At 44.2% G+C, this 136,976-nt stretch overlaps 4 protein-coding genes, 1 long non-coding RNA gene and 1 pseudogene across 6 annotated transcripts; 3 read left to right on the forward strand and 3 right to left on the reverse strand.

The window, feature by feature from the left end:
• Window positions 1-6,673: 6,673 nt before the first annotated feature.
• Window positions 6,674-73,988, reverse strand: LOC123999100 (neurofibromin-like). Its single transcript, XM_046304512.1, has 58 exons — window positions 73,761-73,988; window positions 65,283-65,426; window positions 65,097-65,180; window positions 63,605-63,795; window positions 62,420-62,526; window positions 62,191-62,258; window positions 61,450-61,525; window positions 57,925-58,082; window positions 57,671-57,844; window positions 57,405-57,533; window positions 54,915-54,989; window positions 53,978-54,109; window positions 47,186-47,320; window positions 46,763-46,876; window positions 46,581-46,660; window positions 46,309-46,432; window positions 45,846-46,092; window positions 45,591-45,664; window positions 45,385-45,468; window positions 44,927-45,268; window positions 44,681-44,820; window positions 44,443-44,565; window positions 44,115-44,198; window positions 41,799-41,915; window positions 41,493-41,674; window positions 41,018-41,229; window positions 38,040-38,201; window positions 36,132-36,235; window positions 35,811-35,946; window positions 35,450-35,512; window positions 33,537-33,695; window positions 33,321-33,418; window positions 33,049-33,195; window positions 32,699-32,845; window positions 31,727-31,837; window positions 21,891-22,323; window positions 21,297-21,637; window positions 20,936-21,138; window positions 20,669-20,862; window positions 19,827-19,967; window positions 18,471-18,750; window positions 18,044-18,258; window positions 15,704-15,765; window positions 15,341-15,482; window positions 14,834-14,935; window positions 14,165-14,305; window positions 13,873-13,999; window positions 13,634-13,765; window positions 13,330-13,465; window positions 12,991-13,148; window positions 12,635-12,760; window positions 11,732-11,853; window positions 11,550-11,650; window positions 11,292-11,434; window positions 11,142-11,188; window positions 10,841-11,057; window positions 8,651-8,768; window positions 6,674-8,295 (listed from the first exon to the last, which is right to left on the reverse strand). The coding sequence occupies exons 1-58, from the start codon at window positions 73,818-73,820 to the stop codon at window positions 8,136-8,138; spliced, it is 8,424 nt and encodes a 2,807-aa protein (XP_046160468.1). The 5' UTR covers window positions 73,821-73,988; the 3' UTR covers window positions 6,674-8,135.
• Window positions 23,822-26,989, forward strand: LOC123999102. The gene is made up of 2 exons (XM_046304515.1): window positions 23,822-23,966; window positions 24,894-26,989. The coding sequence occupies exon 2, from the start codon at window positions 24,898-24,900 to the stop codon at window positions 25,753-25,755; it is 858 nt and encodes a 285-aa protein (XP_046160471.1). The 5' UTR covers window positions 23,822-23,966; window positions 24,894-24,897; the 3' UTR covers window positions 25,756-26,989.
• On the forward strand, window positions 27,343-30,309 carry LOC123999101 (oligodendrocyte-myelin glycoprotein-like). The gene is made up of 2 exons (XM_046304513.1): window positions 27,343-27,656; window positions 28,489-30,309. The coding sequence occupies exons 1-2, from the start codon at window positions 27,646-27,648 to the stop codon at window positions 29,822-29,824; spliced, it is 1,347 nt and encodes a 448-aa protein (XP_046160469.1). The 5' UTR covers window positions 27,343-27,645; the 3' UTR covers window positions 29,825-30,309.
• Window positions 30,838-31,676, forward strand: LOC123999103. The gene is made up of 2 exons (XR_006832388.1): window positions 30,838-30,975; window positions 31,243-31,676. It is a non-coding gene; the product is annotated as an uncharacterized LOC123999103 (long non-coding RNA).
• A 3,301-nt stretch (window positions 73,989-77,289) lies between the features above and the next one.
• LOC124000164 (galectin-9-like) lies at window positions 77,290-89,399 on the reverse strand. Of its 2 annotated transcripts, XM_046306352.1 has the most exons (11): window positions 88,944-89,396; window positions 88,125-88,213; window positions 87,624-87,831; window positions 80,450-80,575; window positions 79,773-79,814; window positions 79,504-79,581; window positions 79,298-79,324; window positions 79,058-79,108; window positions 78,858-78,946; window positions 77,929-78,085; window positions 77,290-77,744 (listed from the first exon to the last, which is right to left on the reverse strand). In XM_046306352.1, the coding sequence occupies exons 1-11, from the start codon at window positions 88,971-88,973 to the stop codon at window positions 77,598-77,600; spliced, it is 1,044 nt and encodes a 347-aa protein (XP_046162308.1). In that variant the 5' UTR covers window positions 88,974-89,396; the 3' UTR covers window positions 77,290-77,597. The 2 variants fall into 2 exon arrangements, with proteins under 2 accessions (XP_046162308.1, XP_046162309.1); XM_046306353.1 differs by lacking the exon at window positions 79,504-79,581 and having other exon boundaries at window positions 88,944-89,399.
• Window positions 89,400-90,034: 635 nt separating this feature from the next.
• LOC123999308 lies at window positions 90,035-107,565 on the reverse strand (annotated as a pseudogene).
• Window positions 107,566-136,976: the final 29,411 nt, after the last annotated feature.

Below are 136,976 nucleotides of genomic sequence, written 5' to 3' on the forward strand. Positions count from 1 at the left end.
AGTGTGCTTTATTTTTTGTAATATATTAAACTGGATGGAATATATTTGTTACAATATATCTATTTTTTAAACTTCAACAAAGAAATGCTACCAAAAATAAATTATTGAAAGTTGTTACAAATGTTTGCATCATCCATTATTTTTTTCAATGAATAGTGTAAAATGTACAGCTGTACAGAAAGACTCATGTGAAGGCCCAATTCTAGAGGAGGAACTTCTAGATGCCATTAAAGCCTTCAAGTCCGGAAAAACTCCAGGGCTGAATGGCATACCAGTTGAGGTATATCAGTTGAGGTATGCCGCTTTTCATGTTGTCTGTTGTCTGTAGCTTGTGAGGTGTGGAAACACTTTGTTGCTTTTATGAATTTTGTCTTGCTGCTTTTTGTTCTATGTTGCTCTGTCTGTATGCTACGTCTTGCTTGTTCTATGTTGCTCTGTCTGTATGCTATGTCTTGCTTGTCCTATGTTGCTATGTCTTGCTTGTCCTATGTTGCTATGTCTTGCTTGTTCTATGGTGCTATTGTCTATATTGTAATTGTTTTTAATAACCTGCCCAGGGACTGCGGTTGAAAATTAGCCGGCTGGCTAAAACCGGCACTTTTACTGAAACGTTGATTAATGTGCACTGTCCCTGTAAAAATAAAATAAACTAAATATTTTTCTTTGTATTCAAAGGTCCGTTATTAACATGTTTTACAACTCCTATAAAAATGATAGACTATCAGATACTGAGCAAGAAGGTCTAATTTCACTATTACTGCAACAGGACCCAGATGGTAAATATAAAGATCCAGTCCACCTAAAAAACTGAAGACCCCTTATACTTCATTGTTGTGGTGCCAAAATCCTAGCAAAATGCATAACGCATAGAATTAAAAAGGTAATGTCAGATATTATTCATCCTAATCAGGCAGTTTTTTTACATGGACAATACAGTGGAGATAATATAAGGCTATAAAGTACTGTAAACAATAGAACACTATGCAACATCTGGGAAACCAGGCCTGGTATTCATAGCCGACTTTGAAAATGCCTTTGATAAAGTACGACTGGAATGTATATATAAACGTTTGGATAATTTTTATTTGGTAGTATCTCTTATACAATGGGTCAAAGTTACGTATAGTAACACCAGGTGTAAAATAGTAAATAATAGCTACTTCTCAGAAAATAATACATTGTTAAGAGGAGTATTTACATATTATGGTCATCAAAATATTAGCTATTAAAATCCAACAATAATATCAAGGGGCTAGAACTCCAGGGCTTAATAACAAAGGTGTCATTGTACACTGACGATTCATGTTTAATTTCAAATCAGCAATTTGGATCCCTCCACAGCCTCATAGAGGATCTAGATCATTTTTCGAACCTCTCTGGATTACATCCGAATTATTATAAAAGCAATATATTAGGTATCGGACCTTTTACGTTACCGTGCAGTTTACCAATATAATGGGACGACGGTGAATTGGACATGCTCTGTATTCATATCCCAAAATAAATAAATGATCTTTACATTTTACATTTACATTTAAGTCATTTGGCAGACGCTCTTATCCAGAGCGACTTACAAATTGGTGCATTCACCTGATCTCACTACAATACATTTTAATAAAAAGTTAGCCAAATTAGATAACACCTGTCTATTTGTGGAAAAATCCCCCTGATTAATTCTAATTCATATCCCTATTTACTTATGGCCCTGTGGGGTTTATTTTTTCTCTCTTATTTTACTAATTAGGGAGGGGGAGCACTATTTTTCATCAATAAATTGTACATCAAAAGCACATTCAAAGACACTTACATTATCTTCAAATATGACTCCAGCAGCTAGAGGTCGGACAGAAATGATTTATTAGGGCAACATCTGTAAATGTCAGATGAGGACAGCAACCTATATCATACAGTGAAGGTTTAGAGTACACAGTCATCTATATCCTCGATTTGAACCTTTTATTTTCCTCAATATAGTTCATGACAATGCAGTGACATGATGGAGAGGTCATCATTACTAACACTAGAATAATTCAATTTGTATGTTTTACATGTACAGCAACTAACTGCTTTACAAAAAGCTAAATAATACAATATATCATCACATGTATTTACAGTGTAGTAAATATACCTTTGTCAATTTTTACACAAAATTATTTACAGAGGTGGAGCTTACGGTGTAAAAAAAATGAGGGAAAGAAACAGTAAAACTGTGGCCAGTGGTTAAAAATATTTTGCATAACCTTGAGATGTGCCAAATTAGGAGATATCACACCAGCGCAAGACACAATTGACTTCAGTTGAGAATCATGAAAACCAACAACACATTTACAGAGAGCTGAGTCTGCCTTTCAGAGACAAGTGTCTGCTCCCACACTTTCCTCTGGTATTAGTGTGATAACGGGTGGTGGGGGTGCTCTGCATCCAAAACTTTTTCAGCTGTCATTTCTATGCTTTACCATTTTGAAAGGAAGTCCAAATGGCCATTCCTGTATATTAAAAGCAACGTTTGAAGAGAAAATACATTTTTAAATTGTTTTATCCTTTGCATTGATCAAAGTGGTTAACTGATATCTATATACTCTCTCTCCTATGCTGCTGCAAATAAATGTTAGAGCCTTCAAGTACAGACATGTTCAATTCATTCAATTTAGGACACATTGTATGTGAATTCATTCCTTTCAGTTGTTTAAAGTGGCACATTTCCATTGAGTAAAACCAAGGCAAAAACATTCCCTCCAGCCTAACCTTTCAGATGAGACACTGAGAAGGGGTCTATTGAAGATAGAGTTATCAGTGTTCTGTCCGCCTGCTATACACTGTCAAGTAAAGAAATATCAAATAGAAACAGTTGGTTGGGTTCACTCTTCAAAGCATATGCGCTTGAAACAGATCTGTACAGTTCCTAAAAGTCTGATGAGGACAGAACTAAATAACTGATACTTTCACAATACACACATCATAGTGCATGATGACGAAAGCTGCGATTTTGACTAAAAAGCATTGATTCATAGCTTGGTCCATCTCTCTTTCACTAGTTGTATCATCTCTCATTCCCATAAAAAAAGCAAACTGTTATTTGTGGGTTAGTTTATTGGACTTCTCAGAGGACTTTATCAATACACAGTAGATTTAGAGTTTGTTTGTACTATATTGCCGTTCCTTAACTTTGGTTTCCTTCACACTAGATCTTTTGAAATCTTGTTGATTACGTTTGGTAAACTTGCTCCATTTTATCTTTAAATCTTTATTTTTTCCCCTTTCCATGATGTGGAACTGCTTCTTCTGGACATATCCTCCTGATTCAAGTATAATAAAACATTTGTAAACAAAATCCAGGCATGGAGTTCAACTTCATCACACAAGGTTCATTACCTCTCAACAGCACCAACACACTTTGAATTTGGAAAAAACAACTAAGTGTGCACATTGTTCATTTTCTTGTGGTCATCATGTCAAATCTAAACCAGATTAATAGAATAGGAAAACAAATGTATGTTTGAGCATGGTTGTTGATTGTTAAGATGGCTGGATGTATGGGACAAACTAAATGGCCAGTAAAACACTAGTGTTTTTTAAAACTGTCAAGTCTTCATATCCTCCCTCCTATCTCTATACACCAACTCCTACTCAGTGTACATAATGCACATGCTCTCCTCAGCAAAGGCAAGTCAAAAAACATCTCATGGAATTGTGTTTTACCCCAGGATAATCATTATGATTACAAGTCATTTACAAAAAAAACATTCTGAAGGAGTTGGCACAAGCATCCAAAACAACCATGACTTAGACTCAATGTATGGCACTGGTAACCTCAAACAGCAGAAATGAGGAACCAGTCTCCACAACAAATTGAAAGGTGTAACCAGAGGACTCCTGTGCTGCTCAACAAACTGCACCTTGTTGTTACAGAAAGGGACGTCTCTACTGTTTGCCACACGTTCAGTCTATCTGTGCAATACATATCGGACCAACTGAAAAGGCTCAGAGATAGTCAAAAATGATAAAACTACAGAACAGGTTTGATTTTCCTTTCGCTACTGCAAGCTAGTCTTTGGTGCAGCATCCCAGGGCCTGCCACACTGCATCATGGGACTGACCCCTATGCCTATACCTTTACAAGTGCCACACTATCGACTAATGAGGGAAGACAATGGCAAGAAGGGCCAGTAACACCCTGTACAGCTTTACTCCCAATACACATAGTTCTCCTATCTGAGAACAGACTGTCTGACAATAGTCTCAATCCCTCACAATGTTTTTTTTGGCAGCATTTCAGTAGGCTAATTTTAAACATGGAAAACACTATTCAGTAGATATGTGTCGAGAGGTGATTACTACCATAGGTTATTTTTTACTATAAACTGGGTGGTTCGAGCTCTGAATGCTGATTGGCTGACAGCCTTGGTATATCAGACCGTATATAATGGGTATGACAAAATATTTATTTTTACTCCTCTAATTATGTTGGTAACCAATTTATAATAGCAATAAGGCACCTCGGGTTTATGGTATATGGCCAATATACCACGGCTAGGGGTGTATCCAGGCACTCAGCGTTGCATCGTGCGTAAGAACAGCCCTTAGCCATGGTATATTGGCCATATACTACACCTCCTCGTGCCTTATTACTTATTTCATATTTCTAATCTTTCAAATTAAATATTTATTTTGCAATTATACAATTAAATTCTTAAATAATTCATAACTATATCATTGTGTATGCGACCAATACAATTTGATTGTAATTACCTTACATTATTTGACTATTTACATCATGAACAGAGACAGATTTACTTTAGCTTTTGATCCTGGAACATAATTGGCACCAATTTTCACAAAACAAAGAGCTAACTGAAAACAATACTGTTGTGACTTCAATATTTCATTGTCTTAAATACAGGTGCAACATTTGTAGATGCAAACCCTCAGCAACTCTGGTCCCTAGAGTCATGGACTTTCTGTTTGAATACTTATTTGACAAGAGGTACCGAATGTTAACAATGTTTTACAATATTTAACCATACAGGTTCATTGTCAGGCAGCTGATTAGTAATGACTGTGTACTTGTATCATAAGGTATTGTTTGTGTGTGTTTATATACTGTATCAGTCAAAAGTTTGGACATGCCTACAAATTCCAGGGTTTTTCTTTATTTTAAATATTTCCTACATTGTAGAATCATAGTGAAGTCATCAAAACTATGAAATAACACATATGGAATCATGTAGTAACCAAAAAAGTGTTAAACAAATCTAAATATATTTAACATTTGAGATTCTACAAAGTAGCCAACCTTTTCCTTGATAGCGTTGCACACTCTTGGCATTCTCTCACCCAGCTTCATGAGGTAGTCACCTGGAATGCATTTCAATTAACAGGTGTGCCTTGTTAACTTAATTTGTGGAATTTCTTTCCTTCTTAATGCATTTGAGCCAATCAGTTGTGTTGTGACAAGGTAGGGGTAGTATACAGAAGATAACCCTATTTAGTAAAAGACCAAGTCCATACTATGGCAAGAACATCTCAAAATAAGCAAAGAGAAATCACAGTCCATCATTACTTTAAGACATGAAGGTCAATCTGGAAAACTTCAAGAACGTTGAAAGTTTCTTCAAGTGCAATCTCAAAAACCATCAAGCACAATGATGAAACTGGCTCTCACGAGGACCGCCACAGGAAAGGAAGACCCAGAGTTACCTCTGCTGCAGAGAAGTTCATTAGAGTTAACTACACCTCAGATTGCAGCCCAGATAAATGCTTCACAGAGTTCAAGTAACAGACATAACTCAACATCAACTGATCAGAGGAGACTGAGTGTATCAGGCCTTGATGGTCAAATTGCTGTAAAGAAAACACCACTAAAGAATACCGGACATTAGACCGGTGGAAATCTGTCCTTTGGTATGATGAGTCCAAATTTGAGATTTTTTCCAACCGCCGTGTCTTTGTGAAACGCAGAGTAGGTGAACAGATGATCTCTGCATGTGTGGTTTCCACTGTGATGTATGGAGGTGGTGTAATGGTGTGGGGATGGTTTGCTGGTGACACGGTCATTGATTTATTTAGAATTCAAGGCACACTTAACCAGCATGGCTACCACAGCATTCTGCAGCGATACGCCATCCCATCTGGTTTGCGCTTAATGGGACTATCCTTTGTTTTTCAACAGGACAATGACCCAAAACACACCTCCAGGCTGTGTAAAGGCTATTTGACCAAGGAGAGTGATGGAGCGCTGCATCAGATGACCTGGCCTCCACAAATCACCCAACCACAACCCAATTGAGATGGTTTGGGATGAGTTGGAACACAGCGTGAAGCAAAAGCAGCCAAAAAGTGCTAAGCATCTCCTTCAAAAGTATTGTAAAAGCATTCCAGGTGAAGCTGGTTGAGAGAATGCCAAGAGTGTGCATAGCTGTCATCAAGGCAAAGGGTGGCTACTTTGAAGAAACTTAAATATAAAATATATTTTGATTTGTTTAACCCTTTTTTGTTACTACATGATTCCATTTGTAATTTCATAGTGTTGATATCTTCACTAATATTCTACAATGTAGAAAATTGTAAAAAATTAAGAAAAACCCTTGAATGAGTAGGTGAGGCCAAACTTTTGACTGGTACTGTATATATACGGTAGACACACACACACACACACACACACACACACACACACACACACACACACACACACACACACACACACACACACACACACACACACACACACACACACACACACACACACACACACACACACACACACACACACACACACACGAAAACCCTAGAAAAGGCACACAATGAACAAAACAACCTCCCAAGTGTGTGTTGTGTGTGCATATATATGTGTGTTTACAGTAAGTGTGGGCAAGAATGAGACAATTACAACTGAGACTACCACTATAGATATTATACATTTCAAATCTCAAAGCTAAGGCGGATTTCCAATGTCCATTCCAACATAGGACATTTTGTCTATTCCTTTTTTTCCTCCAGATTTTCCTTCCCAACTTTCCCTGACATTGTGTTGTGAAACGTGAACAGCTGATTAAAAGCTTAAGTTCTGACACCTGCAGGACTGCTGTCCTCCAACACCAGAGTGGCCTGTCTAGTTGACCCTCTCTGGCACTCCATCATGTGAGAAAAAAAATACTGCCTAATCAAGAGGAATCCCCACAGCTTGGACAATCAATAACCAATGAAGACACATGGCTTGGCCATCATTGGATTGTGCCTGACAAAGCTCAAACAGGGCAAATTGATCATCCAGCCCCCACCTCCACAGCACAGTAAACCACTAATGTCTGTTGTTGGCCATGCTTTTCACAGATGTTGCAAATACAGGATGGTTTTAGTGCTTTCAGTGATTTCCTCCAGAACGGTGTGTGTATGGTTCAGGGCAGTGCTCTCCCTCTGCAGTGATGGTGGGTGAGAGGGATCCCTTTCCTCAACACTGGGTCCCAAGGTCCAATCTCTATTGTCATGTCCATGTCTCAATGAGAGGCATTTGCAGCTCATATTTTGATCTAATTCAGCCCCATTGTCAAAGCTCTCTCAGCTTGAAGAAACATGTCCTTCTACTAACAACACTTAAAGGCAAAAACAAACACATGTACATGCATGTTGAATCACAGAATGTTGTGCAAATCACAGAAATGGTTCTCATTATACTTTGTCATTATGATAGAAAATTCAACCAAGAAAAAAGAAGCAAGACAACAAAATGGCTTCAGATACTATGATCCCTACAGTTTCTGCAGTGTTGTCAATGTCAGTGCTTTCTTTCAACTGATGCTGTTTTTAAAAAAGGATTCCAATGTAGCTCATTATGTGACACAAAAAGACCAAATGAAACAACGACAGACTCAGACACTGACTGCTTCACAAACAAAACATCATATTCAGACAGTTCTTCAATATATGTTGATCGTCAAGCAAATATGGCTGACTGGACGGGTTAGGGTCAAAGAAACACGCAAAAAACAACAGAAGGAAACTGAGGAAAATCAAGGCTGAGCGAGAGAGAGAGAGAGAGAGCGAGAGAGAGAGAGAGAGAGATCGATAAGACAGGAGAGTTGGAGTAGAAGTGCAGCATGATGACTGGCATGGGCGGCCCTGGTAGGGGGGGGGGGGTCTTAGTGGTGGGCATCTCTCATACGATCTTCTTGATGCTGGGCCTTTTGAAGCTGCCTGCGCTGCGCTGCTTCTGCACCTGGCTGGCAGAACCATGGCGTGTGCGTCCGCTGTTGCTGTGACCCGTGGTCGGAGAGAGCTCCACGTTCTCCTTGTCGATGCCTGCCGGAGGATGGACGGACACACGCCATCAGGTATAATATGTCACACTAATAATTGAGAAACTATTCTATGATATAATTCTACAGAAATGCTAACGCTTTTGAGACATCCACCTGAAGAGTGTATATAACTACAGAGATTCTCTGTTGTTATATACAAATCCAACAATAGGCAGAGTAGTCAACCCATGGACTGATGTAAGTGCTCCAACTTATCGCAACAGGGTTGCTCTGTGTTTTGAACAAACAGGACATATGGTGTACGGGCATTGAAACATTATGTACAAAGACTTCATCACAAACGCTCCAGTAGTGTTGTTTGGCTTTGTGATGGGCCTCTGCTTCCCCCCACACACCTCTGAGAGGCTGTGCCGTGTGCCTGGGAGTGAGGAGCAGCATGGGGACGAGGGGCTGTAATACCTGGCCGGACGAGGTGTGGGGTGAAAACGGCGGACTTAGAGCAAGGCAGAGAAGCTTCTCAGACACAGAGTGGGAAAGAAACAGGAGGGAGTGACCATGGCAACCCAAAAAAGAGGAATGACAGGAAACAAAAGAGCAACATGATTAACAAAAACAAAACATAACAAAGAGTGACAGAAATCAATCATGAGGGGAAAATGATTCATTCAGCATTCTCAGGTGTATCAGACCATATGGTTTAGATTATAAGTTTACATACCAAGTCCATCTATATAATCAAGTATCTTTAGTTCCAAATAAAATGTCCAATATAGAGCAAGAGGCTCATTCCTTCTTCCAAATAGTGGCATATCATGAATTACTCAAATGTTCTTCAGGACAAAAAAAAATGAAACATTTCCAAAAGTATATAGACATCCAGAATAGAATATGTTCTGAACACAAATGTGGATGCTGCCATGATTACGGAAAAGCAAGAATGAATCGTGAATAATAATGAGGGAGAAAGTTAGAGGCATAGATATCATAACCCCCAAAATGCTAACCTCCCCCGTTACTGGTACTGCATCAATTACTTTCTCACACATCATTATCACCATTCATTCATAATTATCTGTAATTCATTCATGATTATCACGATTCAGTCATGGTAGCATCCATAAACTATAAGTGAATTTTTCCAAATACTAATGACACCTTCAAATGGCGGACTAGATGCATAAAGTACTTTCATTTCTAAACAGTAAAACAGACAGAAAATACCCTCACAGAAAAGGTGACATTCTGTACTGTCGCCTCACAGCAAACATCTGATGGAGTATAGAGCCAAATTAAAAGTTTTAGCTTCTGTCCAAATAAATACATAGGGGAGTGTATATAGTTTCTAGTAGTGGTGTGGGGGCTGTGCTTTGGCAAAGTGGGTGGGGTTATATCCTTCCTGTTTGGCCCTGTCCGGGTGTGTCCTCGGATGGGGCCACAATGTCTCCTGTCCCCTCCTGTCTCAGCCTCCAGTATTTATGCTGCAGTAGTTTGTGTCGGGGGGCTAGGGTCAGTTTGTTATATCTGGAGTACTTCTCCTGTCCTATTCGGTGTCCTGTGTGAATCTAAGTGTGCGTTCTCTAATTCTCTCCTTCTTTCTTTCTCTCTCTCGGAGGACCTGAGCCCTAGGACCATGCCCCAGGACTACCTGACATGATGACTCCTTGCTGTCCCCAGTCCACCTGGCCATGCTGCTGCTCCAGTTTCAACTGTTCTGCCTTACTATTATTCGACCATGCTGGTCATTTATGAACATTTGAACATCTTGGCCATGTTCTGTTATAATCCCCACCCGGCACAGCCAGAAGAGGACTGGCCACCCCACATAGCCTGGTTCCTCTCTAGGTTTCTTCCTAGGTTTTGGCCTTTCTAGGGAGTTTTTCCTAGCCACCGTGCTTCTACACCTGCATTGCTTGCTGTTTGGGGTTTTAGGCTGGGTTTCTGTACAGCACTTTGAGATATCAGCTGATGTACGAATGGCTATATAAATACATTTGATTTGATTTGATTTAGATGTACCCGTCATTTCAGGGGGGGTAGGGGGGGACACACCACCTTAGTGGTGCTCTAATGAGACTTGTTGGAGATGGTCTATAAAATACACCGCATCAAGCATAACAAATGAGGAGGAAAAGGGAACACAAACATGAAATGAAATGTGTGTGAACACTAAATGATCCATTTTGAGATCATGCATTAATGAGTTAAAGAAAGAGAGAATAAGCCTCACACATGGACCAGGTTGGGGAACCACTATGTAATGATACATATAGTGGATGGAACTTCTCAGATGATGTTGGATTCAGTTGGAAATGGATGGATGGTCATTTATAGTTCTTTCTAATTATGTGTTTGTTAGCGCAAGTTTATTCTTCTGATTGGTAAAATGGAAAGACTAAACAGGCCAGACTATATTAAGATGAAGATAAGATGCAGACAGGTCAATGGATCAAATAGTTATTTTGTTTGAGATAAAGGTGACTCTAAAGTATCACAGCTATTCCTAAGAAACAAATCTGCCAAGAGACAGAAGGGCTGGATTTGACTGCATGTGTTCGTGTGTGTGCGTACACTGTATCTGATCAGACCTGGGGAGTGCTGGGAGGTGGCCAGTGAGGTCATGGAGTTGGAGAGGTTGAGGTTGGCTGTGATGCTGAGCTGGCTCTGGCCCGGCGGGGGGTAGGGCGACGTGGGCGTACGCAGACACTCCTCGCTCGTCTCCTCGTCGATCCCCGGCAGATACGTGTCAATCAAAGCATCCAGGAACTTCACTATCAGCTCAGCGTAGTCTGGGAACTGGGTTTGCTGTTGGCACAAGGAATATAGTTTACTAACACTGACAATAAACCTTCCATACTCTAAAGAGTTAAATGAGTTGTGTCTGCTCACCTTTGAGAAGGGCCCAGCGAATCTCCACAGACCATTAAACCCAAAGCCTGAGAGAGAAACCAAAGAAACATTGATGAGGATTAAATGGTCATTGTCACTCCAGAACCCATGGTTGTAACTGTATGGCGGGAGGAGTGGGTGGAGTCTCACTCTGCAGGTAGGAGGGCTGGTACAGGGGGGGTGACTCCTCGTGGTAAACCATACTCTGCACGATGCCATGGATGGGGTTTAGGAGATTAGGGTCCTGGCACAGTGATAGGAGGGTGTTGATCTTTGAGTCCAGCAAGTTATGACTGGAGAGAAAACCGCAAGATGATATGAATGGATGAAAGTTATTTATGCATGCGTACACATTAAAAGGGGATTGGAAAAAAGACATACTTTATTGGGTTGAAATGAAACACTTACACAACTGGAAAGACTTTAGGGAAGACAACACTAGCTTCAGCTAAAAACTCATAGAGGATTCTCTGGTCAAACTCATCTGTTGTATTCTTCACCAACGTAGCCTGTAGTAGAGACAAGCATGTTAGAAATAGGCACAAACTAATACAGAGGAAGTGGGAGAGAAGCGGAGTGAGTGGTCTCACCAGGACAGTGAGCAGCAGAGCCTGGATCTTGGGATCTGTGAGGACCTCCTCATCCAGCAGCACGTTGGACTCTGACACAGACACCTTCCTCAGAGTATGGTGGGAGATTCTTTGGGTCGATTCTGTGGAATGGAAGGGAGGGGAGGAGAGAGCGAGGGTGTGTGAAAGAGAGCGAGGGTGTGAGAGCGAGCGAGGGTGTGAGAGCGAGCGAGGGTGTGAGAGCGAGCGATAGGGACCTGTGCCAGTTTCAAAGAATCTGCAGTTGCCACAATCATTTTTGGACTTAAATGAATTATATGTCCCAAAGATACTTGAAGAAAAAATAAATAAATAAATATATATATATTTATTATTTAACTTGGCAAGTCAGTTAAGAACAAAATGACGGCCTACCCCCCCAGCCAAACCCTCCCCTAACCCGGATGACGCTGGGCCAACTGTGCACCGACCTAGTGGGACTCCCGATGACGGTCGGTTTTGACACTAACCAAATTCTGTAGTGAAGCCTCTAGCACAGCAATACAGTGCCTTAGACCGTAGCGCCATTCTGGAGGCCCAATATAACTTAGAAAATGACTCATGAGCTTAGTTCAATTGTTTGACCCCATCAGGACCCAAAATAAGGTTGTTTTACTCCAAAGTAAATGTAAACAAACACTTTATAGCCTCAGAACATGGTTAAAATTATCAATTTGATATCATGGATTGTCAGTTATTGAATCCGTGGCGGTCTATGAATTTGAGATTGGTTACATTTCGCCAGCCACATGCCTCAGCTTTTTACCGAAACAGTGGCGGGGGAAAACACTTTATCATTGTTTCAACTACATGTTGCCCCTTTAAAATCAGTGTCAAAAGCCACACACATTGTGTAAGTGTCTGGTATACAGGAGACAAACTGACCTGGACACTCATAATCGTTCTCCGCCACCCTCCTCATCTTTGGAGGCGTGGTGATTCCAGACTCCATCTCTGGCCTCTTTGGTGCTTTAGTGTCTGATATCAAGTGATCAAAACTCTTCCTAGTGCCTGGTGAGCCAGCGTTGAAAAACTCATGTTAAACAATGGGGCATACATACACAGGTCAACTCCCCATACATAACCTAGTACATACAAGCATGGATATTCTATGGATATCCAAGTAATCATGTATGAATGTAAATAGTCTAAATACCTCCGATCAGTTGTCGCATGTTAAAACTCCTCTGTTGGTCAGAGGCCTGGATCTAGCAGCAGAGAATGACTGACAGGTGTCTTACCCAGCAATTTCTTAGTGTTTGCTTGGGAAGGCTGGCCCATGTCCAGGCTCATGGACTTCCGTGTGCGCGGGCTGATCTGCCCCCCTGTGGGGTAGTGGACCACTAAGTAGCGCTCCGACACCTTGGGGGACGTCCACGGCTGACTCTCCCTAAGAGTTCTGACACAGAGGGAGGGGAGGGAAGAACAAAACATTCTGAAAGGTGAACACATACGGTCCATAAAATTCCTCTTTGATATTATTCGATACAGCGAGAGACAAATTCTGCTTAGTCAGCTGGTGCTGCAGCTACTCTATCAGCCTCTACATCAACTCAGCAGTCAGCCCTGTAGTCATTCACCGGCAGCTGGGGTCGCTGTGGTGCACAGAGTACGTGTCCATGGGAACATTCTCCATGGTAACGTCTGAGAGGAGCAGGGACTTCCTGTGCTTGAGGCTACAGCGGCTCCGGACCTCCTCCGAGACAGTGAGGAGAGCTACACAGACATTTCACAGGTCAATTCAATACTATATCAGTTTATTTTCTACACAGAAACAATTGCCATGCGAATAAAGAATATCATTGTTTAAAGACAATATGAACAATCCTACTATGGCTGAAAAATAAAATTATGGCTTCATTGTGGAGTGCTCCGTTAACTCACCTGCCAGGTAGGCCACACTCTGGGTGTTCACCTCAAACTTGTCACAGTTGAGGTGTTTTCCCACCAGGGCCAGTAGTGTGTGGAGGATCCGGATGGTCCGCGCCACTGTGTTGGGGGAGGGGTGTCTGTACCCTAGACAGAGAGGTGGGTGGTTAATTCTGTTTTTTTTTTTACAAAGAGCAGTCCCCATGCATGCAGTCCCCAGCCGACCCGAGGCTTAGACACCTCCACCTACTTACCTTTCAACAGATGACCCACTAGTGCAAAGTTGAAGTTGGAGTTGAAGTTGAGGCCCACGAAGTGGTCCATCTGTTTACAGTGCCACTCCAGAGGCTTCCTGATCTCCATAAACACCTCCTCTGGACTCTGTACAGGGAGAAACGGGAGGAACACACACAATTCAAGTCAGGGAAAGATAATGAAATCAAAGTGAAACTGCAAAAAGATCTGGCCGAAAATGTGAGCCGAATGTTTGTGGAAGACAAACCTTCTGAATGGGTGTGTGTCTGGTACCGTGTGTATGTTTAGTACCTTGTCATTGAAGACCCTGAGGCTGTCCAGTGTGTGGAGGTTCTGCTCCAGCAGAGCGGTGCCGGCAGAGTAGAGGTTGACCTCGTCCAGCTGGAGCACAGCCACGGCCACCCAGAACAGAGCCTTGTGCATGTTGGAGTCCTGAAGGAAAAACACAGGCTGTTATTTACTCTCACCACCACTACTGTCCAACACACGCATACACACAATCACCATCCAACACACGCATACACACAATCACCATCCAACACACGCATACACACAATCACCATCCAACACACGCATACACACAATCACCATCCAACACACGCATACACACAATCACCATCCAACACACCACCCACACCCACACCCACACCCACACCCACACCCACACACGAGCCGTGGAGGGCCAACAAACACACTTGCAGTCAGAGCGAGTCTCGCATGACCATTTACGGCCAACATCCATTGTCGCTCAGCAGCCAATTCACCACATACAGGCCAGGGCCAAAATAACTTCCCTTCTCTCAGTAAGCCTGCTTCAAACATGTGGGTTATACTCAATAGAATGTGATTTGCAGGCGGGCACACATACATACACACACAAGAGGAAGTTAGCTCACCAGAACATTTAGCACATCTCTTAAATTAGCCTTTGAGAGTTGCCTTCTGTGTGTTTGTGTGTACCTTGTTGAGGAGCGGCTGTAGCTTGGTGAGAGCAATGACTGTGGCTTCTATTAACACCTGGCTGTTGTAGTTATCAGGTCCCTTTAGACAGCTCTCCAGACCCTGTGGGACCCAAGACAGCAGGTCAGTTCAGTCTGGGCAGCACAGGTTATACAAACACAGACCCTTTCAACAGACAGGATCAGACACCGTACAACTAATCCCAATAATTGTAACAAAATCTATTTGAAAACGTGCGAAGTTACCACTAGGAGTAGTGATGTTCATATGGACTTAGAATGTCACTTAGCAGGTAAAAAAAATATTTAAAAAAGTACAAAAGATGCAAGCGCAGTTACTTGAAGTGATAGAATCTATTTTTACACTGGCAAAGACACAGTACAAGATACACTACATATACATGTGACAAGATAGTACAATATTTCAGGACGTGGTTTCCATGAGATGTCTTAATTCTGGGTATAATATGACGTAGCGAGCAGCAGGGGAGAGTTATGGGACACAGACCCGGTCTATGCTGAGCAGGGGGCTGGCCTTGCTGAGGATCCTGATGATCTGTTTGATCTGGCCGTGGGTCACCCTCTTACTGATGCACCCAAACACCACCAGAGCTCTGGGCTGCAGGGACGGGTTGTACTGGAACGCAAACCTGATGGAGGGAAGGGAAGGGAGCGAGGAAGAGATGGAGGGAATGATGAATTACAATCCATTCACACACATGCCTTATAAAAGCCAATCAAGTGGTCTGAAGCCTCTTTACATTGCTCTGACATCATCAGAAAATATGTAAGCTATGCATTTAGAGCAGACAGTGTGGTTGGCTCCACTGAGTCAGTGTTAGTTAGAAGAGGGTAAAAGAGTTTACCATACCTCTGAGCCAGCTCTGTCCACTGGTCCAGCCACTTACAGCTTGGAATGTCCCTCATACAGGCCTTGTGGAGGAGGGGAAACACAATTATGAGCATATACAGTACCAGTTAAAAGTTTAGACACACTCGCTCACTCACGGGTTCTCTTTATTTTGACTATTTTCTACATTGTCAAATAATCAAAACTATGAAATAGCACATTCTGAATCATGTAGTAACCAAAAAAGTGTTAAAACAAATCTAAATATATTTTAGATTCTTCAAAGGAGCCACCCTTTGCCTTGATGACAGCTTTACACACTCTTGACATTCTCTCAACCAGCTTCATGAGGAACGCTTTTCCAACATTCTTGAAGGAGGTCCCACACATGCTGAGCACTTGTTGGCTACTTATTTTTATTTATTTTTACCATTATTTAACTAGGCAAGTCAGTTAAGAACAAATTCTTATTTACAATGACGGCCAATTTTCGCCACCCTATGGGACTCCCAATCCCGGACGGTCCTTCACACTGCGGTCCAACTCATCCCAAATCAGTTCGGATGATTGTGGAGACCATGTCATCGGATGCTGCACTCCATCACTCTCCTTGGTCAAATAGCACTTACACAGCCTGGAAGTGTGTTAGGTCATTATCCTGTTGAAAAACGAATGATGGTCCCACTAAGCACAAACCAGATGGGAATGTGAATCGCTGCAGAATGCTGTTGAAGCCATGCTGGTTAAGTGTGCCTTGAATTATTATTTTTAGTTTTTTAGTTAAAAATTTGACCCCTTTTCCTCCCCAATTTCGTGGTATCCAATTGTTGTAGTAGCTACTATCTTGTCTCATCGCTACAACTCCCGTAACGGCTCGGGAGAGACGAAGGTTGAAAGTCATGCGTCCTCCGATACCCAACCAAGCCGCACTGCTTTTTAACACAGTGCGCATCCAACCCGGAAGCCAGCCGCACCAATGTGTCGGAGGAAACACCGTGCCACCTTGGTTAGCGCGCACTGCGCCCGGCCCGCCACAGGAGTCGCTGGTGCGCGATGAGACAAGGACATCCCTACCGACCAAGCCCTCCTAAACCCGGACGACGCTAGGCCAATTGTGCGTCGCCCCACGGAACTCCCGGTCGCGGCCGGTTACGACAGAGCCTGGGCGCGAACCCAGGGACTCTGATGGCACAGCTGGCACTGTAGTGTGCCTTGAATTCTAAATAAATCACCAACAGTGTCACCAGAAAAGCACCCCCTCACCTTCACACCTCCTCCTCCATGCACAGTAGGAACCACACATGCTGAGATCATCCGTTCACTCACTCTGCATCTCACAAAGACACGGTGGTTGGAACCAAAAATCTCAAATTTGGACTCATCAGACCAAAGGATAGATTGTGTTTCTTGGCCCAAGCAAGTCTCTTCTTCTTATTGGTGTCCTTTAGTAGTGGTTTCTTTGCAGAAATTAAACCATTCACGCAGTCTCCTCTGAACAGTTGATGTTGAGATGGGTCTGTTACTTGAAATCTGAGAAGCATTTATTTGGGCTGCAATCTCAGGTGCAGTTAACTTTAATGAACTTATCCTCTGCAGCAGAGGTAACTCTGTCTTCCTTTCCTGTGGCGATCCTCATGAGAGCCAGTTTCATCATAGCGCTTGATGGTTTTTGCGACTGCACTTGAAGAAACTTTATAAAGTTCTTGACATTTTCTGGATTGACTGACCTTCATGTCTTAAAGTAATGATGGACTGTTTCTCTTTGCTTATGTGAGCTGCTTTTGCCATAACATGGACTTGGTCTTTTACCAAATAGAGCCATCTTCTGTATACCACCCCAGCCTTGTCACAACATAAGTGATTGGCTCAAACACATTAAGAAGGAAAGAAATTCCACAAATTAACAACACACGCATTCCAGGTGAAATGCATTCCAGGTGACTACCTCACAAAGCTGGTTGAGAGAATGCCAAGAGTGTGCAGAGCTGTCATCAAGGCAAAGGGTGGCTACGTTGAAGAATCTCAAATATATTTGGATTTGTTTAACACTTTTTTGGTTACTACATGATTTCATGTGTTATTTCATAGTTTTGATGTCTTCACTATTATTCTACAATGTGGAAAATAGTACAAATAAAGAAAAACCCTGGAATGAGTAGGTGTGTCCAAACCTTTGACTGGTACTGTATGAAAAACATATTTTTTTAAAGAACTTTTAAATTCTAGACTGGATTTGTATGAAGGCAAGTGGAATATTGAATTTGGTTAGTGTTCACCGAACATCTAGACCGGTAGAGACAGTAGTGTCATGCTATAGTGATGTAATGATAAGTGATTAAGTCAGTGGGGTGATCTCCTGACCTCCATGATCTCCAGCAGGGCCTCAGTGACGGTCTCCAGGGAGGACAGGGCGAAGGTCTCCCTCTCGTAGGAACCGGGGGAGAAGGAGCGGTCGCGGTAGCTGGAGCGGAAGGCGATGACCGCAGCAGACTTGACCTTACTGATGCCAAACAGCAGGTAGAACTTAGGCAGGGAGAACTCTGTCAGGCTCAGCCTCAGGACCTGCTTGGTCTCCTCTGGAATAGAGAAACACACATGGGAATAGTTATCACTGAGTCTCAGCAAGGCTATACATCAAGAAATACATCAAGAAAAAACTGCTTTCAAAACACTGAATCACCACGACACTGATCAACCCTCGGCCTTTTAATCATGTTCACTTCTCCCTATTTCTGTCTGTCTGTCCTCAGTCTACAGCCAGGGTGCCGTGTGTGTGTGGCTTCCTCACCGCTGAAGTTGAGCTGGGCGCAGGTACAGAGGGAGTGGATTATGTTGATGACCAGGCCGTGTGTGGAGGCTCGTAGGGACAGGGGACCGGTGGCCACCAGTAGTGTGACCACGTGGAACAGGTAGGGCAGGTGAGTGGCCACGTCCAGAGAGTTGTTGAAGGACAGCATGAGCATGTAACGGGCCAGAATGGCGATGTCATCCCACATCAGGTGCTGCTCCAGGGTGGGCGTGGGAGACAGACACGTCTTATCGATGATCTTACACATGCGGATGATCACCTGCCAGATAGACACGGGTCGGGGTTAAGGTTACATCAAAGGTTGGGTACGTTACCACATTTGACATCCTATCTATTATCTTTCCCTTCCACCCAAGGGAAAGAACAGGATGACTCAGGACTCTCATGTCACCTAGCATCTCTGGGAAGATCCCTTATCCCCCCTGTTTTTAAAGGTTACAGGCAGAACTGGGAATGCATAGAGTAATGCTTTATATCCCAGTCTGGTGTTGATCCATTGTACAATCACAATATCTAAACGTGTGTTCAGCTTTTTGCCTTGACATACGAGAGTAGATAAAAGAGACGTCACCCCGACACAGACTGGCCTTTGTTTTCAGAGGCTTCCTTCCTCTTCCTGGCACTAGATCAGCATTGTACATTTGTTTTTATTATTTCACCTTTATTTAACCAAGTAGGCCAGTTGAGAATAAGTTCTCATTTCCAACTGTGACCTGGCAAGACTACTTCATTGGGCAATACATTAAACTCCCTCTTTCTTTCTGAGAAATCAGCTCAACAGTCAAAAGGAAATGATAAATAACACAGACCACCAAATGACAGAAATAGTTGTGACACAAACAGCACTGTTGTTGAGAGGTACTGTGGTCATGACAACTGGAAGAGTTGTTCAATGTCAGCGTGCCAGGGTAGGCACATGGAAATGTGTCTGCCTGCATGTGCAGTTTGTGAGATTTAAAAACAGGCTTCATTCATACTGTAGGAGTACAAATACTAATCAGTAACAATATGTAATGTCATCTATAACATTGGATACTGTATTAGCTACTATTAATTCAGTGACATTACAAGATCACAACTTGCCATAAAGAAGTATAAGGACTGCATAGAACAGACATTTCATGGCATTTGATAGGAAAACGGACATCCAGAAATCATTTATTCATCTGTAGTGGATCTGTATTGATGCTTGCAGCAGATATTCTTGAAGCAGATATCCTTGTCTAGACTCAAGTCACAGAATCAACCTTTGAAGGGAATAGCCTGTGAAGGGTTCAACCTGTGAAGGGAATAGCCACAGTAGTAATTCCTGATGTTTATGTGTGCGTTGCTCACCTTGCTGGACACCAACTTGACGTTCCCTGAGGCCAGAGCCACAGCCGTGTCGGCCATCACCTCAGCCTTGATGGATCCCAGGCCTCCTGTAGCGCTGGTCTTGATGAAGCTGTCCAACACCACGTCCAACAGGTCCGTTATCTACAGAACAAGGATACAACAGGACCTCAGCTCAGAGACTAAATAAATTCCCCTCCATTACTAACTAGCGTATTTGTCTCAAGTAATTTCTATTTAAGAAAGCCAGCATCTTTTTCAGTCAGACCACAACTTCCCGCTCTACACTAACACGCAAAGATACGTTTTTCATGATTTTCAGGTGGCTAGCATGATAACTGGTTGCGATCTGAAAAGTACAGGGACGCTGACAAAGAGAGTTATTATACCTATTATACATAAGGGGATAACACACTCTCATAATATCTGATAAGGCCTCTATAACATCCTGAACAGTGAGTCCACTGAATCCTTCAGCCATTTCCCAGATCCTAAATCAGCAGTAAAATAAAGCCAACAGCAGACTGGCCTGATGGACGAGTACTGTACGGCCTCAATAACAGCAGACTGGGCTGATGGACGAGTACTGTACGGCCTCAATAACAGCAGACTGGGCTGGTGGACGAGTACTGTATGGCCACAATAACAGCAGACTGGCCTGATGGACGAGTACTGTACGGCCTCAATAACAGCAGACTGGGCTGGTGGACGAGTACTGTACGGCCTCAATAACAGCAGACTGGGCTGATGGACGAGTACTGTACGGGCTCAATAACATCCAATATACTGGTTGGCTGATATATGGGCCAACACCCACACTGAGAGCCGAGAAGAGAGATCCCCACCTGTCCCAGACTACCCCAGATCTTAGCCTGGATAGAGGGGTACATCTGCTTCTCGTTGATGGTCATGGTGATGAGCTTGTCCAGGATGGCAGTGACCCGCTGGCGCTTGGCGTCGTCGTTGTGCTTACAGAACCTCACCAGGTTGAGCAGCCAGGGGGTCATGTACTCCAGACACAGGTGCTTCAGCTCAATACCTACACACATCAGAGAGAATGTTACAACGTGTGTGTGCGTGTGTGTGTGGAGGGCAGGAACAAGAATACTGACTGGATTTGCTGAAGCCAGAAATGCACTCCTCCAGGAACTCCAGGGTGAGGTGGGGTTCGTTGGCAGCCAGCGTCTTGCTGATGGACACTATGAAAAGCGTGTTGTTGGCAGGGATACACAGCCCTGAGGTCTCCAGCAACTGGCCTTCTATCTTCAGGTTGAAGGTGCAGGTTAAGGCACACAGCAGGTTGTAGGCTGCAGACCTGCACACAGCAGACCGAGAGAGAGAGGGAAGGAGAATAAAAAGGTCATTAGTAAGCATAATCCATGTATGATTCAAATATCCCTAAGAAGACTGTCAGCTCTCATAGTCCCACCAAAATCTAAACATGTATGACTATTTTCCTCAGCTGTGTCTGACCTGAGGCTGGGGTCAGAGCTGCCCAGGTTGAGCAGGGCGATGTTGAGCAGGGTGCCTGGCACATCTTTGGGCCTGATCTTGGTGTGCTGGGGGATGGAGTCTGGCTGGGACAGCTCCCAGCGCGTCCTGATGTGGATGATGGAGTGGACGATGGCCTCACACTCCTGGTGCATGAAGGTGAGCGGTGTGCCCTGGTTGGCAATGGTCAGGGTGAACTGGTTCTCGTCCACCAGGCAGATCTCCTCGATCTCCGAGGCGTAGTAGATGTCATTCAGGAAGACCGACTGGCCCAGGACCCGGGTCCGCTCTGCTGACGTCACCTGGACCGCTGTGGAACCCACCTGGGTACAGAAACAGAGACATTGAGAGGGAGTTACTATGCTAGCTGGCACACAAAATGGTAACATTGTTCAAAAACGTTGACGCTCCTGACTCCAGACCGCATATGCCTCCTGGGGACAATGATTCAATCTGTCTCAGCCATTCCTGTCATTCTTGTCTGTGTCTGACTTACTTTCAATGATGTCCTACAGCCCAAAGAATATGTAGGAAACACATTGCATTCTGAATCTACTGACTCCCTCATGTCCTAACCTTGATGGAGACCTTGGTATCCTTGTGGGCCAGTTTGAGGGCGTTGTGGAACACCTTGAGGTCCTCCTCCAGGGCTAGCGTGGCTGCCGGCAGCTTCTGCTGGTCAGGCTCCACGTGCTCCGCTAGCCGCGCTGGGGAGTCAATGAACAGCAGCTTCTTGCTCCCCTTCAGGCCTGTCAGCAACCTCTCGTGATACTTGGTGTACTCCCTCACCCACGTGTTGCAGTTGTAGATGTAGATGGCCGCCACATTCTCGTAGGCGAAGCCCGGGAACACCACGAACCACTTGGACAGGAAGTCGGTCTTGAAGCGGTTGCTGGGTCCGGCGTGGGTCAGGTCCACAACGATCTCATAGGGCTTGGCGTAGTAGGGCTTCAGGGTCAGCAGCACGTGGTAGATGAGGAGATCACCGTTGATCTGGCCAGTCTTAAATCTGGGAGGGTGAGGAGTGAGAGGGGGAGGCAGAAAGGGACATCACAGAAGCATTTTTAAGTCCTTGTAAATTGAATAGTGTGGGCTAATAAGCAGACAGCCAGCATGTGTTAACCATAGTGTACCATAGTGCTAACCATAGTACTACTGTACCATAGTGCTAACCATAGTACTACTGTACCATAGTGCTAACCATAGTACTACTGTACCATAGTGCTAACCATAGTACTACTGTACCATAGTGCTAACCATAGTACTACTGTACCATAGTGCTAACCATAGTACTACTCTACCATAGTGCTAACCATAGTACTACTGTACCATAGTGCTAACATTTACATTTACATTTAAGTCATTTAGCAGACGCTCTTATCCAGAGCGACTTACAAATGACATCCAGTGGAACAGCCACTGTACCATAGTGCTAACCATAGTACTACTGTACCATAGTACTACTGTACCATAGTACTACTGTACCATAGTGCTAACCATAGTACTACTGTACCATAGTGCTAACCATAGTACTACTGTACCATAGTGCTAACCATAGTACTACTGTACCATAGTGCTAACCATAGTACTACTGTACCATAGTGCTAACCATAGTACTACTGTACCATAGTGCTAACCATAGTACTACTGTACCATAGTGCTAACCATAGTACTACTGTACCATAGTGCTAACCATAGTACTACTGTACCATAGTGCTAACCATAGTACTACTCTACCATAGTGCTAACCATAGTACTACTGTACCATAGTGCTAACATTTACATTTACATTTAAGTCATTTAGCAGACGCTCTTATCCAGAGCGACTTACAAATGACATCCAGTGGAACAGCCACTGTACCATAGTGCTAACCATAGTACTACTGTACCATAGTACTACTGTACCATAGTACTACTGTACCATAGTGCTAACCATAGTACTACTGTACCATAGTGCTAACCATAGTACTACTGTACCATAGTGCTAACCATAGTACTACTGTACCATAGTGCTAACCATAGTACTACTGTACCATAGTGCTAACCATAGTACTACTGTACCATAGTGCTAACCATAGTACTACTGTACCATAGTGCTAACCATAGTACTACTGTACCATAGTGCTAACCATAGTACTACTGTACCATAGTGCTAACCATAGTACTACTGTACCATAGTGCTACTGTACCATAGTACTACTGTACCATAGTACTACTGTACCATAGTACTACTGTACCATAGTGCTAACCTAACATCGTAGGCGTAAAAAGACACCTGATCGTAGTCCCCACATCTGTTTTTCAGGGGAAACAGAAATTTGGTTGAAAATATTGGATCCCTGAAAAATGGAAACATCCGCTTTCTCCCAATCCCGTGGAGAGTGCCATAGTGCTACCCCTCTGAGTGACCAAGCTAAACATCACACAGGAAATCAAGTAACTAGGAGAAGTGAAGTGAGAAGTGAGAGAGGAACAGGAAACTGGTCATTACTGAATGAGCATGCTGACGTCGAGGGCATCTTTCACACCTCTCTTCTCATAGGCATTTCTCATTTCTGAAACTGGTCACACATACGGCTGGGCTTTTTGAATTTCTGCCTGGATTCCCTCGTGTTAGGAAGTACCACACACAGACTGATCAACTCCATCAAGGTAAGTGATATCAACATATTCAAAGAAATAAACTAAGTTTGAAAATAGTCTACCTTCACAGGGTGGATGGTACGGCGTTGAACTGAAGGATAAGTATCCCTGAGGGAAGTGTTTTTTTGTAGTGTATTATTTTGAGATCAAGGAGATTCAGTCTTGAGATTTTGTACATCATACACATAAATTATAAATTCCAGATTATATTGACCAAAATCGCTTGATTTAAATTTCTGGGAGATCATAAATAAAATTGTATTTGTCACAATGTGCCAAATACAACAGGTGTGTAGACCTTCCCGTGGAATGCTTACTTCCAAGACCTTAAAACAACAATGCAGTTAAGAAAATATTTACTAAATGTTTGTTTTTTTAAATTAAGTAACACAATAAAAACAATAAATGAGGCCATATACAGGGGGTACCGAGTCAATGTGCGGGGTACAGGTTAGTCGAGGTCATTTGCACATGAAGGTAAGGGTAAAGTGATTATGTACAGATAATAAACAGAAGTAGCAGCAGTGTAAAAACAAAGGGGTGGTCAATGAAAATAGTCCGGGTGGCCATTTGATGAATTGTTCAGCAAAGGCAGTTTTTACATTTTTTTTTTTAATGTACTGGTGCAAATTGGAAGTGAATATTGATCATCAACTCTCAAATGCATTCTGGGCAAAACAAATGAATAAATGGTTTAACAAGGAAGCTAATTCAATTAATCAAGATATTTTAAATCTCAGATTAATACCAATCATCTTTGTCACTCAGATCTCAGACTGCTGATAAAATGACATCAGACAGTATGGAAACTGACACTCACATGAAACCACATAGGAACTCAATGTGTAAGAAAAAGCAGAACTTGAGATGCTATAATACTTACTGATGGTCACCAGTAAACCTCACTATGATCTCTTTTTCCCCCTTTTCCCATAGAAATATGAATGGCTCCCAGGTCTGCCTCTTGCTGTACTGTGTGGTACTCATGGGAACATCAGTACTTGCTAATGACGGTAAAATGAAAAATGAAACTGAAAAGGGAGCTGGGGCTAACCATAACGCAACCATGGGACCTTCTGGAACTACACATTTAACACAATTTAACAGTTCAACACATTTTCAGTCAGAATCAACAACACCAGCTACCCTCAACACCAGAGAAACATCTGGAACCAATAGCCCAGTGAACACCAACAACACACCATCCAGAGCCAACACCAAACCTAGTGCCTACCCTCCACTTAAGGCCAAAACCAGCCCCACGTTCAGCCCCTGCCGCAGCTCTGACTTTCTGTTGGATAAGAAGGAGGCCACCATCCTGCTGATTGTGACAGGTGCCCTGGTGGTCCTGTGTGCCATCCTGCTAGTCTCCACAGTGGTGCTGTCATGCCATGTGTGCTGCCTGAAGCGCCAGCCCCGCATCAGCAGCCGCCCCACCCGCAGCAACATAGACCTGGTGAGTGGTACTGGGTACTGGGGCACTGGCCAGAGGACCAAGGAGAGGCCTGACTCTGAGCCCGGTGAGACCAGCCTGATGATGGCAGAGCTCAGACAGACCCAGGAGGGGGAGAACGGCAAGACAGACAAGGGGCAAGGGGAAAATGAGATGGCGAAAGATACACCCAAGAAGGAAAAGAAGGAAGCCACGGAAAATGGGGTGGCAGCAGCTGCAAACCCTAGCCAGGGGAGCCCAGTCACTACCACCACCAAACAGCCTGCAGAGCCCTCTGACCCCACAGCCACAGCAGTCTCTCCCCAATCACAAGCCTCTAGCGAGGTTGTGGTGGTGGTGGGGTGAGGGCTCTCACATGGTGACCTTGGACCAGAAACAAGCTCAAACCACTGGTCAAACTGTCCTCAGATGATGGGAACAGCACAGTTTTATACGACAGCTTCTATTGGCATGCTGTAAAGAGATTTGCTTTTGCACTGAGTGTTTGCTTAGAGTGATTGTGTGGTTTTGTATTTTATGCTCGCATTCTCATTCAAAACTTGAAATAATGAAATAATTACCATTATGACCATGTCTATACAAATTAATGTACCACAAGAAGTTGAATATCATGTGAATTTTTAATATTTGTATGAATTTGTATTTGTGTAACAAAAATGGTTATAAGTTCAAATGTATAGCCATCATCAGTGTCACTGATAAGAGGAAATGACTCCTGTTTGGTCTAGTGGTTGTATCACAGCTTGCTTGTTGTCACAATTCATCTGCCATTTCCCTCACTTCTCCATTTTTAGACATTCTAAATTCTGCAAAATGACAAAACAGAACCAACCAGCACTAAACTGTAGTATCAGCTTAAGTAGACCATTTAAAGGAACTGTTTAAGCCACAAACCTCTTCCAGAAACACTCCCACAATGTTTTCCTACAAGTCAACATCACTTCCTTGGTGTTTTCGAAACAGTAAAGAAGAGTTCAAATGTTTCTGCTCTAGCTTTATCTGCCCTTCCGTTTCCAAGCCTTTGAAACAGTAAAGAAGAGTTCAAATGTTTCTGCTCTAGCTTTATCTGCCCTTCCCTTTCCAAGCCTTTGAAACAGTAAAGAAGAGTTCAAATGTTTCTGCTCTAGCTTTATCTGCCCTTCCGTTTCCAAGCCTTTGAAACAATAAAGAATTAGGACACTTCCTGAGTGTTTCTCTGCTACAGTGTGTCTGAGAGACAGCTAATTGCATGTGAGTGTGAATGTGGATGAATTACAGAGAGGGGGAGAGCAAGGCTGGGCATTAGTAAGCAGTGTGTCTGTGAGGCAGTACCACCTGTTTTCACTGACCAGAGAGGGGAACTACAACAAAGCAGCATAATACCACATTCAAAACTGCTACACCGCCACCGATCCGTTTTATCCTCTCAGATATTTATTCATCTACTTACGGCTGACAACATGATGAACGTGTGGATGTACTGCATGTCAAGTCTAAAACGGGTTGTCCGTGAAGAGGGCATAATACTGACTACTAACAATTTCAAACCAAAAGTCAAATGTTATCCATTACTGCAATACGTACAGGGGGTACATAACTATTATAGTAAAATATGAAGAACATCTTTGTGCCAGAAAATAAATTCCCTTCCGTGGTGCATTGAGTCAGTGGATTTTGATTGACAGTCCTAGCTAAATCCAGATACATGGAAAGAGGATGGTGTTGGGGGAGAGAGAGATTGAAGACATTTCTTTGAATGATAGTGATTATGAAACATTGGAGTCAGCAGCCCCCCCCCCTGCGCTCCTCGCCATCAGTAGCTAAGGGCCGCTCTGCACTGCATCCCTACTCCTCTCCTACACCCCTCCCACTTTCCCCTCTACCTCCCTCCCTAACACACACACACACACACACACAGTGCTAATGCAGAGCCTGCAGTGGATGCTGAAGCAGTAGGAGCTTATACAGTTTAATGCTACCTGCATCACTGGACCTAAAAGGGCAGACTAAGAGACATATACTCTTAATGGTCCATCCTTCAGAGGAAAACAAAAGGGATCAAGGACAAAACAAGGGGGAACAGAACAGTCTCAGAAGGTAGGAAAGAGGTCATTAAAAACGGTGAATGAGGAAAAAAAGAGAAGAAAATCCCTCTTCAGCAAAGCAGCTGCCACTCCAGTGTTTTAGGAGACAGAGGATAGAAAGCAGCCTTGGGCTGAGGACCATAGAGAGGAGAGAAGTGACTGGAATGCAAAGATGAGGAAAAGGTGAGTCTATTCTCTCACACACACACACACACACACACACACACACACACACACACACACACACACACACACACACACACACACACACACACACACACACACACACACTATGATGCTACAGTAATTGAATCTTTGCACTGCTCCCTGTGCATCATTTCTCTGACTCCGCTTGCTGCGGGACTGGCCAGTGTCCCAGTCCTCTCCTTAGTCATTAACAGAACCAATCTATTCAGCACGTTCTAGTAGGAACAACTCCCTGCCTCAAGTGATGTACAAACATCTTCTAAAAGGTATCCTCTACAGACTAATAGCTCAAGCCAATCAGAACATCCTCTTCAAAACAGACAACAAGCCATTCTAGTCAAAGCATCACACTGCCCACTAGTCTGTTGCTAGGGAGGCTCCCTTCCTCAATAAATAGGACTGACTGTAGGGTTTAATTTCAAACGTTTAAACCCTACTCACATACTCGATTGTATGCATAATCATGCTGGAGAAGGCACATCTGCAGCACTGTGACGAGATGTTAGGGAGCCTCCATGGGGGGAGAAAGAGGGTGAGGGTGGAGCAGAACGGGAGAAAATGAGATCTTAACCGTTGTCTCCAGTGTGTTCAGCACAGCTCACTGCAGTAACACAGCCTCTCCTCCACTACTGGTGCAGAGAGGATAGTCTCAATCTGCATATCATTCACCGTGCTCTTTGTCTACTACCTCTGTGGACTATAAGCTTTTACTAATACATGTTACTGCTTTGATATGTAGCCTAGCTAATAGTGGGCTTGCTATCATGTTTGTAACTAATTTATCCAGGTGTTTCCCCTGTGTTTCAAGGCGTGTGCTACTGATGCCCCCCAGCGTCCCTCCCCACTGTGTGGCCGTGCTATGGCTGTTGATGCTGCTGGGTCTCCAGGCCCTGGCTGTCTGCCCCCCAATGTGCACCTGTAACCACAGCCACAGGGAGGTGGACTGTTCCTGGAGGGGCCTGAGGACTCTGCCCCTGGGCCTGCAGCACAACCTGCACTCCCTCAACCTGTCTCACAACCGCATCCACGACCTGGACAGCCAGCTGAGTACCTTTGTCCACCTCCGCACTCTGGACCTGTCCCACAACAGGCTGGTCCGCCTGCCCACCGCTCTGCCCAGAGCCCTGTGGGAGCTCCACATTGCAGCCAACGGCATCAACTTGCTGGACAAGAACGACACAGCCTACCAGTGGAACCTGCGGGTCCTCGACCTGTCCAATAACAAGCTGGAACGGGCCGTGTTCATCAACAACACCCTGACCAGTCTGCGCCTGCTCAACCTCAGCCACAACCGCTTCTGGACCGTGCCTACCAACATGCCTGCCAGCCTGGAGACAGTGGACCTTTCCCACAACTCCCTGGTGCAGATGCTGCCTGGCACTCTGGCACGGCTGTTCAGGCTGACCACCTTCTACCTGCACTCCAACCGCTTCTCCTCTGTGGGTCCCAGGGCCTTCAGCCAGCTGGGCAGCCTACGGCTCCTCTCCCTGGGGGACAACCCCTGGGCCTGTGAGCACCAGACCAACATCACCCACCTGCTGGCCTGGCTCAAGCACACCTCCACCCGCGTGCTGGGCTGCCCCTGCCACACTCACTCTGTCTGTGGAGAGCATCCCCTGGCCAGGACTGGAGGGTGGCACTTTGCCTCCTACACTCAGCCTCCCCTGGCTGCTAGTACTCAGGAGGAGCGGAGCCACCCTCCTCCTCCAGAGGCCCTCACCAGGTGGCCTTGGTATCTGTCAGAGTCTGCCCTGCTCAACACCCAGCTCCACAGCAGGAAAGCCCCAGGACGCCCCAGTGGATCAGAGGACCACGGCCTCTTCACAGACCAACACCAGTTCACCTCCACCCCTCTAGCCATTTCCACCCTGCCCACTGACAGGTCCCACACAGAAAACAGCTTGACAAGCACAGACGACCCCTTCCTAACAGACACTGCATTTACTACTGACAGCTTCTATACCACTGACAACCCCTCTACCATCACAAGGAGAACAGCCACCCTCCGCACCAGGAGTGTCAAGAGGCCTAACCAGGGTGGCTCCCCGGTACGAAACACCAGCCCAGCCCCCAGCCCCAGGTCTACACTCCCACTCCTACTGAACCTGTGGTTCTTCCTGACTCACACCCAGTATGTCCTCTGAAAATTGAAGGAAATGTCTGTAGTTGGAGTAATGTCCTTGTCAGACATACAACTGCACAAACACACACAAATGAGTATCATGAAACCAACTTTGTTGTTTTCTTCCATTTTGAATACTGTAAGACACTTAAATGAACTCTTCTGCATTACTTTAATCAATAACAATATACTATATGGCCAGTATCATTATTGGGATACTGAACAAATACTTGAGTACTCACTATCTGCATAACTCTGTTTTCATCATCATCTTTGAATACTCAAAGGTCCAAAGCAGCCATTTTTATCTCAATATCAAATCATTTCTGGATAATAATTAAAAACCTTAGAGTGATTGTTTTCAATTAAATTGTTCAAAAATAGCTTCTAAGCAAAGAGCAATTTCTCAAGCAAGAATGACTGCCCCCTCTCATTGAGCCTCGTGCGCTTCAGGCATTGTTAGCAGAAAACAGGATCCCCCATTATAGTGAACAGAAAAATTGTCATCTTCGTGGTCAATCTTTGTGTAAATAAAAAATGTTTTGAAGACAAACATGGTTCCAGTCATTACTTCTAATACACCAGATGTAGGTCTTTGAAGCAATTATTTTAAAATCGCACACAGGATAATTTAGTTGCTAATGGCAGCTGGCAGTACCCTGGTGGTTCTTCAATTCAACTTGAGTTAATCAATGAGAGCGCTATTGAGTCTTCACATAGGATATATATATCCTCACACACACACATTGATTCTTTCACAACAATTTAGAGGCTATGACCGTAACTCAGCAGCAGGTGGCACCATACTGTACCTTTATGTTTCCTACTGGCACCACAGCAGGCTACATCACTCAATCACATCCACAAATACTTGTGTGGTGTGTGTGAGTGTGAGTGTATGTGTGTGTGTGAGAGAGTGTTCACCCACGTGTGAGAGAGAGTGAGAGAATGTTGATGGGCGGATCTCCGCTAGAGACTTGGAAACAAACAGTTATGTGATTTTCCATGGGTACAGCGAAACAGAAACACCGGCCACCCCCGTTGTGGTGAGTTGCCAATGCCTACAGTCAACTATAATGATGTCATTAGCCAGGTGCCATAAAATACCTCCTCCCAAACGGTTGGCTCTTCACAAATCATCACCACTGAAGCTGAGAGGGTTTATAATATCCGGTAAGTGGCAGATCTTTGAATGGTGTTGGTGGTCCCATTGTTGTTATAATTGATCAGATGTTTATTGAGATCAATTTGCTGGCATTCATCGATCAAATCAGTTTACTAAGGTTAACTTACTTAGAATACTAGAATACGGCTTTAAAATGGAAAACAGCTCATGAGAAATGTACTAGATTTACAAATGAAAGAGTGTAAAAAAAATGCTGTTCTACCTGGCATACTGGTGACTGTGGCATGTTGGTTGTCTTATGTCTACATTGGCAGTTTGACCACAGAAAGAGAATGCATGTTCGTAGTGGTGTGCTGCAAATGGTTGTGATGGCCATTGTCTTCCTGGCTCAACATGGGACTGTGATCGGAGCCAACAGCACCAATTCCACGGGCAGCAGCACCAACTCCTCTCCCCCACTCTCCTCTCTGTGGGGGATTGGCCTCATGCTCCTGGCTCTGTCCCCCACTCTCCTGCAGCAGATAGCTACTCTCTGATGGCAGCAAGGCAGCTGTATTCACCATGCACTCCCTCGATCTGGGATGTCCAACTATGCTTTAACTACATATATTCTCACCCTAAGGAAGACCACGATGACCTGTACACCTTGGACACTTTCTAAAAAACATTTTGTTATCTACTACAATAAAATATAGAACACATGTTAAAACAACTATGTTTCTGAATAAATGCATCATGATAAAGTGAACACAGCGTTCTGTGACTTTCTGTTGAAATGTGACAGTCTGCAGGCCTCACCTGCGTGTGATGTAGTAGAAGACCGGGTTGCCGTTCTTGGAGGTGCCAGCCTGGTAGAAGATGTTGAGGGTCTTCAGGGCTTTGAACTCATCTTTCTCATGTACCTGGTGTCTGAGGGAGCAGGAGCAGGATCAAGACAGGGAAATACTTTCAGAGTACCACTAAAACAACCTCTGCCTCAGATGCTTTCATATCCTGTTTTATGAGACTGCTTTGTGAGATCTACAGGTAACTGCTGAAATAAAGGAAATGCTTGAGTAAATAAGGGATACAAAGTACACCGAGTGTACAAAACATTATGGACACCTGTTCCTTCCATGACAGACTGACCAGGTGAATCCAGGTGAAAGCTATGATCCCTTATTGATGTCACTTGTTAATACCTTGTTAGTTCTGAGGGCAAAAGGAGGGGGGAGCAACTCAATATTAGGATGGTGATATTAATGTTTGTACACTCAGTGTATATTAAAAGCAGGTGCTTCCACACAGGTGTGGATCCTGAGTAAATTAAGCAATTATAACATCCAATGCTTAGGGTATGAAAATGCCTACCCATGTATAAAAACGCCCAGCTGCCCATTATTTTGGCTACTGTGACTAGAAGAGATCTCAGTGACTTTGAAAGAGGGGTCTCAAAGGAGCATAGGGAGGTTAAAGTGTGTGTGTGTGTTTTGGTCCCCACAAGGATAGTAAAACAAATGTGTGTGTCTCAAGTCCCCAGATCTCAACTCAATCTTCTCCCAATTATGGGAAATTCTAGAGCGGCGCCTGAGACAGATTTTACACCTCCATCAACAAAACAACAAATTAAGGAATTTCGGTGCCACATCTCACCAATAGAGTTCCAGACACATGTAGAATCTATGTGCATTGAAGCTGTTCTGGCCCAATGCCCTATTAAGCCACTATGTTGACGTTTCCTTTGTTTGGGCAGTTACCTGTATGTAATTAATAGTAACTTGATGTATGTACCTTGTCATAAACTCCTCGAACTTGGAGCTGGTGAGGTTGAGGCTGGACCAGTGGGTGTCAGCCACAGGTTTGTGCTCTGGGGGCCCCAGGTAGGCCAGGAGGGTGGCCATCTTGTCAAAAGGCCGTCTTCCCACTGCTTTATGATCCCTGATGAAGAACAACAACGTTAGGAATAATCTACTCTTTGATACACATCTGCCACATGCAGGAAGTACAGAGGTCTACAGTAGTATCAAACACAACCTCCTGTGAGATGGGCCGTTGTTTATTCTAGAGATCTGGGTTGTGTGAAACATCTTACTTATCTCTTGTAACAGCTAAGCCATACATGTTCCATTCCGCCCACTCACCTGTTGCTAGAGAGGTACTGTCCTATCTTTTCCTGGTTGTTCCACAGCAGCCGGTGCAGGGCCAGAACGTTGCCATCACTGATGAAGGACAGGCTGTGGTTGACGGAGTCACTGGCAGGGCAGTCTGATGCGATGTCCAGGAAAAACCTACAACACATAGGTCAAAGGAACAAGATTTATCTACACCTGCTAGGGTAATTAGTATCAGGTGAAAACATCCAATACATATCAATGTATTCTCAGAGAGGTAAGATATCATTATGTTATCATACCTTCTAGCTGCATCAAAGTTGCTTTTGACAAAGTCATTAAAAGGCCTCATGTGCTCCTCTTTGGTGAATACAACATGGTTGGCAATGCTCTGCTGGATCTGTAAAAGAACATTCAAACCATATTAACAACAAGGCCAGATCCTCAAATATAATATAGCATATTATTAAGACATATCAGCTTTGTATACATGTGGCCTGGGTGTCCTGTCCTCTTACCTTGGACATGAGCTTAAGGCCCCTCTCAATCCTGGGAGGAGGTTTCTTATCCAGGATGCCTGCCTCATAGGGAGACACTATGGCAGGGTTGATGAAACGGAGGAACATGGCACTGCCCACCGCCCCTATGCTGTTCTGGGGGAAACGCTGGCTGACCACCTGTGTGTGAGGGTGTTGGAGGGATGGTAACAACATTGTTAGAGAGAGGGAGGAGGCGAGGACATGGGTTGGAGAAGATAGAAGGGTAGAAAGAGTGCAGTGAGGAGAGTGGGGAGGGAGACAAAGTATTCCACAGTCTAGAGGACAAGATGGCCACATCATCACCTCCAAACCACATTCACAACGCTAGGCCCGCTTCAAAACTGAGTTAAGAGATTAAAAGGAAAGCAAGGTACCTGGGAATCTTGAAAAGGGGGAGAGGAGAATCTTAGACCAGTCCTAACTACTAGGGTAGACGTGATACTGTACGCTTCTGAACAAAAACACTGGGCGATGTTCAATTAAATCAATGTCCTAAATTGATCAAACGCTCTGCATGTCCGCATACGAAAATGGTATCGCTTGTAACACACGTGTGTTTCAAAAGGGATACTGCAGCAGTGGAATTTACTAGGCTGTAAGATAATGCAACCTCATGAAGTCTTATTTCATTGCTGCTGGAATAAGACAAGCTGTCATTAATGACCTGCAGTATTAGAGTGCTTTGAAAGGTCAGCCAATTACCAGGCCTCCACAGCTTACCCAGTGCCACCAACACAGGATATTTACCGCTAGCAATTTTGACCATCATGCCAATATGACATCATGGATGGATGCACAACAATAGGCTGCAGATTACAGATACGGTAAATGCAGGAGAGAGAACTGAAGGTGTGGAGGTATTTCTGCACTGCGAAACTTAGCTAGTAATGAATTGCAGAGAAAGCCTTAGGACTTCACAAGAGTTCCACATTCCATGAGAGCTTTCAAAAAAGTGGAGTGGATCCCAGGATCCTGAGTCGCACAGCACAACTATGTGCCAAAGTGCTCCTTGACCATCTGCAACATGAGCCCGTTATCGTCGACCCCCAAACTCCTTTCAACACCACGTTTAGTTTTTTGCCCTAGCACAATAGAGCTGATTCAAAATGATAAAAGCTTGATGATTAGTGGGTTATTTGAATCAGATGTGTAGTGCTAGGGCAAACAGAAAGTGTACCCTTGGGGTTACCAGGACAGAGTTTGGGAAATCCTGGGTTTGGTTAAGGGTTCTCGAAAACAGGATTTTGAATAGGAATACATTTTTTGGTTCCCACAAGGAGAGTAAAACAAATGTGTATGTGTCAAGTCACCAGATCTCAACCCAATTGAACACTTCTGGGAGATTCTGCAGCGGTGCCTGAGACATTGTTTTCCATCGACAACAACAAAACACCAAATGATGGAAATAATCATGGAAGAATGGTGTCGCTTCCCTCCAATAGAGTTCCAGACAGTTGTAGAACCTATGCCAAGGTGCATTGATGCTATTCTGGTGGCTCGTGTTTGCCCAACACCCTTAGTTCCAAATTCCATGAGAGCTTTCAAAAAAGTAGAGTGGATCCCAGGATCCTGAGTCGCACAGCACAACTATGTGCCAAAGTGCTCCTTGACCATCTGCAACATGAGCCCGTTGTCATCGACCCCCAAACTCCTTTCAACACCAACCAGTAACAGCAGTGCAGTTTCACCAATGCCAAGAGTTTGTTTGAGGTGAGCGTACATTAAAATCCATATTAACTAATTTGAAAGTAAAAGTATTAGTAGTGGGATTTCAGGTGAGGATTGTAAGGAGGACAGGAGTATAAAGTAGTTTAAGGTGATAGAACAGCAAGAGGGTGAATGACCTTCCCTTTCTTTCAACAGTGGCCAGGGAGAACATTCTCTGAACTTACTGCTTTTTTGCTTTCCTTTTTCTCTTTAACTGTGGCTTTATTCAGTAGAGAGTGGCAAGTTGCCTACAGAACAGAGATGGGCACAAAAAAGGTCACGGCAAACACACACACCACAAACATGCACTGCACAAATACTTCTACATTCATATACAGACACCGCACAAAAGTGCAAACCTTACCTTTTGATGTACATTTACCTAGTTCATAAAAACCACCCTGACATTATGTGAAAACATAATGGTGGCAATTACAGAAAAAGTTAAAATCTTCAAATAAATGGAACCCTGTATGTTAAGATGGGGGTTTACAGACTGTGGAGTGGGTTGGAGTTGACAGTTGAGGTGTGCAGTCTAATATGTACCTGGAACAGGCAGTGACAGACACTGCGCAGCTGAGGGGGGAACTCTGTGGAGGAGTTGATGATGGCCAGGAAGAAGCGTTTGGTGATCTGCAGCAGGTTCCTCTGGTTCTCCTCCAGGATCTCACTCTGCTCCAGCCTGCAGCCGGAGACATGGAACCAGCCAGTCAAAACCAGAGACAGCAAGAGAGCATCGGACAATGCTTCCATGTTGCAAAAATACATCTAAGATGGTAGGGAGGGGGCTGCCTTGGTTTAAATAGTACAGCTGGAAAACAAAGTGGGTGAATGAGTGAATGTGTTGTGTCTGAGGGGTCAGGGCACCTGGTGGGGTCCACCTCAAAGCTGATGAGCTGCCACTCTGGGGCGGTGATGACCCCTCTGAGAAGAGGCTCTAGAAGCTTCTGCAGGTATGTGGCCCCATACACCTATAAACAGCAGAGGGGTGGATACACAAACACACACACTCAAAACTAACATTATAGAAAGCAGGCACCATGCTTATTTGAAAGCCAAAGACCACACACAGTTGAAGTCGGGAAGTTTACATACACCTTAGCCAAATTCATTTAAACTGAGTTTTTCACATTTCCTGACATTTAACCCTTGTAAAAATGTCCCGTCTTAGGTCAGTTATGATCACCACTTTATTTTAAGAATGTGAAATGTCAGAATAATCGTAGAGAGAATGATTTATATCAGCTTTTATTTCTTTCCTCACATTCCCAGTGGGTCAGAAGTTTACATACACTCAATTAGAATTTGGTAGCATTGCCTTTAAATTGGTTATCATGGGACAACCATTTTGGGTAGCCTTCCACAAGCTTCCCACAATAAGTTGGGTGAATTTTGGCCCATTCCTCCTGACAGAGCTGGTGTAACTGAGTCAGGTTTGTAGGCCTCCTTGCTCACACACGCTTTTTCAATTCTGCCCAGAAATGTTCTATGGGATTGAGGTCAGGGCTTTGTGATGGCTACTCCAATACTGTGACTTTGTTGTCCTTAATAAGCCATTTTGCCACAACTTTTGAAGTATGTCATTGTCCATTTGGAAGACCCATTTGCGACCAAGCTTTAACTTCCTGACTGATGTCTTGAGATGCTGCTTCAGTATATCCACATTTTACTTCCTCATAATGTCATCCATTTTGTGAAGTACACCAGTCCCTCCTGCAGCAAAGAACCCCCACAACATGATGCTGAAAGCCCCGTGCTTCACAGTTGAGATGGTGTTCTTTGGCTTGCGAGCCTCCCCCTTTTTCCTCCAAACATAAAGATTGTCATTATGGCCAAACAGATCTATTTTTGTTTCATCAGACCAGAGGATATTTCTTCAAAAATTACAATCTTTATCCCCATGTGCAGTTGCAAACCATAGTCTGGCTTTCTTATGGTGGTTTTGGAGCAGTGGCTTCTTCCTTGCTGAGCGGCCTTTCAGGTTGTGTCGATATAGGGCTTGTTTTACTGTGGATATAGATACTTTTGTACCTGTTTCCTCCAGCATCTTCACAAGGTCCTTTGCCGTTGTTCTGGGATTAAGTGGCACTTTTCGCATCAAAGTACGTTCATCTCTAGGAGACAGAACACGTCTCCTTCCTGAGCAGTATGACGGCTGCGTTGTCCCATGGTGTTTATACTTGAGTACTATTGTTTGTACAGATGAAAGTGGTACCTTCAGGTGTTTGGAAATTGCTCCCAAGGATGAACCAGACTTGGAGGTCTACAATTTATTTTCTGAGGTCTTGGCTGATTTATTTAGATTTTCCCACGATGTCAAGCAAAGAGGCACTGAGTTTGAAGGTATGCCTTGAAATACATCCACAGGTACACCGCCAATTCACTCAAATTATGTCAATTAGCCTATCAGAAGCTTCTAAAGCCATGACATAATTTTCTGGAATTTTCCAAGCTGTTTAAAGGCACAGTCAACTTAGTGCATGTAAACTTCTGACCCACTGGAATTGTGATGCAGTGAATTATAAGTGAAATAATCTGTCTGCAAACAATTTTTGGAAAAATGACTTGTGTCATTCACAAAGTAAATGTCCTAACAAACTTGCCAAAACTATTGTTAATGAACAAGACATTTGTGGGAAAACAAGTTTTAATGTCTCTAACCTAAATGTATGTAAACTTCTGAATTCAACTGTAGTGTGTCATATCCTTTGTCAGAGATAGGGGTATTTTGCATCGTAAAAAGGTTTGTCCACATTTTCATGTCATGTTGTGTACCTTAAAGCAGAAGGTCATGATTTTACTGGCCAGACTGTTTCCTCTGAAAAGTGTCTGCATGGAGTCAGCAAGCTCCACCTCCTTGGAGAACATGTTCCACAGCAGCTGGTAGAGGAGGTGGCGTGAGTCAAACAGAGTCACCAGCACCCGCGCCAGCTCATCCTGACAGGAGAAAATTATTGTTACTGACACAGCTCACACTCTGACACCTACAATCTACGCAACACTGGCGCATTCATTCATATTCATACCTCAACAATCTCAGTGTGGTACAGTGGTGTAATATAAGCTAAAACAGTGTGAAAACTATTTGCTTTAAATGTTATTCCATTTTCACCCCCAGGTGTAATATAAATGTAAAGATCTCAGGTCCCAGAGAAAGGACAGTGGGTGGTGAATAGCCTACAGTGCCTTGCGAAAGTATTCGGCCCCCTTGAACTTTGCGACCTTTTGCCACATTTCAGGCTTCAAACATAAAGATATAAAACTGTATTTTTTTGTAAAGAATCAACAACAAGTGGGACACAATCATGAAGTGGAATGACATTTATTGGATATTTCAAACTTTTTTAACAAACCAAAAACTGAAAAATTGGGCGTGCAAAATTATTCAGCCCCCTTACTTTCAGTGCAGCAAACTCTCTCCAGAAGTTCAGTGAGGATCTCTGAATGATCCAATGTTAACCTAAATGAATAATGATGATAAATACAATCCACCTGTGTGTAATCAAGTCTCCGTATAAATGCACCTGCACTGTGATCGTCTCAGAGGTCCGTTAAAAGCGCAGAGAGCATCATGAAGAACAAGGAACACCTACAGGGAAGAGGTGAGGGCCCTCGGAGTGTGGTGTCAGGAAAATAACCTCACACTCAACGTCAACAAAACTAAGGAGATGATTGTGGACTTCAGGAAACAGCAGAGGGAACACCCCCCTATCCACATCGATGGAACAGTAGTGGAGAGGGTAGCTAGTTTTAAGTTCCTCGGCATACACATCACAGACAAACTGAATTGGTCCACTCACACTGACAGCGTCGTGAAGAAGGCGCAGCAGCGCCTATTCAACCTCAGGAGGCTGAAGAAATTTGGCTTGTCACCAAAAGCACTCACAAACTTCTACAGATGCACAATCGAGAGCATCCTGGCGGGCTGTATCACCGCCTGGTACGGCAACTGCTCCGCCCTCAACCGTAAGGCTCTCCAGAGGGTAGTGAGGACTGCACAACGCATCACCGGGGGCAAACTACCTGCCCTCCAGGACACCTACACCACCCGTTGTTACAGGAAGGCCATAAAGATCATCAAGGACATCAACCACCCGAACCACTGCCTGTTCACCCCGCTATCATCCAGAAGGCGAGGTCAGTACAGGTGCATCAAAGCTGGGACCGAGAGACTGAAAAACAGCTTCTATCTCAAGGCCATCAGACTGTTAAACAGCCACCACTAACACTGAGTGGCTGCTGCCAACACACTGTCATTGACACTGACCCAACTCCAGCCATTTTAATAATGGGAATTGATGGGAAATTATGTAAATATATCACTAGCCACTTTAAACAATGCTACCTTATATAATGTTACTTACCCTACATTATTCATCTCATATGCATATGTATATACTGTACTCTACATCATCGACTGCATCCTTATGTAACACATGTATCACTAGCCACTTTAACTATGCCACTTTGTTTACTTTGTCTACACACTCATCTCATATGTATATACTGTACTCGATACCATCTACTGTATGCTGCTCTGTACCATCACTCATTCATATATCCTTATGTACATGTTCCTTATCCCCTTACACTGTGTATAAGACAGTAGTTTTGGAGCACTGTGCAAGCGATAATATTGAAATGGAAGGAGTATCAGACCACTGCAAATCTATCATGACCTGGCCGTCCCTCTAAACTTTCAGCTCATACAAGGAGAAGACTGATCAGCGATGCAGCCAAGAAGCCCATGATCACTCTGGATGAACTGCAGAGATCTACAGCTGAGGTGGGAGACTCTGTCCATAGGACAACAATCAGTCGTATATTGCACAAATCTGGCCTTTATGGAAGAGTGGCAAGAAGAAAGCCATTTCTTAAAGATATCCATAAAAACTGTCGTGTAAAGTTTGCCACAAGCCACCTGGGAGACACACCAAACATGTGGAAGAAGGTGCTCTGGTCAGATGAAACCAAAATTGAACTTTTTGGCAACAATGCAAAACGTTATGTTTGGCGTAAAAGCAACACAGCCATCACCCTGAACACACCATCCCCACTGTCAAACATGGTGGTGGCAGCATCATGGTTTGGGCCTGCTTTTCTTCAGCAGGGACAGGAAAGATGGTTAAAATTGATGGGAAGATGGATGGAGCCAAATACAGGACCATTCTGGAAGAAAACCTGATGGAGTCTGCAAAAGACCTGAGACTGGGACGGAGATTTGTCTTCCAACAAGACAATGATCCAAAACATAAAGCAAAATCTACAATGGAATGGTTCAAAAATAAACATATCCAGGTGTTAGAATGGACAAGTCAAAGTCCAGACCTGAATCCAATCGAGAATCTGTGGAAAGAACTGAAAACAGCTGTTCACAAATGCTCTCCATTCAACCTCACTGAGCTCAAGCTGTTTTGCAAGGAGGAATGGGAAAACATTTCAGTCTCTCGATGTGCAAAACTGATAGACATACCCCAAGTGACTTACAGCTGTAATCGCAGCAAAAGGTGGCGCTACAAAGTACTAACTTAAGGGGGCTGAATAATTTTGCACGCCCAATTTTTCAGTTTTTGATTTGTTAAAAAAGTTTGAAATATCCAATAAATGTCGTTTCACTTCATGATTGTGTCCCACTTGTTGTTGATTCTTCACAAAAAAATACAGTTGTATATCTTTATGTTTGAAGCCTGAAATGTGGCAAAAGGTCGCAAAGTTCAAGGGGGCCGAATACTTTCGCAAGGCACTGTACATACCCATTGGGAGCAGGGCACTACGTTGGCCAGAGCCATGGCAATAGGCAGCTCTCCCTGGTCTCCCATCATGGTGACCAGCTCCACCAGCCTCTCAAACCGGTCAGCAAGCACCGTCTCTGCCAGTGTGTCAAACTCTGTCCCCTGCTGCAGGATCTTAGTCAGCACCTCCATGAAGGTGGCTCGCGTCTGCAGGTCCTTATGGTAGCCCAGACCTACACACACAGAAAGAGAGAGACATGTATTGTAATCTTATCTAAGTGTGACAAGAGGAAAGAACATTGACCATGGGCAAGTATTGTTTTAACGACCCTACACTAATGATGAACTAGATGTAATCAACAGAGATCCAATTAAAGCCACATTCACTATTACATCTAATTTCGCATGTTAAGCACTTTAAACATGAAGCAGCCTACCAAAGAGTGAGCCTAAGCCTCATTCCTGATAAGTTGATATGTTAGGTTTCCAGACTGACCAATTGAGTGCATGAGGCCACTGTCCACGTTGGCGTTGAGAAGGTTGGACATGGCCAGTACGGTGCAGTGTCTGAGGGAGGCCAGACGTCGAGACATGCCCCTCTTCCTCCCTGCCACCTGCTGCCCATCATCCTCCACCTCACTGCAGTCATTCAGCAGGTTCATGAACAGGGTGAAGTACCTGGGAGGAGAAGGAGAAAGATATTCTACTCATTATCTTTTAGAACATTTTATGATGTAAGACACATTGCATAAGTAATGAACTTCAATAGTAACAGTGAGTAAAGAGAGGATAGCTGACGTACTTGAGGAAGAGCTGGGACTTGGCCTCCATCAGTTCCACTCCGTCTCCCTCCTCAGGCTGCAGGGGCAGGCCAGCTAGTAGAGACACCACCGCCTCCATACTGGCCTGGTCCAGGTCCCTGTATATCACACAGCACAAAGCATAGTTCAGCATAGTTCATAGTTCAAGTCTAAACCTGTTGTTTACGAAGTAACAGTGAAATGCTTACTTCACAACAACGCAGAATACACTAAAAAAATTACAAAGAAAGTAACATGAGGAATAAATACACAATGAGCAATGATAGCTTGGCTATATACATGGGGTAGCAGTACCGAGTCTATGTGGAGGGGTACTAGGAAATTGAGGTAGATATGTACATACTGTATAGGTAGGGGTAAAGTGACTAGGCAACAGGATAGATAATAGAGAGTAGCAGCAGCGTGTGTGTGTGTGTGTATATATATCTGATTGAGTGTGCAAGTGTGTGGGTAGAGTCCAGTGTGTGTGCATAGAGTCAAAGGGTCAATGCTGATAGTCCGGGTAGCCATTTGGTTAATTTAGTACAGGTAGCCATTTGGTTAATTTAGTACAGGTAGCCATTTGGTTAATTTAGTACAGGTAGCCATTTGGTTAATTTAGTACAGGTAGCCATTTGGTTAATTTAGTACAGGTAGCTATTTGGTTAATTTAGTACAGGCAGCTAGTCGGTTAACTTTTGGCTTGGAGTTCGTACTGGGCCGTATGCACTACCCTCCATAGCATCTTGCGGTCGGATGCTCCTTTGTCTTGACGACATTGAGGGGGAGGTTGTTATCCTGGCACCACACTGCCAGGTCTCTGACCTCCTCCCTATAGGTGGTCTCATCGTCGATCAAGTCCAACATCATCGTGTCATCGGCAAACTTGATGATGGTATTGGAGTCGTGGGCGGCCACACAGGCGTGGGTGAACAGGGAGTACAGGAGGGGGCTAAGCACTCACCCCTGATGGGACCCAGTGTTGAGGTTCAGTGTAGCGAATGTATTGTTGCCTAACCTGACCACCTGGGGCAGCCCATCAGGAAGTCCAGGATCCTGTTGCAGAGGGAGGTGTTCAGTCCCAGGGTCCTTAGCTTAGTGATGAGCTTGAGGGGCACTATGGTGTTGAACTTTGAGTTGTAGTCAATTAACCACATTCTCAAGTAGGTGTTCCCTTTGTCCAGGTGGGAAAGGGCAGTGTAGAGTGCAATAGAAATTGTGTCATATGTGGATCTGTTTGGGGGGTACGCAAATTGGAGTGGGTCCAGGGTTTCTGGGATGATGGTGTTGATGTGAGCCTTTCAAAGCATTTCATGGCTACAGATGTGAGTGCTACGGGGCGGTAGTCATTTAGACAGGTTACGTTGGCGTTCTTGGACACAGTGACTATGGTGTTCTGCTTGAGACATGTAGGTATTACAGACTGGGTCAGAGAGACGTTGAAAAGTAAGTGAAGACATTTGCCAGACGGTCAGCCTATGCTCTGACTACGTGTCCTGGTAATCTGTCTGATTGTTAATGTGTTTAAATGTCTTACTCACATCGGCTACAGAGAGTGTGATCACACAGTTGTTCAGAACAGCCAGTGCTCTCATGCATGGTTCAGTGTTGCTTGCCTCGAAGCGAGTATAAAAAGGCATTTAGCTCGTCTGGTAGGCTTGCTTCACTGGACAGCTCTCTGCTGGGTTACCCTTTGTAAATCCGTGATTCGATCTTAGTCCTGCATTGACGCTTTGTCTGTTTGATGGTTTGTCGCAGGGCATCTGTAATTCATGGCTTCTTGTTGGGATATGTACTTATGGTCACTGTGAGGAATTAGTTAGGTAACATAGATAATTAAGATGTGTTATCTGTATAATATGCTTATTATAAGAATGTATCCCTTTGGACTCTGGTGTTGGCAGTTGCACTTCCTCCCTCAGCTTGGGCTTAGTCACCTGGAGCCCAGAGAGGGGAGAGGTCAGGCTTGTCTTTCACATGTCTCTGGTGCTATGCAGCATATCAGAAAGAGAAGAGGACAGGAGAGAACATTGTCTTCATATGTGAATGTGTCTTTACCTATTCTAAACTATGTGAAGGGATGGCGGGATTAAATGGGGAACCACATACTTGTCTCCACAATGTCTGTGAGCCAGTTACTCCCTCCTTGGGGGAGATAAGGTATGAGAAAAGATATGTGGTGTAGGGTCTGGAACCATTGTATGTCATCTCTGATGTTGCACCTAACCTGGGGGAGTGTATGACCTAGAGGCTCACTCCCCTCAGTGAGCTTGTCCAGGCATGCAGTCAAGAAGGGGGAGGGGTTAGTAGTACAGTACCTGGTAAGACACTTGACATCATCATCAGCCGCCTGGTTTGAGGTGCCCATAACCCAGTCTGTTAAGTACTCCACCATCTTATTCCTGCCAGGGACAAATGGACATTAATTGACTGTATGTAAATACAATGTCATGGTCTTTGTATTACTACGTATCAGTTGATATGTTGCGGTAAACCTGGACAGTACAGAACATGTTTGACTGACAGTCTAGACTCAAGGAGGACATTCTCACCTGAACTTTATCTCTTGGCAGAAGGCCAGGTCGTCTCGATCTCTCACCTGAACTTTGTCTCTTGGCAGAAGGACAGGTCGTCTCGATCGCTTACCTGAACTTCATCTCCTGGCAGAAGGACAGGTCGTCTCGTCTCTCCATCATCACCTCCACCAGCTGACACAGCTTGGTCTTCATCTGGATAGCATGGACCATGTTGCCCAGGATACGCACGTACCTGTCAACACAACACAGGGCATGGGGAGAATGAGAGTGGGCAGTGTGCTCACAGCACCAACGGTCTCATAGTCCAGGGTAAGCATGCCATGGAGGAGAGGAGCGAAGGCTTTTACCTGACCAGGTTGAGCATCATGGTCTCTATGCTGGCCTGTCCCAGGTGCTCTGAGCTGCCCTCAGTGTGGTTGTCCAGTAGGTTCTTCATGATGGCGATGGTCTGCTCCACAAACTGGGTGTTAGTGTCATTGATGGGAACCTACACAGATACAAAAAAATTATACATTTTACCACACAGGTTAACAGTGTCTTTGGATTTACAGGTACAACCCTTTTCACTGTACATATGTATGTGTTCCTCTCACCGGCCCCTGTGCGTCAAAAAAGCGGCTGATGCTGTTCTTCAGTTTGTTGAAGAGCATGGGGTAAAGAGCTGGGCTGAGCTCCAGGCCCACCAGATCCTTAACATTGGTCCGGATCTGAACACCCTTTTCATGGCTGCAAACCATGAGGGACAGCAGGCGGTCCAGGAAGCGGCCCAGGGGCGTCTCCGTGTTCCCCTCACAGGAGCCCATGGAGATCATGGAGCCCTTCCTCTCACTGAGAGGCCCCATGGGGGGGCTGTAGGTGGCCTGGCCTGGAGCGCTGCGCTGCTGCAGACACACACCTCCCAGAGCACACAGGAAGCCCGTCATGTTGATCCACTCCTGGACACAGATAGGAGCAGAGGGACAACATCACTCCACAACCAATTCATTTGTGAAGTGTATTTTGATGTGCGTAAGGAGAATGCATAATAACAGGCTAATGGATGTCTGCTTGCCTGGCCATCCTCTAGCTTAGTTTTGGGATGGGTGAGGATTAATTTGGTCGCCTGCTCCCATTTTGCATGCGTGTCTTCCCATGCCTATGGGGAAGATTATAAAACAAAACTAATGTTGAGTTGATGTGAATATAGTGTTTCACAAACATCATTCCATATTGAAGCATAAGGTTATGAACAGAAGCACAGCAGCAGGCCACTCTCACTTCTGTGTTTCCTGCAGTAGGATGTTCGATCCTCCTCAACAGAGCCATCACTCTCTTCTGCAGGGCTAACCGGCCTGAAAACACACAAACACACCATGACAGGAGCCTTGGCCTCTCAGACAGCCCCGACGTCATCACCTGCTGAGCTCTCATGCTGTGACTGCCCTCTAGAGGTGGTACTCTGTCTATACACCATAAGACATAGCACCGTCAACTCCAGGTTATAGGTCATTAGCGCGTTCATTCACTACTAACCTGTGGACATCATGTTGCTGACGGACGCAAACTCGATGAAGGTGTTGTAGTTGGGCAGGATGGTCTGGACCGGGACCTCGTCCACTCCACAGCGGACCTCAGCCTCCTCACAGAGGTGTCTGAAGCAGGACATGGCCACCAGAACAGCCTCCATGTCAGGGCTCCACAGGAACATGTAGAGACACACCTCCAGTTTGGTCTGGGCCTGTCTGCAGCTGGGGATGCCGCTGCCCACCGTGGCCCGCTCCTGGGGGAGGAAGACAGGACAGAACGGTTAGAACATTGGAGAATAGTGAAACAAAGGTCCATTCAGGAGGGGGTTCTGAATGCTAGAGCTACCTTTTAGCTTTACTCAAAAAGACAAATATGCCCAAATATAATTCTGAACTTTCTATAACCTTGTGCCCTCCTGGATGAGACCCACAGGTATAAGGACTACAAAACCCACAACACTGTGGCTCACCTTGTTCCTGAGGAGGAACTTGTTCCTGCAGATGAGGATCTCCCTCAGCCACTTAAGGATCTCTGTACTGTTGATCATCTGGTGGCCAACCAGCTTCTTACAGATGAAGAAGAGCACCTGGGAACTGTAGGGTACAACAGCCAATCACAGTCAAACTGGTGACCTCCATCTGTGCTAACCAATCAGCATCAACGAACACTCAATTTTAACTGGCATCTAAGATAAGAGAACATCTATAAAACAATATAGATAAAAAGGAGGGCTGAGGCTACCTGATGTCCCAGAAGGTTTCAATGGGAGCATCTGGGTTCCACAGCTCTATGGCCTCAGGTTGATGCAGGACCAAGAGGGCCTATAAAAAGGAAGAGAACACAAGGAGTATGTTTTAGCTATTGTGGCAAAATGTAACCATAATGGAGAAAAGGAGTGTGAGAGAACGAGAGATGGGGCTCACCTCCATGGCCTCCTGTGAACACTCTCCCATGTTGGCCAGAGGCACCAGCTGCACCAAGCCGGTGATCAGCTCTACTGTACTGCTCTGGATCTCCTGACCCTGCTTACCCGGGTTCTGAAACACACACACACACACACACACAATTCTACATGTAACATAGGTTTGCAAGTATTTTCGGCAGGCAAACGCTATTGGTGTGTTTGAGCCCTAAGACTTTCTAACAAGTCTCTAACCTAGCACTTGGCTAATTTGTCTAACTCTAACCCTGCAAGTGGAATTAACAACGATAAATCGCTTAATCCAACACAACAAATGTAGAAATAAAGGATAAGTACAACTACAGTGTTACACGGCCATCCTCAAACAGCAAAAGACACATTATTTCTGTCCAGGAGTCCTAAAGTAAACATAGCAAACACTAACATGTAGCATGAGTTTGGGGTCAGCATGGATGAGCTTGACGAGAGCCAGCAGAAGGTACTTGTGGCTACGCGTGTCCAGGTCTGTGGTCTTCTCCTTGAACTTTAGACTGGTCATCTTCTCCTTGAAGGTCAGACTCTGAAGGAAACGAACAGTAGAGACAAGCCATTAATATGAGGAGAGTGATAGAAAAGAGAAAGGTAAACAAGGAAAAATTAAGTAGAGGAGAAACAGATGCAGAGTATCTCTACTGTAGTCAGACAAACAAGTTCCCACCCTCCGAGCAACAGTGACCCAGCGCACAGGGATCAGGAGAGAAGGAATCAGGGGTCAAACAGGGGGCGCGAGAGAGAGGGAGAGAGACACTGTTTCATAAGTGCCCTTCATTGGTGGGCCATGAAACAGGAGGTGGACAAACAGACAGGAGCCATGCCTAAACCATCATGGGCAGGCCCACACACAAACACCAGGACACTGCAAACAGGAATTATGGATGAGGAAATAGCATTCTAGTGGTGTTTGAAGGTAATATTCAACTATGCACCAAAACAATCTATAGGCATCTCATCTGTTCACAGGTGATAAACACAACCAAGTAGCCATCCATAGAACCTAGTTTGAAGGCATATCAACACTGTGATTATATTAAAATCCTCCATTTAGGAGTTCAAATAAAGATGAACAATCCAAAGTATTAGTGAGTGTGCAAGTATGACTCAGCCTCAGCAGGCTGTAGTGCTGAGCAATTAACCAACAAGTATGACTCAGCCTCAACAGGCTGTAGTGCTGAGCAATTAACCAACAAGTATGACTCAGCCTCAGCAGGCTGTAGTGCTGAGCAATTAACCAACAAGTATGACTCAGCCTCAGCAGGCTGTAGTGCTGAGCAATTAACCAACAAGTATGACTCAGCCTCAACAGGCTGTAGTGCTGAGCAATTAACCAACAAGTATGACTCAGCCTCAACAGGCTGTAGTGCTGAGCAATTAACCAACAAGTATGACTCAGCCTCAACAGGCTGTAGTGCTGAGCAATTAACCAACAAGTCCATTGTTTTTCTTAACATTCAATTACTTTAACTTCTATTTGTTCAGTTTTTTTCTGTGAGCTCAATGTGCAGTTTCTCTAGAGATAAATCACATCAAACCTGAACTGGGCGATTTAGTGGAGTTTAGTTTCCAACAGGCCAATGTTCCACATGGTTTAGCATAGTAAGCGTGGTAATTAACTACAATGACCATAATCCATTGTGTGCCTATTTGTCCGGTCTGTGTGGGGCAGACACTGAGGGAGAGAAGAACGTGCGAGACAGAGAGCAGTTGCTTTGTGAGTTATCTACCTGAAAATACATCATCTAAGTGATTGATAATTGGTATTCAGCAATAACAAAAGTATGCCTCATTTACTTTGAAGAACTACTAAAATAGTGATTTTGTCAGACAGCGTAGGCAGCAGATGTATAGAGATGAGATGACTTGGAACTAAATAATAAAGTAAATCAAATAAAACAATCTGAAATATTTTAATAAATTAATGTGAATAAACAATAGTTAATAAGCAGTAATGGTCACAAACATCATTGGCCTTTTATTAATTGTTGTATTCTGTTTAGTTACAGCATTCAATCCACATGCATAGTGCATTTAATATTGAATTACATCTTAACGAATATCGAAAAACAGTGGTTATTTTTCAATAACCGAAACGACCTCAAAAAGCACTAAAAATCGCTCAGCACTAACAGACTGAGAAGCATGCTCCAGGAGCTAGCCTAGCATACAGATGAGATGGAGTGGAGGGAGGAGTCGGACACAGGCTCACTTCAACCAGAGCACAGAGGAGGTGGAGGACGACAGGGGCTCTCTCTTATCTGTGGTAGCCTGAGGGTGGGGTCAGGGGTTAGAGGTCAGCTGCAGAGGAGTCGGAAGGAGGAAGCGTGGGGAGTGGTAGTTATACTTACAGCAACAGACGCCCACTGCCATGCAAAACAGTGACTGTGACAGGTTGGCATCTGAGTGAGTGAGCGGCAGCAGCCAGGTCAAAGAAAATGGAGGAGGAGAAGGAAAGAACGGGGCAATATGAAAAGAGAAAATAAGCAGAGGACAAAGAAGCACCACCGAGTCAATGATGTCAGAGAGTTCCCTCTGCCGTCCTTCACTTCCATGAGATGAGTAGACCAAACACACAGATATGAGCAAGATGACACGCACACACACAGGGAAGTGAGTGGTTATCAAAGATGGTTATCAGATTTATATACATTACCAGTGAAAGGTTTGGACGCACCTACTCATTCAAGGGTTTTTCTATATTTTACTATTTTCTACATTGCAGAATAATAGTGATATCAAAACTATGAAATAGCTCATATGGAATCATGTAGTAACCAAATAAATAAAAAGTTAAATTAAATATGTTATATTTGAGATTCTTCAAAGTAGCCATCCGTTGCCATGATGACAGATTTGCATACTCTTGGCTTCCCCTGGAATGCTTTTCCAACCGTCTTGAAGGAGTTCCCACATATGCTGAGCACTTGTTGGCTGCTTTTCCTTCACTCTGCGGTCCAACTCATCCCAAACCATCTCAATTGGGTTAAGGTCGGGTGATTGTAGAGGTCAGGTCATCTGATGCAGCACTCCGTCACTCTCCTTCTTGGTCAAATAGACCTTACGCAGCCTAAAGGTGTGTTGGGTCATTGTCCTGTTGAAAAACAATTGATAGACCAACTAACCAGATGGTATGGAGTATCGCTGCAGAATGCTGTGGTAGCCATGCTGGTTAAGTGTGCCTTGAATTATAAATAAATCACAGGACGGTGTCACCAGCAAAGTACCATCACACCTTTTCCTCCATGCTTCATGGTGGGAACCACACATGCAGAGATCATCCGTTCACCTACTCTGCGTCTCACAAAGACACGGCAGTTGGAACCAAAAATCTCTCATTTGGACTCATCAGACCAAAGGACAGATTTCCACCGGTCTAATGTGCATTGCTCGTGTTTCTTGGCCCAAGCAAGTCTCTTCTTATTGTTGTCCTTTAGTAGTGGTTTCTTTGCAGCAATTTGACCATGAAGGCCTGATTCACGCAGTCTCCTCTGAACAGTCGATGTTGAGATGTGTCTGTTACTTGAACTCTGTGAAGCATTTAATTGGGCTGCAATCTGAGGTGCTGTTAACTCTGATGAACCTATCCTCTGCAGCATTGGTAACTCTGGCAGCATTGGTAACTCTGGTTCTTTGTTTCCTGTGGCAGTCCTCGAGAGCCAGTTTCATCATAGCGCTTGATGGTTGAGACAGCACTTGAAGAAAAATTCAAAGTTCTTGAAATTTTCCAGATTGACTGACCTTCATGTCTTAAAGTAATGATGGACTGTCATTTCTCTTTGATTATTTGAGCTGTTCTTGCCATAATATGGATTTGGTATTTTACCAAATAAGGGCTATCGTCTGTATACCACCCCTACCTTGTCACAATACAACTGATTGGCTCAAACACATTAAGAAGGAAAGAAATTCCACAAATGACTTTAACAAGGCACACTTGTTAATTGAAATGCATTCCATAAATAAGAATGGCATGGCTCAAAGGTCTTCTATTTATTTTCTGTAATACCACCTACCCCACCAAAGACATTCTTTAAAAAAGTATACTCAGTAATAAGACTTAACGTGGGAAAATAAAATTAATAGAATAAAAAGGAACGTTTTTCATCAACTAAGTCCGAGGGTGGTTTTAACCTTCCAGACATGGTATTGTATGAACTCCCAACACAAGGCTTTCACTTGCGACATATACACTATATGGCCAAAAGTATGTGGACATCGTTTCAAATTTGTGGATTTAGCAATTTCAGCCACACCGGTTGCTGACAGGTGTATAAAATCGAGCACACAGCCATACAATCTCCATAGACAAACATTGGCAGTATAATGGCCCATACTGAAAAGCTCAGTGACTTTCAACGTGGCACCGTCATACAATAGCACCTTTCCAACAAGTCAGTTCGTCAAATTTCTGGCCTGCTAGAGCTGCCCAAGTCAACTGTAAGTGCTGTTATTATGAAGGGGAAACGTTTAGGAGCAACAACGGCTCAGCCGCGAAGTGGTAGGCCACACAAATTCAGAACGGGACCACCGAGTGTTGAAGCATGTAACGTTTAAAAATAATCTGTCCTTGGTTGCAACACTCATTACCGAGTTCCAAACTGCTTCTGGATGCAACGTCAGCACAAGAACTGAAATGGGTTTCCATACCCAAGCTGCAGCACACAAGCCTAAGATCATCATGCGCAATGCCATTCGTCGACTGCAGTGATGAATCACACTTCACCATCTGGCAGTCTGACGGACGAATCTAGGTTTGGTGGATGCCAGGAGGAGGAATAATGGTCTGGGGCTGTTTTTCATGGTTCAGGCTAGGTCCCTTAGTTCTAATGAAGGGGAATCTTAATGCTACAGCATACAGTGACATTCTAGACCAGGAATTCCCAAACTGGGTATGGAGGTACGTGCAATGCTGTCAGGGGCACGCCAAATAAAAATGTATTCACATTTTCAAACAGTCCATTTATATTCAATATGCGGGACAAAATTGAGGCTGATTAAGAAGTTGGACAACACACAGGTATTTCCATCATTGTATGATTTTTTTGTGTGCAAATGAACTCAAGCTTACGGACAATGTCAAATGTGATATAGCAAAGCACCGGAGTGAGTTGGGTGTGCAATTACGCAGGTACCTTCCCGAAACTGATGAAACAAACAACTGTATTCCTTATCCCTTTCATTCCCTGCTTCCAGTCCACTTACCGATATCTGAAGAGAGCCTCATCGAAATTGCAACAAGCGGTTCTGTGAAAATGTAATTTAATCAGAAGCCACTGCCAGATTTCTGGATTGGGCTACGCTCAGAGTTTCTTGCCTTGGCAAATCGCGCTGTTAAGACATTGATGCCCTTTGCAGCCACATACCTACAGTATGTGTGGATTCTCTGCCCTTCAATAGCATGAAAACTAAATACAGGCACAGACTGTGTGTGTAAAATGATTTAAGACTGAGACTCACAATTAACAAATAAAGTTTTATATGTAAGATGCCTAAATAAAGAGCAAAATGATTGATTATTATATTATTTGTGCCCTGGTCCTTTAAGAGCTCTGTCATTTCCCACGAGCCGGGTTGTGACAAAAACTCACACTCATTCTTATGTTTAATAAATGTATCGTATAGTGTGTGTGTGTGTGTGTGTGTGTGTGTGTGTGTGTGTGTGTGTGTGTGTGTGTGTGTGTGTGTGTGTGTGTGTGTGTGTGTGTGTGTGTGTGTGTGTGGTGGCAGGCTTACAATGATGACAAACTACAATTGAGAGTGCGATGACCCTGGTGCTAGAGGGGGTACGCAGCTGGAGGTTGAATGTTTGAAGGGGTACAGGACTATAGAAATGTGGGAACCACTGTTCTAGACGATTCTATGCTTCCAACTTTGTGGCAACAGTTTGTGGAAGGCGCTTTCCTGTTTCTGCATAATAATGCCCCCATGGACAAATCGAAGTCTATACGGAAATGAATTGTTGAGATCAATGTGGAAGAACTTGACTGGCCTGCACAGAGCCCTGTCCTCAACCTCATCGAACACCTTTGGGATGAATTGGAATGCCGAATGCAAGCCAGGCCTAACCGCCCAACATCAGTGCCTGACCTCACTAATGCTCTTGTGGCTGACTGGAGTCCCCGCAGCGATGTTCCAACATCTAGTGAGTGGAGGCTGTTATAGCAGCAAAGGGGGGGACCAACTCCATATTAATACCCAGGATTTTGAAATGAGATGTTTGACAAGCAGGTGTTCACATACTTTTGGTCATGTAGTGTATCAAAAAGTTTTGAATAGAAATATTTTCGAAACATCAGAGCAACCTTGAATGAATCTTATTTGAGTTATAAAAAATAAAAATAAAAACTATTGGAACCAAGATTGGAACCAAATGATGTTAGCACAAGATGGAGGGAAAGTTGGCGCAAAAGTAACGAAATTACACATAACGAAAATGTATGTTTAATCCTGTATAAACTAAATGTTTACAATTTATTATACAAGAGAGAAAACTCAAGTCTACAGCACAACAGCAGAGTCATGTCTTAAGTGTAAAACTACTTGCTTTCTGGGAATGCTGTGAAGTCCAAAATGTATGGACGGCGCAAGAAAGTTGGCTGTCAGAAGTATTGCAATGTAAACTCTCTTTTAATCGATCTGTCCGCATATTTCATGACATTGCATATAGTGGTGTAGTGAGATACCCAATGAGCTGGACGATTCACTCATCTTGAAAAAAACATATACTAAAAACTTGGAAATCAATCAATCCGCCATTATGTAAATAATGGAAAAATTGAATGATATATTATTAAAATAGCATGGGTGACCACGAAAAACAAATTGGTACAATTTAAGGCCAAGTGGCAAACAATAATGCACTAAGGATAGGGGTGTGAGCATACGGGTCTGGGCAGAGGAGATGTAGTCGTTGTTTGAGTGCGTCTGTAACATGTTGTTTGTATGTATAAGTTTTTATTTGGAGAAAAAAGAAAGAGGAGGGGGGGGATTGCTGATCCCGTTGCTGTGAAGCTCCTGCTCTCCACAGTAAAACCACAGACACTGCAGTCTGGCATTGAATAACATCTCGTCCCAACATGGCCCATTCATTTAAAAAAAAGAATCATGCACACTGCTAATATTTGGGTTTGTCGAGTATGTTTGTTTCCAAGAGTGTGTGTTTTGTTGTGTGTGTGTGTCTTACCGGAGTCATGCGGAGGGGAGCGTGCGTACTGCAGCCCCGCATCACGTGGCCCAGCGTCTCAGAAACCATGATCCTCAGCTCTCCTGAGTAGCAGTACACCGCATCAATCTTAGGCCACCAGTCCAATGGAGACTGCAGCAAAGAAATGGACAGAGGGTTCAACTCAATCCTCTAAACAAATCTACTGTAGGCTTCATTATAAAACATTTGAAACAGAAACATAATCCTGTAAAGAGACTTGGATAATACAAGGGCCTGTAGGTTAAATAGTAAGTGGGTGTTGAGTCTTATCCCAATCGAAACTCATTCAGAAAATGACATGGGGCCTTCAGCCCAGTAGGATTTGTTAGGGTGGAGAGATGAGACTTCTCCAGTTTGCCTGGAGGGGAGAAAGATGGCAGCTGTACTATCCTACTCTCCGTTACCCACCCACCAACCCAGACAGACAGAGACACGCAGGAACAAAAGCAGCCTCTGACTTCTGCTCACAGACAGGAAGTGCTTTGCGTGAGGGGGGTGAGAGAGAGACCAGTTATACTCTCACTCCCTCACACATAGTCTCCTAGGCACATGGGGAGCTAATAAAAGGGTCTCTGTATGAAATCTTCCCTCAGGCACTTCCTATTGAAACACACAAACACACACACACACAAACCACATGAGTGTCTGCAGCACTTCCTCTCCCTGCATGGCTCATCCAGAGTGAGATGGTAGTCGATCTAATGGCTGGGTAATAGAGCCAGCCCAGTGTATACAGTAGTGACATCATCTACACAAAGTCACCACAGATAAGGTTACCACTGGTCATTCTAGACATGCACTGTGTGCACACAGCATTGGTCACTTTATACACTTTGAATAGTGGCACTGGACATTGGCATTTGGTGTGGTGATTGATCCCTTAACCCTATGTTAGGCCATGACAACACACACTTACATTGGTGATGATTCTGTGTAGAGAGTTGACCAGGACGAAGTGGAAGGTGGGAGGGGAGGATGACGCCAGGCAGACCTGAAATGGAGGAGAAAAATAAAGGGAGAGATTAATCAGGGATCAGAGTCCTTACTTCAACACACCAGTATGTGGTTAAAAAGTGTGCATCAACAACCCTTTCTATGACATACTATACTCCAAAACTCAGCTCCATCATTCATTGAATCAGACGGCTCATTCATCACAAAACCAACTGATATTGCCAATTACTTGAATGATTTTTTCCATTGGCAAGATTAGCAAACTTAGGCATGGCATGCCAGCAACAAACGCGACATCACACATCCAAGTAAAACTGATCAAATTATGAAAATCAAGCATTGTAATTTTGATTTCCGTAAAGTGAGTGTGGAAGAAGTGAAAAAACTATTATTGTCTTACAACAATAAGCCACCGGGGTCTGACAACTTGGATGGAAAATTACTCAGGCCAATAACGGACGATATTGGCCCTCCTCTATTTGCCATAGCTTCAATCTAAGCCTAGAGTGTGCCTGGAGGAAAGCAAAAGTAATTATGTTACCCAAGAATAGCAAAGCCTCCCTTTACCCGCTCAAATAGCCAACCAATCAGCTTGTTACCAACACTTAGTGAACTTTTGGAAAAAAATTGTGTTTGGCCAGATACAATGCTATTTTACTGTAAGCACGCTTATAGAGAAGGACATTCAACAAGCACGGCACTTACACAAATCACTGATAATTGATTGGCTGAGAGAAATTGATGATAAAAAGATTGTGGGAGCTGTTTTGTTAGACCTCAGTGCGGCTTTTGACATTATCGATCATAGTCTGCTGATGGAAAAAGTATGTGTTATGGCTTTACACCCCCTGTTATATTGTGGATAAAGAGTTACCTGTCCCAATAGATTTTTTTTTTACCCCTTTTTCTCCCCAATTTCATGATATCCAATTGGTAGTTACAGTCTTGTCTCATCGCTGCAACTCCCATACGGACTTGGGCGAGGCGATGGTTGAGAGCCATGCGTCCTCCGATACACGACCCAACCAAGCCGCACTGCTTCTTGAAACAATGCCCGCTTAACCCGGAAGCCAGCCACACAAACGTGTCTGAGAAAACACCGTACACCTGGCGACCGTGTCAGCGTGCATGCGCCAGGCCCGCCACAGGAGTCGCTAGAGCGTGATGGGACAAGGACATCTCTGCCAGCCAAACGCTCCCCTAACCCTGGACAAAGCTGGGCCAATTGTGCGCCGCCTCATGGGTCTCCCGGTTGCGACAGAGCCTGGAAAGAGTTACCCGTCTAACAGAACACAGAGGGTGTTCTTTAATGGAAGCTTCTCCAACATAATCCGGGTAAAATCAGGAATTCCCCTGGGCAGCTGTCTAGGCCCTTTACTTATTTCAATCTTTACTAATGACATGCCATTGAGTAAAGCTATGTATGCGGAGGACTCAACACTATACACATCATTTCTACAGCGCGTGAAATCACTGCTTAACAAAGAGCTGCAGTCAGTTTCAGAATGGGTGGCAAGGAATAAGCTAGTCCTAAATATTTCAAAAACTAAAAGCATTGTCATTTGTGACAAATCATTCACTAAACCCTAAACCTCAACTGAATATTGTAATGAATAATGTGGACATTGAGGTGACTAAATTGCTTGGAGTAAGCCTGGATTGTAAACTGTCATGGTCAAAACATGTTGATACAACAGTAGCTAAGATGGGGGAGAAGTCCATCCATAATAAAGCACTGCTGTCTTTTTAACAACACTATCAACAAGGCAGGTACTAAAAGCTCTCGTTTTGTTACATCTGGACTACGGTTCAATCATGTGGTCAGGTGCCACAAAGAGGAACCTTGGAAAATTTTAATTGGCTCAGAAGAGGGCAGCACGGCTGATCCTTAAATGTACACGGAGAGCTAATATTAATAATATGCATGACAATCTCTTATGGCTCAAAGTGGAGGAGAGATTGACAATCACTACTTGTTTTTCAAATAAGTTTTGACATGCTGAATGCATTGAGCTGTCTGTTCAAACTACTAGCACACAGCTTGGACACCCATGAATACCCCACAAGACATGCCACCAAAGGTCTCTTCACAGTCCCCAAGCCAAGAACAGACTATGGAAGGCACACAGTACGACACAGAGCCATGACGACATGGAACTCTATTTCACATCAGGTAACTGATGCAAGCAGATAAAAATACACCGCATGGAACAGCAGGGATTGTGAAGAAACACACACAGGCACACATGATAAGACATGTACATACACATGGATGTTGTATTGTAAATATGTGATAGTGGAGTAGCGGCCTGAAGGAACACACTCAATTTTTGGGTAAGTGTTATGAAATGTAATGTCATGTAATATTTTAAACTGTATATATAACTGACTTAATGTTGCTGGACCCCAGGAAGAGTAGCTGCAGGGATCCTTAATAAACACAAATAAATACCTTAAAATGCTGGTTGTTGTGGGGATTGATGCGGAAACAAGAGACAAAGCAGTCGATCATGAGGTCCACGTCTGCGTTCTGGCTTCCCGCCCCTCTGGAGAAAGGCTTGGCTGGGTTGAAGAGCAGGGCCTGACAGTAGAAGGGAGAAACAAAGTCCATAGCATCAGCTGTGACTGGTTACCACTGGTCACTAATACTGGATACTATGTTTATAATACCTTCCCATAACACTGATGATCAGAGGACAATCTGTGGCTGATGCTCACCTTAAGGTCCACTACGATGGACTGCACCAGGAGGAAGATGACAGAGTGGTCCTCCCAGTTGATGTAGGTGGACGCCTTGCAGAGTTTGACACAGGCGATGGCAGCACTCTCAGTCAGCTGTTTACTGCCCCCGTGGCCGGCAAGGGCCTTCCTCAGGTTCTCCAGGAATAGTTTCTGTTAGGGACAGAGAAGAGTAGTGTACTGATTAGAACCCTAGTGTGAGTGCCCTGCCCCGTGGGTGGGTTGTGTCTGACCTTGTTGACCTTGGTGTCCTCTACAGTCTCTCTGGAGATGTCCTGTGTGATGTCGGGACAGAGGATGAGGAGGATGATCTGCAGTGGCCACACGGCTGCCTTCCTCTTGGCACTCTCAGCAAAACTGTCCACTAGGTCAAACAGCTTCTCTGCACAGTCTGGGAGAGACCCGGCCAGGCAACAACACAGTCAGGGAGAGACACAACCAAGCAACGACACAGTCAATTTGTAAGTCGCTCTGGATAAGAGCGTCTGCTAAATGACTTAAATGTAAATGTAAAAACACACAGTCTGGGAGAGACACAACAACAGTCAATAACACACAGTCTGGGAGAGACACAACCAAGCAACAGTAGTCAATAACAGACATACAGTACCAGTCAAAAGTTTGGACACACCTACTCATTCAAGGGTTTTTCTTTATTTTTACTATTTTAAATATGGTAGAATAATAGTGAAGACATCAAAACTATGAAATAACACATATGGATTAATGTATTAACCAAAAAGTGTTATATTTGAGAATCTTCAAAGTAGCCATCCTTTGCTTTGATGACAGCTTTGCACACTCATTGGCATTCGCTCAACCAGCTTCATGAGGTAGTCACCTGGAATGCATTATAATTAACAGTTATGCCTTGTTAAAAGTGAATTTGAGGAATTTCTTTCATTCTTAATGCGTTTGAGACAATCAGTTGTGTTGTGACAAGGTACAAAAGATAGCCCTATTTGGTAAAATACCAAATCCATATTATGGATAGAACCATCAAACGCTTTGATGAAACTGTCTCTCATGAGGACCACAACAGGAAGACCCCGAGTTACCTCTGCTGCAGAGGATAAGTTCATTAGAGTTAACCAGCCTCAGAAATTGCAGCCAAAAAAGAAATGCTTCACAGAGTTCAAGCAACAGACACATCAACATTAACTGTTTAGAGGAGACTGCGTCAATCAGGCATTCATGGTCGAATTTCTGCAAAGGAACCACTTACTAAAGGACACCAATAAGAAGACTAGCCAAGAAACACCATCAAGGGACATTAGACTGGTGGAAATCTGTCCTTTGGTCTGATGAGTCCAAATTGGAGATTTTTGGTTCCAACCGCCGTGCCTTTTTGAGACGCAGAGTAGGTGAATGGATGATCTCCGCATGTGTGGTTCCCACTTTGAAGCATGGAGGAGGAGGTGTGATTGTGCTTTGCTGGTGAAACTGTTGTGATTTACTTAGAATTCAAGGAACATTTAACCAGCATGGCTACCACAGCATTCTGCAGCGATGCGCCATCCAATCTGGTTTGCGCTTAGTGGGACTATCATTTGTTTTTCAACAGGACATTGACCCAACACACCTCCAGGCTGTGTAAGGGCTATTTGACCAAGAAGGAAAGTGATGGAGTGCTGCATCAGATGACCTGGCCTCCACAATCACCCTACCTCAACCCATTTTCGATGGTTTGGGTCGAGTTGGACAGCAGACAGCAGAGTGAAGGAAAAGCAGCCAGCATATGTGGGAACTCCTTCAAGACTGTTGGAAAAGCATTCAAAGTGAAGCTGGTTGAGAGAATAGGAGTGTGCAAAGCAGTCAAAATATATTTACATTTGTTTAACACTTTTTTTGTTATTTCATAGTTTTGATCTCTTAACTATTATTCTACAATGTAGAAAATAGAGGTCGACCGATTAATCAGAATGGCAGATTAATTAGGGCCGATCTCAAGTTTTCATAACAATCGGAAATCAGTCATTTTGGACGACAATTTTGCAGATTTTTTAAATAAAAAAATAAAAAAACTTTATTTAATCTTTATTTAACTAGGCAAGTCAGTTAAGAACACATTCTTATTTTCAATGACTGCCTAGGAACGGTGTGTTAACTGCCTTGTTCAGGGCCAGAACGACAGATTTTTACCTTGTCAGCTCAGGGATTCAATCTTGCAACCTTACGGTTAACTAGTCCAATGCTCTAACCACCTGCCTCACGAGGAGCCCGCCTGTTACGCGAATGCAGTAAGAAGCCAAGGTAAGTTGCTAGCTAGCATTAAACTTAATCAATCATAATCACTAGTTATAACTACACATGGTTGATGATATTACTAGTTTATCTAGCGTGTCCTGCGTTGCATATAATCGATGCAGTGTGCATTCGCGAAAAAGGACTGTTGTTGCTCCAACGTGTACCTAACCATAAACACCAACGCCTTTCTTAAAATCAATACACAGAAGTATATATTTTTAAACCTGCATATTTAGCTAAAAGAAATCCAGGTTAGCAGGCAATATTAAACAGGTGAAATGGTGTCACTGCTCTTGCATTCACTGCATGCAGAGTCAGGGTATATGCAACAGTTTGGGCTGCCTGGCTCATTGGGAACTAATTTGCCAGAATTTTACGTAATTATGGCATAACATTGAAGTTTGTGCAATGTAACAGGAATATTTAGACTGATGGATGCCACCCATTAGATGAAATAAGGAACGGTTCTGTATTTCACTGAAAGAATAAACGTCTTGTTCTCCAGATGATAGATCATTAATATGGTCGAATCCGGAAACTAAGGCTCGCATTTCTGTGTGTTATGATGTTATAACTAAGTCTATGATTTGATAGAGCAGTCTGACTAAGCGATGGAAGGCACCAGCAGGCTCATAAACATGAATTCAAACAGCACTTTGTGCGTTTTGCCAGCAGCTCTGCTGTTTATGACTTCAAGCCTATCAACTCCCGAGATTAGGCTGGTGTAACGATGTGATGTGAAATGGCTAGCTAGTTAGCGGGGTGCATGCTAATAGCGTTTCAAACGTCTCTTGCTCCGAGACTTGGAGTAGTTGTTCCCCTTGCTCTGCATGGGTAACACTGATTCAAGGGTGGCTGTTGTCGTTGTGTTACTGGTTCAAGCCCAGGTAGGAGGGAGGAGTGGGACGGAAGCTATACTGTTACACTGGCAATACTAAAGTACCTATAAGAACATCCAATAGTCAAAGGTATATGAAATAAAAATGGTATAGAGAGAAATAGTCCTATAATTCCTATAATAACTACAACCTAAACTTCTTACCTGGGAATATTGAAGACTCATGTTAAAAGGAACCACCAGCTTTCATATGTTCTCATGTTCTGAGCAAGGAACTTAAACGTTAGCTTTCTTACATGGCACATATTGCACTTTTACTTTCTTCCCCAAAACTTTGTTTTTGCATTGTTTAAACCAAATTGAACATATTTCATTATTTATTTGAGGCTAAATTTATTTTATTGATGTATTAAATTAAGTTAAATTAAGAGTTCATTCAGCATTGTTGTAATTGTCATTATAACAAAGACATTTTAAAAATTGGCCGATTAATCGGTATAGTCTTTTTTTGGGTCCTCCAATAAATCGGTATCGACGTTGAAAAATCATAAATCGGTCGACCTCTAGTAGAAAATAGGAAAAGAATAAAGAAGAGCCCTTGAATAAGTAGGTGTACAAACTTTTGACAGGTACTGTATGATTCATCACATTAGAACTGCAACTGCATCCTCACCAGCCATGTCTGTCTGTGGCCTCTGGTACAGCATGGTGAACTCATCAGGGTAGTTCTCCACCCAGTTCCAGAAGGCCTGAGGGGGAGAAAAGGGGGTCACACCACCTGCCTGGGAAGCACTGTACCCATCTTCTACTCGCAAAGAAGACTATCAACAACACACCAACTTGCAACAATATTTCCCGTCCTGATTGTATTGTCAAGCTTCAAGACCGGGGCTTCTGGCGAGCCACAGACGGTTAGTGTAACTGAAGTGTATCCAGATGCCTGAGCAGCTCCACAGAAAGTCAACAGACACTGCACTAGAGCAGGAGGAGCAGATCTACAGAAAGTCAACAGACACTGCACTAGAGCAGGAGGAGCAACTCTACAGAAAGTCAATAGACACTGCACTAGAGCAGGAGGAGCAGCTCCACAGAAAGTCAACAGACACTGCACTAGAGCAGGAGGAGCAGCTCCACAGAAAGTCAACAGACACTGCACTAGAGCAGGAGGAGCAGCTCCACAGAAAGTCAACAGACACTGCAATAGAGCAGGAGGAGCGGCTCCACAGAAAGTCAACAGACACTGCACTAGAGCAGGAGGAGCAGGGCAACAGAAAGTCAACAGACACTGCACTAGAGCAGGAGGAGCAGGGCAACAGGAGATGAGGACCAGAGACCACTAGGTGGAGAAAGTGAGTCTGTAGATAGATGCATGAGAGAGAAACAGAGTGGCAGACAGAGAGAGAGAGATACTCACCTTCTCTAAGCTGTTGATGACACTTAGCTGGGCAGGCTTCTTGAGGGCTTTGAATTTAAACACCGTCTCTGCAGGAGATGACAACCAATAGTGAGTCCACACTGAACATCAACAACGGTGCACAACTCAAAAGAAACAGAACATCTTTGGCTCTATCAAACGGATAACTTCAAATGGGACGGCTGTAGGTCAAAATAAAGCAATGAGACTGATAAGAATATGCAAATACCTTGTAGCAGTTTCTTTAGCTTGGCACAGTCCACATTAATGTACTGGATGAGCTCGATGTCATGGACATCCACTGTGTCCTCCGAACACAAAGTGAGTTCCTGTAACCTGAGGGGAAACACCGCAAAGATGGATATTTAATAAAGATGGTTATTTTAATCTCCTCGAATATTCATATTCAATATAATCACATCATCATTACAAAATTGTAGAGAAGTAGCAGTAGAGCATCATAATAGATACAGTAATCAAATGGTAAGTCTAGGTCTCATTTGACTACCGGTAATAACAGGACATCAAATAGGCTAGTCTGGATGAATGGGCAATGCTTTCAAGGTAAAAGCTGAGGACAAAAAGAGAGAGCGAGAGGCGACACTGGGGAGTGGCTGAGGTCAACTCTCTCTCCCTGTTTTAACATCACATAACATAACCAACTCCTCATGATTTAATAACCAGCCACTTCATCAGTCTGGGCCTGCCAGTCATGGACCAATAAAACCACAACACAGCTCGGTTAACAAGTGCAGACTGCAACTGACAGGCGAGTGGAGCAGCACTCTTCTCTTCTGCCTCACAACCAACTAGTACACCAGTGCAAGGAGAATGAAGACAAAATATGTGCTTTCTGAGCTTCAACAAATAATTAATATACCTGAGTGGTTAATAGTTACAGATGTTTTCTCCCCACTCCAAACCACACAGGTACACACACACACACACACACACACACACACACACACACACACACACACACACACACACACACACACACACACACACACACACACACACACACACACACACACACACACACACACACACACACACACACACACACACACACACGTGAGTATGCCTCCATGTCTTGTGCAGGTCCAGGTCCTTCTGGGGGTTGGTTTCACAGTGGAACATTACTCCACAAGACACAGACAAAGAGACTCTTTATGAAGGCTGCTGACAGACTCCCTTTCTCCCTCTATTTATTTCTCTATCTATCGGGGGTAGATGATAGCTCCAGCTTCTTTTTTCCTCCTTGCTCTCACTGAAGACCACAGGCCTGAACTGGTGTACACTTAAAGCTAACCCTTCCTCTACGTACAGCCTGAGGTCTACTACTGTGGCCTGTCGCTTCTCAGAGCAGCTTGGGCTGAGGGTTAGAGTTCTGGGTGTTTATGATCAATGTCACCTGGTGGAGATGCGGCTGAACACGGCATTGAAGTTGTTGCAGCTGAGGGAGAAGAGGACCCCGGAGGCGGAGCTACGTAGCTCGGCGGCATGCTGGTGGCCCTCGCGGTACGTGTGGATGAAATGACAGATCTCTGGCAGCAGCTGTTTCACCAGCATAGTCTCATCCAGACGCATGCAGTCCTTCGGTTGCTGAGGGATGGAGGGAAGGAAGGAGAGACCAGGAAGGGAGGGATTAGAGGAAAGGTTAGAGGTCTAAACATGAGAAAAACCTTTCAATGTCCTCACTGCCCGATTAGCCCAGAGAGGAGAGAATAGGCCAGAATAAAACCCTGCCACACAGAGAGAACGGTCAGTCAGGCTCCCGTCACAAGGCGTGCATCCCTGAAGAGACACATTCCCTCTCATTCATCAAGATATAAAACATACTTGGTCTAAAACATCCTTACCAATAGGGAAGATATCACAATCAGTAGGCTACAACTTCACACCACATATTTTAGATACAGTGCATTCTGATGTCTCTCACAGCCTTGAAACAATGCTGTAAATCTAGCTGAGATAATGGCTCTGGACAGAGTTGTCTAGACTAATGATTCTACCTGCTGGATTTGGACCTGCTGCACTGCAGGCCTGGGACCTGTCATTACACCTGTACACTGTGGAGGGACTGGGGACAGAGAGCGCTCTACTGCAGGCCTGGGACCTGTCATTACACCAGCACACTGTTGGGGGAGTTGGGAAAGAGAGGGCTCTACTTGGGGACAGTGGTGGATCATTAAGTGAAATATTTAATTGAAAAGAGAAGAATTTTCTGATTACTAGTACGGGTGTAATATGTCAATTTTAAATGAACTTGCAGGGACATGGGCTACTGAAAGAGGACATCAACGAGGCAAAAATAATTAGAAAAAATGATTCAGATGTCAAGAAAAAGGATGACTTGAAGAACCTAACAGCTGTCCTTCATCCACAAGCTCCTAGTAAAACAAATGAATACAAATGTCCGGAAACTCGGGGCAATCCCATCGGAGGCTCAGAATGCAAAGTCAAGATGAGCAAGCACCTGGAAAATCAATCTTCAGTGAGCACATCTTTAATAAGGAGAGGAGAGAAGGGAGCCAGGGGACTGGCTACTAACAGAGTTCCCCAAGACTGAAAGAAAGAGACAGGACTCAAACACACACTTCATGTGTGGGGAGGTGAAAGGGCTCAGATCCAGTCCAGAGCAAAGGCCACTGTCCCCACTGAGACAAAACATCTTGACCACAGACAGCCCACCACATCCTATTGTGTTATGCTGATATCTAATGGAGATCTGCTGATAAAAACCAGAACGCTGCATTAGGAGAGCTTGCAGGGAGAAAAGGAAACAAACCAGGGAAAAAACAGAGGGAGGAAAGGAGAACGAAGGAGAGTGAACGAGGAAGAGAGTCAGAGATAAAAGCCACATGCATCCATCATTTCCGTTTTTGATGGGGAATGATCCTCACCCCAGCAAGGCACTTCTCCAGTGTGTCCAGGATGATGAGCTGAGAGAGATACAGGTTCTTCTCCGCAGCCTCCCCAAATATTCGCTAGGGGAGAGAGAGACATGGTTGAGACATCTCCAACACTGTACCTGGCTCCATAGGCTTCAACTGACATTGTTTGCACATACAGCACACACACACACTCACCATGTTGTTCACATTCTTCAGGATGTTCGTGAGGCCACTGATGACCAGTGAGAACTTGTACTTGGAGATGTGTATCAGACAGTCCTTGTTGTGCTCTGTGCTGACTTTGGTGTGAGTGTTCTGTTGGCCCACTTTGACTGGAAGCTATAGAGGGGGAAAAGGGACAAAGTAAGGCTGTTGGTGATGTTACATGAATCGAAGTTGGTAACTTTGCTTCGTGTCCAATACAAATAACTCTAACGTACTGTCAAGAGCATTGAGTACAGGAATAGTCTTCTGTATACATTCCCTGTCAATAAGTCCATCACTATGTTTTCAAGGAGATCGCCTATTCTAGGTCTGCATGACTGAATAACTATACATTTGGTTAGCAGCGCTCCTTGAGCAGTGATCTCACAGTCTCTTTCTCTAGAGACCAACATGTCTGCCTCTAGTGAAGCCTCCTCTGCATCCTGAGCAGGGGATATACTGTATAGTAGGCTACACTACATTCAGTGGATGTGTCTGAGAGAGCCTGGCTGGCTGGGCTCTCCTCTGCCTCCAGCTCAGACAGGATGACAGTGCATCAGCTGGTCTAAGGCCCCAGGCTGACCAAGCCTTGCCTAGGCTCCGCTCCGCTCCATCTAGCCTAATAACAGCAAATCACAGCTCCATGTGACACCCAAACACCATTAAAAAACAAACACTCAAAGCAACCCGACTCTCACTTCTTGGAAGAATTTTCCCATTTGGTGAGGGACAGCAGTACAGAGGCATGGGCTATTGTAGAGCTAGCAGGACAAGACGCTCCCCTCCCGGACATCAGAAGAGACATGTTGGATAGAGAGGAGTGTAGAGCACTGGGGAAGCCTGGAGGGTGGCCCCTCCCTGAGCATATAATCCTACACACACAAGGGGTGGATGTGCTGAGCTGGGCTCACAGACACACGCTATATTTTGGGCTACAGTTGTACGCACGTGCGCATGCACGACCAGACACACACAAGTTTACAAGCAGGACAACTAATACAAACTCATTTACTTAGTCTGCAAAGTGCAGAGGAAGTCCAACTTGACAGTTTTGTATAGCCTATAGCTTCTTATAAGCTAAACAAATAAAGGTTTGGAGATCTTTGAGGTTGACACACTCTCAGTCCCAACCATCCAACAGGTCCTGAAGAGGTTCCTCCCCCTACAGCAGGAGAATGACCTAACACCCTGACCCCCAGCACAGGCCAGGGAGGGGCTGCTCCTCTCCTGGATTAGAGACATGCGTATGTGTGAGGGGACGGAAATGAGAGTCCTGAGACTTGAGCATCTTCCCTGCAAACACACACAGAGAAACCCGCATGCAGATACACTGGTTGACATCCATATTCAGACCAGGCAAACAGACACAGGGCCACTTTGTTTCACTGGCACGGTCTTCAATTCCTCTAAGGTCAATCCCTTTCCTTAGGAGTGCTTTGGCACTAGTCAACAGGGCACTGCACATAAAGAGGGGAGAGAGGAGTACACTTTTCTTGTTGACGTACCGCCAGAAGACACACAAACGCCTAAGTAATTCAGTTTTTGCTGAGTGTCAACATAAAAACAACATTTAGGCGAGCACAGAAAAAAAATGGAGGTTGGGATTGTTGTGAATCGTGGAGATATTTATGAGCGAACATCCAAGATTCCATCTAAAAGAAGCATGGCTCTTCTTCACGTCGCTGAGCTTCTCTCTCAGGGCTTGTAAGCAGCATCAGGGATCAATGTCACATTATCAATGAAAAGGTCAAAGGTTTCACAAGCTCAAGCACAATAAATTCAAGCACTAGTTTAAGACACTGTTAGAGTAAATGATAGGGTTTAATGTAGTTTACACAAATGGGGGAAATAAATGGAATCCTATTCAATTCCTATTCAAAAACACACTACAATATCCTTGGATGTGGCACGGCGGAAGTAGCCCACCTTTCATTGGATTTTGAAAAGGATAGTCTGAATGAACTCTAGTGAGGGTTAGATTATTTGTAGGGTAATAATCTCGAATGCTCTGCTTCGACCTCAATGGGTCAAGCTCGAAGAAAGGTGATATAGCCAAACCTATAATATCAGAGGTTGAGCTGCTAATCTCAAAGCTGATTCTGACTAAAAGCAGTCCCAATCCCACCAAAACCCAACATACACAATCCTTTTTAATGAGTAAGTTTCAGTGGCACTATCAATAGGCTTAACAGTCAAAAGTGGATTTAAATTAGGCCTAATCTCCATGAAAACTTCATCAAAGTGCAATGAGCCACACCCAGCCACTTGGCCTGCCAAGCCAGAACAGTTAGCTAACGGATAAGGGGGCACAACTTCAACTGAATCTCTGCTACAAGGGACAGGCAGGCCTATCGGCCTGGAATAGTCTGAACCCTTGAAGATGGAGAAAGGTTACTGGGGAGCCGGGACATTTGACTATTAATCACTATGCTACCACTGAAACTTTCAAAATTATAATAGCGGATCACAGAAACTAAGTGTTGTGATTGTCTAGGTTACTGAGACTTCTGGCCTGTTGCATACAGTCTAGCCTCCTCATGTTATGTACTATATGAATATGTCCCTGATGTGGTTACCAACACCTTAGATGGAACTGATAAGATAAACCAGGTCCCGCCCCCGGCCCCCTCTCCAAATACTACTGCTGCACCATCGAGAGACCGGTTGCATCACAGCCTGGTATGGGAATTGCTCCGTCCACAACCGCAAGGCCTTCTAGGTGGTGGTGAATACAGACCAGTACATCACTGAGACCACACTCCCACCCATCCAGGATATCTACTCAAAACAGTGCCTGAAGAAGGCACACAGCACCAAAGACCCCACACACACGAGCTGTTCTCTCCCTTACGGTCGGGCAGTCAGTATCGGAGCATGAGGTCTGATACAGTTTCAAATCTACAAGCCATAAGATTAATGAACACATGAACCACCTGCTCTCATTCTCCTCACATCAGCAAACATGCAGTCCCTCACACACACACACACACACACACACACACACACACACACACACACACACACACACACTGAATCTACAAAACATTAAGAAACCCATCCCCTCTTTTGCCCTCAGAACAGCCTCAATTAGTCGGGGCTGGACTCTACAAGGTGTCAAAAGCTTTCCACAGGGAAACTAACAGGACCGAGTTTGGGAAACCTTTTGCTAAATTACTCAAATGTAAAATGTAAGTAAGGTCTAACCCAGGGCTCTCCAACCCTGTTCCTGGAGAGCTACTTTCCTGTAGGTTTTCACTCCAACCCTAATCTAGTGCACCTGATTCTAATAATTAGTTGGTTGATAAGCTGAGGTTGGAGTGAAAACCGACATGAGAGTAGCTCCCTAGGAATAGGGTTGGTGAGCCCTGGTCTAACCACCTACCCAAAACAAGCCACAGTAGTCTAAACATCCACAATTACTAATCTCCACTGAGCTATTGGGTAAAAAGGTTTTTTTTTTTTTTTTTTAAATGGGCTTGCTTAACACTTAAGAGATATTTGATAGAAAATACACATGTAAACCAATCATGTTAACAGTGTATGGCAATATGCCCACAAGTCATCTTTCCTCTTGCAACAATGAACAGACCCAAAAGTGTATTCATTTGATAGGATTCATTAGCCTTTATTTATTTTTACATATAAAAACATGGCATTTCCCATTCCATAGGTTGATCATGTAGGCATAACATCTAGGCCTATACTGCAACATACTACAAACGTTACCGATCATAATCATACAGACTGGGCCTGTAAATTTGATTACATCAATTGTATGAAAAAAGCAACACATGCAAGGGTGACACAATGACATCACTGCTTTGCATATAAGTAAGCCTACTACAGTACAACCATAGCCCATACTGATACTGCATCAGGTAGGCTAGGGGTAATTCCAAGGTAACAGAATTACATTTGACTCCGCATTTTCACTTTAAAATGTATGCCAAACAAAAAACATTTATTTCAAAGTTTAACAAAACATACAAATCTATGCAAAAGGACTACTTTGAACAGTTTAAACTGAAAAATGTACAAAAACAAATTAAAGTGGAAGATCTGTGCAGATGCAAATTTTGGTAATGGAATTGTGGTAAAATCTCCCTCAGGTTTTTATGCGACCACGTTTACCAAAAATTCTTAAATGTCTACCCCCAAATTAAGATTCAAAAGGTGTCTGCAGAAAGAATGGGGTGTCAAGCTATGAGATGGCACCTTGAGTTTGGCAATAAATCTGTTTTGGTTATTGAACTAGTCCACATTAAGTGGACAAGTAACGGTGCAGTGGACCCGGTACCGGTGCAGTAGAGTTCAGTTCAGTAAAGTAGAGTATAGTTCAGCACAATATACTGTAATACACTTTTCTTTACTGTAATGTGCTATCCAAACTTGTGCAAGATAGGTTCAGATTTGGTGACGTCCATTATGGTCTGTGAACCCCTTGGGTTGTACCGTGTCGGAGATCTTTGTGGGCTATACTCGGCCTTGTCTCAGGATGGTAAGTTGGTGGTTGAAGATTTCCCTCTAGTGGTGTGGGGGCTGTGCTTTGGCAAAGTGGGTGGGGTTATATCCTTCCTGTTTGGCCCTGTCCGGGGGTGTCCTCGGATGGGGCCACAGTGTCTCCTGACCCCTCCTGTCTCAGCCTCCAGTATTTATGCTGCAGTAGTTTATGTGTCGGGGGGCTAGGGTCAGTTTGTTTATCTGGAGTACTTCTCCTGTCCTATTCGGTGTCCTGTGTAAATCTAAGTGTGCGTTCTCTAATTCTCTCCTTCTCTCTTTCTTTCTCTCTCTCGGAGGACCTGAGCCCTAGAACCATGCCCCAGGACTACCTGACATGATGACTCCTTGCTGTCCCCAGTCCACCTGGCCATGCTGCTGCTCCAGTTTCAACTGGCCTGGGCCCTAGGACCATGTCCCAGGACTACCTGACATGAGGACTCCTTGCTGTCCCCAGTCCACCTGGCCATGCTCCTGCTCCAGTTTCAACTGTTCTGCCTTACTATTATTCAACCATGCTGGTCATTTATGAACATTTGAACATCTTGGCCACGTTCTGTTATAATCTCCACCTGGCACAGCCAGAAGAGGACTGGCCACCCCACATATGCTCTCTCTAATTCTCTCTTTCTTTCTCTCTCTCGGAGGACCTGAGCCCTAGGACCGTGCCCCAGGACTACCTGACATGATGGCTCCTTGCTGTCCCCAGTCCATCTGACTGTGCTGCTGCTCCAGTTTCAACTGTTCTGCCTTATTATTATTTGACCATGCTGGTCATTTATGAACATTTGAACATCTTGGTCATGTTCTGTTATAATCTCTACCCGGCACAGCCAGAAGAGGACTGGCCACCCCACATAGCCCGGTTCCTCTCTAGGTTTCTTCCTAGGTTTTGGCCTTTCTAGGGAGTTTTTCCTAGCCACCGTGCTTTTACACCTGCATTGTTTGCTGTTTGGGGTTTTAGGCTGGGTTTCTGTACAGCACTTTGAGATATCAGCTGATGTACGAAGGGCTATATAAATAAATTTGATTTGATTTGAACGTTAAAGGAAACAAAATGTCTACTTCATGTTCATCGTCTCCAGCACCACCTCAACACATGTGAAAATGGTGTGTTTCTATGTTTCGTATTAAAACGATGGAGGAAGATAAGTGTTTCCAATGATATCGGTGAGCATTGTGTGATTTTAAACAATTATGAGTAGGCATTGTTTACTAATTGGTTGCTGATGTCATTGGATGATGTCATCATCCCTTCAATATCAAGGCCAGGGTGGACTGACCAAGCTACTTTTCAACGTTGCTGGACATCCAGTGTCAGAGGTTTCTCAGTGGTTGAGGATGCTGATTACAGAAAATGAAAAGACAGTGGGGCTCATGGTGTAAGTGTCAGTGGGTGAGGATGCTGGTTACAGAAAATGAAAAGACAGTGGGTGAGGATGCTGGTTACAGAAAATGAAAAGACAGTGGGTGAGGATGCTGGTTACAGAAAATGAAAAGACAGTGGGGCTCATGGTGTAGGATGCTGATTACAGAAAATGAAAAGACAGGGGGCTCATGGTGTAGGTGTCAGTGGGTGAGGATGCTGGTTACAGAAAATGAAAAGACAGGGGGCTCATGGTGTAGGTGTCAGTGGGTGAGGATGCTGGTTACAGAAAATGAAAAGACAGGGGGTTCATGGTGTAGGTGTCAGTGGGTGAGGATGCTGGTTACAGAAAATGAAAAGACAGGGGGCTGAGGGTGTAGGTGTCAGTGGGTGAGGATGCTGATTACAGAAAATGAAAAGACAGGGGGCTCATGGTGTAGGTGTCAGTGGGTGAGGATGCTGGTTACAGAAAATGAAAAGACAGGGGGCTCATGGTGTAGGTGTCGGTAACAGCTGGGAGAGGTGACATTAACTGGAGAGAGACAGACAAAGGGAGGGGTCATCCAAACTGTTTGAACACTCTTAACACTCAATGTTTGACCAACAGAAAGAGAAAGAAAACAGTTATGAGCTCAACATAACAGTATGGCAGTGGAAGGGAGGACCGTAGCAGGTGTGGGTTGAGACTATTATGATTTCGCCAATGTAGCCAATTCAGTTGCAGTATTTCCGTTACTGATTTTTTAAAACATTTCTAATAACTTAATTCATAAACAAAATTGATATCAGTAAAAATCACTATAACTAATTGGTAGGTCTACCATTACTTGTTACTTCTGTGGACTTTCATTGTCCTCCCTCCTTATAAGGGAGAGACATTAGATAATATCATAAAGATGTGGGGTTTTGGTAATGGAATTACAAGGCACAGGGCAATATTTATTAAACTTCCAGAAGGTAAACAATTTCTCCAAAGCTATATAAAGCTTAAGTGTTGTATTGGTTGGCAGGGGTCTTTATGTCAACATTGTGTTTTGATGAATTTCTGATGCCTTTTAAGACTGTTTTTCTGAGCAGGTCAATAAAATATTCTCTCCCCCATGTTTTCCAATGCAATGAATGGATGGGACCTGATTGTCAATCTGCATAGATAAATCCACACAAACTGTAAACAAACTGGACGCAGCTCAAATAACACCGTATATGACTAGCTACACTGAACAAAAATATAAACGTAACATGTGAAGTTTTGGTCCCATGTTTCATGATCTGGAAAAAAAACACACAAAAAAACAGAAATGTTCCATACACAAAAAGCATATTTCTCTCAAATGTTGTCCACAAATGTTCACACCTCTGTTAGTGCGCATTCCTCCAATACCGAGGTAATCCATCCACCTGGCAGGTGTGGCATATCAAGAAACTGGTTGAACGGCATGATCATTACACAGGTGCACCTTGTGCTGGGGAAAATTAAAGGCCACTTTAAAATATGCTGTATTGTCACACAACACCACTGAGGTCTCAAATTCTGAGGAAGCTCGCAATTGACATGCTGACTGCAGGAATGTCCACCAGAGCTGTTACCAGAGAATTGAATGTTCATTTCTCTGCCATAAACTGCCTCCAATGTCATTTTAGAGAATTTGGCAGTATGTCCATCCAGCTTCACAACCGCAGACCATGTGTAACCACGCCAGCCCAGGACATCCACATCCGGCTTCCTCACCTGTGGGATTGTCTGAGGGGGTTGCTGATGATTATCTGTGTCTGTAATAAAGCCCTTTTGTAGGAAGAAACTAATTCTGATTGGCTGAGCTTAGCTTCCCAGTGGGTGGGCCTGGTTGTCAAGTAGGTGGGCCCACCCATGGCTGCACCCCTGCTTTGTCATGCGAAATCCATAGATTAGGGCCTAATACCTATATCTTAATTGACTGATATCCTTATACGAACTGAAACTCAGTAAAATCTTTGAAATTGTTGCGTTTATATTTTTGTTTAGTAATATTTAGCAGCTAGCTACTGTAGTGGCTAAGTGGCTATAAAGAAACAGTGCTTTGTAGTCCAAGGTGAGGCTATTAGTTAATGGAAATGACATGAACACACTAATTACTGGACACTTGCTTCGAGTTGACAAGCTGGCTAGCGACAAGGCTCGCAGTGGCGAGATAGGTAGCACAGTGTTATTGGCAGAAGCGGAATGGATTACAGTAATAACCACGCAAGCTAGCAGCTCGCTGCCCAATTCAACATTTAGTTAGTTCCTCCTTCTTGACAGTAAGAGGCGTGTTCTGTCGATTCCTTTGTTTATATATTGAGACTACATCCTCGTGGTTTCATTCAAAGGGATTTTAAATGCTATTTCAAATGTTAGGGACAGAATTGGTCCATGTGTTATTTCGTCCTCTCTCTCTCTGTCGCTGTCACTTGCTCCTGTGTGATGATGCGGCTCTGCAGGAGAACTATAAATTCTAGATCGGCTCAAAACATACCACTCATGACAGTGCAGCTTTCTTTAAATGATCTTGTCGCTAAACCCACGACCTCTATGATGTTACTGGGGAAAAAGCAGAGGCACAATTTCTGATACGATGTGTTATTCTTACCTGCTCGTCGAATCTACTAATTACGGCCTGAACCCATTCCACGGGTTTATGCGCCGCCATGGCCGGCCGGGTGCGAGCCGCGATGGGCCACTTGAATTATCCGTATAAATAATGATTCCTTTGCTATTTTCAACCAGTTAATCCTCAAATTCCGATGTTGATGGGGTTATTTTTTCTTTCTTTTATCAGACACACAACAATATCCCCATGACAGAACCGGAAGTTTGAATCCTCCTTCTCAATGAACAGTCGTCATTAGTTACCACAGCCACAATGTCATAATTATGGATAAACCCCGCCTATTTCTACAATTTATTTTCTTTAAATCTGTTTTTTTTTTAACGTAAGCCTTACCCTTAACCATACTGATAACCGTATGCTGAACCGTAACCTTACTTTAAGACAAAAAAGCGAATTTTTGTTTTCATGAATTGTTACGATAGAGCCACTGAATTTCTGGCTGTGGTAACTAGGGACAACCTCAATGAAGCAGGCACTGATGCTGTTTTGAGGAGCAGCTACTGCGCGTGCGTTGCAAGAATCTTTACAGCGTCCAGTATGAATACAAAAAAAGGGACATTGGACCAATGCCGTGTGTTTTCATCAATGACAGGTTTTAGATAACAAACTGGTGAGGTCACACTGCCTTAGGATTTTAGATACAGAAGAAACAGAGACAGAAATATTTTGCCGTTAAAACCAAATGCATAATAACAGTAGTTAAACTCTGTAGCTAACCTTTTTCAGGACCCTGTCTTTCAAAGATAATTTGTAAAAATCTGAATAACTTAAGGGTTTAAATACTGTTTCCCATGCTTGTTCAATGAACCATAAACAATTCATGAACATGCATATGTGGAGCGGTTGTTAAGACACTAACAGCTTACAGACGGTATGCAATTAAGGTCACAGTTATATAAACTTGGGACACTGAAGAGGCCTTTTTACTGACTCTGAAAAATACCAAAAGGAAGATGCCCAGGTTCCCTGCTCATCTGTGTGAATGTGCCTTAGGCATGCTGCAAGGAGGCATGAGGACTGCAGATGTGGTCAGGGCAATAAATGGCACCTGCGGGACAGGTACAGGATGGCAACAACAACTGCCCGAGTTACACCAGGAACGCACAATCCCTCCATCAGTGCTCAGACTGTCCGCAAAGATTGAGAGAGTCTGGACTGAGGGCTTGTAGGCCTGTTGTAAGGCAGGTCCTCACCAGACATCACTGGCAACAGTGTCGCCTATGGACACAAACCCACCGTCGCTGGACCAGACAGGACTGGCAAAAAGTGCTTTTCACTGATTCACAGTTTTGTCTCACCAGGGGTGATGGTCGGATTTACGTTTATTCTCAAATTGATGAACATTACACCGAGGCCTATACTCTGGAGCGGGATCGATTTGGAGATTGAAGTCATGGTCTGGAGTCATGGTCTGGGGCGGTGTGTCAAAGCATCATCAGACTGCACTTGTTGTCACTGCAGGCAATCTCAACACTGTGCGTTACAGGGAACACATCCTCCTCTCTCATGTGGTATCCTTCCTGCAGGCTCATCCTGACATGACACTCCAGCATGACAATGCCACCAGCCATATTGCTCGTTCTGTGCGTGATTTCCTGTAAGACAGGAATGTTGGCCAGCGAAAGAGCCCGGATCTCACTCTCATTGAGCACATCTGGGACCTGTTGGATCAAAGGATGAGGGCTAGGGCCATTCCCCCCCCCCCAGAAATGTCCGGGAACTTGCAGGAAGAGTGGGGTAACATCTCACAGCAAGAACTCCTCAGTCCTTGAGGAGGAGATGCACTGCAGTACTTAATGCAGCTGGTGGCCACACCAGATTCTGATTGTTACTTTTGACTTAACCCCCCCCCCTCCCCTTTGTTCAGGGACACATTATTCAATTTATGTTAGTCACATGTCTGTGGAACCTGTTCAGTTTGTCTCAGTTGTAGAATCTTGTTATGTTCATACAAATATTGATGCATGTTAAGTTTGCTGAAAATAAACACAGTTGACAGTGAGAGGACGTTTCTTTTTTTTGCTGAGTTTAGATAAGTTAGCAATCCCTTATAGTGTAGGCCTACATCATCAGTTGAAACTTGTACAATATGATAGGATTCCAGTCCTTCATCTGGCAATATGTGCTGGTATTCTAAACTGTTATGTAACAATTTATTATTGTCCTTCCCTTTTCTCTCAGGCAAGAATTCAGTATTAATAGTTAAGAAAGTAAGCCTATATAAACAGCTTACCTATAAATGATCTCTTAGCAGATAGTCCCTTTGAAAAATATTTTTCTGGAGGGCCAAATAAAATCCTGGTGGATAAGATATCAGTCCTAATGTACTTAAATTTGCCATTCAAATGTGTTGACATGTCAAGTTGCCCTGCTTTGACCCTGTGCCACTTCAGAAAGAATTGCTGCACAATTAATTCATTTCAATTATCTAAAGAATGTTGAACAGTTATCTTTTTTTGCATAGAAAGAAAGTCTAGCTTGTGCAGCACTGGTCTACATCATTTTGGTACAATCATGTAGTCATGGACGGCACCAGGGCGAGGCAAAACGGTGCTGAAGCCCCCTCAAGAATAGGCCTAGCACTCCCATTAGCACCAAGAAATACGTTTTGCGTATATGCAATCATGTACACTGTAGATTGCAAGCACCCCTACACAATGACCAAGCTACCCCAGTGAAAAATGCTTGGTGCTGCCACTGCAGGCAGTTAGGATGGCAAGGACAGTAAGTGGAGGCCTACATGTGAAAGCAGTTGCTAAGAGGCAGTCTTAGTGAGAGAAAAATATATATATATCCAAAAGCCTAACTGATTGCTTCAGATTGCTTGTAGCATCAAGTGAGGTGAATCTGTACCGCTTGCTTGTAGCACCAAGTGAGGTGAATCTGTACCGCTTGCTTGTAGCACCAAGTGAGGTGAATCTGTACAGCCTTCTTGTAGCAGCAAGTGAGGTGAATCTGTACCGCCTTCTTGTAGCAGCAAGTGAGGTGAATCTGTACAGCCTTCTTGTAGCAGCAAGTGAGGTTAATCTGTACCGCCTTCTTGTAGCAGCAAGTGAGGTGAATTTGTACCCTCTTCTTGTAGCATCAAGTGAGGTGAATCTGTACCCCTTGCTTGTAGCACCAAGTGAGGTGAATCTGTACAGCCTTTTTGTAGCAGCAAGTGAGGTGAATCTGTACCGCCTTCTTGTAGCAGCAAGTGAGGTGAATCTGTAGGTGCGTATCAGTCCATACATCCCGAGACCCAGTCAAAGCACTGTCAACCGGTCTACAAGCCTACTTCTAACCACCTGGAACTCCCTGAGTGCACAGTCATTCGAATGCACTTCATGTAATTATAATGATCCACAACACCATTCATGTCATCAGTATTTACTTGGTGAAAATCCTTAGAATGCTTTAATATAAAATCTGAACCTTCCCACTACAATCTAAAACAGGGCCAAGTTATTCATTTTACCAGAACCTCTCTGCCCCCTAGCGGTGATGTAGAATTATGACAACATCTTAGTTCCAATATATTGCTGTTTATTTGCTGTGGAAACATTGTTGTGACAGAAAGCACAGACATACAGCAGGTATCATGTGGGCTATCTGGAATATGATCAATAGAAGACAATATTTCCTATAATTGTTTATGGAAGAGAGAAATGTAAAACATCTTACCATCAGCAACACAGTAAAATGCCACAGTTTTTCAATACAGAAAATGGCCACACACAGACACATAAGACATGATTTCTCACACATAATTTGAGATAATGCACTGACTGATCAGACCCTACTATCGCTGAACTTTGACCTCAGTGTGTTTGTAACTCAGACCAGCACAGCGGACAGGCTCACGTCCCCCTCCACCTCTAGAATATCAATCTGCTGGAAAAGGAAGTGGCGGTGGTTGTAGCTGAACATCAGGGCTCCATTCACCATCACCCTGTAGCATTGGGTATCACACATGATGATCACCTGAAACACAGGGCCTGAATGAGTGCTGAGCTCATCCAAGTGAAAGCATACGATATCATTGAACTAAAACACATTCAGATGCATTTCAGCTGAAATTGTTGTCAATGCACAACGCAAATGTCTGTTAAAATATATTTACTTGTTCCATCCTACAGTATGCAGTTAGCTATAATGGAGTTTATACCGTAAAAGGTTGGCCTCTGTAGAAGGGCATGCCACCTGTCCTTTCCTCTGGACCCCACTGTTCCTTCAGGAGACTGTTACGAACTACAACGTTCTCATTGAACCTGGGGTTGAAGTGGAACGCCACCCCCGAGTTGAAACGCAGGTTGATACAGAACCTAGAACCATGCGAACCATAATCATGGTTATAAGGCTTGACCAGGAATGTCAGGTTAGATTACCCATTAAACGAATGCTCTGTGGTAGATGGTGGAAAAGGTGTACAGAGGTAACCAGTTTATAATATCAATAAGGCACCTCTGGGTTTGTGGTACACGGCTAATATACCACGGCTAAGGGCTGTGTCCAGGCACTCCATGTTGCGTGGTGCATAAGAACAGCCCTATATTGGCCATATACCACACTTACTTGGGTCTTGCTTAAATATACCACGGCTAAGGGCTGTTCTTATGCACGATACGAAGCAGAGTGCCTGGACACAGCCCTTAGCCGTGGTATATTGTCCATATACCACAAACCCGAGGTGCCTTATTACTATTATATAAACTGGGTACTAACATAAGCTAGAACAGTAAACAAGTATTTTTGCCTCAAACCTGTGGTATATTGTCTGATATAAACAAGGCTGAAATGCATTTTTAGCCAATCAGCATCCAGGACCCAAACAACCTGGCTCATAATACTGTATAGCTCTGTAATGTACTGCTTGTAGAGAGGGAGAACTTTTCTGGACTCTGCTGGTGAGTGTTACACAATCGTGAAATAAATTATTTGGTGGGTGACAGGCTAATCAAACGAGGACCTTTTCCTTACTATTAATTTGTATTGTCTGTAATGTACAGGCATACAATTCATAGTACCAACTCTGACCCATAGCAGGTGAAGCAAATGCATTATGTAAGATGTGCTCAAATTGAGTAAGTTGCTTACTTATCAGCGTTGTGGTTGACCACACCCTGGATGGTGATGTTTCTGCCTGGGTAAAGTCCACCTGCCATTATGTTTTTATACGGCACAACCTGAGGACAAAGGATCCATCACCATGTCAACCCAATAATCTGTTTCGATACAGAAATTAATGTAATTATGCAGTCTGCAATTAGTCTGTGGGTTAAAGAAGGGGTGCTTACAAAGGACGGCTTGGGGGAGTATGGAGGCTGGGCAGTGTATGGAGGGGGTGCCTATAAAATAAACATTATGCATCACTACAGTCTCTACAAAAAAAACTACTTTAAGCTTGTCAGAACTTAATTTTATTAACATTCATTTATATAGATAAAGATTTATCAAACTTCAATGCAATTCCTAATATTGGCCTCTATCTACACATTTTAAACCTTGAAAAGTTGATTCATTGGAATGCAACTGACCTGAAGAAATCCTGCAGCTGAGAAAGCCTACAAAACAGACAGTTGTCAAATATATATCAATCTTAACAAGGAAAGCAAGCTAAATCTACCCTCAAAGCTAACGTTGATTGAATGGAATGAAATGCAGTCACCTTACTAAAACAACCACCGCCAGAAAAAAGTGAAATACACGAAATGAGCTGTCAACACAGCATGGTAGAATCTACCTGTGTGGCATTACACCCTTGAGGAGGAGTTTGGGGGCCAGTTTTGCTTTGACGAGATCTATTTCGGTTTCGTTGACCCTGTAAATAAATTGTCCATCTTGGATTATGACCTATGCTACTGTTTTGTGAAGCCAGATATGTAGTACTGGGTTTATTACTAATTATAAGTGTTTCCAGACCTTATTCTTGAAATAACTCCAAATATAATATGTTTTTAACTTGTATAACTAAGAATCCTGTTCATGAGTCTGTCATATAAGAATACTCACACTGTGTGGATGGCCAGGATATCCTGGTTGGGGAGGAGGTGACTGGAGAAAAGACAGGACATAACATTTCATTTCTATGTATAGGATATGAACAGACTCTCTTAGTCAGCACATGCAAGTCTGAATATTGATGATAACTTGTATAGCACGTTTCAATACAGGTACCAAAGTGCTTCACATCATAAAATAAAAGTACTAATAAAGAAATAAAGACTGGAGGAACGACAATGAAAAAAGATAGCTAATTAAAATCAAACATTAAAAGATCTTTATATAAGTGTGTCTTCAACATGGATTTAAAAAGAGGCACTGAATCTGCAAGCCTGATCTCCTCTAGACCATCCAAAGTCTACATGGGCTTTTTTTTATTTTATTCATTAAAAAATTATGAAAAATATGAATAGCATTCCATCCATGAGGCCACTAGGTCATTTGTCTGCAGGAAAGGGAACTGGGGGAACTCCGTTTTTCTGGATGCCAAAAATATGTCTAAAGCATCCTTTTACAATCATTACACCACCTGACCATGACCACTGCAACTACTTTTGCCCACTTGGTTGCATTCCAGACAACTGATTAAGATTAGCAAATTTGTCCAGTTGCTTGCTCAAAGCTGATCCTACTGAACACGAAAATGAACTATATTCTCCAATGAGGAGGACCTGTCAGATACTCACTGTGACTGCAGGGTTGGAGAAGGCAATAGACTGGACTTCCACTCCCCCATCCACAGAGATGGTGTCCACTCTGGAGAACGAGAGGCGGTGCAGGTACTCCATGAAGAGGGCACCATTCACAATAATCTGGGATAAAACAGGATTTAGGAGAGACAAAAAATTATATATAATATAATATATGCCATTTAGCAGACGCTTTTATCCAAAGCGACTTACAGTTATGCATGCATACAGTACATTTTACGTACAGTATGGGTGGCTCCAGTGGGAAACCAATGGCACATGGAGGAAAAATAATAAATAAGTGAATAGTTATGATACTTTATGCTCTAGAGAAATGTAATAAATCCAGTCAAAAAAAACTGCTCTAGAGAAAATGTTCAATTCAATAGGAACGCTATGATTCCAACTGATGACTCCATGTCATATACCCTTATAAAAGATTGGATCATGAAGGAGAGGCAATGCATGTTCGAATTTCACCAAGTAGAAAGGGCAGAGGTAGAAAGGATGCTGTTGTCTCTTTCGGATAAGTCACCTGGTACAGATAATCTTGACACCAAATTGCTTACTTACAGCTAACCAAATATCTACCCCAATCTCTCATATTTTTATTAAGTGCTTGATGTATGGGGTGTGTCCAGAAGTCTGGAAAGAGTCAAAAGTTATTCCACTACATAAGGATAAAAAAATCTGCATTCACTGGTCCTAATAGTCGTTCTTAAAGCTTGCTGCCTGTGTTAAGTAAATTATTGGAAAAAATGGTATCTGTACAAATCCAGGATTATTTCTCATGTAATGGCCTGATAACGGTTTTCCAGCATGCATACAAAGAAGGGCATTCTTTGTAGCCGTCTATTTACCACCACAAAGCAAAGCTAGCACTAAGACCGCTCTCAACCAATTCTATAAGGTCATAAGCAAAGGAGAAAATGCTAACCCAGAAGCGGCTCTCCTAGTGGCCGGAGACTTGAATGCAGGCAAACTTAAATCCGTTTTACCTAATTTTTACCAGCACGTCACATGTGCAACCAGAGGGGAAAAAAACATAGACCACCCTTACTCCACACACAGAGATGCATACAAAGCTCTCCCCCGCCCTACATTTGGCAAATATGACCACAATTCTATCCTCCTGATTCCTGCTTACAAGGAAAAACTAAAGCAGGTAGTACCAGTGACTCTCGCAATACAGAAGTGGTCAGATGACGCGGATGCTACACTACAGGACTGCTAGCACAGACTGGAATATGTTCCGGGATTCATCCAATGGCATTGAGGAATACACCACCTCAGTCATTGGCTTCATCAATAAGTGCATCGATGACGTCATCCCCACATTGACTGTACGTACATATCCCAACCAGAAGCCATGGATTACAAGCAACATCTGCATTGAGCTAAAGGCGAGAGCTGCCTCTTTCAAGGAGCAGGAGACCAATCCAGACGCTTATAAGAAATCCTCAGATGCTTTAAAGCATCAATACAGGATTAAGATTGAATCCTACTACACCGGCTCTGACGCTCATTGGATGTGGCATGGCTTGAAAACTATTACGGACTACAAAGGGAAACCCAGACATGAGCTGACCAGTGACGCGAGCCTACCAGAGGAGCTAAATAACTTTTATGCTGGCTTCGAGGCAAGCAACACTGAAGCATGCACGAAAGCACCAGCTGTTCTGGATGACTGTGTGATAACGCTCTAGGTAGCCGATGTGAACAAAACCTTTAAACAAGTCAACATTCACAAAGCAGCTGGGCCAAACTGATTAGCAGGACGTGTACTCAAAGCATGTGCGGACCAACTGTCAAGTGTCTTCACTGACATTTTCAACCTCTCCCTGACCGAGTCTGTAATACCTACAGTCGTGGCCAAAAGTTTTGAGAATGACACAACTAATAATTTTCACAAAGTCTGCTGCCTCAGTTTGTATGATGGCAATTTGAATATACTCCAGAGTGTTATGAAGAGTGATCAGATGAATTGCAATTAATTGCAAAGTCCCTCTTCGCCATACACTTCCACTGTATTTCAGCCCTGCCACAAAAGGACCAGCTGACATCATGTCAGGGATTCTCTCATTAACACAGGTATGAGTGTTGTTGAGGACAAGGCTGGAGATCACTCTGTCATTCTGATTGAGTTTGAATAACAGACTGGAAGCTTCAAAAGGAGGGTGGTGCTTGGAATCATTGTTCTTCCTCTGTCAAACTTGGTTACCTGCAAGGAAACACGTGCCGTCATCATTGCATTGCACAAAAAGGGCTTCACCAGCAAGGATATTGCTGCCAGTAAGATTGCACCTAAATCAACCATTTATCAGATTATCAAGAAATTCAAGGAGAGCAGTTGAATTCAATGGTTGTGAAGAAGGCTTCAACGCGGCCAAGAAAGTCCAGAAAGCACCAGGACCGTCTCCTAAAGTTGATTCAGCTGCGGGATCGGGGCACCCCCAGTACAGAGCTTGCTCAGGAATGGTAGCAGGCAGGTGTGAGTGCATCTGCACATACAGTAAGGCTAAGACTTTTGGAGGATGGCCTGGTGTCCAGAAGGGCAGGAAGGAAGCCACTTCTGTCCAGGAAAAACATCAGGGACAGACTGATATTCTGCAAAAGGTACAGGGATTGGACTGCTGAGGACTGGGGTAAAGTCATTTTCTCTGATGAATCCCCTTTCCGATTGTTGGGGCATCCGGAAAAAAGCTTATCCGGAGAAGACAAGGTGTGCGCTGCCATCAGTCCTGTGTCATGCCAACAGTAAAGCATCCTGACATCATTCATGTGTGGGGTCTCAGCCAAGGGAGTGTGCTCCCTCACAATTTTGCCTAAGAACACAGCCATGAATAAAGAATGGTACCAATACATCCTCCGAGAGAAACTTCTCCCAACCATCTAGGAACAGTTTGGTGATCAACAATGCCTTTTACAGCATGATGGAGCACCTTGCCATAAGGCAAAAGTGATAACTAAGTGGCTCGGGGAACAAAAAACATCAATATTTTGGGTCCGTGGCCAGGAAAATCCCCAGACCTTAATCCCATTGTTGTCAATCCTCAAGACACGGGTGGACAAACAAAAACCCACAAATTCTGACAAACTCCAAGCATTGATTATGCAAGAATGGGCTACCATCAGTCGGATGTGGCCCGGAAGTTAATTGACAGCATGCCAGGGTGGATTGCAGAGGTCTTGAAAAAAGACTGCAAATATTGACTCTTGGCATCAAGTTCATGTAATTGTCAAGAAAAGCCTTTGAAACATGAAATACTTGTAAATATCCAAAGACACTTGAAGCACAAACTTGGTGGAAATTAATATTTATGTCATTCTCAAAACTTTTGGACATGGCTATACATGTTTCAAGCAGACCACCATTGTCCCTGTGCCCAAGGAAGCGAAAGTAACCTGCCTAAATGATTATCGCCCCGTGGCACTCACGTCAGTAGTCATGAAGTGCTTTGAAAGGCTGGTCATGGCTCACATCAACAGCATCCTTCCTGACACCCTAGACACACTCAAATTCGCATACTGCCCCAACAGATCCACAGATGACGCAATCTCAATCGCACTCCACACCGCCCTTTCTCACCTGGATAAAAGGAACACCTATGTGAGAATGCTGTTCATCGACTACAGCTCAGTGTTCAACACCATAGTGCCCACGGAGCTCATCACTAAGCTAAGGACTCTGGGACTAAACAACTCCCTCTGCAACTGGATCCTGGACTTCCTGATGGGCCTCCCCCAGGTGGTAAGAGTAGGCAACAACACGTCTGCCACACTGATCCTTAACACTGGGGCCCCTCAGGGGTGTGTACTTAGTCCCCTCCTGTAATCCCTGTTCACTCACGACTGCGTTGCCAAACATGACTCCAACACCATCATTAAATTTGCTGACGACACAACAGTGATTGGCCTGATCACCAACAATGATGAGACAGCTTATAGGGAGGTCAGAGAACTGTCAGTGTGGTGCCAGGACAACAACCTCTCCCTCAATGTGAGAAATACAAAGGAGCTGATCGTGGACTACAGGAAAAGGCGGGTCGAACAGGCCCCCATTAACATCGACGGGGCTGTAGTGGAGCGACTTTAAAGTTCCTTGGTGTCCACATCACCAACGAACTATCATGGTCCAAACATACCAAGACAGTTGTGAAAAGTGCACGACAAAACCTTTCCCCCCTCAGGAGATTGAAAAGATTTGTCATGGGTCCCCAGATCCTCAAAAGGTTCTACAGCTGCACCATCGAGAGCATCCTGACCGTTGCATCTCCGCAATGGAAACTGCTCCGCATCTGACCGTAAGGCGCTACAGAGGGTAGTGCGAACAGCCAAGTACAGCCCTAGGGCAAGCTTCCTGCCACCTAGGACCTATATAATAGACGGTGTCAGAGGAAAGCCCATAAAATTGTCAGAGACTCCAGTCACCCACGTTATAGACTGTTCTCTCTGCTACCGCACGGCAAGCGGTACCGGAGCGTCAAGTCTAGGACCAAAAGGCTCCTCAACAGCTTCTACCCCCAAACCATAAGAATGCTGAACAATTCTTAAAAATCACCACTGGACAATTTACATCGACCCCCCCCCCCCCCGTACACTGCTGCTACTCACTGCTTGTTTGTTACCTATGCATAGTCACTTTGCCCCCACCTACATGTACAGATTACCTCAACTAGCCCCTGTACCCCTGCACACTGACTCGGTAACGGTTCCCCCTGTATATAGCCTTGTTATTCTTCTTGTGTTACATTTTATTATTAACTTTTATTTTAGCCTACTTGGTAAACATTTTCTTCTTCTTGAACTGCACTGTTGGTTAAGGGCTTGTAAGTAAGCATTTCACGGTGCATGTGGCAAATCAAGTTTGATTTGATTTCATTCTACGGGTACGTCCTTAGCACAAATGACAGATGATTGGTTAAAGAGTATGGATGACAGGAAGTTAGTTGGTGCAGTGTTGCTAGATTTCAGTGCTGCTTTTGATGTAATTGATCATGAACTGTTACTAGCTAAACACAAATGTTATGGTTTCAAGTCTGCAGCTCTATCGTAGATGGAAAGCTATCTATCCAGGAGAAGGCAAAACGTGTTATTTAATGGTAACCTTTCAAACACTAAAGATACACACTGTGGTGTTCCTCAAGGACGCTGTCTAGGCCCCCTTATCTACTCTATCTTTACTAATGATTTATCTTCGGTGATGAACAAAGCAAGAGTGGTAATGTATGCTGATGACTCTACAATGTATAGCAGCATCAGAATGTAATGAGCTAACAGATGTACTGAGTTCTGAACTAAGAATGGTGTCTGAGTGGGTTGATATGAACAAATTGGTGTTGAACGTTTCTAAAACTAAGTGTATTGTATTTGTTTCAAGATATATGCTTGCTGATGATTCCCAATTGAATTTGTCGATGAATAGAACGCAAGTGAGAAGAAAAAAAACGACAGGCGCAGGTTTATCATGGTCAGAACACATAGATAATATTGTTATTACGGGTAGGGGAATTGCTGTTACTAGAACATGTTCAGAGTATGTAACATCTAGCACTCTGAATCAGGTCAATCCCTGGTCCTATCACACTTAGAGTACTGTCCAGTACTGTCCAGTTATATGGTCATTCCCTGGTCCTAACACACTTAGAGTACTGTCCAGTACTGTCCAGTTATATGGTCATTCCCTGGTCCTAACACACTTAGAGTACTGTCCAGTACTGTCCAGTTCTATGGTCAATCCCTGGTCCTATCACACAATCCCTGGTCCTATCACACTTAGAGTACTGTCCAGTTATATGGTCATTCCCTGGTCCTAACACACTTAGAGTACTGTCCAGTAGTGTCCAGTTATATGGTCAATCCCTGGTCCTAACACACAATCCCTGGTCCTATCACACTTAGAGTACTGTCCAGTTATATGGTCATTCCCTGGTCCTAACACACTTAGAGTACTGTCCAGTAGTGTCCAGTTCTATGGTCAATCCCTGGTCCTATCACACAATCCCTGGTCCTATCACACTTAGAGTACTGTCCAGTTATATGGTCATTCCCTGGTCCTAACACACTTAGAATACTGTCCAGTAGTGTCCAGTTCTATGGTCAATCCCTGGTCCTAACACACAATCCCTGGTCCTATCACACTTAGAGTAGTGTCCAGTTATATGGTCAATCCCTGGTCCTAACACACAATCCCTGGTCCTATCACACTTAGAGTACTGTCCAGTTATATGGTCAATCCCTGGTCCTAACACACTTAGAGTACTGTCCAGTTATATGGTCAATCCCTGGTCCTAACACACTTAGAGTACTGTCCAGTACTGTCCAGTTATATGGTCAATCCCTGGTCCTATCACACAATCCCTGGTCCTATCACACAATCCCTGATCCTATCACACAATCCCTGGTCCTATCGCACAATCCCTGGTCCTATCACACAATCCCTGGTCCTATCACACAATCCCTGGTCCTATCACACAATCCCTGGTCCTATCACACAATCCCTGGTCCTATCACACAATCCCTGGTCCGATCACACAATCCCTGGTCCTATCACACAATCCCTGGTCCTATCACACAATCCCTGGTCCTATCACACAATCCCTGGTCCTATCACACAATCCCTGGTCCTATCACACAATCCCTGGTCCTATCACACAATCCCTGGTCCTATCACACAATCCCTGGTCCTATCACACAATCCCTGGTCCTATCACACAATCCCTGGTCCTATCACATGCAAAGAAAGATATAAAAAAAGATCAAAATGGCTCAAAACAGGGCTGCCAGATTAGCTCTTCATTGCTCTATCAGTATGAATATTATTGAAACGCATCAGAATCTGTGATAGACCATATGACTGGACAGGAAATAGAAAGCATCAACTGAATGTTAAATGTGTTTCCTGTCAAATATTTTAATTGTCTGTATTGTCTACTTGTTAAATGTTTGTAAAGTCTTAATTTGTAATTATTTGTAATGTCTTATTAATTGGTGTTGGACCCCAGGGAGATTAGCTAACATTACGGCGTTAGGTAATGGGGATCCAAATAAAAATGTGCAATTTCACAAATAAGTCCACAGTCAAAAAACTGCTCTAGAGATAAGGTTCATTCAATAAGTCCACATTCAAAAAATGTTGTAGCCTAAGCATCAGCGATAAAAATCTCCTGACCGAATATGAATCTTTGTTGACCAGGAACATGAGGGTAAAGTTGGCCCCCCGGGTCATGGTTGCAAAGTATTCACGCTCCTCTGAACCCCACTTGGAGTGCTGCATGGTGTTGCAGATCACAACATCTAGGAAGCTGTCATATCGGGGGTTGAAGTGGAGGGCTACGTCAGGATTTCCTCTTGAGCCACATTGCAAATTCACATGAAACCTATACGGACAAAAGGAAGGGGCATATTATATTTTGATGTACAATTATGGCCTACACAATCATGTTCTGTCCTGTGTGGCTCAGTTGGTAGTGCATGCAACACCAGGGTAGTGGGTTCGATTCCCATGGGGGACTAGTATGAAAAAAATATGAAGATGTATGCACTTACTACTGTAAGTGAGTCTGCTAAAATGTAAACATTGCATTCAATGATTAGGTTAAACAAGATCCCTTCTGTGCTTATAGTGAGTGACAAGACTGTGCTAAAGTAGTGTGTCTCTAGGAAGGGCTACCTCTGGGCTCCTGGCAGGACTCTCCCTGTCACAGTGATGGTCTTCCCCTCATGCAGAGCTCCCTGGATACAGCCAGTGAACGGCACTCTCTAGGGGCACAGAGCACAAAACAACATGTGTCCAGGGCTGGGTAGCTAGTCTTGTTCACCATCTGTTAAGAGCCAGGCAAGCTAGGGACATGGCAAATAGAGACTTTGAAACGTTAAGCACTCACACTGGCCACATCACGCATTTTCTAATAACAATGTAAAAGGTTATGGTTTCCTTTCTTCTTTTCTTTCCTAGTTAAAAAATCCTTTAGGATTAATTTCCAATAGAATCCTATAGGATTCTCACAATCCTATCGGATTTTGTGACACCTCTATCAGAGTCCTATCTGAATCCTATTGGACTATTTTTTTCCTATTGGAAACGTCAAAAATAATCCTATTTGATCATATAAAGCAACCCTATAGGATTTTGTGTTACCTCTATCAGAATCCTATTGGACAACTTGTTTTCCTACAGGAAACTCTTGCAGGATTTTGTCACCACAATAATTTGTTGTAATTTGTTCCAGTACAATACAACAACATTAATTACAACATTTTGGTTGATTGGAAACAACAGTTCTCTATATTCATTTCGGTTTTAATCACCACAATATGGGAGTGATTCAAAGCTGAAAGTTCATTTGCAGTATTACCACCATACAATACACCTTTTGCAAAAGAAAATGGGAAAATTACACCAAAAGTATGGAACAAAATGACATCAGAACATCACATATAACGGGGCCTGATGAAATAAATGTGAATAATATCAAAGTAGAATTCTTACCGGATTGAAGAAGGGTTGTTGAAAAGGCATGCTTCAATGTTGCTCTGATCTGTCTGTTCAAAACAGCACGTAGACGTGATGTGGTTCTCTTCAGTAAAGCTGCAATGTCACCTTTTTTGGCGACCCGACCAAATTCACATAGAAATTGAATTTATAGATCTGTCTCTCTAATTGAAAGCAAGTCTAAGAAGCGGTAGATCTATTATATGTGCGCTAGTTATATGCTTCCTGTTTTTGTGTATTTTCCCAGCTTCAAACTGCTGAAAATACAATATTTTTGGTTACAGAAAATATATTTCACAGGGATGGTACAATGATTCTCTACACTAGACTTGCCTTCTTTGTCAATAAACTGGAATTAGGCAAACTATTAGAATAGCAAATAGGAAATGGCGAAGCGATTTCTCCACAGTGCACCGTAAGTTTCGTTTCTCATAAATGCCTCCACACGCAATCGAAAACCGTGACCCTTAGATAAGAGAGCAACGAAAATGTAGCACACCTTTTATACCAAGTGGCCTATGACTTTGCTGACTTATCACCATTAACCTACCATTTTTAAATTGTTTAGTTTTCTTGTGTCCATTAATGTATTACTTTCACTAAGTCACTAGCATCAGCGGTATTTTGTAGTGAATAGTAAAGGAAATTAAACAGCATACATGGCTATCCAAGTGCCTCTAACTGGGTGTTACCTCATCATACCAATTACATTTATATCTGATTTTGCATGTGCCCTCAAACATACAGTATATCTATGGTGTCTGTTATTTATTATAATAATGTATTCTCTATACTATTTAAACATAAACAATGAGAGCCTTGATGAATTGGGAAGTGGCTACATGAACTAAACCACAAATACACACCAAATAAAAAGTCATTTGAATGAAACATACTACACTAGTGTGCAGATAAGTGAATCAGTAGATATGAGTTTTTATGGCCTAATGTCCTTATTCAATCATATCTTGTGTTAATGATTACCAAATCACACCAAGAGCACAGATCAAGTTACCAGTGATACCACAGAGAAAGGGAAAGATAGTTCTAAATATATTTGGTGAAAACTAACCGTAAATACAACTGTCCATAGCATAACTAAAATACTTTATTAAATTCAAGCTCAAACATACATTTTCACATGACAAGCTTCATTTTCTTTTCTTTCAAGGATGAAAACAGGAACTGTGTTTACAGAATGGTAGCCACATGCAATACAAAAATATGAATTTTTACATGACATAAAAAACATTCAAAAAAAATCTACAGTATTTTTACAGTATTTTGTAGATGAAAAAATATAAAGATATATACATCTGTAATAGGGGGGCAGTACCTATTTAAAAATGCAATGATGTATAGTACATATAAAATGTTTGTACAAATATTACAATAATTGTGTTAATTAGCTGTACATTAAATAATGTATATACATGTCTATCTTAGATAGCACTGATATCGTCAATATAACATTTACTGCAGTCTTTCACTAAATCAACCCTGCATGTTCCAATACAATACACTCACTCGCACACTCACAAACAAACACAAATACAGGCACACCAACTGAGGCAAGCAATCACAAACATAATACACACAAGCACACACAAAAGGTCATGTTTAAGGAGTAAATTATCGGATACTTTTGCGCCAGGCTCTTGTTCTATTATTTTTGCACTGTAAATTACTCGACTAAACTACTTGAATGGTCTACCTCTACACCACTCCCAGGCTGATAGAAGGCATCTCCTGCTTCTCTGTGGCGCCCTCTTATGCCTTTTAATAATCAGGGCACTCACTTCATCATCACATACCTTCAGTCATAAATAAGCAACATAATTCCATTTCCAGTGGGTAGTGAGATGATGAGAGGAAGGTCCCATTGCATGCTGACACCTGTGAACTGTCAACATATGCATTCGTCATTCATGCACCGAGCCCTTTTCAAATGTATGGTTTCATCAGATTCTACTCAAACAAGCAACACGGAGACAAGAGTCAATTAAATCATGCTCTCCCAACTCCTGAGACCTTTGTGCTTTCAAATTTCATGGAACAAAATAAGAAACACTACAAAAATGATTACTTTAAATAGGAACCAACAACCAAAGGTGATAGTTTGTTTCTTGTAGTTTTTTCTCCTGTTGAAATAATGTGTACAGGTAGCGAGTGACCAGGAGGCAGACCTGGGCCAGCACGATGACACTGTCACAGCGCATGCCATCAAACAACTGCAGAGAGCTGAGGGGTAAGAATCAAGAGGCAGTTGGATTACATCACTCAAGCAGCCTGAAGCATCAAGACCACAATGAGAAAAGAGGAGGGAGTGAATGCGGAGGTATATTTGTGATAGGAGTTAAAACCATTGTTTTTGCCCACGGAGTGTTTCTGGGCCGCGTCGTCTGGGAGCCCCCAGCAGGAAGAACCACATCACAGCAGCACAGAGAGGAGAGAGAGCAGGGCAGGCTGCAGACGGAGCAGAACACAGCAGAGCAGCCGTCAGCCACCAGGCACAGGCCACAGCACACCAGTCAGTCTTATCACAGACACCACAAACCAGTTAGTCACAAGTCTCAGATAGTCCAAAAAGCAAAAAATAAATAAAATAAAAATGAAGGCAAGAAGTTTTGAGATGAAGGAAGGAAAGTTGAGGGGAGGTAGCGAAGCACTACCCTTAGCCTCCTCAGTCTAGCACCCTTCACTCCCATACAACCAAACACTACAGTTTAAAATAGATGGAAGATCAGGCTGTGGGTTAGTGGAAGCAGTGTCTCTATCAGGCAAAGTCAATGCTTTGATCAATCCTAAGAGTGAAGGATTTCAGGAACATGCAAGGCAGACCCAGGCTTTGTTTCTTTAGCATTGCTTATATTTCATAGTGACGGCTACAACCTATATCAGGAAGACAGAAAACACAAAGAGAGAGAGAGAACAAAGGAAAACATTGGAGGTTAGAGACTGTTGGTGAAACTATGCTAACAGGTGTAACATTAAGAGAGAATAAGACCGGTGCAGTAGAGTAGACGGGTAAATACTTCAACATGAAACAAGGGTCCAGATTTCTGTATCGCAGAAAACTCAGATGAGCTTTCTCACAGAAAGCTTTTTCAGGATTCACAAGCCCATGCAAAGTGTCCCAACAGACCATGGCAAACACCATGCAAGCTGGTAAGTGCTTCTCTTCCCATTCAAGCTCTGGCATGCTATGCAGGCAGACTTTGTTGGGGCATCTGTGGTATCATTCCTGATAGTGTTAGAAGAGGCCAGCGTGTGTTTGAATACAAACAGAAGACCAGTAGCCAAACCAGTTCCACTAGCAGAGAGTTGTTGAACTGATGGTGGCTGTTACTGGACAACAGGTTCATGTGAGAGAAGAATCCACCCAATGGCCTTTGAGTGACAGACATGCAGTATGTAGTGATTGAGGAAGTTGCAGAGAACGAGCAGGAGAGAGATGGTAGGAGAGGTGGAGAGAAATCTGGACCAGGTACTGTATATCAAACATATGAGAAGAGGAGAGGGGTGTGGAGATGTAGGGGTACAGAGCAGGTCAGGCAATAGTCCAGAAAAGGGTGGGACAAAACAATGCTTTAAACACAAAAGTGCATTCAACTCACAGTCACATCCTGGGGGAGATAAGAGTTTGGAAAGCAGAAGATAAAACAAAGAACATTCCCTTAGCATCACATATGGTTCATTTCTAAATGATAAACGATTCACCATTAGCGTCCCTCATATTACAGGGGTCAATGTATTTGCAGTGGACCATCAGATGCTAATGTGGCTCATGAATATTATGAACATAAACTACTACCAAGAGTCTACTCAGGCATACCCTGCCTGGTCCCCATTAGTTGTACATCAGTGGGCCTGATACCTCACAGCAATCTGGGGGTCATCCTTTACAAGCCTTCAGTTGAACCCATTTGTTTCATACATAAGTCCATTCCAGACGAGTCAGAGCCCAGTCAGGGGTCAGAGTGCATCTCAGGGCAGGCAGGACATATACTCCTCCCATGCTTCTACCTCTACCTCCACCTCTAGGATACGTACTCTGCAGACTTCCAGAAGTGTCCAGGGTGGGACAGTCTCCGGTTGAGTTTGGGCAGCTTCTCCAGCATGTCAGCCAGCTGGGTGAAGGTGGGCCGCTCCCTCAGGTCATAGGCCCAGCAGGCAGACAGGATCTCCTGCACACACATAGACAGGAGCTATTCATGTCTTTAGTTTGTGCCAACACAATGCAGAGATTTATCCTGTACTCAGCTTTAATGTCTCCTCTATTCTATTAAGGTCATCCCGTAAAAACATAGCATTCGCCTAGAAAATATCTTCACCTGCAAAACGAGGATACATTTTTTAAAATGTGCATAGATCTCTGCAGGATTCCACCACAATGTGATCTGGCACACAGAGGTGCTTCACCCCTCCACTCACCGTGACCTCCTTTCCCAGGCTGATCTCTGCCAGGACCTTCTTGATGCCCTCACCACTCCCCACCTGCCAGATGGTAGCCTCCACAGGCTGGTTGGTGATAGGCCAGTCCCTGGCTTGGAGCTCGTACCAAATGGTGCTAAAAGGGGGCAACCAGCAATATGGTCATTCCCCAGAGCCAGTTAACTGTAAACTCATGCAGTCTCAGAGAGAAAAAAACATTGTGCTACCAATGATAAAGAAAAGGTACTTCCGAATGTGCTAAGATCGTACCCAAAGGCGTAGACGTCTGCAGCGTTGGAGAAGGGCAGGCGGTCCTCATTGTTTCCAGGGCTCATCCTGCGTACGATCTCTGGCGCCAGGTAACAGATCCAGCCATGTGGAAGCTTCAGCTCATTGTCTCGTCTGTGAAGCAAGACACACACACACACAGTCCCCCACTGAGCATCTACCAGCTGAGACGATAGCTGTAGGAACCAATATGCAGAGTCCTTACCTCCCCTCCTGAACCACTCCAGAGATTCCAAACAGACCAAAGTCTGTAATAATCACTTTATTGGTGTCATGAAAGACGTTCTTCGACTTCAAGTCCTTGTGGACAATGCCTTTGGCATGCAGATAGCCCATTCCCTGTGTAGATTGAAGGATGTAAATAAGGACACAGAGTAAATATACATTACACATTTATACTGAACAAAAATATAAACGCAACATGTAAAGTGTTGGTTAAATGTTTCATGAGCTGAAATAAAAGATCCCAGGAATGTTCCATACACACAAAAAATATTAGTTCTCTCAAATGTTGTGCACAAATGAGTTTACATCCCTGTTAGTGAGCATTTCTCCCATGCCAAGATAATCCATCCACCTGACTGTTGTGGCATATCAAGAAGATGATTAAACAGCATGATCATTACACAGGTGCTGGGGAGAACAAAAGGCCACTAAAATGTGCAGTTTTGTCATTACAAAATGCCACAGATGTCTCAAGTTGAGGGAGCATGCAATTGGCATACTGATTGCAGGAATGTCCACCAGAAATGTTGCCAGAGACTTGAATGTTCATTTCTCTACCATAAGCCGCCTCCAACGTCGTTTTAGAGAATTTGGCAGTAGGTCCAACCGGCCTCACAACAACAAACCATGTGTAACCATGCCAGCCCAGGACCTCCACATTCGGCTTCTTCACCTGCTGGATCGTCTGAGACTAGCCACCTGGACAGCTGATGAAACTGTGGGTTTGTACAACCAACAAATTTCGGCACAAACTGTCAGAAATCGTCTCAGGGAAGCTCCACTGCGTGCTCGTCGTCCTCAGTTCGCCATCGTAAACAACTTCAGTGGGAAAATGCTCACCTTTGATGGCCACTGGCATGCTGGAAAAGTGTACTCTTCACAGATGAATCCCTGTTTCAACTTGTTGGAATCGGCTAAACTTTGAACATTGAGATATTAAACGAATGATTGGAAATGAAAGAGACTGGGTTATGTTAGAAGTTAATGGTTCCCATAAAAAAGAAGAAGTCTTTGGAATGTGTTTGATGGAGGAGAGGAGAGCGATGTGTTGATACAGGGGAGACAGATGGACATCTGGGTATTAGGTGAAGGAGGGGTTGAGGTCAGAAGTAAGGAGGAGAGGAGAGCGATGTGTTGATACAGGGGAGACAGATGGACATCTGGGTATTAGGTGAAGGAGGGGTTGAGGTCAGAGGTCAGGAGGAGAGGAGAGCGATGTGTTGATACAGGGGAGACAGACGGACATCTGGGTATTAGATGAAAGAGGGGTTGAGGTCAGAGGTCAGGAGGAGAGCGATGTGTTGATACAGGGGAGACAGATGGACATCTGGGTATTAGATGAAAGAGGGGTTGAGGTCAGAGGTCAGGAGGAGAGGAGAGCGATGTGTTGATACAGGGGAGACAGATGGACATCGGTGTATTAGATGAAAGAGGGTCTGAGGTGAGGAGGTGAGGACAGATTCTCTTAAGAGAGTAATACATGTTTGGAATCCTGTTACACTCTTTATTAGCTTCCTGTAGAGCCATAAAATGTAAGGATTGGTAGGATTGGTAGTCGTAAGTAGGATGCATATAAACTGTGAAGTCTGAAATCTTTTGCTGTCTGATTTCAGCTGTACAGAACCTTTGGGGACGATTCAACTTGGTTAAAGCTTCTCTAGTGTCTGAGTTATTTACTCTGAAAAATAAGAACCTAACAAACTGTACCGGCAGATGGCAGACAGCGTGTATGGCGTAGTGTTGGTTTTCTTATGTCAATGTTGTAAACAGAGTGCCCCATGGTGGGCAGGCATAAGCTATGGACAACAAACACAATTGCATTTTATCGATGGCAATTTGAATGCACAGAGATACCGTGACGAGATCCTGAGGCACATTGTCGTGCCATTCATCCACCGCCATCACCTCATGTTTCAGCATGATAATGCACGGCCCCATGTCACAAGGATCTGTACACAATTCCTGGAAGCTGAAAATGTCCCAGTTCTTCCATGGCCTGCATACTCACCAGACATGTCACCCATTGAGCATGTGTGGGATGCTCTGGATCGACTTTACGACAGCGTGTTCCAGTTCCCGCAAATATCCAGCAATCTCGCACAGCCATTGAAGAGGAGTGGACAACATTCCACAGGCCACAATCAACAGCCTGATCAACTCTATGCGAAGGACATGTCGCGTTGCATGAAGCAAATGGTGGTCACACCAGATACTGACAGGTTCTGATCCACGCCCCTACTTTAAAAAAAAGATATCTGTGACCAACAGATGCATATCTGTATTATCAGTCATGTGAAATCCATAGATTAGGGCCTAATTCATCTATTTCAATAGACTGATTTCCTTAAATGAACTGTAACTCATTGAAATTGTTGCATGTTGCATTTCTTTTGTTGGTTAGTGTGTATATATAAATAACACACACACACACACACACACACACACACACACACACACACACACACACACACACACACACACACACACACACACACACACACACACACACACACACACACACACACACACACACACACACACACACACACACACGTGAAAGTATTGAACAGGGAAATAAGTTACCTTTACAATTTCTTGAGCAATTTGCCTCGTCTTGTTTATATCCAGTGTGTTTTTGGTGTCTCGAACGACAGAGTATAATGTCCTCCCTTTACAGAAACTAGAGAAACACTTGAATTAACAAATGGAACTAAACAAGTAAACAACAGCTATGGTTGACTGAATATAACAAAGGGATAAGTTATTATTCTAGATGCGATTTAGCCCCTGCTACCTGGTGATGATGGCGAGGTGGGGCGGTGCCATGCAGGCCCCCATGAAGAGGACCACGTTCTCATGACGGGTCTGTCTGTAGTTCATCACCTCCTTCTTAAACAGCTTCAGGTGGTCCTGGTTGTTCCCATCTATCTCCAGCAGCCTGATGGCCACCTCTCCATGCCAACGGCCCTTATGCACCTTGCCCCAACGGCCCTGGAGTGAGTGATTTAATGACAGTTTGAGAAACACACTTTAAATGGGTTTAAATGTGAAAACACTGATAGTTTGGTGCAAATATAGCTCATTCTATATTTTAGATCACCTTCCCAATGAGCTCTCCCAGGTCCAGCTGTTCGAAGGGGATGTCCCACTCCTGCAAGTAGACACTGGTCTGGCTGGCCTTACGGGAGATGGGGCCTTTCCAGCGACCTCCCCTTGAGTTGGGCAGGTCATCCAACTCATCACCATCACACTCACCATCCGAACCCCCATTCATCTCACTCCCACCCCCATCTTCATCTTCCTCATCGTCATCTTCATCTTCCTCCTCCACTACTGGGTCTGGGTCGATCTCAGGTTCAACCACCTCCTCCTCTTCCTCCTGTAGGACATTCATGCATGTTGGGTTTTGGGCATGTGTCTCAGTTACTTCGCACGCACATACTCAGTTTTTACCTCTCCGTCCTCATCCTCGGCCAGTTCAAAGTGTATGTCATCTGCTGGTTCAGTCTCACTGTTGGGACAGGGTAAACCACACTCACAAAGTCAGAGTATGCCGAGTATTGTACCATTAAAACACTATTGATAAATGAAATAGACAGGAAAGCCTTACACTGTGTCATGGAGGGCTTCAGAGTGCAACGTAGAAGAACTGGACACATCTGGGAGAAAAAATACAAATGTTCAGTAATAATAATAATAATGTAATGTAATGTAATAAAAATAATGTGGCTTTTTGCTTGTAAAGACAGAATTGCGTCCCTCATGTAGTTTCTTTGCCCACTTATATTGTCACTTTGCCATAGCAATGTGTTGACAACATCCACCATAACGAGACATGCAATTCCCAAACTCCCCAGCAGGTGGCAGAGAGACCCATCTCCACATGAGACAACGCAGTCTAAATATCACACAACACATTACTCTAAAACATTCACAAATGCACAACTTTGTCATGTAATACACTAAGCCTGTGAGTACATGCAGGAGATAGAGAGAATTGACAAGGCTTGGGCTGGGGACGTGGGCAGGTGTGAGCACAGCACAACAGTCTGTCTGGGACCGTACTGTTAACTCACCAGGGAAGATAAACTGCTGTCTATGCTGAAAGTAGCAGGCAGCTTAGGGAAAAGACAGGGAAGAACCAACAAGCATGGAGTGGAGAGAGAGACTCTGGGTTAGAGTAGCCGTTAAAATAACCCCAGTCACTCCCACCCCCCTGAGGAGTGGTATTAATGCAGAGAGGGAGAGAGGGGGAGGACGACCACTCCTGCCCCCCTGAGGAGTGGTATTAATGCAGAGAGGGAGAGAGGGGGAGGACGACCACTCCTGCCCGGCCATTCCATTCCAAGTTTAACGTTCAACATTCGCTAAACAGGAAATGTGACTCAGGGAGACCTTCTGTGTAATCAAGAACACAATGCAAGCATGCGCTTTGATAGTGGGAGTATGCTGGCTTATTTTTGTGCAGTGGACATGCTTGTGTGGTTAAGTGTATATCAATTTGTGTGTTTGCACGTGTGTATATTCATTTGTGTGTTTGCATGTGAGAGAGTGTGAGAGAGAGAAAGTGAGACACTCCAGGTGATTGTGTGTATTTGTTGAGGTGATTGTGTGTATATGTTGAGGTGATTGTGTGTGTTTCTGTATTTGCATAGGCGTGTGAGTGACGGTCAGGGACCTACCTGGGAAGTGGAAGCGGTTGTCCCGGTGGACCTTGGGCGAGGAGTTGGGGGGCGGGGTGGCACTGGGAGGGTTCTGGAAAGGGGCAGGGGAGGAGGGTGTGGAGGAGGTGGTGGAGGATGGGTTACTACTGGAGTCCAACTGGTTCAGCGCAGGGGGGTGATCCTGACCGAAGGAGAAGAAGAAATACACACTGATCAGAGTCAATAACACACTTGTCTGTCCTAACAGCACCATGCATATCATTATCATCAAAGGTGTGATGTAATATCCAATATCTACCTTTTTGGTGATGGCCTTTGGCAGTGTGCCAAACTGTGGTGTCTCTAATGGCCGGTCCACAGGGTTGTTGATGTCAGACGGCACAGACTCAGTCCTCCGTATTTTGGTGACTGGAAAGAAGAGATTGGGACCATTACACTAATGCTTGTTGAATCAAATTGAGTAAACCATGAATCCATGGATGAACATGAGAAGCAAGAAAGGGCTTACTTGGCAGGAAAGAGATTCTGCAGGAAGGAGCTTCTTTAGTACACTTGTTATGGCACTTTAACCTACAGAAAGGAAACCACCAATCAGAGAACAGTAGAGAACAACTGATCACCAAAAGAAGATGAAGTTGTCTGTTTTTTTGCATCGTAGAGACACCAGAACAATCCAACACCAGAACATCTCAGAGACTCCTCCCTCTCCTTACTCCACTCACCTGCAGTGTTTACACTTCACACCAAACATCATGTTCTTCTGACAGACCTGACATGTCTGGGACAGCCACGACTTGGTGGAAAATCTTCACACAGAATCCTCAATTACTTAAACCGTCAATCCTTTTTTGCTCTATATACTGTGGATTTAAAGTATATTTTACATTCGTATCACGGTAGTCTCTGGCCTAAAGGTGTATGACATGAGGTAGTTGCCAACCTGTGAGTGACGGCCAGGCCTATGTCTCTCCTCACTGCCTGTGGGGAGCCACGGTGCAACCCCATGTTATCTGGAGAGAGAGAGAGATGTCAAATGAACCTAGACAGAGGAGGATTTGCCTAAAAATTAAGTATTAGCACAAATAGGGCAATTTATTTATGAAGTTTTGTGGCTACTTTCAAAATGAAATCACTGGTGCTTAGGGAATTGCAAACTGTTTTTACCTTTCCTAAAATTCCCAGGATTTCCAGAAATAACCCGCTGGAAGACTCCTGGAAATTCCCAGAACTTTGAAACCCAGGTGTTGATGTTGCTCACAACTTGCCCCACTATGTGCCAATCCAATGAAAAACATTTACTGTTCATTTTACAAGTTAAAGCAAATTTGTGTGAGACCTAATGACGTTGGTTTGGTAGGTAAATCTCCTACACATGAATCATTATGGACGAATACACTATGTGCCAAACCAATGAAAAACATTTACGGTTCATTTTACAAGTGAAAACGAATTTGAGTGAGACCTAATGACGTTGGTTTGGTAGGTGACGCTCCTACACATGAATCATTACAGACACGAAACGGCACGCATGCAACTGCACGCACACGACTTTGTGGGAGTGTTAGATTTCTCTCTAAGCTGTCGAATGAATTGGAAGAGTAATGTAATTTCTCTAGAAGCGATGGAACAGAAAACGCTCCCTCCCCCACATTACAGCACTCAGATGGAACAATCCCAGCAATCTACTGACAGAAACACTCTTGAGCCAGACTGGGACGGCTACTGTGACCCTACAGCTAGCTACTGGGAAATACATTCGGCTCTTTACAAAGAGCACACATACAAACGGCCTATTTCATCTGAGTAATTCACCATGCATTTACCAATCTATTTCAGTGAATATTCCTTACATATAGCCTAAATGGGGTAAGTCAAAATGTATTTGTACTCACTCTTGAGGTGGGATGAATGCTCCTCCATCAGGGTAGGGGTACCAGGTAGGGTGTAGGGGGCGGGGGCAGGGGCGGGGATGGAAACCCCAGGGGTGCGGGCAGACCGGTGGGGGGAACGGGAGGGTGAGTCCTCACAGCCATTCCCATTGATCTGAACGTTGAGGAACAACTTATTCTTCTTTGCACACCTGAGGGGAACAAAGAACGCTGGGACATCAGTACAGTGGCCCACTGCTGCCCTCACACCCTCATCTCAACACACAGTCAACACTGGATTACTCAATGACAATCCAAAATGGGCCTCCACACAGATCATCTTTCACCAGAGATAATTATTTAATGGCCATACTGTATGAACAATGTTATGTAAGTGTCAGAGAGGCAGGCAGGCAGGGTGGGAAGGGAGGCAGTAGCAGCATGCCTTGGCAGAGAGGAGATTCAGCAACACATATATTGAACATTTGAGTAATTTAGCAGACGTTCTTATCCAGAGTAAATTCTAGAGTTAAGTGCCTTGCTCAAGGACACAGACATTTTTTCACCTTGTTGACTCAGGATTTGAACCAGCAACCTTTCAGTTACTGGCCCAATGCTCTAACCACTAGGCTACCTGCTGCCATTTGGAGGACAATACAATTAAATAAAATAGGCACACAGGGAAGACTGAGCCACATCCTCCACCACAGGGGAGTAGAGCTTAGCAGAGCACAGGCCAAAGGGCTTAGCGTCCTCTTCCTGGTCAGGAATAAAGAGGGCTGATCCAGAAGCACACAGCCCCACTGCCTGCCCGCCTGCTTTCTCTGGGCTCCACACAGTGGAGAAGGCCACGTCTGTCTGTAACTCCCTATGCCTCAGCTCAAACTCATCAGTGTCCTCACAGGCTAGGTCTGGGGTCATAGGGTATACTTCTATATACATGTACATAATGTATGTATCGTTAAGCTGTGGTATCAGTCCTGTTAAAATACTTATGTCTAGTCAGGTTTCATTATGACTGAGCTTTCCATCACTAATGCAACATCATTACAAACAGGATTATTACTGATATGCGTCAGTAAACTCAGAAAAAAAAGAAACAGACCTTTTTCAGGACCCTGTCTTTCAAAGATAATTTGTAAAAATCCAAATAACTTCACAGATCTTCATTGTAAAGGGTTTAAACACTGTTTCCCATGCTTGTTCAATGAACCATAAACAATTAATGAACATGCACCTCTGGAACGGTCGTTAAGACACTAACAGCTTACAGACGGTAGGCAATTAAGGTCACAGTTATGAAAACTTAGGACACTAAAGAGGCCTTTCTACTGACTCTGAAAAACACAAAAAGAAAGATGCCCAGGGTCCCTGCTCATCTGCGTGAATGTGCCTAAGGCATGCTGCAAGGAGGCATGACGACTGCAGATATGGCCAGGGCAATAAATTGCAATGACTGTACTGTGAGACGCCTAAGACAGCCCTACAGGGAGACAGAATGGACAGCTGATCGTCCTCACAGTGGCAGCCCACATGTAACAACACCTGCACAAGATTGGTACATCCAAACGTCACACCTGCGGTACAGGATGGCAACAACAACTGCCCGAGTTACAACACGAAGGCACAATCCCTCCATCAGTGCTCAGACTGTCCGCAATAGGCTGAGAGAGGCTGGACTGAGGGCTTGTAGGCAGGTCCTCACCAGTCATCACCGGCACAACGTCGCCTATGGGCACAAACCCACCGTCGCTGGACCAGACAGGACTTCACTGACGAGTCGCAGTTTTGTCTCACCAGGGGTGATCGTCTGATTTGCGTTTGTTGTCGAAGGAATGGGGGATACACCGAGGCCTGTACTCTGGAGCGGGATCAATTTGGAGGTGGACGGTCCGTCATGATCTGGGGCGGTGTGTCACATCATCGGACTGAGTTTGTTGTCATTGCAGGCAATCTCAACGCTGTGCGTTACAGGGAACACGTCCTACTCCCTCATGTGGTACCCTTCCTGCAGGCTCATCCTGACATGACAATGCCACCAGCCATACTGCTCGTTCTGTGCGTGATTTCCTTCAAGACAGTAATGTCAGTGTTCAGTGATCTCAATCCCATCGAGCATGTCTGGGACCTGTTGGATCGGAGGGTGAGGGCTAGGGCCATTCCCCCCAGAAATGTCCGGGAACTTGCAGGTGCCTTGGTGGAAGAGTGATGTAACATCTCACAGCAAAAACAGGCAAATCTGGTGCAGTCCATGAGGAGGAGATGCACTACAGTAATTAATGCAGCTGGTGGCCACACCAGATACTGACTGTTACTTTTCATTTTGACCCCCCCTTTTTTCAGGGACATATTTTCCATTTCTGTTAGTCACATGTCTTGTTCAGTTTATGTCCCAGTTGTTGTATCTTATGTTCATACAAATATTTACACATGTTAAGTTTGCTGACTATAAACGTAAACGCAGTTGACAGTGAGAGGACTTTATTTTTTTAGCTGAGTTTGTGTGTGTTTAATAGGTACACTCATCTAGTATCCCCTTTGCTTCCAGAACAGCCTGAATTACTTCGGGACATTCGGCCATTCGGAAATGTCGGGAATGTTCCAGTCACTGCAGATTGGACGGCGGTACATTCAATCTGCCAACAGCCCGTTCCATCTCATCCCAAAGAGGCTGGGGACTGCACAGGCTACTCAAGTAAACTGAACTTGCTGTCATGTTTCAGGCAATGTTTTTACACTCCTCAATTGTCCAGTGTTGGTGATCGCATGCCCTCTGGAGCCACTTCTTGTTTTGAGCTGATAGGAGTGTAACCCGGTGTGGTCATCTACTGCAATATCCCATCCGTGACAAGGATTGACAAGTTGTGAGTTGAGAGACACTGTTCTGTACACCACTGTTGTACTGCACCCTTATTTGTATTTTTGTGGCCCACCTATTAGCTTGCTCCCAGAACAGCACAATTCTTTCCATTCTCCTTCGGCCTCACACATCAACAAGCTGTTTTGGTCCACAGGACTGCCGCTGACTAGATGTTTTTTGTTTGTCCCCCATTCTCGGTGAACACTAGACACTGTCGTGCATGAAAAGCCCAGGAGGTTGGCTGTTTCTGAGATGCTGGATACGGCGTGCCTGGTATTGACGATCATACCACGCTCAAAGTCGCTTCGGTCACTCGTTTTGCCCATTCTAAAGTTCAATTGAACATTAACTGAATGTCTCGATGCCTGTCTGCCTGCTTTATATAGCAAGCTACGGCCACGCTTCCGTGAAGGGGATGGTGTACTTAATAAACTGTATGTGTGTGTCTTGCCCTGCTTTGAGAATCAGGCCATAGAAAAAGCTTCCTGTTTTGGCATTACTCATTATCTCTGGGAATTTGTGGGGATTAGCTCTGGCCGTATACACATTAAGGCAGCAGCAGGCAGGATGTGGTGTGTGTGCGTGTGTGTGTGAGTACAAGTGTGTGTGAAAAGCCCTGCCCTTAAACGTCCAGTTGTAACATCATAATAGGGTGGAGGCGTGTCCTATACTCAACCCTGTTCCAAGATTTTGAGCAGTGTGGAAAACTGCCCAAACACTGGTCACGATGACCTCACACACGCACGCAAAATAATTTTTTAGAAATGTCTCGTCAAGGGGCTGACCATGATTACGCTAGGTCATAAAGGACTGGAAGTCACACACAAAGCCTAGGGCACGGGAACAGGAAGTGACCTACTTGTTGGTTGGCGGCTCCTCGATGCGGTTCCCCAGCTGGGACTCGTGGCTCTTGCTGCGGGTCAGGGTGATGTTGGGCAGAAGGTGCAGCACCTTGCGGGAGGGGGGGCGGCGGGGTGCAGGGGGGCTTCAGCCTGTGGCGTCTCTTGGAGGGCGGGGTGAGGGGCGGGGTGGAGGTGTGCCCGTGGAGTCGCCCCTGTCGGGCGGCAGAGAGGGGGAAGGGGTCTGTGAAGGGGGTGTCAGCGTAAACGTATGCCCCGTGGGCCTCGGGACCAGGCATTGTAGACACGGAGAAGGACCGGGGATGGGCACAGGAGGTGCAGGGGGTGGAGGGAGTGGATGGGGTGGTGGGGGGTGGGCGAGCTAGAGGAGAGGGGCTGTGGGGGCGCATTGGACCCCCCATCCCTCCCAACAGCTGGTCGGGAGGCAGCAGCAGAGAGCCACTTTCTCGCCGGGTGGGCTCAGAGAACCAGGGCCCCCCCATCCTCTCTTAGCTCTCCATCTATAGGGGAGACACAGAAAAGGGTTACAGACCTGTCAGTCATACTAGCACATTCCACCCCACAACCCTTTAACCTAGTGTATTTTGTCCTACAACCTAACCTTACCCTGGGTGGCAACCTGCTGCTGCTGGCAGGGCTAATAGAGCAGAACCAGCCTGGCGCTGAGACTAATAGTCAGTAAAACTCCACAGAGACAGGTCAGATCAGGCAGATTCTCCAAGGGACGGACAGACAGAGACAGCCTGCCTGCCTGCCTGCCAGCCAGACACCCACCTGATTCAGTGGCACTCTTCAGGCAGGAGAGGGCAGCGCTGAGCCTGGAACACTCCTCTAAACTGGAGCCCAGTCTCCTCATGGTCTCCCGCACGTGAGAACCTGGCATCTGCAGCAAGGCATCCAAGGACAGCTTCACCGGCACCGCCTGGCGAGAGGAGCAGAGCGAGACAAGGTCAGGAGGAGATGAGTGATCAGTACCACCACACACTATCCAGTCGGACCTCTCCTCTCCATACAGTACAACGTGATAGAGCACAGATAAATACAACATAACCACGGATCAATTAAAAAAAAATAATGTATACCCCTTTTTCTCCCCAATTTCGTGGTATCCAATTGGTAGTTAGAGTCTTGTCTCAACCCAGAATCTCTGCAAGTCCAGTACGGACTCGGGAGAGGCCAAGATCAGGAGAGGCAAAGCCAAACTGCTTCTTGACACAGTGCCCATTTAACCCAAAAGCCAGCCGCACCAATGTGTCAGAGGAAACAACGTACACCTGTTGACCGTGTCAGTGTGCAATGCACCCGGCCCGCCACAGGAGTCACTAGTGCGCGATGGGACAAGGACATCCCTGCCGCTGGGCCATTTGTGTGCCGCCCCATGGATCTTCCGGTCTCGGCCGGCTGCGACAGAGCCTGGACTAGAACCCAGAATCTCTAGTGGCACAGCGAGCACTACGATGCAGTGCCTTAGACCACTGCACTCGGGAGGCAGACGTATCCATCTTACACTAGTATGCTAGTATCCAACTCGCCTATGCTAGACACAAGAGGTGATCGTTGTTCATTCTCATCAACCAAAGCCAGCCAGCACAGACAGACATCTATCTCCAGATATATCAACAGAGCAGGACAGGACAGACCAGGAGCAGAGACCAGCATGTACAGACTGACTGACTGACTGACTGACTGACTGACTGACTGGCCAAAGCCCCCTGGGTCCTTCCACCTAGAGGAGAGTAAAGAATATAATAATAATATATATGCCATTTAGCAGACGCTTTTATCCAAAGCGACTTACAGTCATGTGTGCATACATTCTACGTATGGGTGGTCCCGGGGATCAAACCCACTACCCTGGCGTTACAAGCGCCATGCTCTACCAACTGAGCTACACAGGACCACTCGGTCTTTGAACAAACGCTCCAACTTCTGGCTAGAAATAGACAGAGAGATTTGATTCCATTAGTTGGTGGTGGCACAGCAGAGTGACTGTGTTTGTGTCACAAACAGTACACACCATACCTTCCCAGTAGTTCCTCTGTAAATCACTCACAGTCTACTTGTGCGCACTCAAATCCACCACACAAATGAGAAAAGAATGCAAAATGTTGAGAAAATATATTCCATGGTCAATAGAACATAACTATTGTGGCAATAGTTTCGGAATTGAAATGATTCACAAGCCTGTGAGTAGTAGCCTGTATTGGTTTAGGACTTTCAGTCACCTTCTTGAAGTGTGTCATTCTAAAAGTGTGTACCTGGATATACATTACGCTGTCTAACATGAGTTGTTATGCCCGTACTTCAGACATACCTTTGTCCCTTCATCTATGGGTTGACTACCCTCTATATTACAGCCTATTTTACCAGCCACTTCCGACTCCCCGAACCACCCTATGTCTCAAAGGTGAGCTGTAACCAATAACAATGTCCTCAGGACAAGCCGTGAGCATGTGCACAAACACAACCAACACAGTTAGGTGCAACCAGGAGACATGACAATGAGAAGAGATTCACTAAAACAGCCGGGTCTCGTGCTTCAGGATCACCACCGGCACAAACCATCAGGAAACATTCATCTAAACAAACAAACCCAACACTCTGCAGGCTGCCCAACACAGTCCTGGGATTGGACATGCGCAGTCAAAACCCAACACTCTGCAGGCTGCCCAACACAGTCCTGGGATTGGACATGCGCAGTCAAAACCCAACACTCTGCAGGCTGCCCAACACAGTCCTGGGATTGGACATGCACAGTCAAAACCCAACACTCTGCAGGCTGCCCAACACAGTCCTGGGATTGGACATGCGCAGTCAAAACCCAACACTCTGCAGGCTGCCCAACACAGTCCTGGGATTGGACATGCGCAGTCAAAACCCAACACTCTGCAGGCTGCCCAACACAGTCCTGGGATTGGACATGCACAGTCAAAACCCAACACTCTGCAGGCTGCCCAACACAGTCCTGGGATTGGACATGCGCAGTCAAAACCCAACACTCTGCAGGCTGCCCAACACAGTCCTGGGATTGGACATGCGCAGTCAAAACCAAAACGGCTGTGTGAAATGACAATGTCCAATGAGCAAAACAAAGTGGCACACCGCTAAAAATGGGATGCTTTAAGATGGCATGAAGGTCATAACAGCAGGAACAGCCATGTTGTTTCTGTACCATTTTAGTTTTTTAAAATTCTGCCTCCAGAAAAGAAATAAAATTACAACCGGATAAAACACGTTTGATTTTAAATATACTTACTGAATTATTGAGCTGTGGCTTTGTTTACATACCATGTGGAAGAGTTAACAAACTGTAGATGAAGAGATCTACTCATTCCAGCGAGAGGAGTCCACTACTTCCACAACCCTCAAGTCACACACCACGAATAACCCCACTATCCAGGCATCTCTCCCTCCCTCTTAGCCAAGCCATTGGCTCGTCCTTCCCTGCCCCTCCCTTCCTCCTCTCCCTCCCCCTCTCCCTGCCTCCTCTCCCTCCCCCTCTCCCTTCCTCCTCTCCCTCCCCCTCTCCCTCCCTCCTCCCCTCCTCCCCCCTCCCCTTCCTCCTCTCCCTCCCCCTCCTCCTCTCCCTCCACCTCTCCCTGCCTCCAGTACAGGTCTAGCTACACAGCTCAGTCAGTCTGTGAGGTAGCCAGAGACACAGAGAGAAGAGGTGATACTGAGGACCTGGCTGGGTTGGGGTAAGTGTGTGGGTGTGACTACAGCAGGCTACAGCCCGCCTTCTCCCCATAAAGTGCTGATGTCAGCCTGGCTACTCCAGGGTCTGTGACTCACTGGCCAGGTCTAACCCTCAAGTTCAACATAGGTGTGATCACAGAGTCAGGAGGAGCCCCTGCTGGCCTGAAGCACATTGTGTGGATGGGAATGAACTCTGTAACCTTACAGAGCTAAAACCATTGTCTCACCAGCCTCAACAAGCTGAGAAGATATTTCTGGAAATTCTGTATCTAAGACAAGAAAATACTCCTTTTCCATGTCACAAAAACCATTTGCAGTTCTCGGATATGTTGGGTCTGGGTTACATTGACGTGCAGAAGCAGGCTCACCCAGTTGGATGGCTTCCAGGAGCACTGTCACAATGAGGCTTTTGGCATTACTTTCAATTAAGACCATAAGATACACGCAGACCTGCAAGAGGCTCCCAACTTGATATCCACCGATTGGCTGGTTATGTAACATGATGTAAAGCCTTGCTCGTTCGGCTAGTGGCCAATCTTCTAAAAGGGCTTTAGCTTTTGAGATACTCCTACCTGTTGTATAACAAGTGCAACCATGCTTTTCCAGATCTCTAAGGTCTTCCACAAATAAATCAATGATCGTATACAAATACTTTTTACTGCAAAAGTGGTTCAATTTGGGAGGGGGCACACAATAATTTGGAATAAGAGAAGTCAATTGTCTGCACTACCTACACAAACAAACAGCTTTAGAATATCTTACATTTTAGACATTTAGACCTGTAAACACACAGATACAGTGCTGTGCGAAAGTATTCAGCCCCCTTGAACTTTGCGACCTTTTGCCACATTTCAGGCTTCAAACATAAATATATAAAACTGTATTTCCTCATATGTACCCATTTGGCTACCAACCATGGCTGGCCAGCCCATGTGACACCTGAACTGGACTTATGTGAAGAATGAGCTCTCATGCTGAGGTGACTAATGCATTGGCTGGGAAACTCCAGCAATCACAACATCCCTATAAGGACATTTATGGCAAACAAGAGACACCTTAGGATGGTAAAACTTGCTGTATGTGATCATTTATGCTGGCCGGGGATTGACTGTGAGATTCAGTAGTGGTCTTCGTGCACCATGCTTGATCAGCTCCACCTCCTCTGCAACCCTTTAACTGCCCATCAAAGCCCAGGGATCATCTTCAGATGTACAGTTGAAGTCGGAAATGTACATACACCTTAGCCAAATACATTCAAACTCAGTTTTTCACTATTTTTTACATTTAATCCAAGTAAAAATTCCCTGTCTTAAATCAGTTAGGATCACCACTTTATTTTAAGAAGGTGAAATATCAGAATAATAGTAGAGAGAATGATTTATTTCAGCTTTTATTTCTTTCATTACATTCCCAGTGGGTCAGAAGTTTACATACAATCAACTAGTATTTTGTAGCATTGCCTTTAAATTGTTTAACTTGGGTCAAACATTTTGGGTAGCATTCCACAAGCTTCCCACAATAAGTTGATGAATTTTGGCCCATTCCTCCTGACAGAGCTGGTGTAACTGAGTCAGGTTTGTAGGCCTCCTTGCTCGCACATGCTTTTTCAGTACTCCCCACAAATCTTCTATGGGATTGAGGTCAGGGCTTTGTGATGGCCACTCCAATAACTTGACTTTGTTCTTCTTAAGCCATTTTGCCACAACTTTGGAAGTATGCTTGGGGTCATTGTCCATTTGGAAGACCCATTTGCAAACTAGATTTAACTTCCTGACTGATGTCTTGAGATGTTGTTTCAATATATCCACATCATTTTCCTCCTCATTATGCCATCTATTTTTATGATGCCATCTATTTTGTGAAGTGCACCAGTCCCTCCTGCATCAAATCACCCCCACAACATGATGCTGCCACCCCGTGCTTCACGGTTGGGATCGTGTTCTTCGGCTTGCAAGACACCCCCTTTTCCTCCAAACATAACGATGGTCATTATGGCCAAACAGTTCTATTTTTGTTTCATCAGACCAGTGGATATTTCTTAAAAAACTACAATCTTTTCCCCAAAAAGTACGATCTTTGTCTCCATGTGCAGTTGCAAACCGTAGTCTGGCTTTTTTATGGTGGTTTTGGAGCAGTGGCTTCATCCTTGCTGAGCGGCCTTTCAGGTTACGTTGATATAGGACTCATTTTACTGTGGAATAATACTTTTGTACCTATTTCCTCCAGCATCTTCACAAGGTGTTCTGGGATTGATTTGCACTTTTTGCACCAAGGTACATTCATCTCTAGGAGACAGAACACATCTCCTTCCTGAGCAGTATGACGGCTGTGTGGTCCCATGGTGTTTATACTTGCGTACTATTGTTTGTACAGATGAACGTGGTACATTCAGGCATTTGGAAATTGCTCCCAAGGATGAACCAGACTTGTGGTGGTCTACAATTATTTTTCTGAGGTCTTGGCTGATTTCTTTTGATTTTCCCATGATGTCAAGCAAAGTGGCACTGAGTTTGAAGGTAGGCCTTGAAAAACATCCACAGGTACAGCTCCAATTGACTCAAATTTGGTCAATTAGCCTATCAGAAGCTTCTAAAGCCATGACATCATTTTCTGGAATTTTCCAAGCTTTTTAAAGGCACAGTCAACTTAGTGTATGTAAACTTCTGACTCACTGGAATTGTGATACAGTGAATTATAAGTGAAACAATATGTCTGTAAACAATTGTTGGAAAAATTACTTGTGTCTTGCACAAAGTAGATGTCCTAACCGACTTGCCAAAACTATAGTTTGTTAACAAGACATTTGGGGAGTGGTTAAAACCAACCTAAGTGTATGTAAACCTCCGACTTCAACTGTATATGTGTGGAGCTGTGCTTCATCCCTCACAGCCAACACTTCTTAGTCATAGCCTATGACCTAGCTACATTCTAACTAACATCTCAATAACCCAAGGTCACCCTCACAGGTTCTGTCACTCTCCACATCTCCTGATGGGCCTGCCCCAGTCCGTAATCAATGCCAACCAACCACGGCCAAATGTATTACGGTTGCCTTCCTGTAACTTGGTTACGCTATTGTGTCCTTGTGTCGTGAACAGTAGTGTAAAGTACTTCAGTAAAAATACTTTGAAGCACTACTTAAGTAGTTGTTTTCAGTACATCTACTTTACGATATATATTTGACAACTTTTGCTTTACTATATTCCTAAAGAAAATAATGTACTTTTTACTTCATATATTTTCCCTGACACCCAAAAGTACTAGTTACATTTTGAATGCTTAGCAGGATGTTAAAATGGTCCAATTCATGCACTTATCAAGAGAACATCCCTGGTCATCCCTACTGTCTCTGATCTGGCGGACTCACTAAACACAAATGCTCTGTAAATGTCGGAGTGTTGGAGTGTGCCCCTGGCTACCCGTAAAGAAATAAAAAAACTCAACAAATGGTGCTGCCTGGTTTGCTTAATATGAAGAATTTGCAATGATTTATGCTTTTACTTTTTAAAGTAAATTTAAAACCAAATACTTTTACTCAAGTAATATTTAAGTAAAGAAATAAAACAGTAAAAAGATTTTCAAATGTGTTTTTACTGTTGTTTTATTTCTTTATGTACACACACAACACACACACACACACACACACACACACACACACACACACACACACACACACACACACACACACACACACACACACACACACACACACACACACACACACACACACACACACACACACACACACACACACACACCTTTTTTCTTCTTTCCGCACCATTGGTTAGAGCCTGTAAGTAAGCATTTCACTGTAAGGTGTTGTATTCGGTGCACATGACAAATAAACTTTGATTTGAAGTAATATTTTACTGGGTGACTTTCACTTTTACCTGAGTCATTTTCTATCAAGGCATATTTACTCAGGTATAATATATGACTACTTCTTCCACCACGGGTCGTGAAAGGCTTGTTATTATATTTTGTGGAATTTCCCATTGTTGACATGCTGTAAGTGTGTGATTGAGATTAAAACATGAAAACACACATTGAAAAATGAGTTGGCGTCGGCTATTCAAACACAACAGAGGTATGGCAGTGCCACTCATAGTCCTAGATATATCAAAAGCCTTATGAACCATTTTAATGACAGAATAACACAATCAAAATGAACAAGGGCTACGTATATACAGATGAATGTGTTAGAGTGTAATCATGTTGGCCTTATTGGATTCAGAATAAAATTGATTCACACCAACAGTCTTTATAGGCATGAGTGTTGTACACAATTCTGAAAAAAATGCCTCAGTTGCAAAAATTCTTATTGACAGGTGATTTAACCTCCATCAAATGTTATTATGGCAGCCAAATTTGATTTTGGACTCCATATTTGATTTTGGACACCATATTTGATTTTGGACACCATATTTGATTTGAGGCTAAATATCATGATAATCTGTGATTGCCCCTTTGACTTAATTGCAAAACTAACGGCTAAAGATACAAAATCCTTTAAGGAACCTTGGACCCCCCAAAAAGTAATGTTGATGTCTAAGCCAAATTGTTTTCCTTCGAGCAGATTACAATAGCTACAACATCAAAAACATGTTACTGTATGCATTTCTGTCAGGCAGGACCATACAGCACAGAATGAGAGCAAATTTGACATGGAAAGTTGTTTATTGCACAGCTTCCAAAAAGTGAAGTTTGGAATACAAACTTCATATGCTGTGTGTTTACAGGTCTATATTTCCTAAATTCATTCACAGGGCACAGACAGATCACTCACTGGCCAATGAGTAAAAATAGAGCAATGATGAGAGCTGGGGGAGTGCGATGGATTAGGGGTGGTGCCGTATCTGGGGTCCATCCAGAGTGTGTGGAATGTGACGGGAACCTCTCAGCCAAAACAACACTGGTAAGTAGACAACAGAGCACCACTCTCCCCTGACCTGTCCCCTCCAGTCCTGGCCATTGCTAGGCTACAGCCTAGCCTAGCTAGTAGCTCGTATCCAGCCTGGCTGGCTGGGACAGCACATGCCTGAGGGACCTAATGAGAGCTGAGGACATGCAGACACAGAGCAGCAGCCAACAGGGGTCTAGCCTCTCTGTATGGGCTCCTGCAGTGGATTTCAGACTGTTGTATTGGACTGTAAAATGGTGTGTCTAGGTCACACACAGTAGCAGCCTGTTCTCTGAAATGTGTTAAACATTCTTGGTTTGTGGCTTCAAAACTGAGACAAAAAAATGCATCATCTGCCATTTGAAATTGCTCTTGGTTACAACAGTATAATTTCTTAGGACACTAAATTGCATGATTTAAGATCCATGAGGCTGCAAACCCAAGAGACTTGGATGGCTATATTCTACATTTGCTATCCTTACAAACAATCCTTTCACATGAAGAGTCACATTTAGGCATGTACAGTGGGGCAAAAAAGTATTTAGTCAGCCATCAATTGTGCAAGTTCTCCCACTTAAAAAGATGAGAGAGGCCTGTAATTTTCATCATAGGTACACTTCAACTATGACAGACAAAATGAGAAGGAATAAAATCCAGAAAAACACATTGTAGGATTTTTAATGAATTTATTTGCAAATTATGGTGGAAAATAAGTATTTGGTCACCTACAAACAAGCAAGATTTCTGGCTCTCACAGACCTGTAACTTCTTCCTTAAGAGGCTCCTCCGTCCTCCACTCGTAATACACCTGTATTAATGGCACCTGTTTGAACTTGTTATCAGTATAAAAGACACCTGTCCACAACCTCAAACAGTCACACTCCAAACTCCATTATGGCCAAGACCAAAGAGCTGTCAAAGGACACCAGAAAGGACACCAGAAACAAAAAAGACCTGCACCAGGCTGGGAAGACTGAATCTGCAATACGCAAGCAGCTTGGTTTGAAGAAATCAACTGTGAGAGCAATTATTAGGAAATGGAAGACATACAAGACCACTGATAATCTCCCTCGAGCTGGGGCTCCACGAAAGATCTCACACCGTGGGGTCAAAATGATCACAAGAATGGTGAGCAAAAATCCCAGAACCACACGGGGGGACCTAGTGAATGACCTGCAGAGAGCTGGGACCAAAGTAACAAAGCCTACCATCAGTAACACACTACGCCGCCAGGGACTCAAATCCTGCAGTGCCAGACGTGTCCCCCTGCCGAAGCCAGTACATGTCCAGGCCCGTCTGAAGTTTGCTAGAGAGCATTTGGACGATCCAGAAGAAGATTGGGAGAACGTCATCTGGTCAGATGAAACCAAAATATAACTTTTTGGTAAAAACTCAACTCGTCGTGTTTGGAGGACAAAGAATGCTGAGTTGCATCCAAAAAACACCATACCTACTGTGAAGCATGGGGGTGGAAACATCATGCTTTGGGGCTGTTTTTCTGCAAAGGGACCAGGACGACTGATCCGTGTAAAGGAAAGAATGAAGGTGGCCATGTATCGTGAGATTTTGAGTGAAAACCTCCTTCCATCAGCAAGGGCATTGAAGATGAAACGTGGCTGGGTCTTTCAGCATGACAATGGTCACAAACACACCGCCCGGGCAACGAAGGAGTGGCTTCGTAAGAAGCATATCAAGGTCCTGGAGTGGCCTAGCCAGTCTCCAGATCTCAACCCCAGCAACAGCCCCAAAAACATCACTGCTCTAGAGGAGATCTGCATGGAGGAATGGGCCAAAATACTAGCAACAGTGTGTGAAAAACTTGTGAAGACTTACAGAAAACGTTTGACCTCTGTCATTGCCAACAAAGGGTATATAACAAAGTATTGAGATAAACTTTTGTTATTGACCAAATACTTATTTTCCACCATCATTTGCAAATAAATTCATTAAAAATCCTACAATGTGATTTTATGGATTTTTTGTCTTCTCATTTTGTCTGTCATAGTTGAAGTGTACCTATGATGAAAATTACAGGCCTCTCTCATCTTTTTAAGTGGGAGAACTTGCACAATTGGTGGCTGACTAAATACTTTTTTGCCCCACTGTAATTCCCCATACAGCATTCAACCAACATATTTTATTGCAAAATACTGCTAGAATTGATCAGACCTAAACATTAGTGCTCTATGAAAAGAAAGGAATGGGTTTATCAGAGTCTGTCATTACAAAATAAGCCCTGTACACATACTTACATTTGCACCAACATGCAGACAGACAGACAGTGGCACATACACACACACTTCTAGAACCTACCTCTATGAGCTCAGGTCTCAGGTTGACGGTGCGCAGCCAGTCCCCCAGCCGTGGGTAGCTGTCCAAGGCCTGAGGCCTCTCTGTCTCCGGCACTTTCTGCTTACACTGCAGCTGCTTACAAATGTACTTCATCAGCTTCACCTGCAGGGGGAAACAGAAACAAGCACCAACAGAGAAAGGAGGGGCAGGTTAGTGTGATGATTTAGAGTAACCGTTCTGGCCTGCAGGATACCTGCAACTCTTCACTGTGTTGTCGAGTGTGTAGTTGAGTGTGACAGGGAAATATAGGTGAATTGAAAAAAGCCATGAGCCCATTGGACATAACTACAGAAATGATGGTATGCAAAATGTGAATGCACAAATCGTTCTTTGCAGAAATAGTACATAGTAAACATTAAATACCAGGGATACATTCATTGAAATGTTAATCATTCCTTTTGCTCTGATTAAATGATGCCGAATTATTCTTTGTGCGTCATACTTCCATAACTATTCCTTGCATAACTGATTAACTAAACAGAAGACCTACCAGACAGTGTACATATTAACTGGTTAATGAAAGCCAGAGTAAGACGGCCACTGACAATGTCAAGTCATGTTTATAGCATGGGCTCTATGCTGGAGATTTAGCAGATGCAAAGCCCCTTGTCAAATATTGGACAAGGACAAAAAAATGAATCCTATAAAACAAACATGGCTGCCCCAGAGACAACGAGGGAGCGTGCCGTTCTCTTTTATGTGTGGACTGTGGTAGAACACTGGGGAGATGAACCAGCACCAGACACACACAGACACACACCATCCTTCTGGAGCTTTCTCCCAGGACATGAGGAGAGGCCAATCTGTTACAAATGACTCCAATCACGCAGACACATTTATTCATTCCAGAACGTGGCGTTTCTCCACCATCCATGTTCCCACACAGGCAGTCAGAAAAGCAGGGCTGTCAAATAGATATAAATAGCTGTTATTATATGGAAGGGAACAGCGAGCTGGCCTTCTCATGAGGGTGTCTGCACCGCTGGCATGGCAACCAAGTGTCATTTGAACATTGCAGTGGCTGAAAGCAGGAGAACAGTGACATCACAGTCCTGGTAGACACAAAGTTCACAGTGAGGCTAGCAGACAGCCTCTCAACCCTCACATAAAGAAATTCACCCCCCCGCCCCCGCCCCATGGGCTTTGGTTTTTCTAGGTGCTGACACAGGTATCACATTGTTCTTTCATCTGTCTGTCAGGACCGCGGGGTCCATGTTTTATATTGAAATACATAATAGGCTGTTCACATAATAAACAAAAACAGGGAGGATGCTTACATTGCAGAATGTGTGAAAGCACTCCACCATGATCCTCTACAAACAAACAGAGCACTGGCTACCACGATTCATTTTCCAGCTCTGCAGAGAGGAAGTTGCAGAGCGGCAGACTGGACACTGAGAGATCGGCAGTTAGGGGTGAGGATCTGCCCCTCACAACCCCCTCCAACTTGCTTATCTCTCGGTCTTTCTACGTCTCTTGTCCCCTTCTCTTTGTCTTTCCTCCTCTCGTTCTCTCCCTCTCCTTTTCCCTCCCTCTCTGAGAACAGGTTGTGGCAGCACTGTGTTGTGGTGGCTGGTGATGACACAGGGAGCAGTGCAACCTGAGGGGAGAGGAGAAAGGATGAGGCCTGTGCTGCTGACATCAGGGAGGAGGGCTCACCCGCTGAGATGGCCCTTTCACCAGTGCCCAGGGGAGCGGCTCGCTGACGCACAGCACACCCTGTTACCATGCAGCTGCTGACCATAAAGCCAGTCACCCTTTTCACTCACTCTCACACACACACACACACACACACACACACACACACACACACACACACACACACACACACACACACACACACACACACACACACACACACACACACACACACACACACACACACACACACACACACACACACACCCCAACCTTGCCGCCACCCCCCAGCACTCCGCCACCTGTGTCTGCTAATCAGCACTTTAATGACTGGAGCCTTAGTCACTGATATACCAAGCCCCCCCCCACCACCATCAAGTGACATGCCCCCCCCCCCCCCCCCCCCCCCTCACCTGATATCGGATGTACTGATATACATCACTGCTGTGTATCATCCAAACAGCACACCTGACACTGCTGCCCTGGTGGTGATTGTGCAAATGAACACTGGGATATCAAGTCTTTGTATGGGACATGACAGTGGAAAAAGAAAAGAGATGAGAGACCTGTTAAGTTAATGACAACAGTCTGAACATACGGTGGTGTGTGATTTAGAACTTGTGCAGAGAATACTAAACTAGAGCATTACCACAACATTAATATAGCAACATTATAAGGAAACAGCAGGCTTCACCCCCTGTCCCAGCCTTCCCAGGCCACTACAAGATACAGTGGTCCTATGAGTAAATCTCACAGCACTATGGTATTAGTTTGCACTGGCCTTCTCAACTGAGCGTATACCGTCTCCTTATCTCCCTTTCCATCGGAGTGTCCATTACAGCTGGCTGCAAGCAGCACCATGCGGCATGGCACCACCAGGTATCACTCCACTCTACCCACCAGTCACATCTCAAGAGCCGGAGTAACAATGAGCAAAACATGCCTTTTTTTTAGCTCATTCACTCACTCACTCACTCACTCACTCACTCACACACACACACACACACACACACACACACACACACACACACACACACTCACACACACACACACACACACACACACACACACACACACACACACACACACACACACACACACACACACACACACAGATCAGAAACATGCTCAGCCACACTATTCGGCAAGAGAAAATGTGGACTTGGGATGTAAGAGGCAGCTTGGCTCGGTGGCAGCGGTTAACAAAAGCCTCTCCACTGCAGGCGAGAGGAGACAGTAGAGAGAGAGAGAGAGAGAGAGAGAGAGAGAGAGAGAGAGAGAGAGAGAGAGAGAGCATAGAGGAAGAGAGGGAGATATCATAGCAGGAGAGAGAGCATAGAGGGAGAGAGAGAGCATAGAGGAAGAGAGAGAGAGAGAGAGCATAGAGGAAGAGAGAGAGATAGCATAGAGGAAGAGAGAGAGATAGCATAGTGGGAGAGAGAGATAGCATAGCGGGAGAGAGAGAGCATAGAGGGAGAGAGAGAGAGAGCATAGAGGAAGAGAGAGAGAGCATAGAGGAAAAGAGAGAGCATAGAGGAAGAGAGAGAGAGAGCATAGAGGAAGAGAGAGAGAGAGCATAGAGGAAGAGAGAGATAGCGGGAGAGAGAGAGCATAGAGGGAGAGAGAGCATAGAGGAAGAGAGAGAGAGAGAGAGCATAGCGGGAGAGAGAGAGAGCATAGTGGGAGAGAGAGAGCATAGAGGGAGAGAGAGAGCATAGCGGGAGAGAGAGAGCATAGAGGGAGAGAGAGAGCATAGAGGAAGAGAGAGAGCATTGAGGGAGAGAGAGAGCATAGAGGAAGAGAGAGAGAGAGCATAGAGGAAGAAGAGAGAGTATATTGGGAGAGAGACCGAGAGAGCATAGAGGAAGAGAGAGAGCATAGAGGAAGAGAGAGAGAGAGCATAGAGGAAGAGAGAGAGAGAGCATAGAGGAAGAGAGAGAGAGAGCATAGAGGAAGAGAGAGAGAGAGAGCATAGAGGAAGAGAGAGAGAGAGAGCATAGAGGAAGAGAGAGAGAGAGAGCATAGAGGAAGAGAGAGAGAGAGCATAGAGGAAGAGAGAGAGAGCATAGAGGAAGAGAGAGAGAGAGCATAGAGGAAGAGAGAGAGAGAGCATAGAGGAAGAGAGAGAGAGAGCATAGATGAAGAGAGAAAAGGAGAGAGGGCATCTGGATGAGGACCTAAGGAGAGGTCAGATCAGGTGTTGGTGAGGACGGAGCACATATTAACACCTCACCCCGGGCCAAGGGGCTCTCCATAGACCACTCCAGCTCATCGGCTGCCAATTGCCAAGCTCTAAATTGTACTGAGTGCAAAGATTGCCCTCCTCAATAAGCTCAATTTCCATTCTTGCCCTGGTCGTGTGACTGGGAGAAAGAAACCCGGCGTATTTGGTATTTCAATGAACTGAAAAAGTGTGGTTGTCACGTTCTGACATGAGTTCTTTTGTTATGTCTTTGTTTTGGTTGGTCAGGGCGTAAGTTGGCGTGGGTAGTCTAATTTATTTTTTCTATTTTGTGGTTTTGTGTTTGGCCTGGTATGGTTCTCAATCAGAGGCAGGTGCCGTTCGTTGTCTCTGATTGAGAATCATACTTAGGTAGCCTTTTCCCACCTGTGTTTTGTGGGTGATTATTTTCTGTTTAGTGTTTTTCGTCACCTTACAGAACTGTTTCGGTTTTGTTTCATTCTCCTTGTTATTTTGTGTTCTGAGTTTAAATAAATAGAATCATGAACACAAACTACTCTGCGCTTTGGTCCTCACCTTCTTCCACCAACAGCCGTTACAGTGGTAAGGGGAGTTGACTTGAAGAGAACTTGATATGATCTTTAGAAGCAACGAACTCAGGCACCGCAAAGGGAAAAGAGACAGAAGGCCACATATGAATGGGAAGCAGGATATTCTTTGTGACTAGACTCGTTGAAGCCTCAATAGTACCATGACCACTGAAGATAATAGTATTTTACTGAATCACTTCAAATATAGACTGTCTGACAGGACTGCTTAAAGGGAACCCTATTCATATATGTTACTATGCCCATTCAACTTTGTATACTGAACCATGTATCCGGACTGTGACCATTGTTCTAGGTGCAAGCATTTGACCTTCGAGGTTAGCCAATTAGAAGAGCTCATGCTGTGGGTTGACAAGAGAGCCAGTAAGCTTCTTCGCCCCGACAACTAGCACGCTTTATTGTATCTGTGAGTCAATATTACTTTTCCACAGAGCAGGAATGAGACTGCATTATTAAGTAGACTTCGGTCAGCACTTCTCTCAGTATAGCTTGAACGGTCATGAAACATGAGGTACAACAGTAGTACAGGAGTGAGTAGGGCGGCAGGTAGCCTAGCAGTTAAAGTGTTGGGCCAGTAACCAAAAAGTCGCCGGTTCGAATACCGAGTCATATATTTTATTAACGGTTTCCCTTCTATTCGTTCAACTGTGAGTTGCAGAGACAGCAGGCTCATTGTGGAACATGACGTTGTGTAGTTGGGCACCAGAGACACCTTTCACGAGCACCACACATTCACCCACACACAGGTAGATGGGGATCACGCAGGCAGCACAGTGAACAATACACTGGTGCAAGAGTGACGTCATGTTACCTAGCAACCTCACTCCAGAGTCGTCAGCAGCATTTTGTAGAGTGGGATTTTCCCATAGACATGAAACACAGAGGGTCAGACAGTACACATCGACGTGCAATATCCATTAAAATTACACTTCAGACTAGAGACAACTGCAGTTTCATGCGATTCGATTTTTAGGTAACATCTGAATGACAGCTCAATTCCTATAGAAAGACAAAAAGCTGGAGTAGCGTTGCACCATTCTACAGATATATGTTCAAATAGGGTTGTATTACTGAGTAACTTATTGGGATTCAAAATGTACCAGTTAGATTTAGAGACAGATTCTCCAGTCAGTCTTGTGATCAGTCAAGGAGGATGGACTCTGGTGGGGGATGAGGTGGTCTGACTAGCCCCAGATCCCACCTGTTAGTCTGAAAATGAAGATAAACAACACCATGGAAATGCTTTAGTGCCTTGAGGAGAAGAGTGACAGCCAATATGAACCAAATCACCAGAGAGCAGCCAGAAAGACACCAGAACACCAGTCTGAACACAGGTCCTACTGTTCCACTTGTTTCCTCCAAATTCAGCTAAACCGTCTTGTACTCTAATACACGTTGGATGAAAGCCTTACGTCGATGTCTTTGCCAATGACATCAATGCTTCTCTGCAGGAGAATTGTGCAATATTTATTCCCCCCCGGGAAACAGAACTTAGACTATTGAGAAGGTAACAACAGATTTCTCAGAGCTAAAACATTTGGAGTCATCGGTGGTAAAAGAAGACTTCCACGACTCTTAGCCGTTTCTATTGTTACCTGTATTATGTATCATTATCCTTTGGTTCCCTCAGAAATGTACAGCAGTTAAGGCATCTACCGTCTGTGGTCATTGTTCAGAATCTTCCCCCCCAGAAGCCACACATTTTAAAGATGCAAAATAAATGTGTAAGTGTTTAATTGTGTCTCTTCCAACACCACCTCAAGCTGAACCTCGGCAAGACGGAGCTGCTCTTCCTCCCGGGGAAGGACTGACGGTTCCATGATCTCGCCATCACGGTTGACAACTCCATTGTGTCCTCCTCCCAGAGCGCTAAGAACCTTGGCGTGATCCTGGACAACACCCTGTCGTTCTCAACTTAACATCAAGGCGGTGGCCCGTTCCTGTAGGTTCATGCTCTACAACATCCGCAGAGTACGACCCTGCCTCACACAGGAAGCGGCGCAGGTCCTAATCCAGGCACTTGTCATCTCCCGTATGGATTACTGCAACTCGCTGTTGGCTGGGCTCCCTGCCTGTGCCATTAAACCCCTACAACTCATCCAGAACGCCGCAGCCCGTCTGGTGTTCAACCTTCCCAAGTTCTCTCACGTCACCCCGCTCCTCCGCTCTCTCCACTGGCTTCCAGTTGAAGCTCGCATCCGCTACAAGACCATGGTGCTTGCCTACGGAGCTGTGAGGGGAACGGCACCTCAGTACCTCCAGGCTCTGATCAGGCCCTACACCCAAACAAGGGCACTGCGTTCATCCACCTCTGGCCTGCTCGCCTCCCTACCACTGAGGAAGTACAGCTCCCGCTCAGCCCAGTCAAAACTGTTCGCTGCTCTGGCCTCCCAATGGTGGAACAAACTCCCTCACGACGCCAGGACAGCGGAGTCAATCACCACCTTCCTGAGATACCTGAAACCCCACCTCTTTAAGGAATACCTAGGATAGGATAAGTAATCCTTCTCCCCCCCCCCTTTAAGATTTAGATGCACTATTGTAAAGTGACTGTTCCACTGGATATCATAAGGTGAATGCACCAATTTGTAAGTCGCTCTGGATAAGAGCGTCTGCTAAATTACTTAAATGTAAATGTAAATGTAATGTTTTTGTTGTATCTGTCTTTATAACTGAAGGAGGCACAAGAACACATCAGGACACAATAGTATCACCATCAAGCACACAGGACCATGTGAAAGCTTTGTTGTGGATTGTCTTTACACTTATAGCCTCATCTGTCCTTATCTGCTGGCCCCATGCTGTCCATGGTGGTGTTAATAAAATGTGGGCGCCCAGTCAGTGTCACCGTGTGCACTGGGCTCAGGGTAGATGCAGCACTGTGATCTGGGTGATAATGATCATGGAACATTAAGGTCTTTGTATTGGGCCTTAAATGTTAACAAACAGCTGTAACGTGTTGCCGCATATTAAGCAGCCCCCAGGTAATAAAATGAAGGTGCCACAAATCACCCACGTCCACCACCATGGTGACACTATGGACAGAGGCACAGTTACGGGTGGGGCAGGGAGGGTCACGTGACACGAGGGCTATGTGACAGGCCTGAGCGCCCATCGCCCTGGGTGACTATCAGAGACAATGGCCCACTGCGCTGACCCCTCCTCTGTCATCACTTGGGCTGACTGACCCCACAGGGAGGGGAAGGGGCTGGGGGACTGGCTGCTGCCACTAATCCTCTGTCCTTATGTTGTAGGTCAGTCCCTGGCCTGCTCCAGCCACCGCCCCAGCTCCCCTACAACACAACCCTGGCCAACGCATGGACTACACACACACACACACACACACACACACACACACACACACACACACACACACACACACACACACACACACACACACACACACACACACACACACACACACACACACACACACACACACACACACTGAAAACGTCACGTACACACACTTCTTAACAGTTCTTACAAGGTCTGTGCAGTTAAGAGTGTGTACAGTATAGAGAAAGACACAATATCATTAAAAGTGATGTACTGTAAGTGCAGGTATCTAGAACTGCAGTATGATAACCTACACCAGTCAGTGGCACACAGCTCTATTCTGGGAGCCATTTCTCAAATGCCTGATACTAGAGTGCCGGAGAGGTTTATGCCTGTTATCTCCTGGCATAGGTTACATGTAGGCGTCTCAGGAAATACAACACAATAGCACAACCTAGGGATTGCATTTGCATCAAGCCCCTGAATCAATTGTAGCCTCATCACATCAATTAGAAGATCATTGTGCAGTGTTATGGGCTACACATTGACATGAGTGAGTTAGAACAGCACGGGGGCGGGCTAATGACTGTCTTCCCCTGAGTTACACTTGAAACCAAACATGCATTATTATCTAACCAGGCAATTCCCATAGAACTTAGAGTCAGAGTTTGAGTTGGTGTTGTATCATTCTCTAAATCGGGCCTCCTAATTCTCTTTTGTGCTGCACAGAATTTTGCAATTGAGATTAAACTAAATTCAATTGAGAAACATATATAAAACCCTTCTCACAAGAACGAGGAACAGGGACTGTTCCTTAGTGCACGTGAGTAATAATATCTCTAAAGGCTGTTAGTAAGAAATTTACAACGCAACTACAGTGTTATTGCACAGGTATAGGAGCAACTGCTCTCCAAATATAATACATGCGATCTGGAAATAATGAATGCTCTCACCAAATCTAATAATGTCATATCAGGTTTCCACTTCAAGGAAGGAAGGATAAAAGAAAGGAAGGAAGCGTGTAGGGCAAAGAAACCCCTTGCAGCCCACTTTAAAATGTATTCACCCTTTATTTAACTAGGCAAGTCAGTTAAGAACAAAGTCTTATTTTACAATAACGGCCAAACCCGGGCCAAACCCTTCCCTAACCAGTACAACGCTGGGCTAATTGCAGCGCCCTATGGGACTCCCAATCATGGCCGGTTGTGATACAGCCTGGGATCGAACCAGGGTCTGTAGTGATGCCTCTAGCACTGAGATGCAGTGCCTTAGACCGCTGCACCGCTCGGGAGCCCATACAGCCCTCCATACATTGAGGAGCCATTTCATGCAAATCCTCCTTTCCTATTACACAAATACTGCAGACCTCAGAATTAGCAGACAAAGAGCAACGATGCATCCTCAATATGTTTAAGAATAGCTCAAAGGCTGCCTGCTGGGCTAAAACCACCACGATTTCCACACCATGCAAGCTGACTGCTGGATTACACAGTTTGCTTTACCAATAGTAAAATAGGAAACAGAAATAAGGTGGTTATTGCTGCAATCATTTGCTTGTGTGTCTTCTGTGGTGAAAGCCATATTCTCCCCGGTCGTCTCCTAGGCCTCTGACAGACACAGCGGTTGCCAGGTCAAACGAAGCAGCCCAGCTGATTTGTATTCGAAGCAGCCCCTGATTTGTATTCTCCCGGTCGTCTCCTAGGCCTCTGACAGACACAGCGGTTGCCAGGTCAAACGAAGCAGCCCAGCTGATTTGTATTCTCCCGGTCCCTAGGCCTCTGACAGACACAGCGGTCTGATTTGTATTCTCCCCAGTCGGTCTCAAGCGGTTGCCCTGTAGGCCTCTGACAGACACAGCGGTTGCCAGGTCAAACGAAGCAGCCCAGCTGATTTGTATTCTCCCCGGTCGTCTCCTAGGCCTCTGACAGACACAGCGGTTGCCAGGTCAAACGAAGCAGCCCAGCTGATTTGTATTCTCCCCGGTCGTCTCCTAGGCCTCTGACAGACACAGCGGTTGCCAGGTCAAACGAAGCAGCCCAGCTGATTTGTATTCTCCCCTGTCATCTCCTAGGCCTCTGACAGACACAGCGGTTGCCAGGTCAAACGAAGCAGCCCAGCTGATTTGTATTTCCCCTGTCATCTCCTATTGCCAGGTCAAACGAAGCAGCCCAGCTGATTTGTATTCTCGTCTCCTAGGCCTCTGACAGACACAGCGGTTGCCAGGTCAAACGAAGCAGCCCAGCTGATTTGTATTCTCCCCGGTCGTCTCCTAGGCCTCTGACAGACACAGCGGTTGCCAGGTCAAACGAAGCAGCCCAGCTGATTTGTTTGTATCTTCTGACAGACACAGCGGTTGCCAGGTCAAACGAAGCAGCCCAGCTGATTTGTATTCTCCCTGTCATCTCCTAGGCCTCTGACAGACACAGCGGTTGCCAGGTGAAGCAGCCCAGCTGATTTGTATTCTCCCCGGTCGTCTCCTAGGCCTCTGACAGACACAGCGGTTGCCAGGTCAAACGAAGCAGCCCAGCTGATTTGTATTCTCCCCGGTCGTCTCCTAGGCCTCTGACAGACACAGCGGTTGCCAGGTCAAACGAAGCAGCCCAGCTGATTTGTATTCTCCCGGTCGTCTCCTAGGCCTCTGACAGACACAGCGGTTGCCAGGTCCAGCAGCCCAGCTGATTTGTATTCTCCCCGGTCGTCTCCTAGGCCTCTGACAGACACAGCGGTTGCCAGGTCAAACGAAGCAGCCCAGCTGATTTGCTTTGATCTCCCACTTTCCTCACTGCTCTCCCCTCCCAGCACGCCATTTGATTTTTCTTACTTAACAACCAACACTGAAAATGCGTAGGAAGAATGCTGCCTAAATATAGAAACAGCCACAATAGCTTTACACCACAAGCTGCAGAGCAAAACTCTTTCCAGCATCATGAGAAGACAAAACAGATAATGATGCATGTCTCGCTGCTGATCGGTAGGTAGGCTCAGGGATGGATTATCTGCACATAACATGGAGATGCATTCATACAAAAGAGTCATTGATGAAAATTGATATCTAGAGACATTAATAAGCTACAGCCGGTAAGCTATCAACTCTGTTCAAGCTCTTTAAGAGTAACGTTTCATGTACATACAGTGTCTTCAGAAAGTATTCACAGCCCCTGACTTTTTTTCACATTTCTGTTGTACAGCCTGAATATAAAATGGATTAAATTGAGATTTGGTTTCACCGGCCTACACATAATAATGTCATAATGTCAAAGTGGAATTTATGTTTTTAGAAAATGTAGCTAATTCATTAAAAATGAAAAGCTGAAATAATAAGCATTCAACCCCTTTGTTATGGCAAGGCTAAATAAGGCTAAACACATATGATTATCTGTAAGGTCCCTCAGTCGAGCAGTGAATTTCAAACACAGATTCAACCAATGCCTTGGTTTTCCAAATTCTCGCAAAGAAGAGCACCTATAGGTAAAAATAAAAAAGCAGACATTGTATATCCCTTTGAGCATGGTGAAGTTATTACTTATCAATACACCCAGTCATTACCAAGATACAGGTGTCCTTCCTAACTCAGTTGTCGGAGAGGAAGAAAACCGCTCAGGGATTTCATCATGAGGCCAATGACTACTTTAAAACAGAGCTTAATGGCTGTGATAGTCAAAAACTGAGGATGGATGAACAACATTGTAGTTACTCCACAATACTAACCTAAATGACAGAGTGAATAGAAAGGAGCCTGTACAGAAAATGAACTATGTCCTGAATACAAAGTGTTATGTTTGGGGCAAATGCAACACATCGCTGAGTACCACTCTTAGTATTTTCAAGCATCATGTTATGGGTATGCTTGTCATCGGCAAGGAATAGAGCCAAGCACAGGCAAAGTCCTAGAGGAAAACCTGGTTCAGTCTGCTTTCCAACAGACACTGGGAGACAAATTCCCCTTTCAGCAGGACAACAAGCTAAAACACAAGGCCAAATATGCACTGAAGTTGCTTACCAAGACAACATTGAATGTTCCTGAGTGGCCTAGTTACAGATTTGACTTAAATCATTTACATTACATTTACATTTAAGTCATTTAGCAGACGCTCTTATCCAGAGCGACTTACAAATTGGTGCGTTCACCTTATGACATCCAGTGGAGCAGCCACTTTACAATAGTGCATCTAAATCTTTTAAGGGGGGTGAGAAGGATTACTTTATCCTATCCTAGGTATTCCTTAAAGAGGTGGGGTTTCAGGTGTCTCCGGAAGGTGGTGATTGACTCTGCTGTCCTGGCGTCGTGAGGGAGTTTGTTCCACCATTGGGGGGCCAGAGCAGCGAACAGTTTTGACTGGGCTGAGAGGGAACTGTACTTCCTCAGTGGTAGGGAGGCGAGCAGGCCAGAGGTGGATGAACGCTCGTCTTGAAAATCTTTGGCAAGACTGAAAATGGCTGTCTAGCAATGATCAACAACTAACTTGACAGACCTTGAACATTTTTAAAAAGGGTTATGTGCAAATATTGTACAATTCAGGTGTGCAAAGATCTTAGAGACTTACCCAGAAAGACTCACAGCTGTAATCGCTGCCCAAGGTAATTCTAACATGTATTGACTCAGGGGTGTGAATACTTATGTAATCAATATATATTAGTATTTTATTTTTCATACATTTTCTACAAATGTCAGAATTTTTCTTCCACTTTGACATGAGTATTTTGTGTAGATTGTTAACAAAAAAAAGACAACTCCATTTTAATCCCACCTTGTAACACAGCAAAATGTAGAAACGTGTGAATACTTTTCTGTCACTTGAGGCTGTTTGGTAGAAGATTATTGGGAGCGGAAATCCTCTCCTGTCATTTACTGCTTAAGTGTAACAGTCAGACAAACTGCTTCAGAGCCACAGAGAGACAATGACAGGGAGACATGGCAAAGGATAGGCCAACATGGAGACAGAGACAAATGGGTCAGGTGTGTGAGAGGATATCATGCTTCAGACAGGGATTAGTGTGTGAAAACTGAAGCACCACCTTGCGGTACTCCACTTGGAGAGCAAAGCACCATTATCTTTTCACCGGCAAGGCACACTGCAAAAAAAACAGCCATGGTTGGAGTGCCATAATAAAGCGCTTTCAGTAAGAATCTAATGTGAGTTCAAGCCTCTTGATTGCGCTCAAGTGCGGGTCTCTGGGAGAGACAACCCTGTTTAGCATCACAAGTGTGACAGCCACTTTCACCGGTTGCTATTCACTTCTCTCATTCATCACACAAATTAACTGAGCCGTTAGGCCATTTAGCTGTATTGACAATTTATATTTTCCACTCTGCTGTTGTACACGGTACTCATGGGAACACTTGATGATCCGTTTTGGGAGTGTCAAGCTGAGACAGGCTTGTCAGATTTTTTCCAGTTAGGATTTCATGGTCAAGTCCAAGACAGATCTGGGGGACTTGTGGTTAACAGCCCCTCTCTCTGTTCCAATTGTCACTACAATCTTCTCATACAAACAGATGGGTGTGATTCAACCAGATGGTTATGGCTTTTGTACCTGTGAAATACGGTGACTAAAACTAGCATGTAGGTTTGGTGCTGTAATACTACCCAGATTCTTCCAGCACGATATCCAGCATGATATCCTCTTTGATTGGTTCAGGGTGTGTGTGAAGATGGGATCAGGGCATGTACAGCCTGGAGGAACGTGGCTTCTGAATGACCATTTCCGGTTTTAAAGTCCTTTTTCTTCAGCAATAATGAGCCCTTACCAGTGTGGCCCAATATACTGGGGAGACGGACATCCTGAATGAACAGGAAGCCTGGCCCAGAGTGAAGGAAGAAATGAAAGTGGCAGTTTGAGTGGTGCAGTGATAAGCCTACTGTAGAAAGCATATATTACCCACTCATTGCTTTCTATTTATAACACTTACTGGAGGTCTTTCTTTGTCCTGAAACAGGATAATGAGAACTAGTTATTCAGTCCAATAACCACTCAAACAGACCCAGCCTTTTAACAACTCAGATGTTGAAGAAGTACGAAAAGTAAATGCACTATTCAAAAACATCTGGGGCGGCAGGTAGCTTAGCAGTTAGAGATGCGAGCCAGAAAGGAAAAATCTTCCAGGAAGTGAGCTGGCAACCAGAGATTTGCTGGTATCAAATCCTAGATGCCGTTGGCTGTCGTTGCGCCCATGAGCAAGGCACACAACCTCCCATGACAACAGCTCCCCAGGCGCCAAGTGTGAGAGCCCCCGCAATTCTCCAAAAACCTATATATGTCCAGCACCATTCCAGGGTTTCTCTTTATTTTTTTACTATTTTCTACATTGTAGAATAATAGTGAAGACATCAAAACTATGAAATAACACATTTGGAATCATGTAGTAACCAAAAAAGTGATAAACAAATTAAAAAAGATTTTAGATTCTTCTAAGTAGCCACCCTTTGCCTTGATGACAGCGTTGCACACTCTTGGAATTCTCTTAACCAGCTTCACCTGCATTGCTTTTCCAGCAGTCTTGAAAGAGTTCCCACATATGCTGAGCACTTGTTGGCTGCTTTTCCTTCACTCTGTGGTACAACTCATCCCAAACCATCTCAATTGGGTTGAGGTCAGATGATTGTGGAAGCCAGGTCATTTGATGCAGCACTCCATCATCCTCCTTCTTGGTCAAATAGTCCTTACAAAACCTTGGTGTGTTGAGTCATTGTCCTGTTGAAAAACAAATTATATCCCATCTGGTTTGGGCTTAGTGGGACTATCGCATTGAAATATTGCCCAATTGGTAAAGGGACCTAACATGTGTAAGGAAAACATTCCCCATACCATTACACCACCACCTCTAGTTCGTACCGTTGACAACAGGTAGGATGGGGCCATGGACTCCGGCATGACGCCACAGGAACCGGGATTCGTTGGTCCAGGCCATGTTTTCCACTCCTCAATTGTCCAGTGTTTGTGATCACGTGCCCACTGGAGCTTCTTCTGGTTTTTAGCTGATAGGAGTGGTAAAATGTGTGGTCGTCTGCTGCAATAGCCCATCCGTGACAAGGACACCACTGTTTTACTGCGCCGGTATTTGCCTGTTTGTGGGCCGCCTGTTAGTTGCACGATTCATGCCATTCTCCTTCGAACTCTCATCAACAAGTTGTTTTGGTCCTCAGGACTGCCGCTGACTGGATGTTTGTTTGTCCACCCTTCTCGGCGAACCCTAGACACTGTCGTGCATGAAAAGCCCAGGAGGCCGGACGTTTCTAAGATACTGGAACTGCCACGCCTGGCACTGACGACCATACCACGCTCAAAGTCGCTTAGGTCACTCGTTTTGCCCATTCTAACGTTCAATTGAACAGTAACTGAATGTCTCGATGCCTGTCTGCCTGCTTCATATAAAAAGCCAGGGCCACGTGATTCACTGTCTGTAGGAGCGAACCATTATTGTTAATAGGTGGTGTACCTAATAAACTGGCCACTTAGTGTATGCGTGTCTTTCGGAGGGGTTGGGTTAAAAGTGGAAGTCAAATTTGATTTGGACATTTTGTGCAATTGACCAATTAAGTGATCTCAATGTGAAGTGGAAGAGTAGTAGCATGTGCTTCCCTCAAATTCAAACACCAACCTGAAAATCGTATTCAGACGTTTCCATTATGCATATGTCACTGATATCAGTATTGAATTTAATTTGCATGCAGGGTATGGCTAGATTTATACAGTATATATTTGTGTGTGTTGGTGACTGAATGCAGGCCGGACCAATGTCATGACAGTATTCTCACCTATCTAAACCCACAAGCATGATATTGCTGTATAATACAATTTCCCTATTCTATTATTCATACGATAATATTTTCCAAGTGGATACTACAGTAAACTAGTGCACACTACCATATAATAGGCCTAAAGACCGGAGCCTATACGTAGGCCATCACCCTATGCACAATTTAATCCCTGGTTGGTTCATCAGAATTGTTTACACATGCTAACCAAGTCATCCCCGACACGACTGAAATAAATGTGGATCCACAGACAGGTGCAGGGAACGCATTAGGCAGTGAACACTGTCAATATCGACACCTTGGTCTTAATTGGCTCAGAGTTCTGGTCGGGGAATTGATCAGGATTATTGGCATGAGGGGTGTTTACCATCGCCGAGAAATGCTCTGCCATTTAATTCTGCATTTTGTCTTGTACCCAAACTTGGCTTGTCTGATGTAGAAATGCGGAATAGTGACCAATAATATAATGAAAATAAAAAGAGGAAGACAATGACATCATGAGATTGATGTGAGGAATTTGGCCCGTTTGATTTCAAATGCACCATTAGCTAACGTTAGATTGCTGCAAAATATCCGGGGTTCCAGTCAAATATTTTACTTACAGAAAGAGGTCACAATAATAACCATATACACGTCAGTGACAAGTCTATTTATAGCATATAAATTGCCTAGCCTATGTGGGAAGTCAGTGTATACACTATGTGTAAACATAGGACTATTCTTTAAATAATCATGCATAGCATCGCGCAATACAGCTGCAGTGTATTGCGCAAAATAGAAGGAAACTAATGGGGCGCCTCGCATACAGACACCAAAGAGCTGCAGCCCAGAACTGAGCTGGACATGACTCCGCAGTTTGGACCGCAGTATTTCTCCGTTTTCAGAAGTTAATTACCTCTAAAGTACGTATCTCTTGCTGTGTGAGGTCGTTGGACGCGGCGCATTTCGTCCGGAGCCCCTGTAAACTGGATATGGAGATTTCAATCATGTTCTGGATGAGTTCGCATTGGTGTAGAGCTGCCATCGCTGCGCCACCGCCACTTTCCCTCTCCGATTGCTCATCACTCTCGACCATCTTTCCACCTTTCTCAGACACACTATCCATTCCTCGGCATTGGGCACGGGTTTAGGGGGTAGATGCAAACTGTAAATGTTCAAATACACATGCACCAACGACGAAATATTATTGAACTTAACAAATGTCTCAATTCGGACAGAGCAATACAAATTGCTCGATATCAATATCCTGGTTCGAAGCAATCCAAAGTCCAACAGTGCTCGGGTTGTGTATTCTGCCCGTTCCGCGGAGAGACTCCGATCTCTCCCTCCCTGACAGCTCTCGCCCAGGCTTTCACCGTCTGTCAGCTGTTGGAAACATCATGGGACGCGTTGCAGTTTGGGAAACGAAGTCCTTCACTATGGCTGGGCACTGCACTCTCTCACACACACAACACACACACACACACACACACACACACACACACACACACACACACACACACACACACACACACACACACACACACACACACACACACACACACACACACACACACACACACACACACACACACACACACACACACACACACACGATCAACTTGAGTTGAAATATGTCGCTCCAGAGAATAAGAGATGATGCCGAGATCCACTGCAATTCCCAGACCTAGTCATATTCAAACAATATCACAATACTCCACAACCTGTGAACTTGACATGCTATAAACTGCAGAATTAGAACAAACCGCATTGTGGAGAGAATCAGTGTGGATCGTTGTTCACCCTGGATCTGTAAGTACATGTGATGTGTCCCTGGAGTCCTCCCTCCTCTCCTCTACTGGCTCTGATGCAGCACCATGAGCAAGGCCTTGCTTTCCTCACATGTCCTGCCTGCATCCCATCTCAGGGTGCAGGGTTTACTCCGTAATGTTAACATCCTCTCTAGGCTACCTGTCCACAGGGCCAGAAGAGAGATGGTCTCATCAGCACTCAGACCACGAGGAGCCGAGAGAGATAATGACAGATGGAGGGGATACAAGGCTAAGGATCAGAGAAGTTTGAGCTTCTAGTCTGGTGCATGTAAGCCCTTCTGAGTGAGCCCTGTCCTGCAAAGCACCTGTAGGAGCATGCTTCACTCCACACTCAGTACATCAAGAGAGATCGCACAAAATATTATATTTTGCCATACAACTAACTAATTAGTAGGCAGACATTCTGATCCTCATCTTTTTAAAGTAATATCTTAAAATGCAGATAACAAGGTCCCACTCTCACCTTTGAGGTAAGTGACTGCCCTCCTCTTGCTCAGTGCCACATAGCAATGCTGAAGTCTAGAGACACACTGAGTGACATCAACGTGTGTCCTGGCTTTGACTCAGGTGACTATGCTGCCTTTTACGTCACCTACACACTCAAAGACTAAGTCCCATTTCCAGAAACGTACTCCCCTTCTTTATTGTGTATTGGACTGAGCTTGTTACAGTCTTGCCAAGTGTAAGGCACAGAGATCATCAAGGCAAGCAAATCAATTTCATGAAGTTAGAATTCCCCCAAATTCAGCAAGGCCTAATTTACAGGAATGCTTGCAACAATTTAGTCTGAGAGCAATCGAGTGGGGGAGAGAAGAAGGCACTTGTCAGCTTGTTGACATGGCTTGCTAAACTGAGGATAGACACACGCATCCTTTGCCATGCCACCCGGCCCAGCGGCCTCTTAAGCTGTTTGTACTGCAGCCTCATTGGCCGACCAGGCTGCTGCATTTTAGTGTAGACCTTAGGGGCAAGTCTCCCAGGAAGCAGTGTATCAGATCAAATTGGATTGTGGACAATCTGATTGCGTGTCCTTTCATGCCAGGGAATCTCCTGAGCCAAGCCTGCAGGTCTGAGGAGGGAGGATGAGACCAGGGAGGGTCACGTTAGACAGTGGGAGTGCTGCTCCCTAAAAACACAAGAGGTTGGCATTTATTGTCATGAATATATAGCACAGCCACAAAGCCTTAAAATTTGATTTTAACCCAAACCAAACTGCTAACCCTAATCTTAAATTAAGACCAAAAGTACATTTTTGTTTTCATTTTTTTTACAATATAGACAACTTTGACTTAACAGCTGGCCCATCTAGTGGAAATCACTCAGTTCTGCCTCCAGGACAAAATTAATGACAATAAACGTCAATCTACTAAAAACAGCCTGCCTGGAAGGACTGCTGCACTGAAACAACTGCATTCATAATGTACCACCACTGTCTGCATTGTCCTTACAGGGCCTTTATATTGCATTGATGATATTCAAACGAGTACACTATACATTGTTAGTTAGATTGACAAGTCTTGAGTGTGATGTTCACATGTCTAGTTCAGACACAACAGTCTATGTAAAACGGGGCATTAAACATCCCAATCCTTGGACAGGGAGGGGGAGACCAGACCCAGGCATGATCTGAGGAGCAGGGTAGTCAGCCAGACTTTGAGCTTTAATCTAGCAGGTTAAAGGCATGCCAGGTTTATTCCTCCCAACGCGTATGTCATGCAGCCACAACCATCCCTGCCTGCCACTACAACACATACAGGCTAGGGCCCCCTTCAGGATAGGGGTGGCAATGACTACAGAGGGAGGCCATGCAGAAACGGAGGAATAAAGGACTGAACTACAAAACAGAGGAGGCAAGCAAAGATAATCAAGATACTATGGTAGAGATGATCAGGACAACAAACAAGAGAAAACACTGATTGTGTCATACTATCTGAAAGAGAGGTAATGAGAGGAAAGAAACTAAGCATGGGATGCAGACGCAATAAAGTGGAATACATTTGTGAAGAACACCATCTAGTGGACAAAGTAGGTTTGCAGTTAGGACCCGGCCCAAACTTTTCTCTTGATCAAAAAAGTTCAGGCATTGATATTGACTCATTTCACTGAGCAGCATTGATTACTATCACATATAGTCCTAGTCAAGTCATGAAATGCATAGGACAAGAGAAACTGAATGAAATCGCAACCGTTAACATTCCTTAGGCATATTTTGGATCAATACCCTGCATAATTACTTTGTACCAGGCATGAAAGAACACACCACTTTAATTTCTGTTTTGTCACATCTGACATACCATATTTAAGATAGGAGTAAGTAAACATGTTCTAAAATTAAGTGATGTGAAATGACATCAGTGGCAGTGCTCAGTCAGTGGGTTGATGTCACTTCCTGTGAACTCTTTAACACGTAGGCACATGGGAGCACACACACTGGCACAAACAAACATATTAAATAGAGCAATTAGTAGGACATGCTATATGTGGAGTTCAACTCTGGCACTCAATAAAGACCATGAACACAGAGTAAAACAACTGTATTATTCAAGTAGCAAAAAAATGCAGTACAAGAAAATATTTGCTTTAAGAAGTTATCCTGAAAGTGATTTTTTTATAGCTATTTTTGGATTGGGTTGAATAGTAAGATCATACTACATGTATACTAGATTACATCATTTCTCAAGATTTATATCAACATTTATCTTACAGATAGAAATACATTGTACAAGTCATAAAAAAGTATTAGCATTTCTTATTTAACCTGCATTTGATAACATGAGTTGTAATGTAATTTGATGATAGGTTTCTAGCATATGCTTTTTCAAATAGAAAAATAGAGGAATACAGTATGAGACTTTCACAAAGATAAATTCTGTCTTTTGATTGGGTGATGGTGAGTCATTCAAATAACAAGTCCAAAGAGGTGCACTGTAAATGGTTAATGTTTTAATCAACATTGGCTCTATACTGTACATTCAGGTAACACAAAATCCTTTGGAGGGAGCTAAGATAACATGGAAGACAATATAATTATACCAAGTCTCAGGTGCCCCCTGACCAACACACAGGACAACAGAATAATTCATCCATCACACAAACCCAGATAAAAGAAATGCTCAGACTGAAATGAAATGCTTACGCACCTAAGAACAAGTCACCCTCTAGTTTTGTTTTTTTTGGTCCATATCCTATTTCAGTGTAAAACAATCTATAATCTTAAAGGTTCATTTACAGGTTCACTTTCTTAAAAGTGGAGGTAAACTACAACTAGACAGGGTGACAGATTAAGTTTGTGGTCTGATGATAAGCAATTGTAATCTAAAACTGCATTTGCTAAACAGTATTTTCTACAGGATTGGACTGATATTGAAAAGTCTTGTCATTTGTACTTGTACCACAAAGGCCAACAGAGGGCTATCTTCTCCCTCTAGTGTAGCCAGAGAATGCAGTACCAAACCAATTATAATTGGTCCAAAAATCCACCCACAAGGATTATAGCATAGTAGGCCATGGAACACTGCAGAATATAAATATCAAACATTTCAGCAATGTTTAATCAGTTGGTGGGGAAATGGTGGAGAAGAGGGTCGAACACGACAAGAAAATGGCGTTTGAGTAAGATTCCCTGAGCATTGATTATTTTCTTGCTAACTACAGTACGTATATCTACATCGTTTATGGCAATGATTTCCCCAAGATCATAAATCATTCAAACCATTTCAATTTATACACATCTAGCTAAATACATAGCTAAGTGATGCAGATACATACAGTCTAAACCAGCGTGAGTATTATCAGGAAGGACTGGTATTCTCCATTTTTTTAAATGATGGTGCTCAAAATAAAAAAACTTCTATCAACTCTTTTTGGTCTCATTTACAGCAGGATCACATAAAGCCAGTGAATCATTGTGATACAGTCAGGAGATTCCTTTCCTAAGCATCTACAAACCAAGAGTTAACTATTATCTTCAAATAAAATGTAAATAACTTATTCTTATTCTCTACATAACAAAAACATATGACTTGAGTAAAACTGAGCTGCAATGGGGGTGTAGTGTTCTCAGAGGCATGGAGGAGACAGTCACCGGCAAGAACACATGGTAAAATATGAAAATAGCAAGCCGAATGAAATTCGGGAATAAATATTCAATTTAAGGTCAAACTTTCTCTTCTGTAAGCAACAAAGATGTAGAAGCCACAAACAGAAGAAGAAAATTCATAGTGTATCAAATACTGTACTATAAAGTTGTATGAGAAACAGTACATAAATGATTTAGAGTAAATAGGTTTATATGCATGCTAAAGGAGGAAACCCTAGCCACATGGCTACTGTTACACTGATGGTCCCCATTCTGATTCAAACCAGTGGTCTCTTGTTACACTGGAAACAGTATTCACCTACATTGGTCATCTCTGGGAAGATACCATAGTCCAATGGGAAGAATTAGCCTATCTGGACCTTAAAAATTAGACCTCAAGGCAGACTATAATGAAGAGATTATAAAATCAGATTGAGAATATGGTTGCATTGTGGTAAGAATAAAATAACAATATTTTGTTCCACACACACAAACTCCCATGTGGTCAGAAATTGACTGTTGAATGGTAC

This window comes from Oncorhynchus gorbuscha, linkage group LG16, assembly GCF_021184085.1.
Source record: "Oncorhynchus gorbuscha isolate QuinsamMale2020 ecotype Even-year linkage group LG16, OgorEven_v1.0, whole genome shotgun sequence".
Classification (NCBI taxonomy): Eukaryota; Metazoa; Chordata; class Actinopteri; order Salmoniformes; family Salmonidae; genus Oncorhynchus; species Oncorhynchus gorbuscha.

Coding starts and splice junctions, on each gene's coding strand:
- LOC123999100 (XM_046304512.1), bottom strand. CDS start 73,820: ATGGCGGCGCATAAACCCGTGGAATGGGTTCAGGCCGTAATTAGTAGA. Junction 58,083..61,449: donor GCCACAGACAGACATGGCTG/GTGAGGATGCAG, acceptor GGTCTCTCCCAG/ACTGTGCAGAGAAGCTGTTT. Junction 11,651..11,731: donor CTCTGCTGCTCACTGTCCTG/GTGAGACCACTC, acceptor TCTCTACTACAG/GCTACGTTGGTGAAGAATAC.
- LOC123999102 (XM_046304515.1), top strand. CDS start 24,898: ATGAATGGCTCCCAGGTCTGCCTCTTGCTGTACTGTGTGGTACTCATG.
- LOC124000164 (XM_046306352.1), bottom strand. CDS start 88,973: ATGCCTTTTCAACAACCCTTCTTCAATCCG. Junction 79,582..79,772: donor ATCCTGGCCATCCACACAGT/GTGAGTATTCTT, acceptor ATTTATTTACAG/GGTCAACGAAACCGAAATAG. Junction 77,745..77,928: donor ACAGAGGCCAACCTTTTACG/GTATAAACTCCA, acceptor CCTGTGTTTCAG/GTGATCATCATGTGTGATAC.